The following is a 144,179-nucleotide window of genomic DNA, read 5'->3' as shown; positions in this document are numbered from 1 at the left end:
AATTAATCTACTCTTTATTTCCCAATCATTTCTATGTATCATATTACCATAAGCCGCATCAATGTCATTTAGTATCGATTTGAAGAGTTATGGAAACAAACTTTTATCATTATGCAATTACGCAAATGTGATGTCTGAAAGAACAAAGGCTTGTTTCCCCGCGCGATCGAACACTTCACACATTGGTCATACACCCAAAATGGGCTGGGCGTGTGAAAGGTCAAAACGGCCTATCGCCCAAACCCTCATTGCTCAATTCGCTCAATCGCTCGGTATCTCAGTAAGTGGCTTAGTTCACTCATGAGCGCTCAGTCGCCCGGTTACTCAGGTAACCCGCCAGCGCAGTTTGGAAACTCGCTGAGACTCACCCAGAGTCCCTCGGATTCATCATCTTTTCTCTGAGCCCTGTCCTACTCTTCGGGACAGTCTTTCCTGGCTTTGCGCTAGAGTTCGGAAAACCCTGCGGACCAATCCGCCCTACGAAACAACTTAACGGACTTCCATCTTAAACGAACACACCTGGATTTTCTCTCTCTCTTTGCTCGCACCGCGAGCATAAGAAACTTCGCACCGCATCACAAAGAGCCAAACGCAAGTATAAACTCGTTTTACTCGCTGATGTTCAAGCTTTACCCCTTATGAAAATTAAGGCGATCCTTAGAGATTATCCGATGGTTTGTGCAGATGTTAAGCAATAGTGCTATTGCCAATCTTTTACTCTCTCTAGTTTTTTTCAATCTTTTCTTTCTCATCTATGTTTTATGTTATTGTACGTGTGTATGTTTAGTTAGTCGTTATGTGTACTTCATTTTATAGTTAATAAACCAGTTTGCATTTTCACAATTGAATTGTTTCTGTGTTCAATGCTCATGAAATTAAAGTCACTATTTCTGCCTTTTGACCCAGCTACAAGCTGCGAGTAGCACTGTATATCAGTGAGAAGCAACTTAGCGGACTTCCATCTTAAACGAACACACCTGGATTTTCTCTCTCTCTCTCTTTGCTCGCACCGCGAGCATAAGAAACTTCGCACCGCATCACAAAGAGCCAAACGCAAGTATAAACTCATTTTACTCGCTGATGTTCAAGCTTTACCCCTTATGAAAATTAAGGCGATCCTTAGAGATTATCCGATGGTTTGTGCAGATGTTAAGCAATAGTGCTATTGCCAATCTTTTACTCTCTCTAGTTTTTTTCAATCTTTTCTTTCTCATCTATGTTTTATCTTATTGTTTTAAAGGCCATGAAATTAACATTTCTTAGACGTTAATATACGATTATGGATATATGTCTTCGGTGGACAAACATATGAATTAATTGTTATTATTAATTCTGCTACGCCAGATAAAACCTGATAAATTTGTATAGTTAATTACAGTTAATTATACATAATATTCCCTTTTGAGCTAAAATCTAGGATTCCCTTGGGAATCCCCGTAGTGTTTCGGTCGGAGGTTCATAGTGTTTCAAATAAGGTTATTCCCCTCCTCCCGCATAAATTCGCTACATATAATGGTGGAGAACGCGCGGGCAGATTTAAACATTATTTTCTGAGCAAACCAGTTACAAATCAAATGTGTTTTTGCATTGTGTGAATGAAAAAGAACTATCAGCTATAACTGATTTCGTTCTTTCTTTGTATGAATGAAAATGTATTTTCCTGTATCATTTTCAGGACGTAACAGACTCGCGCCCCTGTTATGTATAGTTAACTACAGTCTTTAAGGTAACCGTATTAAAAACCCTTTGATACGCTGCATTACCGTCTGATTCCGCCTAATAAAGAGTAGAATTCCTTTATTTAGAGCGAAGCGGTGGTCGAGTGAATACTCCCATCTGATAAGGCCTTTTTGTTAAATCTCCAGGAAATGATTTACAATTAGAGAAGCTGTCTATTGTATTTTTCCATTTTATTCACGTACGTGGATTTTTAAAATTGTAAGCACTGAGGGTAAGACTTTTCAATTTTAAAGGAGATAAAAACTTGATCAAGTATTTATAGTCACAACGTATGATAAAGCACGTTGGATTCTTGTTTATTTCGTGTCCCGGTAACGTAAGCCAAAAGAGGCACCGGCTGAACACGAGCGAATTACATCCGTCGTCTTAGCAACGCAGCGGCCGCCGATGTAATTACTGTATAGAAGCGAATCTTTGTCAGTTTAAAGCGTACTACCTAGTTCTAACACTAGATGTCAGTCTTGAGTGTCTAACACTTCTCCTTCTCCATTACTTTACGCCTGACTTCCGCTTTCTTTGTTTGTTGGGCGAAATATCGCCATCTAGTGGGGAAAACTCGTTTGGTCCTCTCATAAACTCTTTTGGGAGTGTATGACAGGAGTCAAACTTGGATTTTTGACCTTACTTCAATAACTAGGTTATTCTACTACTTTGTAGTTTTATTTCCTACATATTGAATGTTATGGTCTTAAATTATAAATAATAATTAGTATTGCTGTGGCTTTATTAATTTATTATTTCTTTATTTAATTTTTCTTTTGATTTATTTTCTTTTGATTTATTTAATTTTTTCTGCTGGTCTCTCTTACTCCTTACTCTCCTCTTCTCTTTTCTATTGTAGAGATTGTATATTAATTAAGTTTAAATTTAAATTGAATGCAGTTTGATTTATTTTAAAGTTTAATTGAATCAATTCTTTCTGTGAATAGAATTCAGCCCCATAAGTCCCATTCTCAGTGAATTCATTTATGTTTTAACTGGTGCAATAGGATAAGCCCCTGTGCATCTCTTGAAAGCTAACACTTGATAGATGAATCAGAGGCTTCGCCAGCGGTGAGTTCTACAAGAGACCGGTCCCGCTGAACTGACTCGAGTGTGTACAGTCGGGGTGCTGCGGTAGCTCCCTCCTTAGCACCTTAGGCAACAAGACACAGTGCAACCTCTGCCACCGGGCACTCCAATCGCTAACCTTGCCAGCTGACACACAAAAGCCCTAGCGGCAGTGCCAGTTGGTGGGTGACACCTTTGAGTGCGGCCCGGCGGTGTGAAGGGTGTGACTGTTGAGCGGTCAAGGTGGGGAGGGCAGAAGGCCCGGCACTCTTGGCTGCGTGCTCAGGGAAGTGCCTTGTCTCTGTGTTCCACCCTGGGTTTCCTTAAATAGTCAACGAGTGTTGGTGTAAAAGAGATGCACTTTTCTCCCCTCTGTAGCCACTAGAGGCACCAGATCCCTATCAGGTTCGGTCTAACCCAGCCAATCTAGCTAAGCCACTCCCCTAACTCGCATGACTCCATTGTGCCCTCTCCCTGTAAGGCCCTGTCATCAAATTTATGGTAGAGAACCTGCTAAGCTGAAACAAGAAACCCCTTTTTCCACCTCCTATCCTCTTCATTCTCCCAGCCTCAGGACTTCGTCTGTTGGCGGTCTCAATTCCCATTTTCAGTTTATTTTATTATTTTTATTTATTCTATTTTTTATTATTTATTTGTTTTTCTTTCCTCTCTTTTCACTTTCCTGTTTTATTTCATTTCCAGCAACCTATCCTCCTCATTCTTTATTTTGTGTGTTTTATTTTATTTTTATCATTATAATTAATTAATTTTAATTATTTTGATTCATTTTATTTTGGGCTGAAAGAGCAAACTGCACAAACCATTAGGAGAATTCATTAGTAAGACGCTCGATTCACCAAATGTCCAAGGCGACCTATAGGTTTTAACAAAGCGACAAATTACTAAAATTTTTCCCTTATTTCCCCACACTGATTATCTGTGCCGCTGGAGAAAGGCCCTGATAATAAGCTCATAGCCCATATATATTTTTTTTTATTGCCGTAGCTCGCTGAACTGTGCGGACTCGCATTAGCTCTTTGTGTTTTCTCTTCTTTCAGTGTGCCAACATGTCCAGATTACCAAGCCCTGTCAACCACTGGGACCAGCTAGAGGCCTGGCTCAGCGTTGTGACATCTGAACTCCTGCCCAACCTCGCCAATGAACTGCAACACTTGGAAAGAGAGCAACTCGACGGCACCCTGGACAAATTCATAGCCCACGACCCAACGAGGAGCTACAGTCACAAGGATATAGCCAAGATCACAGGTGCCATCGCTCACAACCTCATCATCCAGCTAAAGCTGGGCGAAAGGAACATCGCCCAACTGGAACAGGATGCAACAGCTCTACAGCTCCAAGCGGCAGAGGCACGGAGGAATCAGGAGGACGCGCAGAATCGTCTAGATCAGCTGACACAGGGATTAGAGGATCAACACCTAGGGCCCTATAATTTCCGCGATCACGGAATCGCGGACGGAATCGCGGAATTGGCTAATTAACACGGAATCTAGTATTAACGCGGAATTTTGCGGAATTTTACGTATTTTGAATAAAATTATGTTTTTGTGTGGGAGACGAACGTATGTCTGGGGGAAATGCAGACCGGGGGAAGTAAATCTGGGCGACACGCCCCCTCCCGTCGTTTCAGACCCCCTCCAAAACACTGAAACCATGGTGAAGCGGCTCTCCACGACTCTGCTTTTGTCAGCGAAGAAATTCGACGCTAAGCACTTAGTTCCGAGCAGGTCTCACATGACTTTTATGTGACCGGAGAACTGTTATTTTGGAAGTTTAGTCAACACTCTGTTCACGGTGAGCACAAAGATACATGCACTCTCTCATCCATGTCTGTGATCATCACTGTACCTCTCACTTGCCCGCGCTCACGCATCTGTCCGAAGTGCGAACACAAATCCTCATGTATTTGTTCAGTTTTATGCATTTCAAGCGAGCTGAGGCAAACTGACTATTCCTCGCATTTAAAATATAATCATCTGCATCATGGCGCCGCCGCGCTCTGTCTCTCTTTTGCTCGCACGTGCAATGAGCTGCGTGCTCATGCTGTCCTAAGTCAGATCACTATCCTGTGTATGTTTGTAAAGTTATATGCATTTCAAGCGATTGTGTATAAAATATGGATCGCGATCCGCTGGATTGATGTGTTTAAGGCACTTCTGAAGGCACCACTGCTTTGACACCTTGTTGTAGCCTCCTGCAACAACACTAAAAAACAATGCATTGAATTGAGTTGTGTGTGTGTGCGCGCGCGCGCATGCGTGTGTATGTGCGTGTGTAAATGCATCTTTTATAGTCATTAAGTAATTCTGTTATCCAGTTTTTCCCCCAAATCATTTACATTTTAATCATTAACATTAAAGGCACACTCTTTTTATGACTAAAATAAAAGTAAAGGGTAAAAAATATAATTTCCAAAAATTTAAACGGATAAAACGGAATTTGTAAAAATTAAAACGGAGAAAACGGAATTTGGGAAAAAATAAAACGGAATTTGGGAAAAAATAAAACGGATTTTATAGGGCCCTAAACACCCATCGACGGAGGAGGAACACTGGAGGCTAAAGGACAAGATTGGACAACTCCAAGAGGCCTTGTCAAAACTCCGCACAGACACAGAGCACAAGGAGCAACATGAAAAGACAGCCAGGGAAGAGCTGTCTGGAAAGCCTCAGCAGGCTGAACATCTTCTGGTGAGAGCAAAGGCAGAACTGAAGGAACGTGATGCCAAGCTGAAGGCCTGTGAGAATCACCTGCGAGCGGCTCGAGATGAAGGTCGAGCTCTGGCTCAGCAACGAGACCAGGCTAGGGACGACCTTGACTCCGCCCAAAGAGAACTCATTTATGCATATAAACTGCAAGCTGGGCGAGTAAGGGAAAAAGCAACCTTTCCTTTTCATTCAACCAGTGAGCCTGCACCCCCCACCAAAGCTTTTCTGTTGAAAAGGGGGGCGGGAGCCCACTGTTAAAGACGTCAGCCAGCATCCCCGAACCTCTCACTACCACATGGGGGTGGGGACAGACAAATTTCCCGAGGTCACCTGCAGACATGCCCGGCGTGGCACCCAAAGACCTCGACAAGCTGGCTAGAAATATCCCAACATTTACCCCAGAGCCTGCAGGTGGCCATGATATCCACTCTTACCTGCAGGACATTGACTTTTATTTGCAAACACTGCCAAATGTAACCACAAGAGACAAACTGTATCTGCTACGGGTTACTTCCAGTCTGGTGAGGAGTTTCCTTGACCGGCAGCCAGAAAACGTCAAGATGGATTACGAGCAGCTGCAAAAGGCTTTAATAGAAGAGTTTCGGATCCAGAGTCAGAACAAAGACTAGTTACAGCGATGGACCTCAAACAGAGCAGAAACGAAACTTCACAGGCCTATTATAACAGACTCAGGCGAGCTTACTTTGGCTCACAGAATGAGCCAGGAATGGAGGAGGACTTCAAATTCAGGACCCTCTTCCTGCGAAATCTTCACTTCACAGTAAGCCAACACTTAGGGGTTATGGCCTGCCCTCGCACGATGACAACCAGGCAGCTGCAGGACTTTGCCCATAAAGCTTATAGTAAACAAAGAGTGGCCTCTGAAAAGACTGTTAAAAACCCTGTCATTCTCCCTGTCTCCGAACTGTACCCTGAACTACCACTGGAGGGCGCACGACAGCGCCACAGTGAAAGACCTTTCAACAGAGGGCCAAGAGGGTCAAGAGACTTTACAGCCAGCCAGCAATGGTACGGCCATGAAGGGGCTCGTCCCAAGCACCAAATGGGACGCGCCGAGAGGTCATGGAGCCGGCTAAACTCATCAGACAACCAGAAGGGTGGCGGCTCGTGGGAACCTGGCCGACGACCTAGAGGTAACTGTCCTGCACCTGGCAGATCAAATACTGGTAACAGTCAACAGAGAGATCAGTCTCGATACACACAGAGCAAGGCTAAGTCTGAGCTACCCCTGAAACAGAGTGACACAGACACGTCTGAGACAGCAGAGATTCTGAGAATATTGAAGGAGTTTATCCAAAAGAGGCCCCACAAGGAGGACCACGAAGACAAACCCGACTCCTTATTCATCCTACAAACCAAAGACTTTGGCATACAAACAATATCTCAAACACCAACCAACCAAAGCCTGCAAGTACCAGAGAGTGCTGTGTTAAGTGTCTCCTTCCCTACAGAGTCACAAGAAACCAGCCTTAACTGCCTTCCCATTAATACCACAGCCCCAGTACCAAGCCTCCTGGGAAACCTGATTGAAAGAGGAGTAGCCAAAAAGCTATATCTATCCATCACCTTGGAAAATGAGGTTGAACTAGAAGCCCTAGTCGACACCGGAGCTGACCTAACGCTGATGTCATCCCAGCTTTTCACCAAACTCCAGAACAAAGCTAAGGCCCAAAATCTGACCCATAAACCCCAAAGGTGTATGGTGAATGTGCAGTCTTAAAGCCAGACTAAAGTTCAACTGCAACAGGTGATTCCCATCCACCTGACGATCGGTCCTATGAGCATCATACACCCTGTGTACATCTCACCAATGGACTCATACCCTCTCCTCATTGGCAAAGACCTGCTAGACTGCTTTGAACCCTTAATGGACTTTAAACAGTTAAAAATTTGGGCTCAAGTGCGAGAACCTTTACCCTTTCAATCAGCCAGATCATCTGAGGTAAACTGCCAGGTCACACAGGTCATGGACGACCCCCGTGATGTCTACATAGCACACTACACAGCATCAGCACCAGAAACCAGTTGGGCAGGAGAAAGATGGGCGCAGAACGCTATGTTTCACGCAGAGGCCGATATCAAACACATGCTATACCCACTTCAGAAGATGACTGTCACACAGGCAGGTCTTGGCGGACAAACCAAGCATCCCAAGCGGTTCCTGGGAGCCCTACTTGGAGCCGCCGCAGCAGCCATTCCACCCTGCCTGGTACCCCTAAGCCTGGTACAGACCATTTTATCCTCTGCCACTGCAGGCCCAACAAAAACCCTGCAGGCGCATCTGGCCTACTCCCTAGGTAGCGCAATCCCACTAAGCATAGCCCCTGAACAAGGTGAACTTGCTTTTCTGATAAACCTGCCAATCATCGAGTCACACAACATCTACAGACTCAAAGACATTGTCAATGTTGGCTTCTGGCAGGGAAACAACCACATCAGAATACGCACCCCCGACGTTGTGGCTTACCATGACAGCAATGAACAGCTGTACCTTGCACCAAACCTGCGCATGTGCAGCCTCACTAAAGACATTCATTATCTCTGTCCCAGCAAACCTTTCCTTCGGGACAACACTGACGGCATCTGAGGGCTGTGGCCCATGAAGATTGACTCTCGTTGTCCTGCCTCAGCTAAACCACGAGCCGAGGTCACTAACACCCAAGCTGAGATCGTAGGTGACCGATGGCTGCTCAACACCCCAGCCAGCACGGCCACTTTGACCTACGACCAACACGACACAGCCACCCGCATCAGTCTACCAAACCAGACGATGTGGATCCAAGTTCCAAAAGGTGCGATTCTTCACATCGATGAACTCGCACTCTATCACCTTCCCAGTGAGGAGTACCACACCGAACTGGGATTTTCAACTTTCTTCAGGGACCACAACTTCACTTTAAACATACATATGAAATATTAATTAAATTTGTGGCAATTTTAACCCTTTATATGCCAGTTTGTTTACATTAACCCATGTTTTTTCACCCAAAAAAACATTTGAACTACCATTTGATTATAATTATTATTAGACCCTATGATGGGTCAAAGATTGGTAGCAACATTGATTTTGATGCATTGTTATTTTTTGAACAGGGTCAGATTTTATACAAAACTCACACTTCCTAAGGCCAAAATGACACCTTCCCAAAAACTGCTTTAAAAATATCATACATCAATAATTTTTTCCACTTTAAACTATTAAATATTTTAACACTACTTCTTCCTGAAACATACATGTCAAATATTAATTACATTTGTGGAAATTTTAACCCTTTAAATGCCAATATGTTAACATAAATCAAAGCACAGTTTTCGCCTGATGTCGTGAAACCTTTTGTGGGACACCGTAGCCCAGATAGTGACCTGTCCTGATTTCTCACTCCAGAGACTAAGGACTGATTCATTTTTTATCTGTAAACACCGGTCAGAATGAGCAGCCCCACATTAGCCTGCAGTTTCTCTGTCTCAAGATCTCTCCAGTCTGTGACTCTCTCCCATGTAGGTTTGTCATGGCCTCAATATGCTGCAGGATTTTATGCATCAGCATCAATGAAAACCTTGAAGTCAGGGCACTGATTCGGGCAGTGGCATAGTGTAAGCCCTGGGATCAAATCTCTGGCTGCTGGGAAGTAGCGGAGTGTTTCCATGTTTGTGGGAGACCAGAAGATTTTTCAATATTTGACATCCATCCTGCCGCCACTTCATCCATCTCCTCTCCGCTCTCACCTTGTGACAAGTCTTCTGAAGATCCCTCTAATGAATTAGACTCCAGCTGGTCTACTTCTACCTCTGAGGCCTCCGTGTTGACCTCAGAATCCTTGGAGGAAGATGAGGAGCCATCCTCGCTCTTGAAGTGCATGATTATTTCAGGAGCCTTATGTGTGCTGTAATGCCTTGCGATTTTCATTACTTCTGCTATACTGTTCATACTTATAGCAGTGTACTTGCATAAACAACATGAGCGAGAACCAAAATGAAGATTGATTTTGTTTCGGTTCTGGGCTCTCATCGTTTTTATTACTGAATTAGTTTATAATGCAGAATGTGCCCTTCAAAGAGAGAAGAATTTGGATATGTTGAATATGCCCCCCTGCCCCACTCAACACCGACCCCACCCCGACATCACCCCACCCCCTTACCACTCAGACACACTTTTTTTACACACACACCAATTTTCAACATTAAAGGTTTATCTTTTCAGCAGCTATGCGGTCCGCAGAAAACAGCAAAAATTGAGACATTTTGATGAATGCATGAAATGGTAAAAAGTAGCGCCACCTGGTGGACAAGTATAAAAATTTAAACTTCAAGGCCAGTAGTTCAAAATGATATATTGACATAAAGGTATGTATTAGTTTATGTTAAGATAAATGGGGGGGTGAAAAATGGTAGTTATAATGGTTTTCAATGGGGCATTTTTTGTCCTTAGAAACACATAAGTCGGTTTTTGCGTAGCTTAGCCATTTTAAGCTAATTTAAAAAACTGAAACCAAAATTCTAAAATGTATCAAAAATGATTAACCTTTGGCAAGTTTGGGCAATATTCAATCATCACAGTCAAGATGGTTTAATAATCAAAATCAAAATGGCACAAAATGTCCCTAGGAACTCTTAAGGGTTAAATGACAATATCCTGGCCAGACCACTGTTGTCAGTGATATAAGTATTTGAAATGAAAATTATTTCTTAATGTCTAGTAAAATATCAGGGCCATTTTATGATTAATTGATATAAATTTCTTACATTCTGTTCCTTTAAGTAGTGTCTGCCTCTGATGGTTAAACACTACTAGCAATACTGTTAACTCATATGTCTCAATCTTTCCACTGTAAAGATTATATGTGATGCTACATGCATCATTACCAACGTTGAGGCAAAGTGGCCCGGCTCCGTTCATGACTCACAAATGTATCGTGAGTCAAGCCTGAGCAACAGACTGGAGCGTGGTAAGTAAATGTATGCCCTATAGACATATTTCAATGTATGCAATGCACATGTACTTAAGCACTTCTATGCAATACTAAAGCAATGTGAACTTTTTAACAGGAGAGATTGATGGCTTTCTCCAGGGGGATAGGGGTTACCCATGCCAGCCAATACTTATAACCCCTTACCCAGAACCTGACCAAGGCCCACAGCAGAAACCCCATCCACCCTGCAGATTTCCAGGATGGAATATGCTGCAATTCTTTCTTTTAAATTAACCACCAACACCCAAAAAAAGAATAAACACAAATCACAATTTATTTAATCTTCTTTATTTCCTACAAATTCAAAAGCAACCATTAGATTACAGTGTTCTTCCAACACTTCCTACAATTTACCCCTCATCATACACTCACCTCTAGCTTGTGTTTTAGGATTTCAATTTCCAGATCTGATTTTAGGATCTGGCGATCCAAGTACATAATTTCTTTGTTAGTCTTCTCAATTTGTTTTAGAAGATGAATCCTATATAAATCCTTTGCTGGCAACTGAAAATGCATTAAAATTACATAATGTTTGACCTAAATTCAACACAATTATAGTCTGGAATTTAATGTACATCACTGAACTGTGTTCATTTGTGCAGAAGAATTTGATGGACGATCCTCCTCCTCCTGTTCCTCCACAATCTTGGGGGGTAGGGATGGGGAAGAAAAGAATGTACGTTTATACTTTGATATATATTAAGATTCTATAGCTTACTCTACACAAAAATGTAATGACATGTGAATGTGTAGACTGCTTGGTGTACACAGATATTAACATGACCTCTATAGGCATTTCCGGCATTGAAGGACATTTGGGGCTTAGCCCAGACCATATTAAATACAGGGATCACTCAAAGAGTGTATAAAGTGTGTAATACTAATATTAACGTGATCTGTAGCATATCGTCGCTGTCCGATGAAAACCACGTATGTCCATTTTGCCGATTTTGAGATTTTTCGACGGATTGAATGTCCAGGTTCATTTCCGTATACAGTATGCGTCACATACCTAAATGGCCAATGAAAAGTTGTGAAATCGTGTCATCTGATTTTCACATATATCCATTTGGTGTCAAAGCTGTCAATCACGCCGTGTATCTCCCGCCTGTGAAGCGTCTCGCCGGTCTCGTAAAGTTTTATCTAAGCTCAACACTGGATATAGCCGAAAAAACATAGCCTGTGAGACAATATCTTTCCTTCATCGAGGTAAACGTTCCCCCTGACGCCAGACGTACGTCTAGGAGTGACTAAATTACGGTAGGACTGTGAAAACAAAGTATCTGTCTAGCATAGTGTTATTTATGCTGGGGACATCCCACCGCTTTTTGAAGGCGTTTGGTTAAAATGTTCTGAAAAATCAAGCGATGCTTAAGACTGGTTTTGTGGTCCAGGGTCACATATGTTGCGTTGTATGCTTATGGTGTGTTTTCTTGTACATATGCAATGAAATTCATTGTAATCATTTATTAAACGCGCTGCTGTTTTCTACGGTATGGTGCTTTTGCATTGTTCGGTTGAGCTGGTATTGCAGGGACTGTTACATGTGTGCAGTCGACATTGTTGAGGGTTTTATGCTGAGTATTTTCTTGTTGTTGACTAGCCTACGCTATGCCCATTTTTGTGCCGTTATTCAATATTTTTCCCGTCCTGCAATAATGTTTTTTATCTGATCTTTTGTCCCCACCACTTTTCAACACAAACTGACGCCCCTGCTGTCTAGCATTACCATGTCAGTGTATTGATTCATTGTCCCTTCAAAGTTGCAAGAGACATTTAATACACTTATAATTAATATTAAATAAACTAAGCGTATTTAACTAAGACGTAGGCTATTTAATAAACTGAGTGTATTCATCTGTCAATATGAAACGCGACTTGGGCATTCTAATTAATGATCGGAAGAACGCGTATCGACCATAGTTACTGTAAAATATGCACATATGTCCATTTAAACTCAATTTTTGTCAAATGTGGATTATATCATTACACTGGCAAGAATATGGTTACATGTGAAGATGCCGTACCAAGTATGACAACGCTACATTAACTGCTTTTGATATACGGTGCTTTTTTCACTTCCTGAAAAGTAACTGTTTTGGACATACGTGAGTTTCATCGGGCAGCGACGATATAAAAGTGTACTCACCTTTTTGCACGTGAGTTTTACTCAGACATGACCTGAATGAGCTGATGATGACATAGAAACGCCAAAATTAGATTATTAAACTGCTGCGCAGAAGGATAACAATCAAGTGATAAATAAACATACAATACTGTATACCTACTGTATAACTGTATAACCATCTTATGTATGTACCATACAGAACGTCTAAAACATAATATAAACAGAACGTCTAAAACTAAATATAAATGTATTGCTGTCGGAGACTTGCCACTGGCTGTTGTAACTGAATAAATAATGAGGTCAGTGTAAGAAAGGATTACAGGGGCTATTTTGGGGATGATTTTATAAATATTATTTTGTTTCATGGTATTATGTTTTATATTATTATGTTTAATGTAATAATGCGTTAAATTATCTGATTTAAATATTAAAGATACTTTTTCAAGTTACCGTTGTAGAGATCAGTGGTTCCATTCCGGTAGCTAAATAGTGCTCTCGTTAGCTCTTCCCCTACCTGTTGTGTATTCAACAGAGTGGCAGAAACAAAGTAGCCCATAGGCTACTGACAGCAAAGAAACATATTCTATAGGCTAGATTTTTTTAAGACCTAGTCCTATGTCTATTTCTAACAGAGTGTATGCAGTAAAGCCAAAGCACAATGAAATAAGACAACTTGATTTAAAAGGTTTACAAATACATGCGCCTCACGTGAAAGAGAAAGAACTCCGTGTATTTTTTAAAGATCGCTCTGCATCTGATCTCTATCAAAAGTCCTTCGCAAAAATGGAATTATCTCAGCCTTTTGCTCAAAATTGGGTGTTTTTGAAGAAACCTACCCTTGTTTGAGAGGTCTAATGAGAACAAGAGAACTAATGAATGTAGGATGAAACGTTTTTTTTTTTTGTTTGAAAGCGGAGGGTCTGTTCTTTCATCTGATATATAGCTTGTTTATATATTTAAAGAAGAACATTTTCTGGAAGGCATTAAACTTTTGTGAAAATCATGAAAAATGCCGGCTCTGGCTGGCAACTTTTTTTTTAAAAAACGCTGGCGGGGAAAGAGTTAATCCTTTTGATTTTTCATTAAAAAAAGTCACAAAAATGTATCCTTTCATTGGATAATAAGAGTTTAAAATGGAGGGGAAATATCATTATGAAATGAATGTTTTTCTCAAATACTCGTTGGACACAATTATTAGCACCCCTAGAAATTCTTATTGGTAAAATATCTCTGAAGTATATTCCCATTCATATTCACAATTTTGAGAACTCCAGCATGATTATAAACATAAAATCATTCAGCTCTGGCTTCTGTTTCACAGAAATATAAAGAGAAGGGGAAACAAAGCCTAAATTCCCTTAATCATCCATCACAATGAAAAAAACCAAAGAATATATTTCTGATGTGCAGCAAAAGATAACTGATCTTCACAAATTGGTGAAGTGGCTTTAAGAAAAGAGCTAGAGCAGTGAAAATGACCATTTCCATAATCAGGGCAATAATTAAGAATTTTCCAACCATCAGAAAATGTTACAAAACTGCCTGGAAGAGGACGTGCGCCTATATCGTCCTAGTGTACGGTGAGAAGGAGAGTTTGAGTAGCTAAAGACTCTCCTAGGGTCACAGCTGGAGATTTGCAGAAAATTGTTGATTCTCTGTTTCAGAAAACCTTTAAAAAAATGGTCAAACAGAACCTACATCAACACATGTTGTTTGGGAGGGTTACAAGAAAAATTCTCCTAGCTCATTCAAAAACAAACTAAAGCATATTCAGTTATCAGCCATGACTGGAACTTTAAATGGGAATGCTTTTATGGTCAGATGAAACTAAAACATGAGCTTTTTAGCAGCAAACACTCAAGATGGGTTTGGTAAACAGAGAAAAAAAGTACCTTATGTGTACAATGAAATATACTGCTGTGTTTTTTTATGTTGTGGGCCTATATTTCTATATTTCCTATACTTATCTTGTTAAAATACATGGCATCATGGATTCTATCAAATACCAACAGATAAAAAATCAGTAAGTGACTGACTGTTAGAATTCTTATAATGGGCCATGTTTGGATCCTCTAACTGTACAATAACCAAAACACAAACCTCAAAAACAACACAAAAATGGGTCACTGAGCTCAAAACCAAGCTTCTGCTAAAGCCATTCCACTCTTCTGACCTGAACCCCACAGAAAATGAGAGGAGTGAACTGAGGAGAAGTGTCACAGGTTGGGGCGGACCACAGAATATAACAAGCCACGCCCCTTCCAAGTTTCCACCTCGAGGAGGTCCCAAAGCCACCCCAATGACCAGACAAACAGAGAATGAATATAATTAAAATGAATCTTTATTAAATCATTTAAAAGGATGTGGGGAAGGGAAAGGGGGCGATTACAACAATAGCTCTTTCAAGCCTCCATGCGGAGCTTCCACGGGGACAGGGGGACAGGCTCCTTTGGGTTTGGTTCCTTGAACCCGTGGCGCGCTCCTCTTCTCCTGGAGGCAAGATCACAAAAGAAAGATAATTAATATGTTGTCTACCAATCTTACTCTGTGCCGGGGGGTACTCCAACGGCTAATGTCAACGTGGTATCTAATCCTCTGCTCTCTCTCTCGCCCTCAGGCTCCTGGTTGAGGGTCCAAGGGATGCTTTCCAGTAGGCGGAGGTGGGTGTTACACAGAACTGGGGCTTGGCTTCCCTCCTCAGGTTCGTGCTGTAAACAGAGGTAGTACTACACAAGACTGGGACTTTACTTCCTTCCTCAGGTCCGTGCTGTAAGCAGAGGTAAGTTTTACACAAGACTGGGACGTTACTATCTTCCTCAGGTTCGTGCTTTAAGCAGAGGTAAGTTTTACACAAGACTGGGACGTTACTTTCTTCCTCAGGTTCGTGCTGTAAGCCTCGACCCGGGCCCGCCGTGCGGTTGGTTGGGCGTTATTCTTGGTGGAGGGGAAGAAGCGTATAGGAGATGGACACAGGACCCCCTGTGGTTATTACTGGTGCTCTCCGGCTCACCCACGCTTCACCCACAGTGGGGCTGCAACGCTACGTGGTGGACTCACAACACAAGATCAGATAATACACTTTAGGCTCACGATACGTAATACAGACTTCAATGTCACTCACGTGCGTTTTATACTTCCAGTGCTGCTCCCCGGCTCGCCCACGCTTCCCTTTACAGTGGGGCCGCAACGCTACGTGGTAAACTCACAACACAAGATCAGGTAATACACTTTGCTTAATTCTTCCCAATAGTTTAGTTCGTTTACTCACACTCCTTGAGGCTTCTCTGCTATTCCTGGTCCTGTTCACAGCTGGAGTTACGCTGTTGATGGTCTTCGACGTCCGCTACGGTAAATGCCCTCCCAAAATCTCTAACTCCACAAAGGCATATCGTGTCCGTACATCCACATCATAACAGCGACTGTCTTCCTCTTACTCAGCCCAGTGACTCGCTTTCAGCTGTGCTTTCTTCACCCAGTTAATCCAACCTCCGTTTCCTCTGTTTACCGGTTCCGCCAGGCCTCTGTGGCAACAACAACACAGCACTACCGCAGCAGCACCACAACAACACTCGCTACAGCGACCAACTGTTTGCATTTCCAGGGCTCTCTTTATATTCCTTCCTTTCTCCTCTTCAGCCAATCACTAACCGCTGTGTTAATTTTCCACACCTGTATTCCCTCTGGCTTGATTTGCCCTCGGAAAACTACCGGAAGTTCCGGTATTTGTGGTAAGTCGTCCGGGCGGAAACTATCTCCGGGCAGAACCAACCTTCTCGAATTTTGGTTCCGCCCACGGAAAAAGGTCACACTGTGACATCAGCACCAACATGGAGCTGGGAATCTAAAAGGTCTGGAGTGATTCTGGATGAAGGAATGGTCTCTGATCTCTTGTCAGGTGTTTTCTTACCTCATCAGGCTTTAAAGGAGAAAATTTAGACCTGTTAAACTGGCAAATGGAGGTTTTAAAAAGTATTGAATAAAAGGGTGCCAATAATTGTGGACAATGTGTATTAGAGAAAAATAGTTATTTCATAATCACATTTTCCCCACTTTAAATTCTTATTATCCAATAAAAGAATACATTTTTGTGAATTTTTAAAATAAAAAAATCAAAAGGATTAACAATGCAGATGAATTTTTACAGCCTTATTTGGTCATATTTACAAAGGGTGCTAATATTTTTGGCCACGACTGTATATATATATATATATATATATATATATATATATATATATATATATATATATATATATATATATATATATACACTTATATATATACACTTATATATATACACACGCACGCACACGCCTCTTACATTGTACGAAGGCACTTGTTTCCTGGGGAGTTACTGGCTCTGATGAGCTCCCTCCAGGAATGCCCTCAGAATTCAGAATTTAGGCTCAAGGCCATTTCCTCAGCAGTTGTCAGAGGTGGTGGTGCAGGACCTCCCCCTGTTTTCCGAGCCTCTGTCTTCTTTCTGTTGGCTAAAATTAAGTCAATTGAGAACAAACATTAATTAGACATTAAGCATGCTGCAGCAATAGACACTGAATGCTATTTAGACATTTAATGTGTCAAATGTTTGTAAAGTAAGAAAGCCTACACCAGGGGTGCCCAACCCTGTTCCCGGAGGGCTACCGTCCCGCAGACCCCAGCCTCAACCCCAATCAAACACAGCTGAAGCAGCTAATCAAGGTGTTCAGGGTTGCTTGATAATTACAGACAGATGTGTTGGAGCTGGTTGGAATTGAAGTCTGCAGGACGGTAGCCCTCCAGGAGGAGGGTTGGGCACCCCTGGCCTACACCAATGATATGCTCAAGCCTTACCTGTTTGAATTATGTTTTTATATTTCATTTTCCGCTGATGCCATGTTCTTTTAATGCCTTCAGGATTGCACCTACAGGAAAATTATCATTAGATTCAATCAATAGTTTTTGCAGTAATATGAGATAAAACTGAAAATGTAATTAATTATCTACAAATCAATGACCTTCAACAGTGCAATTAGATTAATGTGATAATAGCCTAAAAGGGGAAATTCTTAGTATTGCCTACTTTCTAAATTTAACATTCTTTTCATTCTTTTAAAAACACTATTGCATAAGTTAATCGTAAACTGACTGTGTGAGAGTAGGTTCAATTAAATTAATGAGGTTAAATTGATTCTTGCTTTACACAGATTTGTTGGATCATATATGCAGTATTTTATGTAATGTAATGTAATTACAACAGAAGTCATTTCAACTTAAATAATCCCCTACTTTATCCAAATGAAAAGTAAATACATTTCACACATTACGTAAAAAGTTATTACACTCAATACTTTATGTAAATGTGAACTTACGCATTTACTCGATTGTCTCTGTTTTGCTGATGCAGCGGTGTTGCTCCTTTTTTGGAAAATATGCTCATACTCTCGATAAGTCTGCAGCAAAATATCAAGTTCAGCAGGGGCCGGTTGTACCAGCTGTGCGTAAGTTACAACGTAGCTTAGTTACGACGTAAATGGGCACTAAGTTACAATTTACGCACTACTAAATGTTTTTGCGTTGCACCATTACACTTAGATTAAATGTAACAATATGTTGTAACTAAATATTTACGGAAGCCTCTGTCCATGAATAACGATTGGAATAAGATGTCAGCCAGATTATATTACATCGATGAGCTTGTATAAATTAAGAAGAGCTGCAAATTCGTCAACGAGTTTTCAAGAACTGTTTAATTTTCTGTGTATCCATCAATTAAAATAAAATTTAAAATTTCTTCCTGTTTATTTTCTCCTCCATGTGTGGGATAGATATTTTCAAATAAAAGTGTAATGTTTTGAGTTCGATAACGTTTGCTTTTACGTCTTTTTTAACTTTCCATTTATGCGAGACAAGAATGAGTTTGAAATTACGTACTGTTCAGCCTATTTCCTGTTTACCCATTATAAGGCTTGTGATTGGGTTAAGAAAAATAGACGTCATTCTATGCGACAACGCATTACTTTATGGAGAGCTTACGACCTACTAGCAACGTTCTGCCTTAAAGACAAATGGTGCAACCGAATTAAGTAAAGAGTTAGTTGTAGACTAGCTAGTAGTTACTAAGCCTCTAGTTTGGACTTTACGTCCCAGTTTAGGTAAGAACTTACAAACGACTGGTGCAACCCTACCCAGGAGAGAAATATGCGGACCTCTTTTTTTCCGAAGTTGCCATGGTGACCCATAATATCTGTGCTCCACTGATAATGGCTTCTTATAGTCGTGGTGCGCGCGCTTAACTCAGAATCAGTCTACTCAGAGTTGATTGAACTAACTCAGATCAGCTACTATGAAACCAAAACTCAGTGTTTTCAATCTCAGGGTAAATCAACTCAGAGTTCAAGTTTAAACTCAGAGTTGGTTGAAGCTCCTTATTGAAACGGGCCCCTGGTGTAAAGAGCTTATGTTTTTGTTTTGTTTTTGATTATTTGATTGAATGATTCAACTCAGACACCAGTGATTGTTAATGTGGGTGTGTACCTGTAATGTGATTGGAGTGTCAAATAAAATCACCTTGAGTGAGCGCAGCTGTTGCAGTGCGTTTGAAGTCAGTCACATTGTTGCGTCTACTCTGTTAACAGGTTATGGGCCCAGAGTAAGTCAAGATACACCACGTTTTTTGTTTTATAGTGTGCTGAAGTAGCACCATGAGTAACGCGAGAAGATCGTCAGAACATAGTGGTCGCTGGTTGGGGCTTTTGTTCAACGGGGATGAGAAAAATTATTAACTCTGGGAGATAAAGTTTTTGGGCCACCTCCGGCTGCAAGGACTGAAATGGATAATCACTTCGGAGCCCGAGGATGTTGAAACACCGGAGGAAGCGGCCTCAAATGCTGAGGCATATGCAGAATTTATACAATTCTTGGACGATAAAAGTTTATCGCTAGTGATGCAAGAGGGAGCCGATGATGGCACGGTGCATGTTGATAGAGAGTGGTTTACCTAAAGGTTTACCTAAAGGTTTACCTTAAGATTTGTGGCCTTACGCAGTGCAGACAGCAGATTTTGAGAGACTATTATGCAGGTAAAGGAAAGCCACGAGTAATAAGCCTGTATACTGAGCTGACCTCGCTTCAAAAATCAAGCAGCAAGAGTGTGACTGAATATATTATTGGGGCGGAAACCACTATCACGGCATTGCGAAATGCTGGAGAGACTTTGGGTGACGGGCTACTGATAGCTATGGTTCTGAAGGGGCTTCCTGAGACTTTTAAACCATTTGCCATTCCTGTAACACAATCAGATGAGACAATGACATTTGCCGAACTCAAAACTAAGCTTTGAAGCTACGAGGACATCCAGAAGATGCGTGCCCCAGCTGCTGAGGTCAATGTAATGGCAGTGCAGGCGCGGCAAAGGACTGCGAGACCTGCCAGCGCAGGTTCAACTGAACGTGGAGCTGAGCAGGCTGCAGCGGACGTGGTGTGCTACAGGTTTGGTCTGAAAGGACACATAGCCCGCGCTTGCCAGCGCAAACTGCGGTGCAGCCACTGCAAAAGCAACACACACCGCGACTCAAACTGCAGAAGGAGACAGCGTCAGGATGCAATGTGGAGGGCCGCAGAGGAAGTGACAGAAGAGTACGTATTCCTGGTGACCGATGGGGTGGCAGGATCCCAGCCAAGCATCCAGGGTATCTACACGAGAGGTGAGATGGTCGACTGTGGGGCAACCTCACATATTGTCACAGATATTGCCAAATTCAAGAGGCCGGGAGACATTGCATGGAGTTGGCTGATGGCACAAAGTGCAAAGAGGTGGCAGAGCGCCGAAGTGATGCAGAGGTCATCTTGATGGACAGCAGAGGATGCCACCTCAAAACTATGCTGAGACAGGCGCTATGCTATGCTGAGTACATTCCCTCTTACCCGCAGGATATATTCTCGGTGCAAGCAGCGGCTGACAGCGGAGCGACCGTGACCTTCAAGAAAGGTGAGGACATTCTGATGCACAAAGACGGTACAAAATTTCCAATTCATGTACATGATAGACTATATTACTTGCATACAGTACCTGATGAATGTGATGACCGAGTTAAGGGATGCTATGATTTTAAAACATGGCATGAGATATTGGGACACTGTAGTTTTGATGATGTTAAGAGTTTAGAAGGTATTGTTGTTTGACATGGCATGGTGCATGTTGATAGAGAGTGGTTTACCTAAAGGTTTACCTAAAGATTTGTTGCCTTACACAGTGCAGAGAGCAGCCATAATCAGGAACAGGTGTTTTAACAAAGGCACCAAACAGACATGAGTTCAGATGTTAACAGGGAGAAGGCCCAATCTATCCAAGATGCAAAAGTTTGGTTCAGAGTGTTTTGCTTATAAACAAGATAAAAGAAAATTGGATACAAGATGTGAAAAATTTGTTTTTATTGGTTATGACAAAAGCAGTCCAGCATACATTATCTATTTCCCTGACAGCAGGAAAGTGCAAATGCACAGGTTAGTCAGGTTTATTTCTAAGACCTGTGTTGAGCAACATACTCAGAACTACAGTAAAGAATATGAGGGCAAATTTTGATGAAGTTTGTTTTAATCCGAATATAAAGGAATTACGTATAATCTTACTTTACCATTATGTTTTTCTATATGAATATAACCATAGTTTACCAGAGTGTGTTTACCATTATGTTTTCTATATGAATATAACCATAGTTCACCATTGTATGAAATTTACCAGCATGCATTGCAGTATGTTCTTATACATGGCGAAGGTTGTTACATGTCGAAGGCCGAGACAAAAGACGTACTGTACTCTTGACAAAGTGATGCCATATGTTTTCCATATGATACAAACCATATGTTACTGAATATTAGACCATATATGGAGTACATGGGGTGGGGAGGCCACCTTATATATACCACTTGGGGTACAGTAAAACTTTAGTGGATCTTGCAAGATCTCCTCATGGCTTTATTTTGCTGACAATAAAGTCCATCTTTGATATCAAAACCTAAGATTGAAGATTGTTTCATCTGAAAAAGGGAAACCACAACATTTTGGCGTCACGAACAGGATAGAAAAGGGCTGAAGTACCAAACCACCTGGGCGGACCTGACGAACAACACAAACAAGAATGGCCATATACTAAGGTAAGCACTTTTTGCTTATTAATTAGGTTTGTGTTGTTTGCCAGAACTGCCCAAAGTGGTGAGACATTTAAGCTCTTCTAAATTTAAGAACCATATATGTGAAAGGGGTTTTGATTTCAAGGGTACAATTTAACAAAGGCATGCATGCATGAATCTGTATTGACTTACTGATGGGTTGGCTATTAAGACCATAGTGATTTGACACAGATTTGTAAGTGAAGAGAACACGTGTAAGGTAATATACAGTGTTGAGGAAGTGTTTATCTGTATATTGTTTATGTGTCCTGTCGAGGAAGTGTTATTGTTGCATAAGGTAATATACAGTGTTGAGGAAGTGTTTATCTGTATATTGTTTATGTAAAATGGCGAGGAAGTGTTATGGACACATAAGGTAATATTGTGTGGAGGAAGTGTTATCAATATTACGAGTTGATATACAGTGTTTATCTGTATATTGTTTATTAATCATATGGATGGAGGTGAAATGATTAATGGTTTTTAGTGTATAAGTTAAACTGTGTGGTTTTTCGGTTTTAAGTGTTGGAGTACTCTTTGTCTGTGTCTGTGAGCGTGGGAATTTTGAGTGAGGTTGCAAGCTGCAGTGAGACTGTTAAATAAACTTTGCATCTGGCAGACAGTGAGAGCGTTTCCCTTGGACAGGCCTTTGGGCTAAAAAGGGGGGGGGGGTCTTATTGCTGTCTGGTGGGTGTAGAGTGAATGTTTGATAAGCCCTATGTACATGGGGATACTTATGAATGTTTGATAAGCCCTATATACATAGGGATACTTATGATTGATGAGCCCTGTAGATAAGGGGACAAAAGACTGACTGTATAAGCCCTAAAATAATAAAGGGTTAGAGTGTGCGTTATGAGCCCTAAAAATGAAGGGAGCCCAAAAATAAATAAAGGGATTGATACGAATGCGAGTTTGTTACTGAAGGTTTGGTCAAAACAAAGTTTCTGTATGAAAAAATAAAGATGGCTGATATTGTTGTTTGATATGTTTTGGATTAGAAAACATTTTATACAATCTCCTTTCAAAGCATTAAAACCTGTGGGGACGTATAGGAGAATAAACAATTGAACGTATAAAATTCAATAAACTTACAAAGTGTACTAAGGGTTTTTGTATTATGAATAAAGACATGGCATTCAGTCCTGTTGAAACTTTGGGATCAAAGTATCCATTGTGTAAGGATCTTATAAATAAAGTGTCTAAAAAATGGCAAAAACGTACAAAAAACATGGTCACCAGATGGCCAGAAGAGGGGACTTTTGATGTGGCATTGTGTGAGGAGATGGAAACATTGGTTAAAAATTACAAAACCAAAGAGATAAGTAAGAAAAACAAAAAAAGAGAAGAAAAACGTGAAAGGGAGCAGGAGATTTTAGCATTGTTCAAAAAAGAAGGGGAAGGTCTGCGTAAACATTTAAAGCAGGCCAGAAGGCTGTTGAAAGACTTGGAACAAGAAACCAAGGCTAAGGAACAAAAATATGCAGACCCCCCTCCTTATTTGAGCTCTGAGGGTCAGTTTCCATTGCTCAAGGGAACTGTTGGGATTTTGGGTGAGATGCAGATGAAAGGAACTGTGGAAATAGAAGATGATGAGGAAGAGGAGGAAGAGGAGAGAGAGCCAGTTGTGAGACCTAAAACCAAATCAGCTCTTGCAACAAAAGAAAAAACATTACAGTTAGACTGTTACAAACAAGCACGAACAGCACTAGAAAAGATGAAAACGCAATATAACATAAAAACACCAAGTGCAAAGCAATCATATGAGCAGGGAGAAAAAGAAAAACAAGAGAGTAAAAAAGAGAACTTACTAGAAAGAGCAGTAAGTGAAGAAAAATGTTTATTTGATGAAACATATGAAAAAAGCAGGGAGGGCGAAGAGAGAGCGGAGTCCCTGGTTGATGTGGGGAAATGGTCACGCGGGGAAGAAAAATCACTTAGACCTTTAACAAAACAGCTCCCCATATTAATTAAAGGAGCTCAAGGGAACTACGTCCCCTGGGCTTCACAAGATCTTCAAGGACTCGTCAACCGACTCCCGGATATCCACGAGGGGGCTGGCAAGTTCATCAGGATTTTGGAGGAGGAATTAGCTGGAAAGCTGATTGCAGTTGGAGACATCAAAGCCCTTCTAGCGAAGATCGTAGGGGGAGCTAAGACTGATCAGATCCTCCAAGACGCTAATTTACACAGAGCCGTGAATTCCTACGACATGGATGGAATTGTTTTTGATGCATACCGCCCCGAAGTGTGGCGAGTTTTACGAACTGAGTATGAAACCAGAATCGACCCCAAGGCACTGAAGGGGGAGGAACTGGGGGAAACAGAAAATCCCCTCACTTACGTTCAAAGACAATTAAAGAGATGGAAACAAGAGACTGAGGGAGACCCCGAGGGGGATCCTCTAATGACCACCCTTTTTAGAAATGCCATAGTGGATGCTATGCCACAGACTGTAAAAAGCAAACTAGAAGATGTGGTAGGTCTAAACTCTAAATCACACAAAGAGTTTTGTGACCATGTGTCTCATGCTGTGGACTTATTCAGAAAAAATTAACAGAAACTGAAAACGCAAGAGAAAGAACTGCGAAGAAAACTGACACAGTTACAGCTGGAAGAACTTTCAAACAAAAACAAGAGAAAGATTCAAGCAGCAGTGCAGAAAGACGAACACAACCAGATGTCAGTGATGGCTCCGGTGACTTTTCCTCCACCAGCTGTTCAGCCGACCCCTCCCGCAACAAACCCTCCTAATGCACACCAGACCCCCGTGCCCATCATCAATGTATACAATCAACAGCCAGGGCCGATGGGGTGGACAAAAAATCCACCACAAGGGGACAGGAGAGGAACAGACAGACTTTCTGACATCATCTGTTGGGGGTGCAAAGAAAAAGTTCATTTGAAGAGTGCTTGTCCGAGCCATTCATGGATCCAGTTCCCTGGGGGTAGGGGAAGAATTGGCAGAGGTCTGTGAAGGGTCCTGTGAACCCCTGGGTAGGTACAAACCCAGATTTTTAGGGATGCCCAGAGAATCCTATTGGGGAGAGTCAGTTACCAATTTTAACCACTAATGCAAATCAAGAACCAATTTTACAGGTTAAAGTAGAAGGAAAAAACATACCCATGATGGTAGACACAGGAGCGGTTTATACATGTGTAAATTCAAATTATGCATCACATCTCCCCATGTCTGGCAAATTTGTAAAGACAATAGGATTCTCGGGACAAATTCAGTTAATTCCAATGACTGCTCCGATTTGTCTACAAACTAAAAACAACCGTGTGACCTTACCAATCCTGATATCAAACCAGACTCCTATTAACCTTTTAGGAAGAGATGCTTTGTGTAAATTGGGTCTTAAAATTTGGTGTTCTGCAGAGGGAGTATATGTGGATATAAAAGGAACTCAAATGATGATCTCTGAGCCAAAAGCTAATGTGTACTGGTTAGGACAGATTGAGAATGATGTTAAACAAGCACTTGATACATGGGGTAAATTCATTGAAGCACAGATTCCTGATGCACAAATACCAAAGTCACAGTTCCATTGTGCAATGACATAGTAGAGGAAATGATCCTTTAAGAAGTACAGAACTTGAAACGAGATGGCAGGAAGAAACCAAAGGGCAACAAATTGAGTTAATCTCAGATTCTATCATAATAGGCAAACAGGGAGCAGCTATAACCTTAAAGGAGAATGACTTCACAAACAAATGGTTTACTATAGCTGATTCTGTACCCCATATATCTCTGTATGTAGGGGAAAATTGGAAATCAAAAGATGTTGGGCCTATGCTGAAAAAGGCCTCACAAAGTCAATGGGAGGTAACAGAAAATCCATTGATTTTTCATTCTGCTGATAAAAATTACATTAAAATTCTGTATGGAACCTCACTGTTAGGAATTCTTCAGGAAGTAATTATTAATCAGCAGAAACAAATTCAAATGATGACAAAACTTGAAACAGAAGAGAGTTATACTGCTGAATTACTACAGGATGTGGAACGACAAGTCCCACTAGAGCTGTGGTCTAAACATGAAACAGATGTGGGCTTGGTAAAATCAGCCAGCCCAGTGAAAGTGAAACTTAAACCAAACATTTGCCTTCCCAGGAAAGCACAATACCCATTACGCCCAGAGGCTGAATTGGGAATAAGGCCTACTATTGAAGGATTATTGAAAGCTGGGGTACTTTTTGAAACAAACAGCTATTGTAATACTCCAATTTATCCTGTACTTAAAGCAAACAAAACTAAATGGCGCCTCGTACATGATCTACGAGCAATAAATGACATAGTAGAGGATAGTGAAGTTGATGTGCCAAACCCACACACTCTGCTAACAAATGTCCCCCCTGATGCCAAATACTTCACTGTGATTGATCTATGTTCTGCTTTTTTCAGTGTACCAATTGCTGAGGAAAGTAGATATTTGTTTGCATTTACTTATGCTGGTAAACAATATTCATATTGTAAATTACCACAGGGGTTCAAAATGTTACCAACAATATTTAATCAGGTACTCAAAGCTGATTTGGAAGATCTCATAATAGACAGCACTTTGCTGCAATACATGGATGATTTGATGATTTGTTCAACATCACTGGAACAATGCCATAGAGACTCAATAACAGTACTGACTAAATTAGCTAAAGGAGTTCATAAAGTATCCAAAACCAAACTACAATATTGCCAGCCACAGGTGGAATATTTAGGGAGGTTAATCTCATATGGAACAAAGGCCATAGCCCCAGCACACCTAGAAGGCATAAGTAAAGCACCATTGCCACAAAAAGTAGGACAGATGATGACTTTTTTGGGCATGACAGGTTTCAATGCTGATTGGATAGAAGATTATGCAATCAGAACAGCACCATTGAGAGACATTATGAAACAGGCTGGGCTACAAAATCTTAGTGCTCCCTTAAAGTGGACTACAGATGCATTAGCAGCCTTTGAGTCAATTAAACAGGAGCTTCAAAAAGCACCTGCTTTAAGTACACCTGATTACACTAAACCCTTCCACCTGTTTGTTGCCAACAGAGCTGATGGATATGCTTCTGCAGTATTAATGCAAGAAACCTGCAGTGGTAGGAAAAAGCAACCAATAGCATACTACAGTACTAAACTAGACAATGTAGCACAAGGATATCCACCTTGTTATCAGCAAGGTCTGGCAGCAGTATTTCAAACATATGAAAAGGCCTCTTCAATAACTATGGGGTATCCAGTTATCATATATACCCATCACAAAATTGCAGAGTTAATTGAACAGGGAAAATTTGTTTTGACACAAGCCCGTATTTTGGCATATTCGTTACTACTGACACATCCAGATGTAACAATTAAACGGTGTAACACGGTGAATCCTGCAGAGTTGATTCCTTTGGCTTATGAAGGTGAGCCACATGAATGTGTTGCTGACTCGTTAGCATTCACCAGGTTACGACCCGATCTCGAATCTACCCCAATTACTGAAGCAGAAGTCACTTACTTTGTGGATGGATCAAGTTTCAGGGATCATTCAGGAATTCACACTGGTTATGCAGTAGTGAAAAAAGAGGGAGAGGATTTTGTGTCTGTACTGTCCCAACACTGCGCACAGCCGTGCTCAGCTCAATTGGCAGAATTAAAAGCTCTTACAGCAGCATGCAAATTGGCAAAAGGGCAAACAGCAAACATTCTGACAGACTCAGCCTATAGCCATGGCGTCTGTCACCACTATGGGGCAGTATGGAAACAAAGAGGTTTTAAAAGAAGTGATGGCACTCCTATTCAACATGCTGAACAGATAGTTGAATTAATCTCAGCTATGATGTTGCCAAAAAGACTGGCCATTATCAAATGTCAAGCTCACAAAAAAGGAAATAGTTATGTCATCAAGGGTAATAATGCAGCAGATTTAGAGGCTAAAAAGGCCTCCGGGTGTCAGGTGGCAATAATAGCTCCAGATGTTCTTATTGAACCCAACCCAACCATTGATGATATTGCTCGGATTCAACAACAGGCAGGACCATATGAGCAATCTATGTGGCACCGAAGAGGGGCCACAAAAGACTCCCAAAACATTTGGCGGTCGCATGAAGGTCACATTGTTGCACCAACAGCACTGTTAAATGTTCTAATCACAGACGCGCATGGATTTGACCACTGTGCTCGAGCAGAAGTGATTAGAAAAATTAAAGAACAAGGATATTGGTCTCCCTATTTGTATGCAACAGTAGAGGAGTTTTTGTCAACATGTGAAATTTGTGCCAAGTACAATGTCAGAAAAGGAATAACAACAGCAATAGGTCATATTCCTGTACCAGAGGGACCATTTAAACACTTGGTTATGGATTATGTGGATATGATTAAGAGAGTGCAGGGTAAGAAATATTTGCTTGTTGTTATTTGTAGGTTTAGTCGTTGGGTGGAGGCTGTACCGTCGGCTGACGAAGGAGCAGGAACAGTAATCAAATTTCTGACAAGAGAGGTTATTCCTAGATTCGGAATACCATCAGAAATAAGTTCAGATAATGGATCAGCGTTCATTCAAAAAACAGTAAAACAAGTACTACAACATTTAAGAATAAAGCAAAGATTGGGATGTGTTTATCATCCACAATCTCAAGGGATGGTTGAAAAAGCCAATGGAATCATTAAGGCAAAACTCAACAAAATATGTGCTAGTACTAAACTTAACTGGATTGATGCTTTACCTCTTGCACTAATGAGCTATCGCATGCAAACTAACAGAACTACACATCTAACACCGCATGAAATGCTTACAGGTCGACCTATGCCCGCTCCACACTGCAGAGGTCCATATTCTGGGCCTCCATTAGAGCAATTGCAAATGGAATTAAGGTCATACATGAAAAAGCTAACTGCTATCCATAAAGCTATTTTTGTGCAGGAAAGGAGAAAGCAGCCGAGTGAGGAGACGGAGACCACATGTCCAATTGTCCCAGGGGACCAAGTCTATCTGAGGGTTTTCAGGAGGAAATGGAACGAAGCCAGAAGGGAAGGACCATATAAAGTGGTGGCCTCTACCCCAACAGCAGTCCGAGTGGAAGGCAGCAACACGTGGTACCACTTAAACCACTGCACTAAAGCTCATAAAGAAAAAACAGTGACTGGAGAGGACAGCCTTGGAACAACCAGCCAAGAAACTTCTGCTAAAAGCAATGAGGCACAAGATGCGGCATCAGGAAATGACCATGGACAGAACACATCTGACGACATGCCTGATCATCATATGCTTGTGGCCAGTTCATGCTTTAAACAACACCACGACTCCGCCTCCAGTTATTCAGGCCCGGAATCACACCACCCTGCCATTGACTTCAACGCCTGTAACTCCAATGCTGAACCACACTTCCCTGTCATCAACTTCACTTTCAACCACACAGCCTTTTAATCTTAAAACTTTTAAAGCAACGGAGCGTGCAACCGCACAGACTCTGAACCATACCTCCTTTACATCAACTACATTTGCAACCACACAGACTCTGAACCATACCTCCTTTACAACAACTACGTTTGCAACCACACAAACTTTGAACTCTACATCCCTTACGTCTACAGCGTTTGCAACCACACAAACTTTGAACTCTACATCCCTTACGTCAACAGCGCTTGCACCCACACAGACTTTGAATAACACATCCCTTATGTCAATGCCATATACAAACACAGAGACTTTGAATAACACATCCCTTAAGTCTTCAACGTTACTACCGTCAACACAAACGCTTAACCATACATACTTGCCATTGATTGTTGAACCCTCAAAAGGACTGAGGAACAATACAATCTCAAATACAACTGAACTAACATGGAGAGGAAAACAACGTAGATATATTGAGGACGATTACAGTATGTACGGAGAAGATACCCAACTAGACATTTTATGGGAAACGGCAAAAAGTAATCAATGGTATGAATGGGCAACTTTTACAGCAACAGATTTACAAGAAAAAAACTGTTTGTTTTGTGCTAAATCACCTGCAAGTCAAGTAATAATAGTGCCAAATCCATTTGATTTTGAAAAATGTGCTGAGATTAATAGACTCCATTGTAATGTGAAACTGTACAAACCTATTTGTCCAGCAGAATGTTTGGGTTCACTAAGTAATAGCAAAGAAAGACTTATGTATCGACACATACGATCATTAGCAGCTAGATGTCGAGGTATCGGTGTATCAAAAATTATGCAAATACAAAATGATCAAATAGAAATCCCACAATGGTACATCATAGATTATAGTAAGGAATATGAGTGCTTTGTAAAAACCACAGGGAATATTAATATGGGTCAATTTAAAGGAAAATGCAAAGTAATTTGGACTTTAGATAAGACAAAAATTCGACACGTCAGCGATACCTTAGATCTCCCACCTATGAGGTCATCAGGAATAAGAAATGGGAAGATAATAATTCCAGAAAAAACCTGTGAAAATCAAACTACAGCATTCCCAGATGTAGACACCTATACTGATCAAACACAAGCAATAGCAGATTTTTTCTGGGTTTGCGGACATAGAAAACTTTTACCTTCTTTGCCTTTAGGATGGAAAGGAAAATGTACAAGAGTACGACTAATACAGGAGATTCATATAATGGAATGGGATTTCGATTACAAGTCAGAACCAAAGGACACAAGTAACCGTAGAGTTAAGAGAGGTTACGAATCAGATCCTACAGTATACATAGACGCAATAGGTCAACCCAGAGGTATACCAAATCAATTTAAGGCCCGAGATGAAGTTAAAGCAGGTTTTGAGTCAATATTCATTTGGATTTCACAAAATAAAAATACAGAATGGATCAATTATATATACTACAACCAGCAGAGATTCATTAACCACACCAATGAAGCTTTAACTTCACTTGGAGAGCAACTAGATGCAACCAGTAAAATGACATGGCAAAATAGACTCGCGCTTAATTGGATATTAGCGGATAAAGGAGGAGTGTGTATTTTATTTTCTAATTACTGCTGTACTTTCATACCTAAGAATACAGCACCAGAAGGTACGTTTACAAAAGCCATGACCAAACTCAAAGAGTAACAGATTGAAATGGCAACTAATGCCGGAAGGGATGAGAAAATGTGGGATTGGTTCGATTTAAAACTAGGAGCATGGGGAGCTTGGTTAGCACAATTAGGAATATTTGTAGGAGTAGCGATCGGCATCGGAGGACTATTATTTTGTTGTGTCATACCGTTATTAAAATCCCTCGTTATCAAAGCTACTGTTAAACAAATGGAAATGACAACTTATCAGGATGATAAAAACTAAAGGCACAAAATGATCAGTCCGTGCATTACCAGGACTTACTTTAGAGAACAGTAATGAACCTACAGTTAGTAAATGAATATTCAAGCACCTCTGAGAAGGATGAAAACGAGGAATAAAAGCAAATCTCAAGCGCATGTAGGTTAAGTATAATCAAAACGTATTACACGAATCTTACTTAAAATGTATTATTAGGTAGTACTTTTGTTTTATTGATTTGAGTTTACTTTTTGTTTTGGGTTTTATAGGTATGCTTAGCTTTAGTTTATATTGGGGAATTTTATATTCACTTGTTTTATTCAATTTAATTTTACATGTCTCTCGTGTTTATCATGCATACATAACTTAGATTGTAGTATCAATTATTTCAATTTACTTATTTTATTTGGTTTGATTTAAATTTACATTTTACTTTATGGTTATCATACATACTTAGTTTTGTTGATTATTTCTGGTTACTTATTTTTTTATTTAACTTTATATTTACTTTATAATTATTATGCATGCTTTACTTAATTTTGTTTATTTCTACTTACTTGGTTTGATTTTACTTTACAGTTATTTGTTCTCTATGCATACTTTATTTTTGTTTTAATTACTTACTATATTATTGCTTTTCATTTGCCAACATTTATATATACGGTATGATTATCATATATTTTGTACCATGTACTTACCCAGTTTTACCACATATGTTCAATATAACTACAACAGCCGCAGACAAGTGCAGAACCAATTGCACACAAACTGTTTATGTAGGACTTAAGTTCTTTTACTTTTACATTCAAAGACAAAATAAGAATGGAAAGATGTTTGCTCTTATTGTCCATAGTTCGAAGTGCAGTGGCATAATTTAGTAATTGGTAATGTATAGTGGTTTTCTTTAACCACAATATATAGTGATAACTGAGAAACTGAATTATGAAACGGCACTCCGGATTAAAATAAATAAACAGGAAAGTGAGGCTAGGTAAGCCTCAGAGCGGGGATTATGATGAAGTTTGTTTTAATGCGAATATTTGGAATTAAGTATAATCTTACTTTACCATTATGTTTTTCTATATGAATATAACCATAGTTTACTAGTGTGTGTTTACCATTATGTTTTCTATATGAATATAACCATAGTTCACCATTGTGTGTATGAAATTTACCAGCATGCATTGCAGTATGTTCTTATACATGGCGAAGGTTGTTTGCAGAGACAAAAGACGTACTGTACTCTTGACAAAGTGATGCCATATGTTTTCCATATGATACAAACCATATGTTACTGAATATTAGACCATATATGGAGTACATGGGGTGGGGAGGCCACCTTATATATACCACTTGGGGTACAGTAAAACTTTAGTGGATCTTGCAAGATCTCCTCACAGCTTTATTTTGCTGACAATAAAGTCCATCTTTGAAATCAAAACCTAAGATTGAAGATTGTTTCATCTGAAAAAGGGAAACCACAACAATGTATACATGTTTTTTTTAGGTTCATTAAGTTAACAATATAATCAAAATAGAAATGAAGGTCAGTAGGACATTATCAGTTTATTTGGAAACAAACCCTATTCAAAAACTTTGTATAAACTAAGAAACTGATACACAACAGAGCTGTAAACTTCATGTGGCTCATGTTACCATATAACTTTATGTCCAAAAAGTGTTTTTCCACTTAATAGTTTTGTACTGATGAGAGAGATGCAGACCTCTAAGAGAGTTATAAACTGCTGTTAGCATAAATTGTCCTCAGAAATACCCTTACATATATAACTGATGGGTAAATATCACTGATACTACATTCATATAAACTATCTTGTACATAAACTAAATATCAGATAAACATCTGCAGCGATTAGTTACATAAAAAGCTGTTTTTAGATGCCCATCCGCTTATCGTCTAGCTTCTGTTTTAAACGCGTTTCTGTAAGCGTGTATGAACTTTAAAAACACATCGCATATGGCGTCCATGTGCGCGAGCTCGCGTCTCCGTGTAGCGCGGCACTCATAAAAACGGTGTTGCGTATAAAGCGCAATGTATGGAATTACCTTGCATGTAAACAATATGGAATCACTTTACAGCAAATCCCGCAGTGCAGCATTACTCAAATTTGCCATGAAGGATACGAAAGTGAATAACTGTGTCTAACACTGTAAAACATGTAAAAGATATCCGCCATTACGGGAGGTCACCCGGATTTGTTTGTAAATAAGCATGTAAACATGGAATCATATTACAGCACACACTTAAAAGATATTGTTCTTCTAAGGCAGTGCTTCTCAATTATTTTCTGTCATGCCCCCCCTAGGAAGAAGTAAACATTTCGCGCCCCCAAACTCTCCGCCACGACTGTAAATAGTATAATTTATCTATAAAATGACACATCTGCAAAACATTGTATCCTTATTAACATTAAAGAAAACACAAAAAAAAGAAATATTGATCAACTTACAGCAAAAAATAACTTTATTAAAGGAATAGTCTACTCATTTTCAATATTAAAATATGTTATTACCTTAACTTAGAACTGTTGAATCATCCCTCTGTCATCTGTGTGTGTGCACGTAAGCACTGGAGCGCGCTGCGACACTACGATAGCATTTAGCTTAGCCCCATTCATTCAATGGTACCATTTAGAGATAAAGTTAGAAGTGACCAAACACATCAACGTTTTTCCTATTTAAGACGAGTAGTTATACGAGCAAGTTTGGTGGTACAAAATAAAACATAGCGCTTTTCTAAGCGGATTTAAAAGAGTAACTATATTGTATGGCGTAATAGCACTTTTGGGAGTACTTCGACTCGGCGCAGTAACACCCTCCCTCTCCCATTATGAGAGTGAGAAGGGGAGCAGACTTTTCAGGCGAGTCGAAGTACTCCCAAAAGTGCTATTACGCCATAAAATATAGTTACTCTTTTAAATCCGCTTAGAAAAGCGCTGTGTTTTATTTTGTACCACCAAACTTGCTCGTATAACTACTCGTCTTAAATAGGAAAAACGTTGATGTGTTTGGTCACTTCTAACTTTATCTCTAAATGGTACCATTGAATGAATGGGGCTAAGCTAAATGCTATCGTAGCGTCGCAGCGCGCTCCAGTGCTTACGTGCACACACACAGATGATAGAGGGATGATTCAACAGTTCTTAGTTAAGGTAATAACATATTTTAATATTGAAAATGAGTAGACTATTCCTTTAACATTGTCTGTAACAGAAAAGACTTAAAATGCATCAATTTGCCTGAAAAAAATCAATCCTTATTTAAAGTATAATAGTTTTTGACCATTTGATACTGAAAATTTTAATTAAATATAATCAATAAATAATAATAAAAACTCAAGCAGCTTATCAGCGTGATTGGGGTGTAATGTCTTCAAGTGACAGTGCAAAAAAAATCTCTTCCTGAAAAAGTATTTTTCCCCAGGGTCTCGCGCGCCCACCCTGGTGTCGCTTCGAGCCCCCCCTGGGGGTCCCGCCCCACTATTTGAGAAGCACTGTTCTAATAAAGATAAATGCTTCTCTTCCTCAATGTCCAGACATTAATGAAGATATTCCTCACGTGTGTGTGTATAAAGTTTATAATCCAAACATGCGGTAAAGTCTTTAAATCTGATAAACTTTACGCTTTTTTTATTATGGTTTGAACTGCTCGTCTGTTGATTTCCATGTCAACAGCGGATACCGCCTGTGGGCGTGACCGAATTAAAGATAATAAAGTCAGCCAGGAAAAACGGTACTCTCTTTACTTCAATGCAGATTACATAAACAGGCATTATTTGTTTTCGATTATATTTAGATTGTTTAAAAGTAGACATTTCAGGGTTTCTTTGGATATGTGTATCATGTTTGTGTGACGAGTATTCGCGGAGTTTCAATTGATTTTTGTAACGTGTTTTGAGAGACAGCTGGCGGAGACAGAAATGTCTGGATGCACACCCTGTTTATTTTCTTTATTTGACAAAAACACAAAGATCTGTTGTTATTGTGAATGAACACATATTAAAGAAAACCCTTTACCATTTCAAATGATGTCAAACACGTAAGTGTATGATATTAACCCTCTGGGGTCTAAGGGGTTTTTAGGGCCCTGGAGAAGTTTTGACATGCACTGACATTTGTGCTTTTTTCAGTTTCTTAAAAACATAATAATGGCAAAAGTCTTATAACACTGTGTTCAGCACAAACTGGGCTACTATATTATATGATCAACATGTATGTACATGTTTGTATTTTTGAGAGAAAAATGTTTATGCGTGGTTTTTGAAAAAGCTAATATTTTAAGTGACTGATATAAGTCCAAAAAAACCATACTAAACATGTTTTCCCAAGACTTTTCAAAACAGGATCTAGTAGTCTAGAGTTTTTTCTTTAAAATTATGTGAAAATCATTCTGCTTACTCATTTACAATATATTGATTTACAATTTCAAAGTCACTTTTTGGGTTAGGAAGGCAATATGCAAGGAGGCTGGAAGCTCTTGAATAGTCTGTGATTGACAGCTGAAGAACAAAACACTTGCATAATGAGCTGCATAATGAGCCTTTAGGCAGTAAGACGACTCCTTGTTACGTGTTTGTTTGTGAAAGCAACACAAAAGAAATGCCTTCCCATGTGTGATCCTGCGTTAAATAAACTTACTGTGCAGAGATATACGCGAACAAACAGGGTTTTAGATGTGTTTAGATGCGTCTTAATACAAAAGTGCGTCAAATATGAGACATTGTGTGTGCGTTTGGCCGTCCACCGCGTCTGACGGAAGCACAAAGAAAGCGCCTGGAGATAACTTGTATTTACAGGCGAGAGAGCATATTTTACAAATTTACCACAAAGCGCGTCAAATATGAGGCATCGTGTGTTTGTGTTTGTGTGTGCGTTTGGACATCGATCCCGTCACACTGACGAAGCACACACTCGCGTCTGTTTGGAGATAACTTAATGCGCGAGTAAACAAGTAGATGTGATATTTGCAATCGCACCTTTTATAAGAATACCACAAAGCGTGTCAAATATGAGGCATCGTGTTTGTGTGTGCGTTTGGACTTCGCGTCACTGACGAAGCACACACTCTCGCGTCTGTTTGGAGATAACTTTAGGCGCGAGTAAACAAGTAGATGTGATGTTTACAATCGCATATTTTATAACGATACCACAAAGTGCGTCAAATATGAGGTATTTGTGTGTGCGTTTGGACGTGGATCGCGTCTGTTTGATGAAGCACACACACTCGCGTCTGGAGATAACTTAAGTTACAGTCTGAGTAAACAAGTAGATGTCGTGTCACCAACACTTGGATAAAAACTCAACACATTACTGAATGGCTATAGAGACGGAGTCTCCATTGACTGTGGCGTTGACTAATGAATATGGATGATCTCTACTCTTTTCTTCAATGGAGCGGGGCGTGGCTCATTATAGATAATGCAGTAACACGAGAAAGACGGTACATCTCCCTATTCTAACACAGTTAACAACGAATTACAATTTTGTTTTCGATTTCACTAACATCTTCCAAAAGCAGACATTCCAAGCATTATGTAGACATGTATCTTTTGTTTATATGACAAGTATTCGTTAAGTTACAGTAAATTTTTCTGACGTGTTTCTGAAAAGACTTCACTTAGGGAGAGAGAACAAAACACGCATCATGTTTATTTCCTTAATTTTGCGAAACGCACAACATTCTGTTTTTATTGGGACAGATAAAAACTAGACACTTTAATGTTTTAAATGATGTATAAATCATATCTGTATGTTCAAAATCAGCAGAGTTATCTAACTCTCTTTGCGGAGTGATTGAAAAATAAAGACTTTGCGGCGACCGTGCCGCCATCGACCCCAGAGTGTTAATGATGGAGTATTTTAAGTTGATTCTGCCATGATAAGGAAAAACACGTCAAAACGCGGCGCCGTGTTTTTGGACCCCAGGGGGTTAAAGATCCACCAAGCCAGGATGAAGTGTGTGGAGAACGAACATGTGTCACAGCGCACAGATGCTACATCTGATGAGACGCAGGAGGAGCCGAGCCAAGAAGCACCCCATAGTGCTCAGAGGCTCCGTGTGCAACTAGCCATCCCCCAAAGTCTTCTGCCCCAGGCAAAGGTGCGAATGAAGTGGCCACAGGCCTGTAAAATGGCAGTCTGGAGGCAGTTTGACGAGGACATTGACAAGGTGCTTGAAGCAACAGAGAAGGGAGATGTGGATTGAAGGCTTCAGGCAATGATGACCATCATCTCCAGCCTAGCTCAGGAGAGGTTCGGTGCTGAGGAAAAGCGATCGACTCCAACCACCTACTCCATGAACCACAGGGCAGCGAAGATCCACAAAATCTGGCAGGAGTTAAAGTCCCTTAAGAAGCAGCACAAGGAAGCCAGTGAGGAGCAACGGCATCCCCTGAAGGAGTTGACAGCTATCTTGAGGAGAAGGCTAATGACCTTGCGCAGGGCAGAATGGCACCGAAGGTGCAGAAAGGAGAGATCCAAGAAGAGAGCTTTGTTAATTTCCAACCCCTTTGGCTTTACTAAACAGCTCCTGGGACAGAAGCGTGACGGAAAGTTTCTCTGTTCAAAAGAGGAAATTGACCAGCATCTGCAGAGCACTTATAGTGACCCTCAGCGGGAGGAAGAGTTGGGTCAGTGTAGCATTCTTGTAGATCCATTGCCCCCCACCAAGGAGTTTGACAGCAGGGAACCACTCTTGAAAGAAGTCCAGGAGGTTGTGCGTAAGGCACGATCTAGTCCTGCCCCTGGTCCAAGTGGAATCCCATACAAGCATACAAGAACTGCCCCTTGCTACTCAGGCGACTCTGGAAGATCATTCGAGTCATTTGGAGAAGAGGAAAGGTGGCACAACAGTGGAGATTTGCTGAGGGAGTCTGGATCCCCAAGGAGAAAGATTCCAAGAAGATCAATCAGTTCAAAATAATCTCATTGCTGAGTGTTGAAGGAAAGATCTTCTATAGTATAGTAACAAGGCGTCTGACCAACTTCCTCTTAGCTAACATCTACATAGATACATCTGTGCAAAAGGGAGGAATTGCTGGAGTGCCAGGTTGCTTAGAACACACAGGAGTGGTGACTCAGCTCATCTGGGAAGCTCGTGAACATAAGGGAGACCTTACAGTACTGTGGTTACACCTAGCCAATGCATATGGCTCTATCCCCCACAAGCTGGTCCAGACCACCATGACCAAACACCATGTGCCACATCATATTGCAGATCTGATCTTGGACTATTACAACCATTTCAGGATGAAAGTCTCGGCAGGAGGTGTGACATCAGATTGGCACAAACTCTAGGTGGGAATAATCACAGGCTGCACCATATCAGTGATCCTATTTGCGGTGGCGATTAATATGATTGTCAAATCGGCAGAGCCCGAGTGTCGAGGGCCCCAAAGCAGAGGAGGAGTCCGCCAACCGCCAATTAGAGAATTTATGGATGACTTGACAGTCACCACAGAGTCAGTGTCAGGAGGCAGGTGGATACTACAAGGGCTGGAGGTCAAAGCTGCTGTGGAGGAAGGCAGGACGAGTAGAGCAGCTGGAATGGGGCAACAGGGGGCCTGGACCAGGTGGGAGCAGGCCATGAATTGCAAGGTCACCTGGACGGAGCTGTGGCAAAGCGAGCCGCACCGCATAACCTTCCTGATTAGGGCAGTGTATGACGTCCTGCCTAGCCCAGCAAACCTCTGTATGTGGGGAAAAGCAGACACACCAACTTGACATTTGTGCCCAGCTCGTGGAACGTTGGAGCACATTCTCAGTTACTGCCCAACAGCGCTCGGCCAGGGTCGGTACACTTGGCGTCACAACCAGGTGCTGAAATCTATTACAGACACTATCAGCAAAAAGATCTGCAGTCAGCCGAGGGAGCAACACCAATTGCTCAATCGCATTTGTTAGGGCAGGAGAACAGCCACAAGCAGGGAGGAAGGCACCAGCAGGGATCCTGGTATCAGCCAAGGACTGGAAACTCTGTAGATTTGGAGTAGCAGGTTAAATTGTCTCATCACATTGTCAGCACAACGATGAGGCCAGATATCATTCTAGTCTCAGAGAGCACCAAGAATATCATCATCATGGAGCTGACTGTGCCATGGGAGGACCGCTTGGGAGAAGCCCACGAAAGGAAGATGACCAAATATGAACATCTGGTCACAGACTGCTATGCACAGGGCTGGAAGGCGGGATGCATGCCTATCGAGGTTGGCTGCAGAGGATTTGTGGGGCGCTCACTCCACAAAGCCTTTACTGTGCTGGGCATTGTAGGAACAACAAGGAGCAGGGTCATCAAGAACATCACAGATGCAGCCGAGAAAGCTTCAAGATGGTTCTGAATTCGTAGAGGAGCACCATGGAGGCAAGCGAGTGCTACCTGAACACAAGTCGCAGTCTGATCAGCCGTGGCTGGGTCACCTGGGCGAGGGTGTCTGGTGATGAAAGACCCAAAACACTCGAGGACCCCAGGTTACATCACTGATGATGTGTTCATCTGAAGATTCGTTTCAAGAACTTAGAGTATTGTCCAACTAATGAAATGGTAGCAGATGTATTGACATTTTTGGGAAATGATGTTACATATATTAACAGTGTGAGAGCAAGTGGGGGTGTTAACTACGTGCTCTCAACTTGTATTACGTTTTTGTTTTGTTTTTGTTTATTTGATTGAATAATTCAACACAGACGCCTGTGATTGTTAATGTGGGTGTGTACCTGTAATGTGATTGGAGTGTCAAATAAAATCACCTTGAGTGAGCGCAGCTGTTGCTGTGCGTTCAAAGTCAGTCACATCGTTGCTTCTGCTCTGTTAACAAGGGGGCTCAGGAACGGACATTTTGGCAAGGGCAGAGAGCCCATGGGAGTTGTGCACGGCCATCTTGGCAAGGGTAGAGAGTCTATGGAGCTTGGGAGCGACCATGTTGGCTGACCTACAGAACACGGGATACTCAGAAGTAACCATCTCAGCCTTTATCAGCAGGGTACCTGCATATACCCTGCACTAGTGATGTTACATTTGAAGCGAGTCTTCGGAGCTTGTGTCGAGCAAAAGTGGGCGTGCCAGGTGAAGCTTTGATTCGAAGCTTGTGTTGTTAACGTTGAAATCACGTGACCAATGACAAATGAAGCTTCACTTTCTGCTTAGTCACGAGCGCGCTTCGCTTTGCGCGTCAGAAGGTTCGTACGCTAGAGGTTTTTTATGAGTTATTTGCCTTATTCACATTTTGGTCCCACATAATACTGTATATATAGTATTGTATTTACTTATACTTGTGTGCGCGTCTGTTATTTTATGCCTGTGAACATTATTCTGTACAATACAGTATTGAATCATATGAATATTAACTCCTACTGGAATTTATTGCCACACTTTAATCAGTAAATACATTTATTATATTGACCATTCACAGACATGTTGTCTAAGCTTTATTTGTACACATAATATCAATATTCATCTGAATTTCATCAGCTTGTTGCTTCATTGACGAAGCTTTTTCCAGAAGCAACTGCTCTATGTTTTATTGACCAAAAGATGGCGCTGTTTTCGACACCCTCGTTGAGGCTTCGAATCATGGTTCAAAACAGTAAGAGAAGTATCAGTGCTTCATTCGAAGCTTCATTTCCCCATCACTACCCTGTACTAAATCACTGTTTAGAAGTGGGTATACGCAAATCCGAAAAAAGTGGGTATATGCCGTATACCTGCGTATACCCTGGACTGTCACTTGGGATGGGCAACTTTGATAATGACGAGGGCCAGCATTTTTCTTCTTTACACCAAGGGGGCCAGAACCACATGCACAATTTACATAATTCTTTATTTCCTTTATTAAGAAACCACAATATACAATTAACCTGTCTTTCACGAGTTCACACTTACAAATAAGTTGGTTAGATTAAATTAGTAAACGTATTTGGCGTGCTGTCCGGGGAGAGGGCTCTGAGCTCGGAAATGGGCCCGAACGCAGAGTACACCCCCCCACACACCCCAATCTGGTAAAGTGTGAGTTGCCAGAGCTACTGTGACCTATTTGGAATGGGAAAGATGCGACCTGTCTGTGCTAAAGTTATAGCTATTGACAACTTTCCAACTCCCCAAACAAAACATAAATTTATTCGATTTTTGGGAATGGCTTGAGAATGTGAAGAATGTTTCTGTTGGAACTATGCCAAAAGTGATCATAATCCTCTTACATTTTTACATTCTTTGCAGAATCCCGACCAGCGTCTTATTAAGTGGTCCCTCTTTTTACAGCTTTAATTATTATTATTATTATACATTTTATTTGTAATGTCTTAAAAGCCATCTGTCAGCCATAACGAGTACATCTGCTTTCAGCTGACACTGGCCCATACAAAAAAATGTGTAAACCAACCAAATGTGTTATGCACAGTCGGCACGGTTGTGGCCCATTATCTGTTCACCGTCAGTGACAATAGTGACGCATTTCAGCTTAAATCGGCCCAACTGTCCTTGCTATATGGGCCATATGGACACACGCTTTGAGTTTATTATCAGTGAAACTTCTTTTTTGCGAGCATTTTAAATATCTACATAACTAAAATGATTGAGTATCCGAGTATAACACGTGCAGTGCATTTCCAGGCATTTCGAATTATAAATTTACACATCTACCGCAAAATGATCTTCATCCAAATATGTTTTATCGTGGAGGATGCTTGCAAATTTATTTTTACAGACATCCTCATGAGAAACAATTCAGTGCTCAGACTGATCAAGACTAAAGACAAACTCATGATGGACTTTTTAATGGGTAGGAAAACATAGGTTTATACAAATATATAAATGAATGTGGTTTATTACAATCAGTAATATTACAAATAGTACAACATTCACTTAAGAGATCAGTCTTTATATGTTTGAAATTTAATTAATTACAATATTCTTTATAATTTTCAATAAAGCTAAAAATGTGACATTTATGATTTATTGAAACGACAGATTTTAAATTTTTGACATATTTGAAAGAAATGTAGAACTTATGCTGTAATTTAAGCAAATATGTTGTATAATGCTCTAAGCTTGCTCTAAGTTTCTCATTAACGGATACACAATTATCTTGGAGATATATTTCTTATGGCGTTTGGATGAACACAGAAACATTATGTCAACTTCTTTTAATAGTTCTGAGTTTTAATAGATTTTGTTTGAATATATTACTTTAGGAATGTTTTATATGTAATGAATCTACGTATATTTGGAAATAATTATTTTATTTGCTAATATATTCCTAATACTTCACAAATGTGACAACAAAACATATTGAGAAATATCAAGCATAATTAGATAGCATCAAATATTGAAGATAAACGATAATAAACTCTAAACTTCATGAAATATTTAATGCAGCAAAATTGCTCTTAAATCGATTGCTGTGGGCTGCTTTTCCTCTACTTTCTCCTCAATGCTCTACTGAAGAAGCCACATCATCCAGATAAAAACACCTGCATAAGGGAAACATAACAAAAACTGTAAATAAGATGTTAATTAGAAACCAAATATAAAGGCACTTTTGTATGTGAAACGATTGTCTGCCAGAAATCAAGCAAAACCAGTTTCCTAGAGTGAACACAGGTTATGATACTCATTTGCACACATACTTTCCCTGTTTGAAACTACAGGAAGAAAGCGACCATGCCATTGGACTTGGAAGTGATATTTTCAAATGATTTAAAGGCTTGAATACATGTTTTTTGGGACACTCGTTGATATTTGTTGCCAGTTAAAATGCTGTTTGAAACAATATCATGCCCACAATCCCAATATATTTACAGGGTTGCAGAGTGATATGCAGCTTTTTTACTTTTTATTGTGCATTTTGCTCTGTGTCTTCATTTTGTTTTTTTTATTATTTGCATTTAATTACTTTGCATTCCTGTGCCGGAAATTATACACACATGTATATATGTATATATGTATGTATGTATGTATGAAAATTTGATGTTTAATACCGAGTATTGACTGTAAGGTTGACCCGGTGATGATGGAGGTTGATGACGTTGTAGCTGTTGTTGACCCTGTAGTGGTGATAATGGAGGTTGATGACGTTTTAACTATTGTTGACCCTGTAGCTATCAAAGCAGTTGCTGTTGTTGCTATGGCAGCTGGAAGTGTGGCTCCTCCTAGTGCAATTTAAAATACATTTTATTTTTACAATATATATTCATATTTGTTTTGGAATTTTATAGTGATCATATATGTGCATTTTTCAGTTTCTTTATTGGAATACAACCAGAAAATATAGGACATTTGTATGTAGTATTAAAAACAGCATAAAAGTATAAGTTGAAGTATCAAGTATTTAAATTCTACTTACACTTGAGCAATAGCAGGCAATGGCATGATATTTTAAACCTTTTAAAAACATTTAGTTATGATTTTTTAGTTTTTAATTGTGTGTACATATTACTTGTATTTTCTGTTTGTATCTTAATAAAAAGAGTGAAAAATAAATATGGATGGACATAAAAACTTTGCTAAAACAACAAAGCTGGTTGTGGTGGCCTAAGAGTTTTTCACAGTACTGTATATACAAAACACTTTTTAAATAGAGAGTGTATATAAATATACCCTGTTTTGCCTGTATGGTTGATCCAGCAGGTGTTATTGGTGCAGATGCTGTTATGGTGGTTGTAGTGGTTGTAACTGAGAGAGTGGATCTTACTAGTAAAGTTAAAATTGTCGTTGGAGCAGTTGTGGTTCTTGGAGCAGTTGTGGTGCTTGGAGCAGTTGTGATGCTTGGAACAGTTGTGATGCTTGGAGCAGTTGTGGTTCTTGGAGCAGTTGTGATGCTTGGAGCAGTTGTGATGCTTGGAACATTTGTGGTTCTTGAAGCAGTTGTGGTGCTTGGAGCAGTTGTGGTTCTTGGGGCAGGTGTGGTGCTTGGAGCAGTTGTGATGCTTGGAGCATTTGTGGTTCTTGAAGCAGTTGTAGTGCTTGGAGCAGTTGTGGTTCTTGGGGCAGGTGTGGTGCTTGGGGCAGTTGTGGTGCTTGGGGCAGTTGTGGTGGTTGGAGCAGTTGTGGTGCTTAGAGCAGTTGTGGTGCTTGGAGCAGTTGTGGTGCTTTGAGCAGTTGTGGTGCTTTGAGCAGTTGTGGTGCTTGGACCAGTTGTTGTGCTTGGAGAAATTGTGGTGCTTGGAACAGTTGTGGTGCTTGGAACAGTTGTGGTGCTTGAGGATCCATAAATTCCATTGAAGACCAGAAGAACAGTTAAGAAAGGTCTCAAATACTCCATCTGTCCTCAGGAAATAAATGAATGGGCAAAAGTTTCACTGAAAGTCCTGTCAGAATTATGTATTTTAATTGCATTGGTTTTCTTGACATGAAATTAACCACCACTCAAATGTTTTATTTAGTAGGAATATAATTCAGAAACCTTATCCTGTCTCTTCCCAGACATAACTACTACACTGAAAAAAATGATTTTGTGCCTTAGTAAATTTAACTTAAAAGAAATGATTAAATTATTTTTAAAAAATGTAAAAAGTGAATGTAAAAATAACACAAAAAATGTAAGTAAATATAAATGAACAGATTATTGAGTAAATTTCACTTAATTTTATCATGTAAAATCCACCCAAATTTGTAAGAAGAAAATTTTGTGTTGAAACTACTTGAATTATTTAAGTAAATTTAACTAACAAGGCAGTGGACTTCTATTTCCCAGCATGCTTTGCATGGGACTGCATTTAGAGAGTAAAATTTGAAATTAAGGGCGTGTTGCAGGTTAAGCACCACTGTCGATTAATGGGTACATAAATCACTCAAGATATGTATATCATTTTTAAAATGTCTGAAAAATGGTCTTAAAGATCCTGTTTTTACGTTTTTGCTATTAACGTTTTTTTAAGCAATTCGGCGATGTCGTCACGTTGGGGAGAAGTGGAGAAAGCCTCAGCCAGAGCCATAGAGACACCCATTTCAGGCAGGAATCAGGATCATGGTCCCCCTCAAGCCAGCACGCACGAGTATGTTAATTGTTTGATTACTTTTTACACAAAGTTATGCTAACGTTATGCTATCTGGCTGTCTGCCTATATCTCTATATAGCCTGTCTGTCTGTCTATCTATCTCTATCTATGTATTTATCTATAATCTGGGCTATCAGAACTGTACTTTACTCGTCTCTCTAGTCACTCTCAATGCTCTTAAGGCGGCTTTGGTAAATTCTCTCCCCAACGTGACGTAATATAGTGCGTTGTGGGGGAAAGGAGAATCATTGCAAACTGCTGTACTTTTTCGTATTATATTCCGTTTTGTGATACCCAACAACATAAAATACAATGGATAACAGTTTAAATGTTTATTATCAACAAGCAAATTGCACAAATTCGTTGAAAAATTTTACTTGCAACACGCCCTTTAAACACTATTTTTTGTGTTTTTAACAAAAAATTAAGACTTGTTAGTGTTTAAGGTTAAATTATCTTTGAGATTTAGAAGAGTTTCTGTTTTGAGTTTTGTGGTTACCATCATTTAGAAGAGTGATGCTTGTGTATAGACAATAGGTGACAGGATGAAAATCATGATGTAAGTAGTAACTATGCTTATGCCAGTTCTGAGACCTACTGAGTCTGTTCTGACTTGCTCAACATAATGTGGCAGTGAAATGTGGAAAGTTAAGGTAGAATAACAAAATAAAAAATTATTGGATTTAACCATTAAATTGATTTGGTTGCACATAATTAATTTTTGTGTACTGAACATAAAAATTGAGTAAATTCTACTCAAAATAGTTTAGCTACAATTATGAATATAATTCATCTGAAATTACTTATACAATGTAAGTACACTCAATTGATAAATTATAAGTACATTCAGCTTAAAAAATATATCTGGAGTTAGATACATTTATTGTGTGCATCTTCTTGCCATAATAAAATTAAGTAAATTCAACATAACATTTTTTTTCAGTGTAGCTGTTCTAGCATTGCAACTTCATTTCACTACAGGTATGTTGGTTAAACTATTTCAGTCAAAACATGTATTAGTTTTATTATAAAAAGATATCAATCAATTATTAATCAATACATGCATAATACATTCCAATCAAACTATTTGGTTAAAGTTGTTGTTAAAGATTGTTGTTCAATTACATGTAAATAAATTACCTTAAGTGCAATGTTTCTAGGTTTTGCTCCAGTTGAAATAAATAGTGTAGAATTTTGCTACAGATCTTACATGTCCGGTCCTTATGTCGTTTTGGTAACTCACACAATGATAGTTGTTGCACATGACAGGCTTTTTAAGCTGTAAGGAGGATGGTAAGATATGTGATCTCTGTGGCAACCCTCTGAATCAACTGTTCAATAATTGTATGAAACATGGGATTAAGTTTCAGTAGTTTATCTAATTTGTGATTGTTTTAATTGTAACAAGTTTTGTGTTGACAGCTCTTGTTGCTAGAGGGCTGAAATGCATGAATACTGTTACCTTTACATACAGTGTACTCCACTAATATTAGCACTCTGGGAAAATCTATAAAAAATGTTTTTACTGTTGACTATTTAATTGTCTATCTAAAATATTAACATCTAACTCACAATGGAAATCAATTGCAACAATAAAAAAACCAAATAAATTCCAGTTAAATCTGTGGCACAATTATTAGCAACATTTTAGTCAATATTTTGTGCTCCTTTGGTTAAGATAACAGCCCCAGGTCTTCTTCTGTGATAACTGATACATTGATAAACACATATAGCAAGTGATTTGAGACCATTTCTTTATACAAAATCCCACCAGATCCTTAAATTCACAGGGACTCTTCTATTCAGTTGCAATGGTTTTCTATAAGGGTTCAAGTCAGAGGACTGGGGTGCGGACGTGGCTGGTGACTTCTCTTCTGAGGGGTGCGAATTCAAAATATATGTTTGTTGCATCATGTGAACCATGTGCATTATGCGTCTTGTCCAGGGCCGGTTTTTGCTATGGGCAATGTGGGCGAACGCCCAGGGCGCAATCTATGTGAGGGCGCACGAGCGCCCTAAAAAAGAAAACTATCAAAACCGCTCATTTCCATGTCAAGTTAGTGCTGAGAAACACAGTTGTGTGCGTGTCAGAAGAGGCACGGATGAGGGGGGCGGGGAATCAACTTGCGACTGCAAGTCCCTCGCTCGCCTTAAGGGGGGCGAGCGAGGGATTGACTGATCCCAGGCCAGAGGCCACACAACACAAACTGCTGCGTCTGCTTCCAAGTAAATTGTATTTTTTATTCCTAAAATTAACATAGACCCATATACCTACGAACATGTAATTAATTGGGTTATGTGAAAAAAATTCTGTAGAGTCATCTACGTGACTCACGTCACGTGACTCCGGTTGATTGACGGGTAAAACGGACGTTGTTGTTGGCAAAATGTAATGCAAAGTTAATGATGTCGAGTCTTCATCTTCATCATCATGGATCAAATTAAAAGACCAAAGTAGCCATCTCAGTTGCCCGGTTCAGGAAAAGAAGATGAGGAGAAACGGGCAAAAGATAAAGGTATGCCGAATTCTATGAGTGACAACGTGAGTGACGTGACAGTAGGAAATAGGCTATTTATATTAGCCTCGCACTCTTGCTAATATGTTGCTATTAGCCACAGAATACGACTGTATTGGGTTTTAGTTTTGCTGAACTAGCAACTATTAGAATTGAGGCATCATGTCATGCAACTAAATTCACTCTATAGGCAACACAGTCTAGTTTGTGTGTGCAACACAAAAAGTGCAAATTCACACAGACCTCCTGACTGTGTAATTTTTTATTGCTTTACGCTATATGTGTCAACTTAAATAACTTCTAATATACATTGACATGGCATTTTGTAAGCTACAGTGAGCTTTTTAAATAATTTGTAGTGTATGCTTATTTTATAGGATGTTAACAAATACTAATAAAATGTGTGTTATGGTCATTTTAATTGGGTAACTGATGCATGTGTGAGGAGTCAGATACTTCCACAGCAGCAAGTGTATGTGTGTGTGTGTGTGTGTGTGTGTGTGTGTGGTGCATGAGTGGGTGTTTATACTGTATTACATGTTTTTTTTCTGTTCTTGCTACCTATTTGTATTTAAGATTATATTTAACAAAATAATACATGTTGGTGGCGGGGTTTGGGGGTTATTCTTTTTTTTCTGGGGGCTGCCAAGGGATGGTTCGCCCAGGGCGTAAATCTAGCCAGGACCGCCACTGGTCTTGTCAAAATAGGTTCCTGCTGCACACGCTTCATAACGGTTTATGATAAAAGAGACGCTCACTTTTACAAAATATTTGCAAGACACTCACTTAAAGGCACAATAAGTAGGATTTCCCCCATTTAGTGGTGAAATTGTATTTTGCATTCAAGTAAATATTGCTCTCTAGTGCCTCGCTTTCCAAATGTGTGTTGCAAGTAACTACGGTAGCCGTTATGTAATCACTGATCTCCTTGTCCGTTTCAGCTAGTTCACATGTTCTGAATGAAAACGTGTTGTGGAAACACGTTGGTAGGCTAGTGCTTTTTGTCCCTCTCTGCTATTATAGTTTATCAGTATGGCGGAACGACATGGAAGTCTTCTTGGACTTATCCGTTCAATGTAAGTAAAGAGAAGAAATTCTAAGCTTACAAAGAAAAGTCAGATCACTGGCAGGGGTCATTTGACACCAATGAGGACATATTTATGAATAAAGACATTCATTTTGATTAATAAAACACTTAAAATCCTACTTACTGTCCCTTTAACAGTAAACTCTGATTACACAAGATTAAGCGAGTATCTGGGAAATGCGACCGTCACTTTTATCATAAACCCTTTAGTGTGCAGCAGGCCCTTATTTTGACAAGACGCATAATGCACATGGTTCACATGACACGCCAAAATCAGTTATAGTTAGATAGTTAGAGAAAATCAGTGTTCATGTTGAAAAAACAAGAATGGCCTTTCGGATAATAAAATTGTCATGTCAGCGGTTTTATCACAATTTTTTTACATAAAAAAACACTCAGATAAAATGTGTCATTTTGATCTGTTTATTTTTTCCAGTTGTTGATAGTATAACACAGAGAAATTACCCACACATTTAGTTTTGATTACATTCTGTTAGTCATTATTTATCTTAGGCATTATACGTTTTCTTTTTTCTTTATTAATTTTTATTTTTAGTGCTAACGCTAAAACGTTACACAAGAACAAAGTACGCTGATATGTCATCCATGAGAACACTTAGACAGAAATCTAGTAATTCACAAAAAAGACAAAAATGATAAGTGTTAAATAAAGTCAAAAACAAATAAAACGGATATATAAGTGGACAAGCATTCACAGTCACACTGTCCCAACACATGACAAGCTAATACATTTGTTTATCTATTATTTTCCCTTATTGTTCCATTTAATTGTCATTATTCCCACAATTTTTACTGTTTTCCATTTATTTTTGGTAGAAGCTCTTGTCAGTTTGCAGTAAAATTTGTTCTACCTTAATCATACAATTGTATTTCCATAATATTGAAAAGACATGAAAAATATCCAACATGAAAAGAAAGAAAGGGTCATGGTTCTGGACACAAGAGTCAAAAAGTCCCAAGAAATAAAATAAAAAATAAGAAAGAGGATTAAAATAAATACAGCTTTTGTGAATGTATTGCATTCTACAGAGATTCTCTATCACATTTGTACTATTGAAAAAACTTTCCGATATTAAGATATTCTTAAACTGATCTGTCTGATTTTTTTTCAGGGCAGTGTTTTGCTGAATGTGATTAAAATTCAATTGTTGTCTTCGAATCTTGGCAAGTGTGATTCCTTAGTAAGCTTTTTAGTAATATTTCTGTAGTATAAGGTTAAAAAATTCTAAATTTTAAGTGGAGTTTAACATTAGCTATGGTTTTTTAATAGTTTGTTGATCAGAAGAGCTTATTTGATTATTACATGGCTGTACCCTAAAGGCAGTGAAGGGGCTGGTTACACTCTTAAAAAATAAAGGTACAGTGATGCCAAAGGTTCTTAAAATTAAAAGTGTTAAAAGGCTTTCCGACCTTTGTACCTTAAATTGTGCTTTAGAGGGTTAACACTACACATACCGCACACTAATGTTCAGGCATGTCAGAACTTGCTGATATACATATTTACGTATGCACAATTCCTATTGATTCTCTACAAGTCACAATGGCTCAAGCATTTATCATCACCATGGTTTAATGTACTGTCCAGGTCAGAACTATTGCTCTCAAGTTACTCTAAACGAAAAGATGGCTAATAAAAAGAAAAGCTCATTGTGAGTCATCCTTGAAAGTTTTAAACCAAACACTACACGCTGTGCAATAGAGGGGGTAAGAAAAATGACTTTTGGGGTAGACTGCCTGAATGGAAATACCATCTTGTAAATACCCATGGTATCCAAAATGGTACATGTCCAAAAATAACCACAGTGTTACAGGTGTATTAAAGGAAACACCATTCATCTTCAAAACAGATAATAGTATGTGATTAAGAAATATAAAGTTGGGGTCGGAGAAAAAAATCGATTCACCAAACTATTGGGATTCTTTATCAAGCGATTTTGAAATCGATTTGTTTACCTCAGAATCTATTTTTAATTATTTTACTTTTCTAATAAGGTGGAGGGAAGACATTACCGCTTTTATTCCAACAAAGGGAAAAACGTATTTGTTGTTGTCTGTAATAGATAATGTCGTATCCGTTTCGAGCTGGAGTGAGAAAGCGAAGCCATGGCAGAGAAAGGGGAACAAACCTCTTTGAGAATCATTTCTGCACTTTCACGTGATAATGACACTCTTTGGTAATGACATTTTGCGTGTATCTCCCGATGAGTTCAGTGCATTCGCGTGCTCTCTGTTTATCGTTGAATTTGGTTGCAAAAGCTCCGTGTCACTTTGTATCCTTCCATGTTTCTAAACTTGAGATGAATTGAATGCATTAAAGGAGGACTCGGGTCTAATTAACGGCGTGAAACCCGATGATCGGAGTCAGTCAATGTGCATGTGCCGTCTCAAACGTGCCTCCGGTTTCTATAGCGATAATAAACAACTGGTTCTTGTTTTAAAAGTCACAACCACGCACTGCACTTTCTTTCTCAAGCATTAGTTTAGTTTGAAGTTTGTAGCACATATTATTTGTCTAGAGTCTTCAATACATTTTCAGTTGATTATTTTGCTGTTATTTATAGAACAGTTTAACACAGCACTTTATTTTATTTCAGAGATTGTTTTTACTCATTATGTTGCACATTTGGATATTATATTCAAGTTCAGGGTTTTGGTATAGTTTTATGGTTTAAGGTACTTTAAAATATGCACTATGTGGTCTGCTTCTGAAATAAAAATTCAGAAAGATGTTGGCCTAATGCATTGTTTTTGTTAATATGACTCATATACAGACTGTTTAAGGGTATGATCAAGTATTTTCAATTGTCTAGTCTTTATTACACTCTAAAAAATATTGGGTTGTTTTTAACCCTGGGCTGGGTAACTATAGGACAGAAAACACCTCTGGGCCAAAATGACCCAAAAGATTTGTTGTTTTAACCCAACTGCTGGGCTGTTTCAACATGGTTGATTAACAATAACCCAGCAGTTGGGTTAAAACAACCCATTATCTGGGTAACTTCAACCCAGAAATGTGTTCCGTCCCACAGTTACCCAGCCCTGGGCCAAATATTTTTTTTAGAGTGTAGGCAAACAAAAAGCACAAAGATTAAAACAATGAATCGCAATATCCACATAATCGCAATATGTATTGAACCAGCACACAAAAATTGGCATAGTATTGAATAGCCGGATTAGTGAATCGCCCCAGCCCTAGTATAAAGTGGATGCTTTTTGAAAGTCAACCAGCCAACCAACCAATACCAAATTCTTTGTGCTTTAATAATGCAAATATTGACTTGTAACATTACCCTTTTAGATAAATTCTAATATTAAAGATATTCTTTACATGCATTTTCTTAAATCTTAAGCAGAATGTGCTTAACAACGTCCTATAAAAAACTGAGGTATTTTTTATTGCAGTTATATTTTATAGAGATTAAATACATGTTTTACTTAAGCCACTTCCCTCAGATGTTTCTCATAAAGAACACTAGTGTACCAGAGATAATAATAATAATCGAATGATGAGATTAGGAGCATCATAGTTTGATTTAACAAATTGATTTCACTATGAATACAATGTTTGATCTTTATATCAATAAATCAATTTATATCAGTAGGTCAATAAGAAAATACTTTAGCTGGGTTTTAACAAACTAGGTCACATATCTGGGTCAAAGACGAAAACGCGTTTTTCAAACTTTAAAACTAATTAAGGGTTATAAAACTTTAAAGACCACAAAATGCCTTGAACAAAAAAATCCTTTGATGACATATTAAAAGTCCCTTTTTATGGATCACAGTGTAGACCCTAAATACTAATTTATTGTAGAATATAAAAATATTGTTAAATCTCTATACTTTGACAATATCCTTAAAACCTGAAAAAGTTTCACCCATTTGTCAGCAAGAAGTTTTGTAAGTAAGTGAAAATTATTAAAAATTCAATAAAATTTTATATGATCATCTATTCTTTTCATACATTTTATGAAGGACAGGTCAGAATAAGTTTGTTTCGTTTTTAAATAAATAAATCTATAACACTGAATCCCCATGATATCACACAAAATTACGTTTGGTCAAAAAAGGAGTAAGCATTGGTATTATTCCCATTATTGCAATGAATGACAATCAGGATTTTCACCCAAAATAGGTTGCTTTCTTAAATTTCTGACATGAATATAAACTGTTCTAACATAAATTACATCACCCCCATGGTTCCCTTAAACTAGTGACATATGGAGGGTGACTCGTTGTCTAGAAACATTGTTATCTGCAATATCTTTCTTGTTGTAAAAGCGCCGCCCTAATTGATCTGCATTTGCATTTTGCTGGTGCCTAGCAATCTTCTGTTTGTTCATGGACATCTAAAATGCAATATCATAAATAAAACCTCACATATTACAATTTTTATATTTATAATATTCACTATTTGTCAGTGTTAAACATGCATCATATACCTAAAATCTAAATAGTGTTAAATTGTTATTGATACAGTGATATTCTTTTAGTGTAATGGATGACAATGTTTGTTGGCATTACATTTGTTTTGTAACTTATGTTACCACACCATGAAAAGGTGAAATGATCAAATATCTACGAACAATAACCTGACCTCGCCGCAGCACAACAGCAATTGTCACAGACTGCTGAATAACCTATTAATAGGACTTTAAAATAGCTTCCTGATCATGTTACACTGCATGACCTCACACAAAACGAGTATTTGGGACGTGTTATATCCCACGACTCTTTCAATAATTTTTCACTAAACCTTTTTAAGCATTAAAGCAGACTCTTTACTTGCATTTGGTGTTTTATCTATATAAAATTACTATGTATAGTAATTATTATTTATATTATAAAAATATTCTATTTAATTTAATGCAAACAGAACAGTTTGGTTTTGTCTTTGACCCATCTATGCTCAGATTTGCTAAAATGTAAAAGTTTACAATCAAAAGCCATTGAAGATGTAGATACAAAACAGAGATAAAGTTCATACTTAAATATATTTGCGAATTATTTTAGGCTATGAAAATAAATATCCTATGGGCAGTCAAGTGAAGTAGCACCCAAATCAATAAACAAATATTTTTGCCCACTGTTCCAAATTTAGTTTACATGTAAATGCACTTTTGGCTTTATTTTTGTGCAGTTGTTTATTTACATGTCAACCATTAACATAGAAATGTTTGTGCTTTCCAATGTTTACATGTAAATGCATTCACTTGGTTATGACACTGATGGTTTATTGAACAACCACTGGCTGGCAGAACAACTGCAGCACCTCTGTAAGCCTTCAGAAGTCAACATGAAATGCAAATTGACCCTATTTGTTTCAGTACATGTTTCTGGTATTATTGTGTACAATATACAATTATTTTAAAGAAACAAATGTGCACTTAGTTTAAAAAAGCAATACTTGCTCTGCCTTTTAAACATTTTAGCTGACATCACAATATTTTTCCTATCACACAATTAAATTCATGATACTTTTCAGCCAATACCCTCCAATCACCAGGATATATTCTGATATGTTAAACTCTTTTGTCACTTTCATAATATGAAAGTAAAATGGTTTGTGAACACGGATTTGTGCTGACTTTAAGGAACAACATTTGGACACGTCTGGAATAAACGTTACCCTTTTCTTGTCTATTTTTCTAACACAGGCACACACACACAGTTTAAAAAACAAACAAAAAAGATTAAAAACTGTAGACCGAACATGGTCTACAATTTGGGCATGCAATTCACAACAGGCAAATATGGACCACAACCAAATCAAGGTTAAATACAATTGCAATATTTTGCTGTTGTTTTGCTTTGTATTTATATTTAAGGGAAAGTGGAAGACATGAGGTGGCTGTTACTGCCCAAGGCTAATACTTTAATCTAAAACAAAAGATTCCCACAAGTGTCTTATAATCACACAAGTATAGACAAAAACATAGTACCCCTTTCACAGCAGCAGGACTGTATAACAAAAAAGAAAAACATTATATAGACACACATTATGACCTTATATATATTCTTTTCTATATGGTTTTGTTTAGAAATGTAATGAGTAATTATAATAAAAAATTGTTAAAATAATTTTGGTTATTAGTATCGTCGAGACAAATTATACTTCTAATATGAAAATTGATTAACACTACGTTTGGGTCTTACTAAAGGTGTTGCCCATGTTACAGAGGTTAAAGGGCTCTATCATATACCAGACCAGTTAGTACCCTACAAAAATAATTTTCTTAATCAGTATTTTCATCTTGTTTTAAAAGAAAAACATATAAACACTCCTAAACGTTGAAAGAAACTATGTAAAATAAGACTGCAGACTTGCATTCAAATAATTATTTGATATGATTTCACCATACGCCTCAGTAATATGTTTAGTAATATGTTTATTTGTGAAGATAAAATGAGATTCAACCTGCATTCAAGACATATAGTTTATGTGGAATTTAAGTATGAATGTATAGTTTTTTTTTCTAAAATAAGACAAAAATACTGATAAAGATTTTGTTTTGCCAGCTTTAAAGGAGGACTCATTTTTATTCATTAGCTATCTCCTTAAACCAACCTGGCAAATCTCTTTCAACCAGTCGAATTACTCAAACTTTCAAACACGCATCAATCCATCCCTCTCCTCCCTGGCTCAACAAGACATCTCCGTGGAATGGGATGGACTTGGAGGGAACTGTCCACCCAGTGAGCCCTGGGACAGCGTCCGGGATCGGGAACGCGACCCCTCCATTGAGAAAGAGGAGGACAGAGAAGTGGTGCGTGAACGGGAGAGACGAGTCATGCAGGATGAAGCCACTGAAAAAGACAAACTGATATTAGAGGTAGACATAAAACAACATAGTCTTTTCAGCTTGGCAAAGTGTACTTCTTGCTAACTTGAGCAAGCACAAATGTTCATGCTTTTTCGAATTTGGTTTATGCCTGTTAGTGCAAGTTTGTTTTTGTTCCAACTGGTATTAGCTGGTTCACCTTTAAGGAACTCTTTGAGTCGTTTTTGTATCGATTACATGAAACGAATGGTGTTCTTCTTAAGAACCTATATTTCTAATCAAATCTAAAAAGCCCAATGAAATGTTGAAAAACAGGCCGAAAAAAAACAAAGAGGGGACACTACAAGCGGGGCCCTCTTTAAACCCCTGTGAGGTCCCAAGAGGGGATGGAGCACAGCCTACAGTCGGTGGGTTTAGCTCCCTCACGTCCCTCAGGAACCTGATGATCTGGTCCAACTGCCCAAGAGACTTACCCTAAACAGTGAAGTGATGGGCGGCAATAGTGACCACATACACTTTGAGGGTAAAATGGTAATGGTCTCTGTCACTGCTAGTGTCTCACACTAAACTGGTCCTCATCCTGTCCAGTTGCCAGTCATGGAGGTACACCTTGTATACCAAGTATACGTTGTCTGTCGCATTTGTGTGCTGCCAACATGACCAGCCACCATGACAGGTTGAGGTGTGCTAACCACGCAAGCCCAGACTCCATACTAGTGGAGTGACCTGTCTCATTGTCCTAGGTGGGGGTGGGTCGGATTTCACAGTGATTGTCATGCCGTGACATACATCATATCTAAGCACCTGATACGGTGCATGGTGGGTGAACTATCCCTTTAACTTTTATTAATAATGTTACTGTGGACCTTTTAATGTAGGAAGTTACTAATTATTAAAAAAATTCAAAATCACTTACTGTATCCCATTCCCTGGATGAAGTACTTAAAAGCTTCTGTCAGTTTACTGGGCTACAAAGACAAAGACTTAATTTATACACATGGCTTTGACCTTAATAGATCAAAAGTAATAATAAATGATCACTTACCTGGGTAAGCTGTGGCATACCACCAGCATCGGCCATCTGAATTAAACACAAAAGACAGCAGTTGGAATAAAATAGTAACTAAGTATGGTTCTAAGTGTGGGTTGCACCAACAAGGATTAAATGAAGCAGAGTTTAAAGAGTAACTAAACCCTAAACCAACTTTTTTTAGTTAATGATCTGTAAAAATTATGCTTTATTAGTGCTGTTCATTGATTTTAGTAAGTTTTTTTGACATTTTGATATAAAGTGTTTCAATACTACAATATATGGTGTAAAAATGTCTGAGTGCTGCCCTCTTCAGGTTGAACGGTGGCTACTGCAGTTGAATTTTCCTATTGGATGTTGGGTCCAAAATATGACTCGTGACGTAAGCAGGTTCAAGCTCATCACGCCCTTGTTACGATCTCACCAATGCTTGGTACGAGCTAGTTCGTCGTCCCCTCTATCTCCGTTGGGATCTGCCCACTTTTCTCGCATTTTTCAAATATTGCCAGTGGGTGGAGTCAGGCTCTGACCAGGGGTTTAGTTACGCTTTAAAGCTAATCTAGGCTTTGTTGATTTCAGTTGAATTTTAATTCGAGTTGTGTTGCACCACTTAAATTCAAACAGATTAACAAATCTTTGATTAAAACTTTAACCTGTATTAAGACCTTCCTCTGCGATTAATTTTGATGAATTTGCAGATGCAATTAAACAGCAACAATGTTGACGTTGTCATTCAAAAAGGGAAAAAAACAGTTTATACAGGCAAAGGAAATGTAATTTTTATATTATAAATACCTACATAAGATTGTATTGATTAACGAAACCTATATTGTAAAGCTCAGATACTGTGACACAATGAACAAGGGTGTCGACGCATTTGTCATGAAGCGCCACCGAGTCTGGTGGCTGTCATCGGTGCTATTAATAAATATTTTGAGCGATTGGCCCCTATCTTGATTCTAACAAAATTCTTTCACAAAAATGCAATAATGTCAGCTTTTTGCAAAAATATATATATATTTTTTTGAAGAAAAATACTCATATTTAAGAGGTTATGAACAGAGAAAAAAAATTGATGAAACTTTTTTTCCCGTTTTGTTTGTTTGTTAATTGTTTGTTTGAAAGCAGAGGGTCTGTTCTTCTTTCATCTGATTTATTTGCATGTTAATATAATTTTAGAAGGACATTTTCCAGGAAGGCATTTTGTGAAACTTTTATGAAAATCACGGGCTGGCAGGGAATAAGTTAAATGCAAGTTTAAAGTTAATCCCTAGCTGAGATTTATAACAGAGTTTAAAGTAATGATGCAACAGGATTAAAGGTTTACTGTTAAATTTTAACCTGGATCAAAATGTAACCATGTTAATTTTTAAACAAGATTTAAAGTTTGGTGCAACAAAATTAATAAATAAGCATTGATTTACACCAGATTTAAGCCTTATCCTTGTTGGTGCAACCCACCCTAAGAGTAGTTATAATAGGTTTTATCTTTTGAGATCATTATCTTTAATAAAATTACAAATTAAAATCAATGTCTATACCTTGAGGAATGAGGTTGTAGTTGGATCTAGTTTGCTGTTACACTCCACCTAGTAAACAGAGATACATTTTTAAAAAGCAGTCAAAAATGAATACCGGTACACCTCATATTGTTATTAAAAATTGTTACTGCCTTAAATAAAGCAATATGCAGCACAACATCAAATAATCTCTCCCCGTCCTTGAGTTAAACACATGATCTACCCTTTAGCACAATGGCATCCCACAAAACAGAACATTAAACACTAACATATCTCACTTTATAAACTTGTGCAAATCAGTTAAGTTTACGTAACCTTTTCTAATAAATGCAAGAACTTATATCTGAGTGAAATTAACTTGTTTTTTTGTTAGCAAATTTGACTGTTTTACAGTATAGTCAGGTCCGAATCTTCAAGATTGTGTAACCCTGTAGGCATTTTTGAGGAAAAGTTGTTATACCACATTTTTAGAAAGTTCAATGTCTCCTGAATAAGGATCCAGCGTATAACATTGAAATAAGGGTCCCATTTGCTTGTAATTGTTATCGAAACAATAGGTGCATTATTTACAGCCAAAACACAACAGGTGGATAGGGAAAAAAATTTAAGTTATAGATATCATCATAAAACTTTTCCAGTTTTTCACTATCATAGAGGCAAACATTTTTTGTATTACAAGTTTTCTGAAATTTCATGTTTACATATGCAAATGAGGCATTATCTACTTAAATATGTGCTAATTCGCATAATCTAACCTTTTATATCGGAATTGAAATCCACAGACTAGTGGATAGTCAGTGTAGAAAAATTAACAGTTGTGCTTTGTATTTTCTTTGCACTGATCTACAGTGTTGGGGAGTAGTTAGTGACGCTACAGACACAACTACATTTTCTGTAGTTCAGTTACTTTTAAAACATTGTAGCTTTAACAGTAGTTAAATACTTTTCCCAGCATTAAGCGTTGTAGCGCAACCACACTACATTGCGTTGTGCCTCATCCGTAATGCCTTTAGCTGTGCACAGCTAAACGGAATCTGGGACCTGCACCTTTGTGCATTCCAGCAAATGTTGCCCTATTTCATGTGCTATAACCACATCAACTATGCTTGGTGGGGGACAATCTACTGAATGAGATGAACCAACTTCCACAGCCTGTGAAGGAGTTTGAGGCTGGAAACTTGTAGTCAAGCGCTCTTTACATCGCTTCAACCAAGTGGATCCCGATCATAGTCACGAGTGGCTACTAGGCTGTATTGGAAAAAGGGAGGAATTGTTGGTATCACAAAGATATCTTCAGCTCTTGGCAGATGGGCTCTGTCTTTCAACTTCCGATCCCATCTTGCCCATGACACAAAAGTTGCCATTGGTCTGGATACAGATGATGCCTACATCCACAATGAAACCACAAAGGGCAGAATGAAACAGGACTCAATAGATGAAGATGCTTTGCTTGCAGTATTGCAAAGATTTGGTCTCTTTTCGCTAACCTGCCCCAGACACTGCAAAACATTGCAAACAAAGACTTTGCCACCCAGGATATTGAAGATGAGCTGTTGACAGCTACACAGAAAGGGCAAAGTCAACTGGATACATTTGTAGAGGAGAGACTGTTGCCATCTGAGGGAAGAAGAGTCACTTTTGCTTCCCTGTTTGAAGTTCAACAGTCAGACCCAATCACTGGGAAGGCAAAAACTGTCTAGGCAGACAGAAACACTCTACAGTGCCTCATTGCTGCATATGATGCAGGACGCCCAGTCAACCTCAAAAGTATTATTATGCATGAACTATTCGTTGTACCTCTGTCCTTGGCAGAAGTTAATGGACAGCTTTGTTCAGGTTCAAAGGCGATACTTGCTAAAGTCTTGAATGCTGACATTCCATGTCCCAACCACCTTGGTGCCACAGACCTACAAGATGAATCAATGCTTATCAGTGATGGTCAAGCTTTGGTCATTGCTATTGTGAAGCCACAAGAAGCAAAGACTTTTGGAGATCTGGCAGACATTTCAGCAAATTGATGTTCTGTTTGATCGCTACCATACACAATCAACAGTGGAACACGTAAAAGGCATAAGAAGAAGAAGAAGAAAGTATCTCTATTTGTAATGAATTTATTAATGCATTAAACATGTTTACGTGTTTATTTTTTGTTTTTATACCACCCAGTGACTGATGCCACCAAATTGAGATCCAGCACCACCAGCTGTACAACTTGGTGGCGCCAGTGCCACCTCTCTCAAATGTTAGTCTGTAACCCAGCAGCTATTTCTGCCAACCCCTGAAACCATAGGATGGAAGACAAGAGGGGAATTTCCTTACTCCTCAACTCATGTCACTACCCCCAGTTCCAGATGCCTGTGAGAAGTTAATCACCTGTGCCTGCACCACTGGGTGCAAGATAGCCCGATGCAGCTGCAAGCCTAATCCATTCACTGCATCTTGCATATTCAGATAGTCCAATGATACTTTTATGTACAAATAACTTTTAGAATATCTAATCACAGTATTGTTGCTTGATTTTGTTGAAATTTCAGAGTTACAGCCGCAATTTAAACATTAAAAACGGTCCCTTTCATGTTAAAGGCGGAGTCCACGATGTTTGAAAAACGCGTTGGAAAAGGAGACGGGCCGACTACCAAAACACACTTATAGCCAATCAAATCAAATCAAATGCCGGGTTGCGTATGTGTGGGGCGGGTCTATCAACAGAAGGTCCAGATTCTAGTGGGGGAGGGGCGTGTTTGTTTGGGTGATTTCAAATATCAAAATTGGCTTTCAAACATCGTGGACTCCGCCTTTAATGTTGTTTTTTAATTTTTTACATGTTTAAATATTCTGAGAATGCACAGTTTAGTTCTAATGTTTAATGTTTAAACGGCAATAAATGCATTAAAATGATTTTTTGGCAGCCATTTTGTTTTTATTGTTTATGCCAAAACAGTGATGTTTAAAACGTGTTATATGGCAGAAATGGATTCAGCACCTAAAAATCATATAGAAACAACACTTGAAGTACTTTTCCTTAAAAATGCCTACTGGATCTTATCCAGGGCTATTTATCTATTTTGGGACTTGACTAGTACATTGCCTTTAATCTACTGGCATCCTTTCAAGTAGTTTTTCAGGATATTTAGAAATTTATTGTACACCTATCATAAAAATACTGTAAAACCAACTATACAGGGAACAATAAAATGGTGAGTGAGTTTTGATATACAATATTACTCACCTGAACTAACACAATGGCAAAAATGTGCCTTACAGCCTAAACTCACACTATTACAATACTTTAGATTGTTGTTCAGGAATGTATGAATATTAAAAATGAATGTTAAATATTCATCTAAACAGTTAGCTGTGTCTTAAGTGAATGTAAACAGACAGAGACATTTTGATGATGCAAGCCACAATGAAACAGATACAATATTTTGACAATGTAAATAGACCTTATAGATAAGCTGCTTTTAATAATTCCATTCATTTTAATCAAACATCCATAAATGTTTAACAATAAGACTTACTACAGCATCCTCATGGGGTGCCTGATCACCAACCACCAACATAACAGGACACTTGAAAGAGACACATGAGGAAAATGTTAACTCCAGATACCCACACATTTTAGATTGCCCTTTTACCGTACGCGCAGCTCATCACCGTGTTGAGTCGCATCTAGGACAACTCGGAGGTATCGTAAACTGGAAGTGCACATTAAATAGCGCAAGCCTAGTCAGATAGCATCTACTTTAAAGTGCAAAATATACGTTAGCAGCCAGTGTTAATTATTAATGATTTGGGACAAATATGATGTTATTTAATGTGAAACTATGTGAATGGAGCTCTGTGGCGTGACCGGGGTGTTGAGCAACTTCCTGAGTCGTAGCTGGGCGCTGCACACAGGCGCCACCTGTTGGCACAGGTGTGCGTATACTCATAGAAAACAATGTGTTAGATTTTTTTAGAATGGCACGGTGCTGAGCTGTGCGGCGCTGAGCTGCGCGTCCGGTGTGCGACCCCCTTAAGGCAACTGTACAATAATGATGCTGTCTAATCAGCATCTTGATATGCCACACCTGTGAGGTGGATGGATTATCTCGGGAAAACAGAAGAAAAAAAAGTGTTGCGTTTAATTTTGTTCAGTGTAGAAAGGCACTGCATTCTAGATTAAAATAATCACACATACTTGAAACTGTTGTTTCTGTCAATGTTCAGATCTCCGAGCCTGTGAGACATAAAAAACAAAAGTCTGAATATTCTGTGCCCAAATTACATATGTAAGTTTTTTTATTCTTTATGTGTGTGTGTGTGTGTGTGTTTATACCCAAGGTAACTTTTCCAAAAGAGTTCAATGTTGTTGAGGTTGGGTGCTTTAATGATTCTTTCTTTGTGAGACTGAATGAGCTCTGTATTTGCTGAAATCTCTTCCTGTATAAAAACACATGAAAGTCAGTATTTCATATTTACAAAGTTTTTTCAAAGCACTACACCAGTGTTTCTCAACTCCAGTCCTTGCGACCCCCCTCCCAGAATGTTTTTCGTTGTCTCTCTATATAAACAATGGCAAATCAGCCCTCTTTCATAAGGCTTGCTCGACTTCATGTGGCACCGCACAGAACGATCAGAACGTAACATCACAGTACTGCGAGTGCATTTTGAAAGCATACAAAGTCCTATACTCTCAAATCATTATCACTTGACTGTGATGTCACACGCCGATCAGTCTATGCAGCACTGCTAAAGTTGAGGAAACCTGTTTCCCTAATAAGCACAATAACAAGCTGATGACTTGAATCAGGTGTTTTATATAGAGGGTAATGCATTAACTCGCCCTGTTAAGTGGCAAGCGTTCAACAAAATGCTTGGTTTTCATAGCAACTGCTGCGAAAATGCCAGTAAAACTGACTATTATCAGCTTAAACTGAATTTAGTTGGACTGAATAGCAGAGGTGGACAATACTTAGTTACATTAGTTACATTTTCCAAGCATCTGTGCTTTATTAGGGTGTTTGTTTGTAATGGAAAAATGTATTCTACACTGCATTCTAAAGTTTTCAGCAAGTTTTCGCACTGAACACTCACTCTGCTGCTCTGTCTTTTGCCACTCAGTGGGCATAACCGCAGTCACTTTCGCCAAAGGTGATGTCATGTGCATACCCTCTAAAGGGAGACATTGGGAAGTGTCAGAATTTGAGAGGATTGAAAGAGCACCTGACTATAAGCTTGAGATTTTGACTTTTACATTGTTGAGATATCTGTGTGTTCTCATGTTTTTGAAATCAGTTGACAACTGTTTTGAAATTTGCTGAGAAATATAAATTGTATTATGACTTTCATCCAGACAAACTGCAGCTCAACTCCTTTCTTGTATGCATTTATAGGGCAGTCTTTCCTGGTCAATAAACAGTGTCAATGTTGACGAATGATTTAGTGGTCAATTCTATGTATGTCTATGGATAAAGGTCACTAGTGTCAGTTGCACAACTTTAAATCAGGGGAGTGGAGTTCACACAGTTCATAGTTTATGTATCAGCCAGATTTTATTACATGCACACACAAACATACATACAGACCTGACTGAAGAGATGATTCAGAATTTGGTCAGAAAGGGAAGACGTCAGGTTGGAGAGCTGGAAAAAAGTAATAATCACAAAAAATTGTTTTATTATAGATATCAGTTATCTCACCTATGGGCCCTTTGTATCCCATTCTTACTGAAGATGCAATATTTAAGCTTTCCATTTTGCTACTTGACATTTACATTGGGGTGGGGAGTGAAGCTATTTTATGCATTCTGACTTATTAACACTGTTAAAGAGATGGATTCCTCATGCTAAACATAAAAAAGCAGTTGGACATGACAGAGTATTTCTGAGACTTTGCCTGTGACGACTGCACTTTGGGGCAGTTGTAGCCTAGTGGTTAGAGCATCAGGCTTGTAACCTGAGAGTTGCTGGTTTAAGGCTCACGGCTCGGTTGCAACTGTGCACCTTACTCCCTGGGTGCTGGGATAGCTGCCCATTGCTCTGGGTGTGTGTTCATGATTTGCAGTGCATGTGTTTACTACTCACCAGGATGAGTTAAATGCAGAGGACACATTTCGAGTATGTGTTGCATGCTTGTCACTTTTCACATTTTTGTTTTTTCCGAACACTAAAAGATTAATATCTAAGAATCTTGCTTTATTTCTTTTATGGGCATTTTCAATGCTGGAAGTACAGTAAAAGTCCTTATATGGGCACTTCAATCTGAATAGCATACGCACACACCAAATAAGAGCTGACATGAAATCAATGTCACCAGAAAAGATTGTTTTTGTTTGTGATGGAAATTTAAGCTTGTTAGTGAACCCAGCATTATGAAAACAGTGGATATAGTTTGTTTATCTGGGATAGCAGCGGAGCAAGTGTTCTTGTTTAAAGCTGGATTTTGATGAAATGGGGCGGTTCCAACGAAGTCATGAGTCAATCGTTGCGTATGTGCATATAATTTAAAGGTAATCATAAATTGTCCAGAGATAGTTACATAATGTTTTGTGTGTGTTGCTTGCTCGTAACTTGCTTCGCCCACTGTACGCCTCAAGGGGCTCTGGTTTTTCCGGGAAACTAGCAGTATAGCTGATATGTCTTTTATAAATCTGATAAAAGTAAAGAATCTTTGGAGATGTGAAGAATGCAATACTACTGTATAGGTCGTCAAGATTAACATGAGACTGTGTAATCATTTCTTCATAATTTCTATCTGAAGCTTTTAAATGTCTTTGTTCCAGACTTTAATTTTTAAGCTTTAAATATATTGAAATGATAACGGAGCAGTTTCCAGGACAGGATTTAGATTAATCCAGGTCCAGGCCTTAGTTATATTAGGACACTTAAGTAGTTTTTACAAACATACCTTACAAAACACACTACTGGTGTGCATCTTGGGACAAAACAATGACACTAATATTTTTTAAGATGTCAATGCAATTTGTTTTTAAATGAATGCACCTCAAATATGCATTTTAATCTGGAACTAGGATAAACCCTGTCTGGGAAACCACCCCTACATGTTTAAACAGAATTACGATGATCAGAATAAAAAAATAAAGCACAAGGAAACAATTCTGGTTCCCGGTAATTCATAGTGTGAAAATGTTTTAAATAAATGTTTCGACAAATGTTTTCCATAAATGTTTCCACAATCAACAATTGTACTACATGTGTCATGGGTTTGGTCTGACCAACCCGGGAATCTGTTGTCAGCCTGTTTTGTTGTCTAGGAGGCTTTCGTTTGACAGCTCTTCATGTGCTCCGCTGTCATTGTGTCTCTCCCCGCCCTCTTGTTGCCCCGTTAATCATCTCATTATTGTTTCACTGCCCTCACATGTCACTAGATTCAATCCCCTTATTAGTTTTTCTATTATGTTCCTGTGCTGTCACGGTAGCCTGCTAGTAAATCAAGGCCTTGGACACACTGGAAAATGTTTACATCTTAAGCCCTATTCGCAGGGGATTAGTATTACCTGGTGACCTCTAGTGATTTGTAATAATTGCAGAGGTTGTCTGTGATCTTAATCCCGTGTGAATCAGCCTCTTTGTAATCTGGCCAGGATTTGGTTGGGGCATATATCATTTTTCAGGGCTTTTTGGTACCTGTGCGCCAGTAACAGTCCAACTGGTCTCTGTTTTCCCTCTACTGGCCTAACCTACCCCACTGTGAAAACTATGAAAATTTTCTTGTACTATTCTGATTGTGTTCTTGAATTTCTTATTGTTAATAATCTAGTTTGTTTTCTTACGTGCAACTGAGTCCTGACGTTATCAAGTTTTTAATATTTATCAAAGAGGTAGAAATGTCACTAACGACTGTACTAATATTTTTATTATGTATGCCTATACATCAATGTGTGTACACATGCAAGTGTATGCGCCCACACATACAAACATTCTATAACCACCGCAGTGAATTGGTGCATTACCGTCACAGCACTATATGTGCAGCTGGAAGCATTGTACAAACTGATTAACCACCTAATACTGACATCATATTGTGACAAACCTTATGGGCAGCCCAGTCCATCCAACCTCGTGCATTCATGTCAACATTGATTAGAACAAGACCTTCCACAACATCAGGTTTACTTATCTGTGTGACAGAGAAATTGAGATATTATTTGTCACTCAGTGTACACTACACACTTTCATGTTTCAGGTCTGCAGCTAGCCCGCAACAAAGAGTCATACGTTGAACCTGCAAACACACACACACACACACACACACACACACACACACACACACACACACACACACACGTAGTAAGTAGTAACCGTGTAATACACAGAATAGCTTTAACAGCAGATGATAGTCTTTGACAGGATTTTTGGATTACCAAAGTGCACACAGAAAGACTAGCAACTCACAGTGAACTTAGACAGAATGTAAGCTCCAGCTCCTACACCAACACCGATAACTGTCCGGAAACTAAACAAGAATGATACAAGAATCATTTACAGGCATTTTTCGTATTTTGCAGGTGTCAATCATTTTATGACTTGTTTTGACTTACTTGAAATATTGTAGGACAGCAGGAAGCATATCAGAAATTTGATCCATGTTCGGATACTGATATCTATCAAGTAAAGAAAGAACATCTTTGTTTACGCAGAATAAAAATATATTTATCCTCATGTCTTTTCATGTCGTCTCTGCATTAAACATTATGTAAACACCTTTTTAAGAGGTGAAGGTAGCTTGACAGCCATCAAATGGTCTTTTTTATGAATATTGACTTTTGTAACTAAATTTTCAGACTTAATTTTTCAGCAAATACCCTGCAGGATAATCTGCTGCCCCCTCTTCTTGTCCTGGAATGTCCACGTGGACCACAGTGAAGTTCTTCACAATCTCCTGCATCTCCTCAAAGTTAAACAAAGTGGAGAAACAGCTTTTACCTGAGAAAAGAATACAAGAGATAAAAAATAAAATCTGAGCGATTAGCACATGTTTTAATCCAGGGGTGTTAAAGAAACAATTTAGTCAAGACTGGATTATCCAATGGGCATTAAGGGGCACACACGCAGTTGGGGCAGCTGATGGCATAAACATTTTTCCTCATGCATAGATCAATTGGTGTTGCACTACATCAGATGTCACCACGAACTAACCCCGCCTCACTTTCTCAAATTCCGAGCAAATAAGAGATTTCACAGAAGTTCGGCGGTTCGAGTTTCACAGCAGGTTGTGACTGAGGTGCACTTGAGCCAGACACCTTAACCCCAGCTGCTCCCCGGGTCGCTGCTGTGAGTGTGTTTACAACTTGCACTGTGTGTGTTCACTACCCACTGGGATGGGTTAAATGCAGAGGTCAGATTTCGAGTATGGGTTACCATAACTGTCAAAACATGTCACATTTCATATTGTAGATCGTAAAACTACTCAAACCCAGTATGGGGACTGAAAGACCAGAACAACACAGGCTCCAGAGAGTCTGGAGGTTAAAATTCCCTCCAGATCATTATCAGCATCTCTGACACCAACAGGACAGTTTACAGCGCCCTTTACAAGAGTGACTCTCCACAGCAAAAAGTCCAGTGTTAAATAAACTCTCACAGAGTTGATTTCAACACTTTTCAGAGTTTATAATAGTTCCACACTTATCAGAGTTAAATTAACACTTTCAAGAGTAAAATTTGAAATTAAAACTAGGCCAGAGTTTCTTTGACTCACAAAAGTGATGGAGATCGACCGATACTCATTTTTTAACAGATACCGATAACAAATATTTGGTTGCTTATGTGCCCGATAACCGATATGCTGAACCGATTTTTATTTACTGTTATACTTCTGTTTTTGACATAATTACTACAACACTACTGAACTGAACAAACCCTTATAATAATAATAATAATCATCATCATAATCGCTCCCTCTTTGCATACAAAGTAATAAATAGGGGGGTCTGAAACAGTGAAGAATAATATTAATTTAATGAATAATATAGAGACTATATTCCCAATACATGGACCATTCCAAACACCCCTATCATTTCATCAGAAATGGACTGATCCAAAGTTCGCGCTGCGGTTTCCAGGTAACGGAGCGGGAGAGAGAGAAAAGTATAGTGGAGTTGGCTGCAGGCTGCATGTTGTACATAGTTTATAGAGTAAAACAGGTGGATTAAGTGCCTTTTTTGAGATATCTTTGTCTTGACCAGCAACATGTAGCTTTCAGCAATCCAACCAGTAGTTAGCAAAGAGATTTTACAAATAATATCATTGACTGGAATAATACATTCAGGAAAGTAACAAACAAAACGGCTTATATATCATTGAATTTCTTAACTGGTAATGTTATTTGATGTCAGAATAATTAATATTTTGTTGTTATAGCTTATGAAATTGCTGTTGACTGCGCTGTTTATTTACACTGTAAAAAATTACCGTAAATTTACGGCCTAATTTTACGGTACTGAACTGTTTTATAAAATTACAGTGTCTTGCCGTAAATGGTTGCATGAGCAGTGGGCGTGGGGGGAGGAACTGCACTGAAATTACTGAGTGGTATGTGTTGGCCACTTATTAATATGCATTTTCTGTCTGGACTTGTATTATAAAGACTGAATACTTTTGAAACGTCATCAGTAGATGGCCAAGTAGTGTTCAAATTCAAAGTTAACATCTAGCAAAGAACAGTTAAAATCTTAGATGTGTTCCTACATCACCTTTAACCGAGGACCCTTAACATGGTTTTACTACAGTAAACGTCTGTTTTGGACTGCATAACTATTTTAATATAACCATAATGTCCATAAAAGGGTCTGTTCATTCAATAATCCGGGCAAAATCTGCATGAACGTATACGTAGAAATAATATTGAGGACACTGCACAATAATGAAACCTTTAGTTAAAGTCGATTAATATTTCTGTTTTTATTAAATAAATATTCTATGTTAAATGGGCTCTAAACAGGCAATTTCGGTCCCGGACGCAGCACTGGAAGAAGCACTTTACTTTCATCTTTTATAGCTTTATTTACTTTTATTATGTTATTTTTGGCGGAGGCGCGTAAGGCGCGTGTCCGTCCCTCGAATGCTTTGTGATCACGTGATTATTCAAACGGGAGACGCGCGATCTGGATTAACCGCTATTCTCCTCAGACGAGTGATGACCTCTGTGGTATTATGAGGTAAGTTTCTTTACATTTGTGGTTACTTTATTGAAATTAGTTCACAGTGATGTTTATTCAGTTGTCTGTATATTTCGATATGACTAATATATGATAAACCGTTGACCGTTGGTTCGTGTCGCTCGAGCGCTAAATGGGGGAGCTGAGCTCGGCGCAGCTGTGAGCTAATGGAGATCTTTTATTTGTCTTTATCGTTTATAAAAATGTGTTATGCATGTTCTTAAAAGTATTTAACATAGTTTAGTTAATTATAACGCAAGTTTTCTCCAAGTATTGCAATGTGGGCTTGGTTCAGCTCCCGCATAGATTGACTGAGCTCGTGAGCTAACGTTTGTGGAGATCTTTTAACTTATTAGTCTTTATATCTTTTATAAAAATGTGTTGTACTTGTTGTTAAATGTATTTGACATTGTTTAGTTAATTAAAACGCAGGTTAACTACAAGTATTGCAATATGGGATTTGTTCAACAGCCCCCTCTTATGAAAAACAACGTTAAAGTTTTACAGTAAACTTAAACGAGCTAAAGGCCATTCTGAATTAATAACTGTTGTATATTTATGGTTACTTCTTTCAGATTCCTTTCTTGGTGTGTCTTGATGTTTTATATTGGCTAAAGACAAGAGTAAGTATTACTTTGTTTATATTTGCACAGCCACCAGAATCAAACACAAGTCAAGTGCTCAAAAGTGAAATGTGAAATCTTTATGATGCAATGGATAAATGAAATCGCAATAACTGATGAAATAGTCAGACCTCACTTTGACTTGATGTACAGTTTGAGCGAAGTCAGAACACAGCTCATTCACACAAATCAAATCACTTTCAAACTTAAAGGGATAGTTCACCCAAAAATAAACATTATGTTATCATTTACTCAGACTCATGTTGTTCAAAACCTGTATGAGTTTCTTTACTGTGTTAAACACAAAAGAAGATGATTTGATAAATGATGAAACGCACAGTAGATTGTACCCATTAACTTCTATGGTAGGAATAAATACTATGGAAGTCAATAGGTACAGTCTACTGTGTGCTTACCATCATTTATCAAAATATCTTTTTTATGTTCAACAAAAAAATTAAGAAACTCAAACAGGCTTTGAGGCCGTGTAAATGATAACAAAATGTTTATTTTTGGGTAAACTATCTCTTTAAGTTTGAAAGTAGGAGTACATTTCATAATTCTCAGTACTCTACTAAAATGGCATTTTGAGAAGCTTGATAAATATGGACCTAGGTGTTTAACTTGATATTAACTTCAGTTTTTACCTTTCCTAACAGTATGTCTGCAAATGCCGGTTCCATGTCACATGGCTTATTCGAGACAAGATCCACAAAAAACTCTGCAGGTGAGTGGTCATCATCATGAGAAATGTGTTTGCTCACTGCAATGTTTAATAGCAGGTTGCAAAACAACTTCAACCACCTACTGTATCAGGAGCCCCATATAGTCTATATGTGCTAGGGCTGAAACGATTCATCGAGTTACTCGATTTACTCGATTCAAAAAATTCCTCGAGGCAAAAATTCTGCATCGAAGCCTCGTTAAATTCCTATGACGCGCACTACACGCGCCAAAATCTGATTCACACGGACCGTTGTTCAATGTTCAGGAAGCACATCATAGCGCGTGGTACATTTTGAATTTAGTTGGCGCGATGGCGGAGCGAATATGTCCATAAACGGCAGAGAGAGACTGTCTTAAGTTTGGGATCATTACATTCAGCATCTGAACTGAAAACATCCACTGTTGTTTCACCAAGCGTCGATGAAACAAGGTAACGTAGCTTCCGCTGATTTTAATCCCATACTGTATTTGTAGCGATGTCGTTATGCGGTTTGACTAGATATGATGTTTAGCTTTGATGTTTTTAAGTAGCAAATGTATTCACGTTCAATTGCAGGACAGTATTAAAAAAGAACCCCTGCCTTGACACACACGCATGCACTACAGGTGTGTGTACCAAAAACGGCACCACAGTGCAATCATATATGGGCAACTTGTAATCTGACATAATCTCTGTTTTATTGGAGTTTAGCATAAGGAAGTTATTCTCTCTCACGCGAGTCAGACCGATCGCGCAATGCATCACATATGCTTAAACTTTTATGTAGCCACGCAACAATAATTTCAGCATGCATTCACTGTATACAGCGGGACGTGATGTTGTGATTTTTCGAACGGATTCTTAACCTAAAATGCACCGCAATGCAAGTGATGCAAACCAAATCCAGCGTTCTATTGAAAAGTAATGTATGTTTTTCTGCAGTACCAAAATGCAGTGAAGCAACTGAGCGTCTGACTAGGGTGTCCTCACGCCCAGAACGCGTGCACACACACAAACACAAGTGCACGTGCGCGCATACACACAGGTTGTTACCATAGCAAATAGGCTCACCCCAGAAATGATATATTATATGTTAGTAGCCTAATGGTAAATGCTGCAGGTGTAGAAATGTACATAAACCAGATATTTACTTTGATGTCAGGGCTAGATTACAGCATGAAACCTGTTGTGCATATTAATAAATTAAAGTGTTTAATTGTTGGCACTGGCACTTATAAACACTAAATGGGTAAAAAATTGAAATAAATAGGCTTATTTCTTGGAGCCAAATACCTCTGTTTTTTTTAGAAATTAAAGCCAAATGCTTGAACATTTTACAGCCAAGTCATTTTCGTTATGCATTATTTGTTTTGGTTGTTTAAAAACACACAAAAAATTATCCGATTACTCGATTAATCGATCGATTCAGTGCTAGATTAATCGATTACAAAAAGAATCGATAGCTGCAGCCCTAATATGTGCCCTCATGCTGTGCACCCGATACAGTAGGTGGCAACCCTCTATTAAACATTAGATGAATAAGAAGGTAATGTGAATGTGGTATTGCTCTGGGGATAGTGTTGTATTAAAGGTTAAAAAAAATTATAAATACTGTTCGGTTTTTCACACAAACCAATTGTTTCATGTCTTAGTATATTAAAGTGTTGTCATGAGCCACATGGTTTAATTTGGATTTGTTTGTGCATGTTTTTTTATTTCTATCAGATTTTGTTACCATCAACTTGCATTATACAACTGACAGACTGAAACGGTTGGACACAAAAATCTACATTTGTGTTCCACTGGAGAAACAAAGTCACCTACATCTTGGATGGCCTGGGGGTAAGCTGATAAACATAAAAAATCATTTTAAGATGAACTATAGCTTTAACTTCGAGCCGATGCTAGAGTTATTCAAGAAAATGTCCAGGGATCAGGGAACATTTTCTGACTTTTAACCCCTAAAAAGTGCATTCATGCTTCACAGAGGTAATCCATACGGCTCCAATAGGTTAAAGCGTAACTAAACCCCTGGTCAGAGCCTGACTCCACCCACTGGCAATATTTGAAAAATGCAAGAAAAGTGGGCAGATCCCAACAGAGATAGAGGGGACGAACTAAGCTCGTAACAAGTGTGTGGTGAGATCGTAACAAGGGCGTGGTAAGCTTAAACCTGCTTACAGACCTGCCAACCTTTACGCATTTTGCGTAACAGATACGCATTTAGACACCAAACTACGCTGCTACGATTTGTCACTTCAAAATACGCGAAAAGCCTTTAATGGCTGTATGTGTGCATTTGCGCACTAGGCAACTCGTCTATGGGTGTTACCGCATTGGGCAGCAACCTGTTGGGAAAAGACGACGTTGACCAATCATAGCGCTAGTTTTAAACTCTTCAAAGCGGAGAGCGGGGAGCCGTCGATACGAATAACGAAAATAACGAAATAGTTTTTCATCTCGGTCCATCTTCATACTGTGACTTGTTTTACAAGGGAGGATGGTTCTAAACACCGTTTTAAAGGTAAATGGGCAGGGTGTGGGAATTGTGAATTGCATCCACCATTGTAATAAGCCTGCCAACCAGGGGCGTCTAGACACCTTTTGCACGTGCCCCAGTGTAAATCTGTTGTACCCAGTGTCCTATGTTGTGCCTCAAGTTTTGAGTGTTTATTTGCCTATATATTCATTGTTATTCGCGGCAAAAACGAGCTATATGAACCGTAATTCACGCTTGTAAACGCGTTGCAGTCCCACAAGACAAACTGGCGCGAGCATGCAGAAATCGATGTCCGCGAGCGGAGGGTCTGTGTTTACTTTTTGTAGCACTCAGCCGCCGCTTACTCAGAAGAGCATGTGATGGCACGCGAGAAAACATGACAAAACAAAAGTACGTTTCTAAATAATATCAATCTTATTCTTACTCGATTGTTACTGGCTCCTGTTGATGTACATGAGATTTGTGCAGAGCAGGGAAATAGAAGCAGAAAGTATATGACGAGGGAGGTAAAGCGAACTATATGCTCAGCCAGTCAAAACCAACCAAGTATAGAGGTTTGCATTATTGCTGAGAAAAACAATGTTTGTGTACTATTCTGTATTGTCAGATTATATGAAATTACTGTTTAGTTCACTAGATCTTGTTTATGACACTACATAAACATGATGGTTTGTTGGTGACCATCAGCATAGACCAGCTTAATTCTCATGATGGTTTGGTGCTGGTTTAGCTGGTGGTAATCAGCATACCAGCACCACCAAGACCAGCATATGTTGTGTTTTGGTGCTGTATGCTGGTGACCACCAGCTAAACCAGCATGGGAATTATGCTGGTTTATGCTGTTTTTTCAGCAGGTTTAAACACTATGCAGATAATATACACAAAATGATCATCCACATATGGTTTTATTGTAGTAGCTAAGTAATGTTATTGTAAATTTGTGTAAAAGACTGATTATAATCAGTACTGTAGAATGCAAATTTGCTAACATGCCATTTATGCATTAAAACATATTAATTCTGTTCATGTTAGGTATGTTAAAGAAAAAGTAGTGGTAGGCATGCTGTGTTTCATTAGAGGTTCATGTCAACGTGCCTGCTGGAATATAAAGCAAGGATATAGCATGCTATTTGTGGATTCTTTGTTATTTATAATGTCCCATGTATTTAAGACATATGCCATAGGCGTTTTTGTTAAATAGGCATATTTTTGGGGATTGCCTTTTCATTAAAAGAGTTCTTTATAGCCTACTTTTATCTTGAAAGACTAGAAATGGTGGTGAGTGGGACCTATGTGCTTAGTAATAAGTTGTAGTGATAAGTGAGCATGTGAACTCAATCACTACTGATCAGCAAACGTGCCTGACCTCGCGCCGCGCCGCTGCGGTAAGTTGCTACTCAAAAATTTTTTCCAAGGTTGGCAGGTCTGTGCTTACGTCACGAGTCATTTTTTGGACCCAACATCCAATAGGAAAATTCAACTGCAGTAGCCACCGTTCAACCTGAAGAGGGCAGCACTAAGACGTTTTTACATCATATATTGCAGTTTTGAAACACTTTATATCCAAATGTCAAAAAAACTTACTAAAATCAATGAACAGCACTAATAAACCATCATTCTTACAGATCAGTAACTTAAAAAAGTTGGATAAGGGTTTAGTTACTCTTTAATAAAGGTCTTCTGCGGGTAATGGTTGTGATTGTGTAAGAAAAATATTTCAAACTTTATAAATTGTAATAACTAGCTTCCGGTAACGGCACAATCTTGGACACACATGACTCACACGAGTTTTAACGTGGTGAGCGCACTCATTGACATGGGTATGTTGTGCAGCTACTCTTGAGTCCAAGATGGTGTCATTATCAGAATCACTTAGAGTGTACTCACTTTTGTACTCACAAAGGAATATATTTTGAGTAATGTTTGTAAACAAACCGTTCATGTGCCCCACTCACTTCCATAGTAGGAAACAAGAGTACTATGGAAGTGAATGGGGCTCATGAACGGTTTGTCTACAATGATTTCTCAAAATATCTTCCTTTGTATTCCTCAGAACAAAAATATTTAATCAGGTTTGTAACAACATGAGCGTGAGTAAATGATGAGAGAATTTTCCTTTTTGGGGGAACCCTCAACACACTATTACTGCCACATGTAGTATTAAATTTACTTTTAACACACTGCTTACAAAGTTTTTTTTATGTTTATCTTTCAGACTACCTGACCTGTTCCTGTTAAGAGCTAGTCACTCTTTGTGGAATGTTCCTGGCCCATTTTTTTCCACGTTTTTACAAAAGTTTTTTCAATGACCTCAAAATTGATGTGTAAAAATAATAATAAACTTGAATTTGTTTAAATATGTATATAGACTGGGTTATTTTTGCACAAACCTATTTGGTATATTTTATGGTTCCTCATCTTATCTTTGCCATTCTATTATTTAATTACAAAGCAGCAATTTAGAATACGGTAATTAAACAGTAGGATTACAGTATGCAGCTGGAAACCCTGCTGCCAGTATTTTACCGTAAATTTAAAGAACAACCGTAATTTAGAATACGGTAATGAAATCGTAGGATTACGGTACACAGATAAAACATGCTTGCGGTACTTTACTATTAATTTACAGAACAGCCGTAATTTAGAATACGCCAATGAAACCGTAAAATTACGGTGCACTGCTGGAACCCCAGCTGCCAGTACTTTACCGTAAAATTACGGTGAAATTTTTTACAGTGTATGCATTTACTGTATCACGCATTAACTGTATCAAACTGTGACTGCTTGCAGAGGTAATACATAATTAATTAATATTCACATACATTTATTTAGATATTTTAGCAAAATAATGTTTATCTGGTAAATGTTAATAAAGCAATAAACCCCAAGAAGCAGTGGGTTACCAGTGCATTTTATAACAGCTAAGGGGCGTTGTTAGGCACGACGCGAAGCGGAGTGCCTAAACCCCCTTAGCTGTTATAAAATGCACTGTAACCCCACTGCTTTGCGGGGGTTTATTGCGTTTATAAAACGGTTACATCATATGCATAGCAGGAATTCACAAAATAAAACACAAATAAGTTGTAATTATATTAGAACAAATATTACTCTTCCGCAAAACAAAGTAGTTCCTCAGAATCAAGTGTGGCTGCAACAAAGCGGAGTTCCCAACCAACACAGACGCAGCAAAGACACAATGAAAATATGATTTAAGACTGTGGTGTTTATTTTTATAAATCAACATTCATCTAAAATATACATTAACATTTATATCGTGCAGCTGTTGAAGTGATGATCAAATATGCTTGGAATCATGCTTAACGCTTTCCCCATCAGCGTTTTTTTTTTAAGTTGCCACCCAGTTTTAGTTTAATGCCTTACAGAAAAATTATCTTCTTTAAATAAACATAAAATATCAAATGAAAGAACAGACCATCCGCTTTCCAAAAACAACAAAAAAAAACGTTTCAGCCTACCTTCATTTGTTCTCTTATCAGTTATCACCTCTCAAATTTTCAGCTAAAAGCGGAGATAATTCCATTTTTGTGAAGAACTTTAGTAAGAGGTCAGATTCAACGCTGTTGTGTTGAGTAAATGCGTCAGTGTTTAAGTTGGGTAAGATTGCCATCTAGTGGATAATAGCAGAAATATCAATAAGACAAAACAACTCAGAGAACGTTTTCTCTTCATTGACGAAATGGCTCAACAATATAGGGGTGTTTGGAATGGTCCATGTATTGGGAAAGAACAGACCATCCGCTTTCCAAAAACAACAAAAAAAAACGTTTCAGCCTACCTTCATTTGTTCTCTTATCAGTTATCACCTCTCAAATTTTCAGCTAAAAGCGGAGATAATTCCATTTTTGTGAAGAACTTTAGTAAGAGGTCAGATTCAACGCTGTTGTGTTGAGTAAATGCGTCAGTGTTTAAGTAGGGTAAGATTGCCATCTAGTGGATAATAGCGGAAATATCAATAAGACAAAACAACTCAGAGAACGTTTTCTCTTCATTGACGAAATGGCTCAACAATATTTATTGACATTTATCTGGATATCGCCCTAATTGTGCAAATGTAGAAAAATTAAAAAACGATTAAAGACTGTGGTGTTTATTTTCATAAATCAGTACGCAGCAACAGTGGCGCGGTGATACTTGTGATGCGGTCTGAACCGTGGGTTTACCGGGGTATTTTATCACGGCTTAGAACGCGTTTCAACCAATCAGAATGAAGAACAAGAACGAGCCTTTTTATTAAATAACTTAGGGAAAATCTTGTTAAAAGCTAGCTATGTGGTGGCTGTGCTTCAGCCTTCAACCCCGGTTGAACAGCAATATGAACGGGATTTTACGATGCTAATGATAAGCATAAATAACAGAAAATAATTTAGCGTTTTTAATTCCACCAAGCATAAATTCATGGCTGTTTTATTCATGCAAAGCTACGTCGTTATTGGGACCGGATTTTATGGATCAGCGTGACTCTGTGAGTTCGTCTCTAGGACAAGCTGCATACATTGCTTTTAATAAATCCACTTATTTAACATAACATACATTAATGCACAAATAAGATGTGTTATAAATGCCTGCAAATATGTGAAGTAAGTATACTCAAAGACCTTTTAATGAAGTCGCGTCACTCCGCCTTCATATTTGCTGTGCACGCTGCTGCTCTGTGATCTGCTCTCCTCAGATGCGTCCAGCGCGCAATTCTCAATTCTCTTGTTTATCGGTCAATCCGATATTACAAAACCGATATCCGATCATCGGAAAATGCTCAAATATCAGGGAAAATATCGGGAAACAGATATATCGGTCGATCTCTAAAAGGGGTCATATTTTTTTTATGGTGTAAAAATACGTTTTTGGTGTCCCCAGAGTACATAAGTGAAGTTTTAGGTCAAAAAACAATGTTAACATGCTCCACTGAGCATCATTTAATTTGCAAAAATGCAGTGCATATATGCGGACGTGTGCGTCATGGATGTGCCGTCACAAACTGCAAGACTGGTATGGTGTTCCTTATTCTAAGCCTGTGGATGTTTTTCACCGCTTAAAGAGTGTTTGGGAACTTAAAGCACAGATGACAACAGGTTTGCTTGAGACGGCGCAGACACGAAAGTAAAGCTAATCTTGCATTTAGCAACCGAGGTGGAATCTCAAAAAAAGGCTAGGGTACTACGTACTGTACCCAGTGGAAAAGCCCCCAAAAGTGAGCTGACCTGACCCGACCCGTGAGGTACTATGTAATGGAAAAGCGCCATTAGGTGCACTCACATTATCCAAATCAAACCACGCCCAAGCACGTTTGACCTCCCAAAACCTGGTTTGTTTGACTAGTGTGATTGTTCTGCACCGTGCCGGGCGCGGCCTGGGCTCAGGTGAGGAATTGCAAATCTGATATGTACAGCAGGGATACGTGAATGTCTGAGCTGCACAAGCGACAGATCAACTAAGCATTATGATGGCATGTGAGAGAGCTGTGTGTCATTGCGGCCCAAACGACTCAGAATAAAAACCACAGACTTAACATTACGATGGGCTCCAATGTTAAGAGAGCGGAAGGTTAGAGGGGAAGAGGGAGGGGGGACAATCGCACTCGGGCACAGTTGGATTGGTATAATATGACTGAAACCCTTAATGTGAACTGTGCTTTTCTATAGATATATGGTTCAATTACATGACATGTATATATTTGTGTCCAGGGGCATTATTTGATGGGATGGGATGTTTGGCAGCCAATCTGTAGTTAAGATTGTATACACTATATAGTACACATTTTACACAGTAATGTTAGCTAAGCGTAGTTTTTGATATGTTTTAGCTATGATTTGAACTAAGGTAATCTACGTGTTGTTTATTTTGCTTGTTATCAGAAACAAACTACTCTAAAAGGAATTTGTTGTGATTGATTCTTTGTGGAGTTTAACTTACTGAAAATCATGTGTATTGCACAAAAGTTGTTTGTTTGTTATTACTGCTGAAACCGTCTATACGGGACAGACATAGGACCCACAGACCCCACCTCCCATTGCACACATAAACGTATCTACACTTGATAATAATGTTAGTTATATAAAAAAAGTATGTAGTCGTATCTAAAAATGCAGATCAGGTGCACCAGCTTCATTCACTGTTGCCATTTAGTATTTTTCACTGCAACCAATTTTTGACAGTGTGCCCTTGTCTTTCAAGAGTTTATCATAAAATGCATTAATTCCTACAAAAAGCATGGCCTTCGTTGTTGTTACACTCAGTCAAAATTTTTCATCCATCCATGATGCAATAATTAACGGGAACAAGCGCTCGATGGGTGCAGATGTACTAGGCAGGCAAAAAACAAACTCTACAGCCAAAGATAGATGTGTGAGTGACTTCCTTCCCATCGCACTAAACACATCTGTCCATCCATCAGACACAGGGAATATGTTTTGTTCCACTCAGTGGTGTGACAAGTGACAATGTTTTTAGCATAGATTCTCTCATCAGAGCATGGTTTTTTGTAGCCTGGGTTTCCCATGCTCCCTTGCCCGCAAATTTATTCACGCTGCAAGTCTAGCAAGGAAACTATGGCCCTTTTTTGCCCCTGAAATAGGAAACCAATCACAGAATGGGGAGGGGGCAGCAAGACGATGATGACGTCTATTCTAAACACAGAAGCAGTTTTGTTATTTGTTATAACACGGCAACAGACGCGAAGTTACTTTTCAATGCAGCCTTAGATAGTGTTCTAAGTAGATTTGAACGCAACTTTATTTAAAAAAAGAGCAACTTTTGGCGTTAAACAATTTCATATCCAAGAAGGATGTTTGTATATGGCAAGACATGATAACCACAGAGTTTTATAGGACCAACCTGCTAGGCATCGTCATTGACGAAGTACAATTAACTTATAATTAGTCTGTTAGCAATAGTTAGTCTGTCTGGAACTAAGCTGATTTAAACCACATCACTGTGTGACACTTCATTACATGTGAACGGCCCCTACGCTAATATGATTTTGTTTCTCTCTCCCTGTCTCGTCCTTGACCCCGAGGACAATGAGACAAACAGACCCAGTTCCGGTAGATGTGAAAGTCGGCACACCTTTGATCTACTGGCCGTCCTTCAACGTGATGCCCAGCTGATGCCTGACCAACGATCACCGGCAGAACCCGCTTAATCTCCGCCTAATCTCCTTATCCGTTTATATGTGTGTATATATATATTATATCTCCCAAGGGTTTTTCCCTCCTAGGACTTTTTTTTACTTCCTCGGCTAAAAAGCCCGGGGTTTTTTTCTCCTAGGGTTTTTTTACCCCGGGGAGGCAGCCTTTTTGGGCTTAACTTAGCTTCCTCTTCTAGACGTTACTTTAGTAATACACTCGCTTATAATGTTGAGTCATAGCTGCAGCTAATTTAACTGCTTATGCTATCGTGTATTTTGTTGTGCTATCTGTCGTTTTTCTGTGCTTTTCACTGCTTCTATTAATGTAAAGCTGCTTTGAAACAATTAACTTTTGTGAAAAGCACTATATAAATAAAATTGAATTGAATTGAATAAATGTTAAGTTGTATTTATCATTGTCATTCTGCCTGTACTGTGGTTGTCACAGTGCCACTAAGTTGTGTTGCTTTTCAATACAATATACAGCTACCGGTTTAGTGGCATAGCTTTCAAGTGTGCACTCGTACCCGATAATAGTCGTTTACTTTTGAATTGATGTCGCTCTACATACGTCATCTGGTATAATTGAAACGATTGGCTATGAGCTATGTACAGACGCATTTGATAGACATTCGTAGTGCCCAATAAACAGCTCTGGGCATTCGTAAACCACGCCTCAAATACGAGAAAATTAACATATGGTTCCCAGACCACGTCTCATTCTCTATGAGACTGGTTTGGTGTTAGCAAGGCTAGGTTTTTTGGGTATTCTAAATAAGAAGTTGCTAAGGCTGTTCTAAATGTCTTTTCAGTAGGACCCACTCTCGTTGTTTTGTATTCAACTCAAATTATCAACATAAACCACTGATGCTGAGTCATCGGATTCAACAAGGGTGTCTACCTGCGTTTTGATGTCAGAGGGAATAAATGATTCATCCAGCCTAGTCTGCATAACATTTCTCAGATCATAAATGTGCAAAGGCAGATAAATTCTCTTGCTTTAATGTCTCTAGTGCACAATGGAAAGCTGCAGTTTGCTTAAGTGCAAATCAAAGGCAAAGTCTTGGGCAAGGGTTGATGACTGGCTGAATTTCCATTGTTAGCCAACCAGAAGCAGGCTTAGCTCAAGTTCATACACTGTATAAACATGCACAGCAGTGCCGTGTTGCCAACTTGATGATGAGTTTGTCCCTAGATTTAGCAATTTTTCAAAATTTGTCTGAAGCGTGGCCAACAGCCAATCACAGTGGCCGCTACACATGCTCTGTTCTTTCATAACCATAATTGGCTGGCTTTGTCTAGGTAATTTGCATAAGGCGATCTGATTGGATGACGCACGCGTTGCCGCTTGAAAAGTTGAGAAATGTTCAACTTTTGCCGCGAGCAACGGGACTGACGCGGCGCCGACGGATCCACAATTCAGTTCGGCAACGCATGACGTCACCCATTAAAAGTGAATGGGAAGCGTTAACGCTGATGCCCCGTGTGAATGTGCCGTCACAGGCAGCCCGGTCCTCACGTGCAGTCTGCCCGACAGAGTGATGGCAAGTACAACAAGCTCAAAGGTAGCGGTGGCAAACACAAAGTATGATAAGCACTGCTTTTATACCAGAACACAACTTATGCTGAGTAAAGGGTCCACGTCTGAAATTCTGATCTAATAAAGCAAATGAAAATGAAAAGGCTGCAACAAACTAAATTATCATTTGGAAAGCCAGCAAAAGATGAGCAGACAAAGAGAAGGAGGGAAGGGGAGAGTTATGGTTATGCAGCAAATAGCCTCCTACAATATGAGATGCAATACAGCTACCAATTAGATTCAAACCTACACTACTGTTCAAAAGTTTAAGGTCACTTGACTAAAATGTTAACTATGATCTTAAAAATCATTTAATCTGAAGGTGCCAGGTTAAATGCTTGAAATTACTTTTGTAGACCAAAAATATACCTGTGCCAAACTGACTAATTTTGTTAATAATTATTAGAAAACCAAAAATTTATTTTTGAAATAGGTGACTTACACTGAATATTGTAGAAAAATCAGCCAATAAGGGCCGATTCACACCGGCTGCGTGGCGTCTCTGTTGCATGTCAGTTGCGTGGCGGCTGCGTTGCGTTTTCTGTGTCTGTGCGTACCAGAAGCGTGCCTGACGCAGCGCTAACGCGCTGCTGTTGCTATAGGTGCCATATATTTTGCCTGGAAACGCTTCCAAGACGCTTGCGTGTGGCGTGAAAAATAGGCGTCGGTCCTATTCCTAGCATGCACACGTTTTCGGCGCGGCTCGAGCCGTGCGTGTCATGCAGGCGGTGTGAACAGTCAAACCTGCTAACATGGGAGCCTAAATAAAAATGGACACGCCACGCAGCTGAGACCCACACGCCAGTGTGAATCGGCCCTAAGAGCCCATATTATATATAAACTCCTTCTATACTCTTAAAAATTCATCCTAAATTGAAAATTTAAGAAGCTTCTTGAAAAAAAAAGACATTTTGCAGTTTTTAGGCAAAGGGTGACTTACACTTCAGATGATGAAATGTAACCATTGATTTATTTTGGATGCTTTTACTCACCAACAAAATTCTCACCGACACAGTTACATTTGTGCTATGTCGTAGTTTGGACGTGTTTATTATTATAATGTAATATGGAAAAAATATAAATAACAAAAAAAAATGTAGGGGTTGTCCTCGGTATTTGAAAAATCCTGGCTATGGCCTTGAGTGTCTATGTGCTTTTTGTATGAATATGCTGCGTAATGCTGGTGCATTATGTCGGTGTTAAGCCGTCCGTGAGCAATGGAAAAGCGAGCCCCGCAAATGTCACATCTTAATTTATTTGCCTCTGATAGTGACTATCTTATGTACACACACACTTCTTTGACATCTTCTTTAGAGGCAAGCTCCTCTTTGGTCTCTACTATACTTGACTGTGACATCAGATTCCGCCTTCACTAATAGACTGATAGAGAATTCTGATTGGATAGTAATTTCTTTCTCCAAAATGTACTATGAGGTGATTTGCTGGTGTTATTAGGATATTCCCCTATAAGAGGGGACTACTACTACTCGCCCTATCACTCAGCAAAGAAAAAAATTACAAAACATGATTTTTTTGTTCTAAGAAGCAACTGCTATGAATGTTACTTAAAAGAAATGAAAAACATTAAGCTAAATAATTGAAATAATAATTTAGCTAATTTTAGTTTTAATAAACGCAAGCTAAGGTTGTCTTTAATTGTTATTATACTTTTTATATTACTGTTCTTACATTTGTAATTCTCAAACGTAGTTTTATGGTAAAGTTGTTCTACAGTTTTAAACTATTTTCAGGATTATAATTTTAAATGCCACCTTGAAATAAACATCATAAAAATCAGCATGGCACAAAGAGCGCATTTAAACTCATCTGGCAAATAAAAAAAGATAGGTTGTACCGCCTGGCTATTTTTTATGGGGTTATCAAATATTTTATGGAAAAAATGCAATAAAATGTGCTGAAATGTTTGATAAACAAAACCTTTTAAACACATGAATATGCCTTACATACTTTTTTGTAAATCATTTTCAAAAATATGTTTTTACGTTTGGTCACTGACCCGTATCCCTGTTGCATTTTGATTCCTGTACTATTGTAGCTCACCTGTAAACGATTAGATATGCGAGTTTCATTTAGATTCTTCTTGTATTCATGCATTTGAGTGAATTGCATCTTAATGTATTATAAACTCTGCTATATTTAACCTCTTAATGATCCTCTTTGATTTTCCTGAGCATTTACATATGTTTATACATATCTGTGTTTAAATAGGTTTGGAGCTAAACTCCAAGACCAGGATTTCCCACCCCTGGTCTAAAGAATCACCATCTCAAAGCTATCTTTTTTTTAGCCCAAACTTCTGCTCTGTTACTCTCTATTCTGGCGTCGGGGGCTTGGGAGTGCACCTTTTCCTTCTTCTGCATGGCAGGATGGAGTCCAGCAGAGGATTAAAATAAAATGTTTTACTCTTTTCTTAGTTCTGTTTTTAGTTTGACTTACTCTCCATTCCTACGTCATGGATGGTCAGTATAGCTGGTCGACGTGTATTTCCAGTGGCATGAAGCGTCACATGAAGCAAACCATTGGGGGTCTCAATACTGTGTTCCTGTACACACACACACACACACACCGTTAAAAATGGGTAGTAACAATGAAGCTTATGTATATGTAAGGTAATACTGTAAAAAGAAATAGAGTGTGTGCATAGCAGATAAGCAGCACATCTCTAACCCACCTGGCCTTTGTTCAACAGTATCCTGGCTGCAATCTCTGCTTCCTGCACAGATATAAATAACAATGACATAACTATGTTTATGCATTGCCCCAACCCCCAATTAATATAATAAGGAGCTCAGATGCAAAAGCAGCTAAATTCCATCTATGTCAAAAATTAGATAATGATATTAACCAAATGCTCTTATTATACATGCATGTATTATATGTTTATTAGGGTTGCAAAATTCCAGGCAATTTTCAAGGCTGGAAACTTTCAATGGGAATTAATGGAAATTTGAAAAAAAAATGCAGAGTTGTCTATAACAGGGAACTTGAATGTAGTTTTAAAAATCTTGCTGCATAATTTTGTTTAAAACAACAGAATTTAATGCAATTTCTACCCTGCACATTTCTCAGTCACATGCACACAGCACACTGCTTCCTGAAGGCCGACTGAGGCCATATCCCCTGCATGTACTTTCTCCCATAACATGCACAGATAATTTCTTAAATGTTGAAGTTCTTAAAATGTCCAAAAGGTGGCAGCAGCACTATAGATAAAAAATAAAAGCTTTCAGAGGACAAACTCAAGACAGACAGAAAAAAAGAAAAGAAATTAACTGTGTAGGGCCTGAGGTACATGTATATCATGTTTGAAATGTGTTTGTGACTGACAACAGAATTTAATGCAATTTCTACCCTGCACATTTCTCAGTCACATGCACACTGCTTCCTGAAGGCCGACTGAGGCCATATCCCCTGCATGTACTTTCTCCCTTATACCACGGGTCTGTTGAATGCTGCATTCTGATTGGCTGAGAAATGTTCTATGGGTGTTGATTATTTTTCTGTAAACCGCACACCTAATTTTTCAAATGTCTTAAAAATAGGCACCAGAGCAAAGTTTGTGGTTACCGTGGTATAAGCGGAATAATTGACTCCGGTCCTTTGAATTATTTGAAAATAATGCACACCTGCGGGTACCTCCGCTTCGCGTCGTGCCGCATTACCACCTTGGTGTGCATTATTTTCTTATAATTCAATGGCCCGTCGTCAATTATTCCTTGCATAACATGCACAGATAATTTCTTGAATGGTGAAGTTCTTAAAATGTCCAAAAGGTGGCAGCAGCACGATAGGGATCATACATAAAAAATAAAAGCTTTTAGAGGACAAACTCAAGACAGACAGAAAAAAAGAAAAGAAAGTAACTGTGTAGGGCCTGAGGTACATGTATATCATGTTTGAAATGTGTTTGTGTCTGACCTTCCCAGGGTCCGATTGACCTGGCAGTAAAGGGTTTTCTTCTGTGATGGCAATCTCCTGCATTTCAGATGTCATGGTAATTGCTTATGTTATCTGAAATGCAAAGTATACATTATAAACAACATAACAAATCACACTCCTAACAACAAAATAAATACATATAGACAATTTCCTCTGCAGTTTTGGTAATGGAAGGCCCATACGACACTAAAAGGCAATATCAAACAATCAAATGTTTTTATTAGTCATTATTTTTTATTCTTATGTGTTATAAAAATGTCTTTCAAAATGACTATTCCTTTTGGTTCAACCCTTGTTTTCATTAAACAGTTTTGGGGAGAAGTAAGCCTTTAATATTTATTTTAATGATAGAGGCCAATGTAGAATTATGATTAATGTATGTTAACTCAATAGATGTGTCAAACATTTGGCATAGGATCAAAATATAAAATAAATTTTGGCTCCAATGGGTCATTCTGTAATTTAGGGTACATTTAGTGTCCACTGAAGATTATTCTTTTCTAACAGTTTTTTTCAGAAATATCATATTTTCATGATGTTTTTAATATTTTTCATGCTTTTCGATTCATGTTATTTTCCATTAATGTTTTCAATTTTATAATTGTAAGTATCTAGAATGCTGCTTCTATTATTCTATTAGGGATAGTTTCCATCCACATAGATTGAAGTCATAATAGAGTGTGTTTATCTCTTGAAACCTTTTTTAAGTAATAATTTTTTTAAAATAATAATATAAAAAAATAATGTACATATGACAGAATAGACAAAAAGAACCCACACTGAATATCTGAGTCACTTAAAGTGTAGCATATCAGTGTACATAAGGTTCAATACATGCAGGTATGGTAAATGGACTGCATTTATATAGCGCTTTTAACAGACCTATGGCCATCCAATTTTTGCCTCACAGTCACCCATTCACTCTCTCATTCATACACCGACGGCGGTGTCAGCCATGAAGGCGCCATCCAGCCCGCCGGGAGCAGCCGGGGCCAGGCGCCCCGCTCAAGGACACCTCGACACCCGGTCCGATCCGCAGACAACCCACACAAACCACCGAGCCACCGCCGGTATGTGGTATGTATTGTTTTTATTGTGTTGTTGTTGGTAGAATTGACGACTCGTGTTTACAGAATCTGAAGGCATATGGCAAATGGATTTTGGTGGAGTTTTAGGCTGGACAATCTTTTGTTTTTATGTTCTGTTGTAATATGGAACTATAAATAATAGCAATGTAAAGTGTAGTTGGAAAATTAGCTCATTCCGCTAATCTGCTGCTGAATTTCTAAGTAAAATTGGCTGGTCCAAACATTGCTCGAAGAAACAACATAATTCAATTAAAAAGTTGATTTGAGAGGGAAAAAATATAAAAAAGCAGCAGAGTTTGGGATACTCAGCTAATATTATCTTAAATGGCAATAAAAACCAATAACACGTAGAAGAAAACTAACTACTGTTAAACAAATGTAAGAATAGTCAGGATGGCAAAGATTCCGCATTTCATCACCTCTAGAAAGATCAAAGTTAAGTACTGTGACAGGCAGAAGAAGTCTGGTTAATGCTAAGCTGTTTGCAGGAAGCGAGCGCCTGCATGTGCAGAATCACATCAACACATCAACTGGCCAAAAGAAAAATGATATAATATTTTGTGCCCTGATGTGAGTACAGTTTTTCTTTTCGGGTCAAGTGGTTATCGACAGAAGCTCATGTTTACTGAATTCAAACCACAGTAAAATGTAAAGACTGTTATAGGGGACATATCATGAAAATCTTTTTTAACAAGCAATGATATTTATCTGTTGAGTATTTTGAGCTAAAACTTCACATGTACTCTGGGGACACCAAATATTTATTTTACATATTAAAAAGTCTTGTGAAATGTCCCCTTTAAGCATGGTGGTGCAAAAATCATGGTATTGGGATGTTTTCCATACTATCGTGTTGAGCCTATTTATCGTTAAGGGAACATGGATCAGTTTGAATACATCAGAATACTTGAAGAGATTATTACAGACGAGGAAATGTCCCTAAAATGAGTGTTTCAACAAGAAAACAACCCCAAACACACAAGCATAAGGGAAAAATTCCAGACAAAAAGGATTGAGGTTATGGAGTGGCCAGCTCAACCTCCTAATCTCTACCCCATTGAAATTTTGTGGAGTGACATTAAAAATGCAGTTTCTGAAACAAAACCTAAAAATTGACAGATTCAATTTGACACAGATATGCAGCAGTTATCAACAACAATGATTGTGAAACTAAATATTAATAATTCAATAGTTAAATCTAAATTAGTAAGTAAAGTTAAATCTAAAAAGCCTTTTAAGTGTCTACAGACAAAAATGTTGACACTGATATTTTTTAAAGCTTAAAGGCGGAGTCCACGATGTTTGAAAAACACGTTGGAAAAGGAGACGGGCCGACTACCAAAACACACTTATAGCCAATCAAATCAAATCAAATGCCGGGTTGCGTATGTGTGGGGCGGGTCTATCAACAGAAGGTCCAGATTCTATTGGGGTAGGGGCTTTTTTGTTTGGGTGATTTCAAATATCAACACTGGCTTTCAAACATCGTGGACTCCGCCTTTAATGGGGTGGTTTCCCGGACAGGAATTAGCTTAAGCCAGGACTAGGCCTTAGTTTGATTAGGAAATATAACTAGTTTTAACAAACATGCCTTACTAAAAACATTACTTGTGTGCATTTTGAGGCAAAACAAGGGGCACTGATGTATTTTAAGATATGTCATTGCAAGTTGTTTTCAGTTTGGACAGCTCTTACATTTATTTTAGTCTAGGACTAGTCTAATCCCTGTCCGGGAAACCGCCCCAATATGTGTTTCTTTGCTTCTTTTAAAAAGAACAAGACAGACTTGATAAATTATTCAATTCCAAATCAAAGCATTAACATGTGTAATGCTTTCAATACATTTGTAACATATTTATAATGCACTTTATTCACTTTTTTAGTACACTGCTATTTTTAATACCACTTTATAAGTGGTTTCCTAGATGAGGGCTTATGACGCAAATTAAAAAATTTAAAGGTGACAGAGAATGAAAAAAAAAGTTTTTACCTTGTCTTAGTTGAATAACGGTAGTCTACCCACATTCACAAACATACAAAAAGTGCTAGACATTCATAGAAATTCCTCATTTAGAAATGTCCGCCAAAAAATGGCCCAACCTGAACAAGGGATACATATTACATTAATTGCATCTCACCCCTTCAATTCCCTTCGCTTCAAAATTATTTGCATACATCCGGCCTCTCGATGTTAAAAAGATTTTAAGATTTATTTTAAATGCCTTTATGTTTGATAGTCATTCTAATGATTACAAAAACACAAATAAGAGTCCAGACACCGATAGGCAGTTGTTCTTTTGAGCTTTTTACTGCACAAAAGTAAACCTCTCGCTGGCCAACCAAACACTAACCCTGTGTTGAAGTGTGTTCACTTTACGATGGCCAAACAGTACCTTTACCATGATTAGGCTACTATGGTTTTTAAAAGGTAACTTATACTTGTGAAATTAATAGAAAATATTTCAATAGAAATATATATATAATGTGTGTGTGTATTTACATTATATTGAAAAGTAAACCTTATCATTACTACAGAGAAAGTTACATTCCTGTTGAACATCCCCACAAGGCTCATGTGGCTCATTATTCAACTCTTTTGTCTCTCAGCTGTCAATCACTGATTATTCAGGAGCTTTCCCGCCTTCACGCATACAGCCTTTCCCAAGCAAAAGTGTCTTAGAAATTGTAAATCAAAATCTTGCTTTATGTGAATGAGTAGGCCATATGATTTTCACATCATTTTGAAGAAAAAACTCTAGACTACTAGATCCTGTTTTGAAAAGTCTTGGGAAAACATGTTTAGAATGAGTTTTGTGGAGTTATATCAGTGACTTAAAAATTTAGCTTTTTCGAAAACCACGCATAAACATTTTTCTCTCAAAAATACAAACATGTACATACATGTTGATTATATGATATTGTAGCCCAGTTTGTGATGAACACAGTGTTATGAGACTTTTGCCATTAATATGTTTTTAAGCAACTGAAAAAAGCACAAATGTCAGTGCATGTCAAAACTTCCCCAGGGCCCTAAAAACCCCTTAGACCCCAGAGGGTTAAAAAAACCGCAATTTTTAAAGCTTTTTGCTCAAAATGTATTTTTGAAGAGAAATATCCATATTTCAGTGGTTAAATTAAGTGGAAAAAGTAAATATATAATGAAACATTTTTCCCCATTTTGTTTGTTTGTTTGTTTGTTTATTGTTTGTTTGAAAGCAGAGGGTGTGTTCTTTAATTTGATATAATTTGTATGTTTATATATTTATAGAAAATAATTTTTCCTGCAAGGAATTTTGTGAAAATTTTGTGAAAATCACAAAAATGCAGGTGGGCAACTTTTCTCAAAAAGGCTGGCGATGAATGAGTTAATGGAGTTCAGAGGGCTGTTTCATAAAACTAGATTACAGAATAAGCCAGCCTTATTTTGTTAAGTCTGGCTTATTGCCGGTGGATTTTGTTTCATAAAACAAACTTGAACTAGTTCAACCCCGGTTACTGTGGAAACTTATGCTTGGAAACTAGCCTGGTCCGGAGCAGGCTAACTGTCAGGCTAAGCCTCATTGTTGCTTAACTAGACTTCCACTAACACTGAAATGTAAATGCAATGATATTACAGCTGACTCTTTGACATTTTATTTGACTTTATTAACCACTATTAATCTAACAATTAAAGAAAATCAACTTATATATTAAATTTGATAAATTTTGTTACAATAATAATTAATACAATATAGACATGTGTTTCATAATATGGTATATAGGCCTATCAAATGTTGAATATAAATGATAATCTTAACTACCTCAATATAAGGATAATAGTTTATTAACAAATTTAAGATGTATCTAAATTCATATAATTGCAATGTATTGATGATATATATATATATATATATATATATATATATATATATATATATATATATATATATATATATATATATATATTTATTATTCAGATTGTCTGTCACACAAAGAGGAAATTTAATTTAAATATACAACACACAAAAGTCAAGTACAGTCATTTAATTTTTTATGCTTGGTGTGCATAAAAATGCACATTATTTTAAAGATCTACAGCAGGGTTCCCCAAATCTTACCCTGGAGGTCCGGAGCACTGCAGAGTTTAGCTCCAACCCTAATCAAACTTACACAGCTGTGATTTTCTAGTCATCATGAAGACCTTGATTAGCTTGCTCAGGTGTGTTTGATTAGGGTTGGAGCTAAACTCTGCAGTGCTCCGGACCTCCAGGGCAAGATTTGAAGAAGGGGGATCTACAGTATTTGTATCTTTCTCTAGTTGTTACATTTTTCTTGAAATTAAAAAAATTAAAAAAATTATGGTGTCTGCAAGGCTGAAGGAATACAATATAATTATGTGATGGTATGCTCTTGGCATTTTGTTGTAATGAGTTAAAATTCTTTTTTTTATTACAGAGAAGATTGTTAGTGTCCTGCATACAATAATTTTTCAGCTCACAAGGCTTGTACTGTAGACTTACTAATGTGCTTATACCTCAGGCTTTTCTTCAACTGATCCTCACCCTGTAACCATTCATAAAACTCTGTTTATCTATCAACACCTAACACTACACTGTTAAAAAATAATGTAGAACTCACAGTATTAATGTCAGCTGTTTGCCAGTAACTTACTGTAGATTTATATGTATGTTATTTACTGGCAACAGTTTGTTCAAAGTTAAATGAACATTAAACGGGTAGTAATTTGCAGCAGTCACATCACAGAACAAGGATATATACATTAAACTTTACTGTTTTGCCAAAAACATGACCTCAGTCACCATCAGACAAAAGCGTCTCCACAGATAAAGTTTGCTCACACAGTGCCTGACAGCCCCTCCTCTCTTCCGCTACATCAGCAAGACCGTGATTATTGAGAGCAAAAAGTGCCCAACGTTACACACCTATTTTTTTTTCGGTTGAATGAGTGTATCATCTGGGCACTTAAAATGCACTTACTCCTGTTGGAAATTTCCATGTGAACACACCACTCACACTGTTTATACTTCAAAATGACGTAGAGTAGTACTAACACAATTTTAAACACACCTTGTGTATGAGTTCTGTCCATGTAAAAACCTGACATATATTGATAAGATATATGAACTAAAACTTTTTTTTTTAAATCAACAAATGTTGGATGTAATTGCACCATTAAATTACATAATATATACTTTTTTTTTCATTCTGTTGACTCCAATACTGGACATCACAGCCATGTCTTGATTTTCTTGTTTACCAAGTTATGGTGCAAATGTAATACCGCTGTTACACAACTACAGTTATGATGACCTTCAACAAGATTGCAGTACACAACTGCACAAATACAGTGTGTAGCTTTATTGATGTAATATTATACTGACGTCTACTTATACAGTAAGAGCTATAACGCTTATATATAAAACAAGTTAGTTACAGGAGAAACTGCTGCTAGTCTTACATAAATGTAAGGGCTGACAATGCTGCTGCCTGAATTGCACTGTAATTACTTTAAATAACAGTATAGCTGTATGTACTTGATAAGTACAGGAAATATGTACAACTAAAACTCTGTACATTTGCAATAAATGCCTGGCTTGCTTTACGATAAAATATTTGTTGCTGTCCTTCTGAAAACTGGTATGTCAAATTCAATCTTTTTCACAAAACTGAAAAACCCTGCATTTTTAAATGAGTACACAGTGTGTTGACAAGAACTTTAAAATACTTTATGATGGATAAATATTTGCAAAACCTCATGACAACCGGTGAAGAACAAAACTCACAAAATATAGATACAAGACTTCATGGATACAATGGATACAAATGACAGTGACGACATAATACTATAAAACTACACTTACTGGCCACTTTATTAATAAGCCTACACTAGGGCTGCACGATAAATCCCATGCGATAGTCATACACGTATCATCAGTAAAGCCAGTCCCTTGATTAGTAGTAAATCGCCATCACCTGCTTTCAGATGGAGCAGCATTTAGCCTACCACACAAAGCCGTAGTTCCCTGACAAGTTAGGCCATATAGCCTACATATCACAGGCGATACGTCTGCAATAATTAATGCAAAATTGTCGCGATTGTCAGTGAACTACGGCTTTGTGTGGTAAATGCTGCTCTATCTGAAAGCAGATGATGATGATTTACTACTAATCAAGGAATCTGCTTTACTGACGAGATACGCATGACTATCGCATGCAATTTATCGTGCAACTCTAGGCTACACGTTGCTAGAACACAAACATTTGAGTTTTATTCCATATGGATTTTAGTCCATATTTACATAATAGGGTATATGCGCAACTTACTTCCGCATTCCTGTTAAACATAGTAGATCGCTTCCGGTTCTGTATGCTCTATGCTGACATGGTGCTGTTTTCATACATGAATCCTTTTAGGACCTATCAAAGACGAAAATAACTTATGTCCAGATATGCTCATTAACATCTTAAAAGAAAATTTACTAACTTTTTTAACCTTATAGCTTTGGACAAAGGGATTTTCCTCTCACATATATTTAGATGAGAATAATAAAAAAAGAACACAAACAATAATACTACGAATAACAATAACAAGCTACGATAGCATATAGCGGCAACCGCAACCGGATTGAATCAGTTTTCTGGTTGGGTCACGTGACGTTCTACATATAACGTATTGCATTACACAGTTTGGAGATTTGTATATCTCCTGTTTTTAACACATCCCAGAGGTGTTGTATTGGATTGAGATCTGGTGACTGAGGCATTTGAGTACTGTGAACTCACTGTCATTTGTCGGATTAATTATGGGTACACTGTGGTCAAAAAGGTATGAAGAACACTGAGTAGTGGTTAAGTTACTCCTGCCTTTTTTATACCCTTGAACCAGTCTTGCCATTCTCTTCTGACCTCTGCTATCAACAAAGCAATTTTGGCCAGAGAACTTTTTTCTGTTTAGGACAATTTCTTGTAAATTCTAGAAATGGTTGTGCATGAAAATACTAAATACCAGTCTGTCTTTTATTCGTTTTCATAAACTGCTTGATGGGCCTACAATACAACTCATCCATATATTTTGAGACTTCACTATTTCCCAGTGGATAGAAAGTCTTGCTTGTAAACGAAAGGTCACCAGTTTGATTCTCACAGCCAACAGGAAGCAGTTTTACCAATTTGTTCCCTGGTTACTGCAGTGACACACAGAGGAGGGGTTAAATGCAAAGGTTACATTCCATCGGCAATTACCTCACTTTCACCACCTCACACTCATTTAGGCACGATGACAGGCAAATTTATTGATACAGACGACAAGAGTGGATTGGTCTTTTAAAAAGCTTTTCATAACTTTTTTCTGGAAAAGTTATCTGGTCTCTAGATGCTACATACCAAATCTGTAGCATGCCAATTTTTTTTTTTGCTTCTGGGGCCCAGAGTCAAACTCCCCAGCCATGCCCATGTCTTTTACCATTGCCTAAAAGCCAGCAACTGTAATGTGTGTGCCAAGTTTCATGCCATTTGAAGCATGTTGAAAGCCTTAACTACACTTGGATATAACTTTAAAGTTTGACGCGTTATTATAGCAACAATATATGATCTCAGCCTCCTTTCAGGATCCTTTCAGATGTGTTTGTAAGGCACCTCAAAGGCACCACTGCTTTGACATGTGTAGCATATTGCAACACTTAATATAAAGGTTACATAAATGCATTATTAATCATGTTCAATAACCGTGCTTATGATTTTTACCAAAGTAATCGTGATTATTATTTTGCCCATAACCAAGCAGCCCTAAAGTACTGGCGGTAACCATACAGCATATTTCTGGTCTTCATTCACAGTAAATCCATTGTAACCACACATTAACTACTGTATCGTCTCACCACAATAACCACTGTTTATACCAACCATGGGATTTAAAGAAAAACAATGGTAATGCAAATGGTAATCTGCTAAAACATTCTACACTTTTACTTAACACACGAATAAGACTGCTAACTGTATGTAAAACAATGGATTTGACATAAGAGTTGTTTCTTACTATGCTTCCAACTAACTACAGTATGCCTGATAAATATACTCATATTGTAATGTTAGAATGTTTTCCCATACTGCACATTTCACATCTGTTTAAATATTTGAATACATATCCAGTGATATTCACAAAAATATATTTTTAATATATTAAAAATATTAGTGTTTAAAAACAGGGTATAGATGGTACAAGAAACTGCTTGTCTATGTAAACTTATACAGCACAGCAGTAGTGGAGTGTTTCATTTGTCATGTACAGTAAACAAGATTCCAAAACCCTAATGTGGTCCTCACGTCAACAAATGTTCAGGGGTGTTTGCCCAACCCTGAACTATAAGGGACATGCTTGTTTTATCTCAACAAGAACATGTCAAACAGTTCAAACATGATAACCATATCAGGGCTTAACGCTAAGGATTTTTCCTACTGGCCCGGTAGAGAATAAAATGGTTCTAATGTTTACTCCCCCTGTTAATTTTTAACTGACCCTCTACCACAACAAACATTATTGTCTTTATTGTTTTGACTCGTGTAACCTTTTATAATAATAAATAAAGAATAGCCTAACTTCATATAATATTTAATATCAATTTCAAATATTGTTAAATATTGTTTTTTTTTGTCAAGACACACAGTATTTTTACAAAAATATCCTGTGATGTTGATTTGTAAATAAAATGTGATAAAAATTTAATTTTGTGTTTGTTGTTGACAAAAGTTGGCATTTTGTGTCTAATGTATAATTATTATAATTAATGTTTAACTATATTGTTTTCTTTCGGGACAATAGGAAACAAATAATTCAGCCATGTTGCTTTATCAATATAACAATATGTTTTAGAGTAACTCATCAAAACTTAAGCAATTATGTTACAGCAATTAATCACTAGTCAAGATTTAAACAACATTTGAGATTATTTGTACAGCAACTACAACTCTTACAGTGCAGTCGTCGGTGTAAAATGCCATCACACCCAGGCACGTGCACAAATAGACATCAAAGGGGGCTTGAGCACATGCCCTTTTTATTCCTGGAGAGAAAGTGCCCTTTTTCTTTATTCATATAACAACTGATGTCTGTCTGTTTCTTGTGTTTTTTACTTATTACTTATTTAATTTAACATGAATTCATTCAGGAATCATTTAAATGAGGTTTAAACTCTTATAAAAAGAAAAATAGCGCTTTTTGTGGTACACAAACGGTTAACAGATGAGTCCCGCCTCCAAAACTCACATTGCTAATATGATTGGCTTTACCTTTCTTAAGTCCCGCCTCTCTACTTCGCTTTATGATTGGGTTGTGTACGCTCATGTAATGTAGGCTGCATTTGCGCTTGTAAGAAGCGCCAAAGCTCAGCCTGAATGAGATACGATGTGCATGATTATGCAGGCAGCTACCGGTAAGTGTGTGAGGAAGAAAGCATTCTTATATTAAGTTTTATGCGCAAAATATGGGACACGTTGTTACACATAACGATTCAGGGACAATGTTTTCCATGGCAATCCCATATTAACCTGAAGAGTTGCAAACTTGTAACCTTAGTGTATGTAGTTTAAACAGACTGCTCATAAAATAATAATATAATTGCTAACTACAGTAGTAAGCTTTTTTTGTTTGCGTTTTTTGTAATGGCTGTTAAATAAGTAGCCTATAATGTGTTATACTGGAGTAGATTGGGAAGGAATCTGATGGTTCAGTATTTTACTTGCTCAGTCAGAATTTTCACTGACATCACAAAAAAGTAAAATATAAAATACATACAAAATAGGCCTAATCTAAATTTGTTGTTTCTGACATGTGTAACCCTAATAAATATCAATCCTAAGATTAAAGGTGCCAAAGGATGTGTTGCCATAATATGCTAAATTGTTCTTTGATAATTACATAGAAGGTATGTGGCTTTATTAAGTGCAAAAAATATCCAGAAACGTTTTTACATGTCTATTTACAACCCTAGAATTTGTCATTTGAATTAAATGGTCCATTTTTGCCCTATTTGAAAGGGTCATGAATAATAATGTTGAGCTCTGCTCTGAGGCTCATGCCAGAAGCTCACATTAGTAAACAGACCTTATTTTTAAGCCCTTATCAGACGAAAATACAAATTTTGAGTAACAACTAATAGTTAACTAATAGAACTTCAGCTTTGTTTTTAGCATTTTAACAAATTTGTAAATTAATGTGTAATTTAATGTTGGGGCGTTCATCTCGACTTAGATCAAGAGTCTTTCCCCCTGAAATTTAGAAATATTAGAAAATTTAGACTATTTTGTAGACATCTTTTAAAAATGAAACAATTGCGTAAGTTTGAGGAAGATAAAACGAATATTTTTTTTTATAATTTTTTTTAAAAAGGAAGTCAGAGTTGCGTTAATACATATACTTTTTTGTTTAAAAAAAGAAAAAAATACATAATTATGAGAAGTGCCCTTTATTTCACTTGAGCCCCTGCCCCTCAAAATGTCTGTGCACGTCCCTGATCACACCAGATGTTAAAAGCAAAGATACTTTTGCCACTCTCAAATATATAATACTTGGTAATTTCGCTCAAAAATTTATAAAAGTATAAAAAAAATTGTCTAATTTGTATAGTTGGTTTCTCTCTGTTTACTTTTTGAAAATTTGGTTTTAAATCATATTTATTTAGAAATATTGATAAATCCACAGGGTTTGCAAAGAGTATCTCAGGCATCTCATTGAATGTGTCAGTAACATCTAAGAATAATTTTGATCATCTTTGATCAATCTAATGAATATTGAAACAATTGATAATTTATTCTGATGGTATAAGCTATTTTCAAAGCACCATTAAGAGAGGCTTTTGCTGTACAACTAGTCTAAATATCAGATGTCAGGGTGAAGAAAATGAGCTCCACCAGCCACCATGGAGACGTGTAGAGAGGAGCCAAAGCACTGTTGTTTTTCTGATTCCTCACTTCTTTGTTTCCCACAGTGATGGTGCCACATACATCACTCTAGCTAGAAAGAAGCAGCCACTTTCTGTTTGAATTTATTACTGACCTATTTCCAAGCCTACCCCAGGAACTGAAATTTGTCCTGAAAGTGCTGTAAGTTTATCGATATGGCCAAGCTTTCTAGACCTTAGAGGTCCAGAAGTAGCATTTAGGTTATGTTTTGTCATGAATGTAGCGTGACTGGTGTAAAAGGTGAATAAGATGCTGTCAAACAAATAATATCTGAAAGGTAAATAAATAAAACTATTAATCCAGCTGACTAAGTATATTAAAGAAATCTTGTAAAATAATTCCAGTTACCCTGACTGGTTACAATAAATCAGATACAGAAAGTTGTGTTTAAACTGTGCTATGTTTTTAATTGTTTCCAGTGCAATCAAAAATCTTTAACTTTCATTGAACTGCATTAAATTGCTTAAGCATTTATAAATAAATTGACAACATTTAGAACTTAATTAAAATGTTTTTGTACACACTGGATGTGTTCTCTATGCCAAATTTCATGAGTTGATAACAGGTGTGAGTCTGGAAATGTCTTGTTCACACAGAAACTTACAGACACAAATAATACTGTCTGTATGAACAAGCAACTGACCTTAAACTGATTAGCCAATGATTGCCTGAAACTCGCACCTTCCAAAATTTCTGAACAAAATTTTAAATGGGCCCTACCATTACTGATCGACTGCAGATTTGCATTTCATACATCTATTATCTCTCCTATACTACTCTTAAAACTTACATTTTTTACTCAGAAACAGTAATACGGACAATTATGTTTATTGAGTTAGTTCTTGCGATTTTAGTAGCTACATGATTTTTGGTAAGGTAACATAGGAAGCAGCGATGCTCCCTGGTTTTTTAATTGCATTATGAGCCCTTAAAAGGCGAAGTGCACGATTTCTGAAAAACGCTTAGGAAAAGGGAGTCGGGCCGACTAGCAAAACACACTTGCTGATTGGCTAGTAAGGGGCGTGTCTACTAACCGACATCTTTGCCTGGGTTGCATATATGTTGGGCGGGTCTATTAAAAAAAGGTCCAGATTCCAATTGCGTAGGGGCGTGTCTGTTTAGGTCAGGGGTGGGCCACTCCTGGTCCTGAGGGCCACAGCCCTGCAGAGTTTAGCTACAACCCTAATCAAACACAGCTGAAAAAACTAATTGAAGTCTTCAGGACTGTTTGGAAATGACATTCAGGTGTGCCCGATCAAGGCCGAAGCCAAACTCCGCAGGACTGTGGCCCTCGATGCCCACCCCTGGTTTAGGTGATTTCAAATATCAACATGGCTTTCAGAGATAATGGACCATGCCTTTATGCTTCATTTACACCAGCCGCGGTAAAGGCGTGAAGCGCAAGTGATTTCAATTTTAAGTCAATGTGAAGATTGATGCGCGTCTGGAGGTCTCGCAGCGCGAATGAGGCGTTTGGCGTGGCATGGAAGACGCGATTCCGTCTCATTCGCGCTTCTAGTTGTGCTATGGAGCTTTTTGTGCATTTTGCGTTTGACGCGAATTTGCGGCTGACCCCCGAGTTGAAAAATCTGAACTTTGGCGGAATTTTGCGCCGCATTAACCAATCCGGAGCCTCCTTGCTGCTGTGGGGCACTCATCCAACATGAAGAAACACTTGATATTGTCCGTAAGCAGTCACCCGGAGCTATACGACACAAGTTCTTATTTCTATAGAGACAGGAATAAAAAGGACCTCGCTTGTAAGTGAGGACATTGGGCAACCTGGTAAGTTGTAATACACATTTCACTTTTGAGTCACGTGACGTTTATCAACCCGCGCCGTTTATTTTCCCCCATAGTAAGGTTACCAAATTCAAACCGGTAACTCTCTCGATAAATGCAAAATCAACACCAGCACTTGCCCCTCCCACAAGAAGCGGATTTTGCCTCTGATGCACATTAAATGCTTGCCTTTTCCAAATGCATTCAAACTGTTCAAGCGGCAAACTAGGCACAGTAGACGAGATTTTGACGCCTGAAACGCAGTTGGTGTAAACACAGCATTAAAATTCCAGAATCCCTGATCAGATCCACGGCAACTGATCAAGGGAGCTGGTGAGATGCACCTAGTGCTGGGCAGTTTGACAGTATAAAATCTATATCACAGCGTTTTTTCTTTTTAGGATTCTGACGGTTTCACAGTTTATTGCGGTTTTACCCAAAAAATCTACTGGGATTTTCCCTAACTTTAAAATGTATGCTTAGTTAGTGTTCCATTACTGTTTTTAATGAAACCACAACAATAACAAACTTTTATTAAGCTTATATTAAACAAAGAAATCAATCTTATTTTAAGAAACTTTGTGTGCAATCACACCACACTTTTGATTCCTTTGACTTCTATTCATGCGCATACAAATGTGCCAGACCGGAAACCCAAGCTTTTGCAAAAAGTTTCACACTTCGCTGCCTTCGAGTTCAAGTTTGGTGAATTCGTGAAGATGTGACCAATAGATGATCAATACTTCAAAGTGCAACCTTTTCAGGTGGAGGAAAAACAACAGCATTGCAACATCCTAATTTTGACAGTAATAATAAAAGCAACCACAATGGTGAAAGCACATTCATGATGTATGAACCTTTACTGATAAGATGCGCATAATAATCCCATAAGATATATCGCCCTGCCCTAATTGGTATTGTAATCGAAATTTTTTTAACAATACTCAGCCTAGTCACAGGACTCCCGCCGCTCTCTGCTGCATTCTGCAACTTGCACTGTAAACAAGGCTTACAAACGTAAAAAAAATTTCTATTCCAATGCACTACTTTTTTATAGTTTTTTTATGTAAACACACTAGACTTGTTTGATCATTGCACGCACATCTTGCGTCTTTAGCAGCTTCTCGAACATGAGCACTGTGCTTTAATACCTTGTTCACACTGTCAGTCCATATCCGATTTTGGAGCATATCCAATTTGACAGACTCACTGTCCAAATTGTGTATTACAACTGTTCAGATCAGAACTGTGCGTCCTGTAGTGTTCTGATGTGTTGCGGATTATCTACACCGTTTCTATGGCAATGACATCGCGCAGGCACGACAATCTGCCTCAATGTCTGACGTTGTTGAAACTATAATGCCCAATACATGGACTTTCCCAAACACCTTATCATTTCGTCAGAAATGGACTGTTCCCGCCTTTCGCGCTGGGGTTGCGTTTACGTGACAGCATGATGTAACCAAAAAGCTACACAAATGTGATCAGAGCGGTCAAACTGAAATGGATGTCCAGAAATGCGATTTAAAACGGATTTCAAACCACCTCTGGATGTAGCCTGAAAAGAATTAGAAAAAAACGGATTTAATTTGGTTTTTGGCCGTTCACACGTTCTAAATGTGATTGGATTCCAATCAGATATGCGCCAAAATCGGATTTGGACTGACAGTGTGAACAAGGTCTATGATCTCGTCTTTTACAAGCAGCACAACTAATTAAAGTTAGTTACAGAATAGTGGCCCAATAAGAAGACCCAGAGGCAGGTCAAACATTGCAAGCTTTTGTTTACAATAGCAAGTTGGCATGGCAGCTGTTTCAATTAAATGCAACGACTGCAATGGCAGAAGAGGTGCAAATGCATTTCAAGAGCCTTGTGTTCTGCACAGGGTTTTTCCAAAAACATTACACTCTTACCAATATACCCGTTTTATTTTTTATTTGTACCGTGTGTGTAATTCAAACCGGTTCACTGTTTGAACCAGTATATCACTCAGCACTAGACTCATCCATATTCTAGTGAACTTTTCCTTTAAATAGATATTTTATTCTTACCCTAATAACGATTTGGTTGACTGACCAAATAGTGAGTGTTGATTTAACATTGATGATTGATAATTGACGCTAACTTGTATAACTAAAACAGATAGTAAATCAATGTCAGTTTGCTATGTGGGATGCTAGTATTTATGTAGTTACTTGGTAAACCCCTCCTCTACAGCAGCACTTAAATCTACTTTCATTTGGTGCATCTTAGTCGGTCATGAGATATGCAATAACTGCAAATAAAAACAAAACAATGTGTCTATTCAGTATGTTTATCTCATGGCTTAAAAACACTTGCAATAGCGTATGGCTACTAATATATGGCTTCACTGTGTTGGTTGTCCTTTTCAAAGCTGAACTGTCCATTTTGCTCTATATAAAGAGTAGATTGGGTATGCTGCAAAATATATCTTTAAGTATCACTGCAAAGACTGTGTGACTTCAAGTCTAACAATGGGCTCAACTGAGGAATAATCGCCGCTTCAGCTGGTGTGCGTAAATAAGTTCATCCGCCCGGGTTTTTTGCGGTGTTTGTAACGCACAACGCAGCTGGAAAAACTCATTTGCGGGTTTATCTGGGGCTGCAAAGCATGACACATTACACTCCTCCATTTGACTTTGACAAACATACCCCAGCGCTCTTAATATTTGTATTAGAACGTGAGATATTGAACAAATGGATCCATGCAGAGCTGCTCTGGGTGCAAGCACTTTAATGCTTTGAGTATAAAATTCAAATTAATACAAAAAATTATCCCTACTCTGTTTAGTCTAATGAACAAAATAAATACGTCGTTGCGCGCATTAAGATGTCAGTTTAGTGGTTTGATTTAATATCTGTTTGCGCAACCGTTTATACTTTAAAACTCTTAAAAGAAATGAGGGTGTGTTCGGTAAACAAAAGTCTGCATAGTCATTCGTCATATCAATCAACAAAAGCACTGCTAGTTTGATGCTGCATAATGTTTACAAGTTTCCAGTGGCTGGAAAAGATAGAGGAGGCATCTGTCTTTCAGATCGGTAAATTTTTAGCACTATGAGCATTTATGTTTATGTTCAAATGAAGTCACACTGTCCTAGGCCTATTAATCAACGTTACCACAATTTTGCAACACGTGATATGAACAATGAAATGCTGCAACAACGCACTTATCTCTTATGCAATAAATGTAATGTTCGCGTGCGCAACTTCCGTAAAATGTAGACAAAAATCCAAAAGTCGTGACTCCTTTGCCTTGGAAAAATCTATTTTCCTTAACTTTGACTCTGGATGGCAGCCAGTGCTCGTGGACTCTTCTTTGCACTGGCGTTTATATTTTCTCTACCTCTTTCTTTTAGATTGCCCCGTTTTTGTCCTTTCTGGAGCCAACCAGAAAAAAACTCAAAAAATATGGAGCTGTCAATCAAAAAGGACGACTTGAGTAAAGGATAGGGGAGGGTAGAAAAAGCCAAAGCTGTAAAACCCCATATCGCGGTGTTTACGTTGAGTTTTATGTATGTATGTTTTACTATGCTACGTTTGTAGCTTAAACTCACAAACACGTCGATAAAAAGACGATGACTGTGGACAAAACCCCTCTCTTTTACAATAGTTCCCCCCTATTGTTTCAGATGGTACGCGCCCGTTGTTGACTCGCCCGCTGGAACAAACGCGTTCGCATTCCAAGGTTCTAGTTACAGTTGCGCTGCGGTCTTAGGCAATACGTTCTTGTTATTTGCGTCGTGCCAGAATATATAAATATACTAATCTCTAATTTCTGGAACAAGTTTACAGGATATTTAAAATAGTGTAGAGGATCAAGTCAACATAAATGAAAAGGCTCAAAAGGGAGTAGGTTTTACCCTACTACTAAAATTCGACTCCTCGTTATGGTCATTTTTAAATTTTCAGCTGTCATAGTTTAATTTGAAATGAATATGAAGAATTCTTCATTTAACATTTTAAAATAAGTGAATATGATAGTTTAATGGGTAATACAACAAAAATAGTAAGTCAGGATAGGAAAAGCTTAGTGAGTTTAAACAGTATAGGACATGCAGTGATTCAACCCTAGTGATTGCATGTTAGGTAATATTCAGGCTTTCATTGCCCCTTCAACTGAACTTATTCACTGTTGCATAACGTCAACCTTTACAGAAGATACAACATAACTGACCTCAGGAAAAGAAACATCTGCCAACCACTAGTTCTGTCTTCTCTTCTTGTCTCACATGTGTTGCACCTGATAAGAGGAACATAATAAAATATAGCTGCAAGAAGTGATACAAGGCCAAAAAAGTTAGCAATGGCAGCTCAGAGCCACAAGAGCAAAAAATATGAGATATAAAATGTGTTTTATTTTTACATGCACAATTTATATCTCATCTTTTTTTATATCTTATCTTATAAACTTTTTTTAGCCACTTCAAATGCTGAATAGTGTATAGACGGTTTCAGCAGTAAGAACATAAACAGCAGCTGTCGTGGTCTACACATAACTTCCGGTAAAATCCGGTAAGAATAAATAACAACAAAGTACTTTAAATGTAGTTTATTTATATAACAAACAAAATAAACAACACGTAGACCTAGGAAACCAAACCATTTATTTTCGACGAGGCATTTGTTCAAAAGTTCAGTTTAGCAAAACTAGTCAGACCATTAAAAAAAAACTAAACCAGAAGTAAAGTTCGGACCAGACGTGTAAAACGTCACCGCACGTGCGTCCGATGAAACCGTCTATACACTATTCAGCATTTGAAGAGGCTTAAAAAGTTTTTCAAAGTTGTTCTAAGACAAAAACAGGGATTCAGGTTCAAAATTTTAAGACAACTTCTATGAAAGGTTTTGATCCACTAAAAATATTGGTCTAATGTATTTTAAGAAGTAGGTGAAAATTAAATCAAGATTGATGAAAGTTTTCTACATAAATGCACCATTTGTTAAACTTAGATGAGATTGTTATCAGAATAACACCACATGGAACAGAAATAACTTTTGCACAATCTCTGACCACAGTATGGTCTGGGCATGTGTCACACCGGATTAAAATCTGAAACATTTAGGGTCTGTGGCTCAACAAGTTCCCAACTCAGATAACACATTTACTAGGAGAAAATAATTCCAACATGTGCACTGTTAACCCAGAGGTTTTCTTTATTTAACCAAATGATGTAAACATCACTTAATATTTTGGATTTTGGATCTTAATACATTTAGCCTTTTCGTGTAGTCCTGTATACAATTCATCAAACTAAAACATTCAAGTGAAATTAATTTAAAATTATCAGTAGCCTACATAAGGAACCCCCATAATCCTTTCTGCCTGAATATTTTGTAGTAAGAACTAATAAGAACATTTTGTTTATAAAATGTCAAAGGTTTAAGCTTATAGTGTTGCTTTATTTTGTGATGTCACAGTTTAGATGATCAGTGTTTACATGAACTCTGTGCAGTCAATTTTATTGTACTTTTAAGTACTCACAATGCATGTCAATATTAAGTTTTGTGTTTCTGTAAACAATCAAGTTTATTCAATGACTGACGTATTATAATATAATAGATAAATAAATAGGATTATAACTTATTACTAAGTAATATAATTATAAATGAAATAGAAAAACATTGAACTCAGTTAACTAAGTTGGCGTGCTGGACAGAGCAATTGATATAACAAATTATTTTAAGTTAAATCAACTTAAATTGCTAAATTATATTGGAATTACTATAAATTTTAAGTTAAATGTACTCTTGTTTTAGTTCACATAACTTAAGGTAGAATTTTAGAACTTAAGGTAGTAAATTCAACGGGTTCAGGTTTACAGTGTGCATTTATAAAACATTATCTAACATATAGATTATTGTTTTTCTTTGTGATTAGATTTTATCTACAGCAAACTTGCTGTTGACGCTATACAGTAGCATTAAAGGGATAGTTCGGCCAAAAACGATATTAAACCCATGATTTACTCACCCCCAAGCTGTCCGAGTTGCATATGTCCATCGTTTTTCAGACAAACACATTTTCGGATATTTTAGAAAATATTTTAGATATTTCTGTTCATTAAATGTAATGTTACGGGGTCCAGCAATAGTCCACGACCTTCAAGTCCAAAAAAGTGCGTCCATCCTTCACAAATTAAATCCAAACGGCTCCAGGATGATAAACAAAGGTCTTCTGTGGGTAATCCGTGCGGTGTTGTTGTAGAAATATCCATATTTAAAATGTTATTAACTTTATAAACTAGCTTCCGGTAGCGCCGCCATTTTGGAGTGATGCGCATTCAGGATGAGAGCTTACGCAGCGTACAGAGTTTCTCTGCTGCTGCTCGGTGCCCCCGCCCTCCGAATTTGTCATACGTCACTAAGAAAAGTGCATACACTACGCTAATCCTCTCTCCTGAGTCTAAGATGGCGGCGCTACCGGAAGCTAGTTTATAAAGTTAATAACATTTTAAATATTTTAGATATTTCTACAACAACACCGCACGGATTACCCACAGAAGACCTTTGTTTATCATCCTGGAGCCGTTTGGATTTAATTTGTGAAGGATGGACGCACTTTTTTGGACTTGAAGGTCGTGGACTATTGCTGGACCCCGCAACATTACATTTAATGAACAGAAATATCTAAAATATTTTCTAAAATATCCGAAAATGTGTTTGTCTGAAAAACGATGGACATATGCAACTCGGACAGCCTGGGGGTGAGTAAATCATGGGTTTAATATCGTTTTTGGCCGAACTATCCCTTTAATAAAACATGTTGAAGACATATCAGATGATATAACTCTTTCTTTTTTATTTTAAGGTCACATAATGCATTGAAAAACGAATCTTTACAATGATATTAACAATTTGCGTATTCTGTGTTAATGAAAGGATTTATATTTACAAAGTATATGTGTACTGTGTGTGTTGTGAATGTGTGTGTGTTCAAGAAAACTGAACCTAGTCATCGTCACCATACTCTGCCGTAGAGCTGCATAAATTTCCGTTTAATCTTTCTTGGTGGCAAACATTTCATTGCAGAGATCTCATAAAAATCATACTCATCAAGAGGTTCATTTACAGCTTGCAGGTTTTCTGTCAGCTCTCCTCCATGCTCAGCTCTCCTCTTGCAACCTTTTCCACTCTCTCTCTGTGTTGGGTTGGACAGGACTCTTTACAGCCTGAACACTAGGTGGAGGTGTTGCAGATGTTGATCTAGTTGGTATTAAAGGTCATGTTGTTTTCGAAGCCTTGATTGTGTTTACATTGCGCAAAATAACGTGTTCATGTTTTGTGTGTAAAAAACACAGTATTTTTCACACAATTTACTTATCTCTATACCACAGTTTTCACTGTCCTAAAAACAGCCTGATGTCTTCTTTGTTCTATGAAGTCCCTTAGCCAGAGCCGTTTGAGCTTAGCTGGCGACTGGCATATTTTCAAACAACTTATGAGATGGACAGTTACACGTTACAACAAAGGAAAGTTTAGCATTGCTTTATACACCTGACCTGATAGCATTAAGAGGAAGCCACATATAGGAGCACATAAATAATATATTTATTAAAGGTAGGGTATCACATTTTGAAAAATGCTAACGGTACCCGCCTAGCAATGAAATCACGATCCCACCCTCCAAGTCACACCTCTTTCAAAACATGAACACGCACAGATCAGACGGTCACATCTCATTTCACCAGTGAGAAAACTTTGCAGTACACAGTGAATAACATTACCAAAATAACAAACATAAACAACTGTTTTACATCAGAATTAGTTAAAGCTCACTTTCGGTTGTGTAGACTTAGTAACTATATCGTTACGCTAATCCGTAAACGAACACAAATTTCATAAGCAACACAATGTTTAATCAAAAGCACTATTCGAACGGGATTAGTTTTACAGGGGGACCTCTGAGAAAATTGTCCTTCTCAGAGGTCCTCGGTGTTTTTAATCCCGTCCAAATCGGCCATGTCTGTGTTTTTCTCTGACGACCTCCGTAAGAATTCCAGGGCAATTTACCTACTGTTTTTCGCCGAACTCAGAGGTCCTCTGAGAAATTTAATCCCGTCCGGATGCAAATGTCTGTGTTTGCCCGCAATATCTTTTGAAAACGCGGTTCATTTCGTGTTTTGGCCAACATGATCTGCCGTAAGGTCTTACTAATGCGCGTATATTGTATTTCCTGAGTCCCATTCATTCAGATATGAATGTTTTTTTGCATTTGGCAAAATAAAATAATTAAATCAAGACGAGCTGAATATCATACACTGTTAAGACTGGCCACTGTAATATCATTAACGTTATAAGAAACTCCGATCAAAGTTGTTCAACTCCGGAATGGTATTGTTAATTAATAAAGATAATAAATTTCATTATAAAAAATAATTATTTCTTCATTTCTTTTGTGTTTATTATAAGCAGACAGTTATATAAAACATGTAGGCTAACATTATTTTAGTAGGATTTGTATATTTTATTTTGATTTAAAACACGCGTATCCAGAGCACGTGCTACTGCAACGCCCAAATGCATGAAACAGAAACTCCCATCTCTGGAATTGCCTGCATCATTTTAATCCCGAATCGGTACATATAATCACAGACGTCCTGGGGGACACTTCGAAACTAATCCCGTCCAAATAGTGCTAAAGAAGAATATCTAAATCCTATCAATCCATCTCAGTACCTTCCCTACCAAAATAAACAGTGCAAGTACCCTTTCAGACCTTTTACCTCCTGCAGCTGTTTGCATCTTGTGGTAAAGCAGTAAAGTTACCGATGTTACAGTAATTTGGGTTTTTGCTTTTTGCTGATCCAGGCAGTTTTTGCTGTTGTTGTTTTAAAGGGGACAGAGAATGAAAAAACATTTTACCTTGTCTTTGTTGAATAATGGTAGTCTACCCGCATTCACGAACATACAAAAAGTGCTAGACATGCTAAACATATCATAGAAATTCCTCTTTTAGAAATGTCAGCCAGAAAACGGCCCAATCTGAAAAACTGATGCTTCCTTACTTCATATCTTGAAACCGGCCCTGCGTTCCAGTTCGTTTTTTTATGAACTTCCCTCGCTAACTTCCCTCAGTCTCGTTCTTTCGGATGTACGTCATTGCTAACGTTGTACGAGTGCCCACTACTGCTAGAACACTTGAAGTGGGTTTAAATGGATCGCCCTAAGCCCTTGATCGCTTAGCCCTTGATCCCATTCATTCAGATATGAATGTTTTTTGCATTTGGCAAAATAAAATAATTAAATCAAGACGAGCTGAATATCATACACTGTTAAGACTGGCCACTGTAATATCATTAACGTTATAAGAAACTCCGATCAAAGTTGTTCAACTCCGGAATGGTATTGTTAATTAATAAAGATAATAAATTTCATTATAAAAAATAATTATTTCTTCATTTCTTTTGTGTTTATTATAAGCAGACAGTTATATAAAACATGTAGGCTAACATTATTTTAGTAGGATTTGTATATTTTATTTTGATTTATAAAAATTAAAAAAAAAAATCATTTTTTTTAAATTACATGTTCTGTCATAATTTTACATTTAAAGCAAAATATTAAACATTACAAACACGCGTATCCAGAGCACGTGCTACTGCAACGCCCAAATGCATGAAACAGAAACTCCCATCTCTGGAATAGCCTGCATCATTTTAATCCCGAATCGGTACATATAATCACAGACGTCCTGGGGGACACGTTGAAACTAATCCCGTCCAAATAGTGCTAAGGAAGAATATCTAAATCCTATCAATCCATCTCAGTACCTTCCCTACCAAAATAAACAGTGCAAGTACCCTTTCAGACCTTTTACCTCCTGCAGCTGTTTGCATCTTGTGGTAAAGCAGTAAAGTTACCGATGTTACAGTAATTTGGGTTTTTGCTTTTTGCTGATCCAGGCAGTTTTTGCTGTTGTTGTTTTAAAGGGGACAGAGAATGAAAAAACATTTTACCTTGTCTTTGTTGAATAATGGTAGTCTACCCGCATTCACGAACATACAAAAAGTGCTAGACATGCTAAACATATCATAGAAATTCCTCTTTTAGAAATGTCAGCCAGAAAACGGCCCAATCTGAAAAACTGATGCTTATGACATCACATGCATCTCACTGCCCCTCCACTTTAAAATAATTGGCTACATTTTTTGAGTGGCAGCAAAGTCAGCCAATCAGTAATGAGATTGCAAGGGGGAGCCAAATAGGTGCAAAACCACTTGTTTAAAATCCCCCACCGTTATATAGCTATCTGAGAGAGGTTTTTAGGAAGCTTATCAGGCATTACAGACCCAAACAAAAGATTTTTGTCTACATGTCACATCACAGAACAAGAATAAATACCATGTTCAATCATTCTATGTCACCTTTAATAGATATCTTTTATTTTGTGGCTCCTAGGCAGGTTGTCAATTCAGCAGAAAAGTTTGCCATTCTCTCCCTCTATTTAAAGAAAGGAGGTGAGCGCACGTGAATGCACCAATGATGTATGGTGTCTGCGTGAACAAGCTGCGCAGTGGGCATTCAAATAACTTACGGATGAGGGACAAAAAAGGCGACGTCCGTTCGGACCGAGATCTATGATTGGTTGAACATTTTTTGGTCCTACGCCTTGCACAGATTACATAAATTTCTACAAATACATTTAAACAATTTAACATAGTGATTGCTATCAGGATGTGAGGAGACTTTTAACCAGCATAACTAAAAATGTTTCATGATCAAATGTGATACCCTGCCTTTAAAGAGGAAAAAATGTAGTGCATATTAATCAAATTACATGCCATAAGTGATTCAAACATCCATGTAAAAATAAAAATAATCTCCCTTATGGTTATAGCCACCTCACAGTCTCTCTGTAGATGTGTTGTATGAGAATATCCTCCTCTGCAAAAACCCCAAAATCACATCACTGCATCACTGTAAGCTGTAAGTCTGCTTAATTTCATCGTTACACATGGCATTTTCAAGGAGCTAGAGTCCACTTAGGTCTTTGGGCTGAGTACAATACTGTAATCTAAAGACACCCAAAAAAAAATCACCCGTCTCAATTTACACTTTCTTATTGTTTTATAAAAACAATGAACGTGAACCTTACAGATAACTGACTGTACATGGTTTATAATAAATAATCATACAGTAAATAACACCAGACGTCAGAACCAAGTTCTGTGGTTTCCCTGAAAGCTATGTGTATGTTTAGGTAATTTATTCGTCATTTTGCATCACAGGGTTGCAAAACGGAAAAAAGAAATAACCTAGTCATGTCATACTACACACAAATAGCTGCTAACGTGAACATTCGATTTGCAAATGTTACAATACATGCAACCTGTTGCAAAACACCAGCCAGATAAGGCGACTTATTTGAATCCTACACAACAGGTTAACGTTATCTCCCCTAGGTACGTCAAAACTACAGAACATAAACCTGATTGAGGCTTTGAACTGATGAACAATTCTTATTTCTTATTTTTTTACTCCTTTCTGTAGCAGGTAGCCCTGACGCTCTCCCTCCCTGATGAATCTTTGTTTGAAACTGTGAGGGATTGGACATCATTCATGTTATGCATACACTTAATCGTACATCATCAAAACCCATTGCACTTGATTAAATAGCTGAAGTCAGTCAGTAACATTTACAAACGTAAGAGCTAGCTAGCTAGCTAGTTAGCTAATGCTATTACTTACCTTCATAGTTGTCAATGTAACTTAATATATACATCTTATAATCCTTTTCCCTTTTGCTCCTCTGGGCTGAGCATGCCGCTTGTACTAGCCGGTGTTCATCTGTGATTGTTAACTTTGGTAGATCTGGCAGACATTATGTAAAACAGCGCCATGATTCATATCTTCCTTACTTCATATCTTGAAACCGGCCCTGCGTTCCAGTTCGTTTTTTTATGAACTTCCCTCGCTAACTTCCCTCAGTCTCGTTCACTCGGATGTACGTCATTGCTAACGTTGTACGAGTGCCCACTACTGCTAGAACACTTGAAGTGGGTTTAAATGGATCGCCCTAAGCCCTTGATCGCATGGAAAGTGGAGACCGCCCCCTCCATGTGCAAAGCGCAAGCTGCATGAAGTGTACATATGAAGCAGACTCGCTCCCTCGGTCAAAATCGAGGGAGCGAGGGTCTGTCCATACAAACTTCCCTCGTCCACTTGACGAAGTGGAACGCACTTCAAAATGGCGACAGGGATTCCCCCGAGGGGAAGTGCTTAGGGAAGTTTGTGAGTGTGTGTCTAAAACTGGAGTGGAACGCACCCCGGAAATGGTCGACCGTACACTCAAGGCGGCGGAAGTAGAACTCCTTAGTTGCGTGCATGGAGCCTATTGACGTCATTTAACCAGGAAGTAGAGAGCTGTAGTCAGATCAGATGTGCTTCAACAGTAAACACTTTTAAATCTAGATTAAAACACATCTGAGGGCTATTTCATAAAACTCGCTTGGAAAAGCGAGGATTAAAGTTACAAACTCGACTTGAATTAACCTAACAAATGAGGCGAGGCTAAAGCGTTTTCAAAAAAGGTAAATGAAGCTTACGCAATCCAACTAATGTGATCCAGATTTCCCTAGTCAAGATAATTGCGCGTGCACGCTATTCTTGAGCAGCCCTAGAGGTCGAGCGTGGATCAAATCGATAAAAGTTAAGGAGAATGCGGTAATTTTTTATAAAAATGTATGAAAAATGTAGTACTGACTGAAAATTATAATACTGCTGCGATTAACAAACCCATAAAATAGTTGGAAAGTCCTCATGGATTAAATCCTTGCATGCAGAACTAAATCTAAATATATTGTCTCATTTTAAAGCGAAAAATATCGTCAGAAATGATAGCTTAGTGTTTAGTGCTCTCAGCAGCAGATGTGCGGATCTGGGTTCGATCCCTGTCAATGCTCATGTGGCTATACTTTGCTAATTTTTATATACTGTACTTTTTAAAAATAACACAAATCTTAACTTTTAAAAGACAATTTGTAGGTTACTAAGTAACCTATATAATACATATTTAACAGATGAATGATTTTAATACATTTAACTTTAAATGTAACTTAAATGTAATTTTTTTTATTTGGGGGTACATTTCAAAAGCAGCAACTTGAGTGGACAAAAAAGTAACAGGTGAAAATAAAACACAAATATATTGTTCATAAGAACTGTAGTTGATTTAAGCATAGTTATATGCTAGAAGTGTCTAATCTCATAATGTTAGCTGCCAAAGATGTTAACTGGTAATGAGGAGAGCACTGTCATCTATCAGCAGCACAGCTTTACTCCTGCAGATGAACTGTTCTTGAAAGAAAAAATGGGGTCACTGAGAGCATGGTGGGTGAACAGCATATGCATTTCTGAATTTACAGTATATATACTTGCAATTTAAAAAAATATTTATTCATAACAATGTTGTAATGAATAAATAATTTTTTAAATTGCAAGTATATGATAGTGTGCGGGAGTTTTTTTCCTTTCTGATACGACCTAATTGTTGGTCTTTTTTCCTACGCACCTATTCACTACAGGTGTGCGATGGAGTTTGTTCATTAATTGAATTTACAGTAGTACAAGAAATGATTGTGTAAAATCATATATGTTACACATATTCTTGACAAATCATTATTACTTGACATGTTACTCAAAACATTTTTGATGGCAAATTATGTGTGTGTTATGGCGCTTTTCCATTGCATGGTGCCCCGCGGTTTGGTTTGGTTTGGGTTGGGTCAGCTTACTTTTGGGAGCTTTTCCATTGGGATCACTTCGTAGTACCCGATACTTTTTTTCGTACCACCTCGGTTGGGGTTCCAAGCGACCCGAGCTGATACCAAACGTGACGCGTAAGCACTGTAGTTCACTGATTGGTCTGAGAGAATCGCCATCGGCGCCGTCATCCTATTATGTAAAATATTAGCTTTAGCTTGCTGCTAGCTTGCGCTGTCTCGAGCAAACATGTTGTCATCTGTGCTCTGTTTTAAGTTTCCAAACACCCTTTTAGCGATTAAAAACATCCACAGGTTGTGAATCAGGAACACAAAAGTTTTTTCCAGACTTGCAGTTTGTGGCGGCACATTCGCGACGTGCACGTCAGTATTATTTATGCTTTAATGCAACTTCATTGAGGCTCAGCAAAGCGCCGTCGACAGACGCCACGGGTTTTTGAACAGAAACTGTTATTTGAGACAGAGGTAGTTATAAACGCGATGTGCAAAGTAAACTTCTATTTGTGGTGGCCAATTTTAATTTTGTGGCGGCACATTCGCGACGTGCACATCAGTATTATTTATGCTTTAATGCAACTTCATTGAGGCTCAGCGGAGCCGTCGACTGACGCCACGGGTGTTTGAACAGAAACTGTCATGTGAGACATAGGTAGGTATAAACGCGATGTGCAAAGTTAACATCTATTTGTGGTGGCCAATTTTAATTTTGTGTCGGACTGATAAATAAATAAATGTATGGGAATGTACAAGGACGCTCTCTCTAGTATGATGTCACAGCCGTATGCAGCGCAAATATAACGACACGCCTATAATTCCTCCCACTGCGAAGTGATACTAAACTCAATGGAAAAGCTAACCACGCCAAAGTGAGGTGAGCTGGCCCGACCCGGGCTGGACTAAGCCGTGGGGTGCTGTGCAATGGAAAAGCGCCATTATAGAGCCACAAGTCATCATGTTAAACCATGGGAGTATGAGAGATTTTAAACCACTGGTTTATTATCACACTGTTACATTTTTTTTGCTGTAGTTATGCAGCTGTTTGCCAGTAACTTATGTAGATTTAAAGGTTTATTATTTACTGGCAACGGTTTGTTCAAAGTTAAATCAACATTAAACATTAACAAGTCTATGATTTTACAGCATAAAACTATAAAATAACAGCCTCATGCAAAGCATTTTGTGAACCAGAAATCCTCATCAACCTTTTTCTGTTGTTTCCTTCATATTTTGGTTCCCAGAATGCTTTGCATGAGGCTGTTATTTGATGGTTTTATTCTGTAAATAAAAAGACTTGTTAATGTTTAATGTTCATTTAACATACTGTTGCAAGTAAATAACATACATATAAATCTACAGTAAGTTACTGACAAACAGCTGACAGTAATACTGTAAGTTCTATGTTCTTTTTTAACAGTGTAGTGTTAGGTGTTAATAGATAAACAGAGTTTTATGAATGGTTACAGTGAGGATCAGTTGAAGAAAAGCCTGAGGTATAAGCACATTATATATTGTGAGCTGAAAAATTATTGTATGCAGGACAAGAACAATCTTCTCTGTGATAAAAAAAAGAATTTTAACTCATTACAACAAAATGCCAAGAGCATACATCACATAATTATATTGTATTCCTTCAGCCATGCAGACACCATAATTTTTTTTACATTTCAAGAAAAATGTAACAACTAGAAAAAGATACAAATACTGTAGATCTTTAAAATAATATGCATTTTTATGCACACCAAGCATAAAAAATTAAATGACTGTACTTGACTTGATATATATATATTTATACAACAGTTCTTTCTGGTTCTCGAATCTGATTGGCTAAGAGCTATGCGATATTGTGCTGATATCGGCACTGTAACCTCTTCACCTTTCGTATCATTCCGCCACCTAGTGAATGGAGGTCCTAAGCAGGCTCATCTCTGAATGGAAAAACACAGACGCCCTGTTTTTAAACACTCTCCGTGTGTCTCATTAGTTTACTAGCTCATAAATCAGTCTGTCAAAGATCAGCGCTCTTGGATGTTACGTTAAAGTTAATGGGAAAAATGGCTTGTCACATCGTGTGGACGATTAACACTTGGAAAGAGGAATATAAACACTCGTTTTTTTTCTGGAGCTATATTTCTCATCAGAACGCGAAAACACCGTGGAACTGCAGGTAAGCACCGCAGCTTTTAAATGTGGACATTGATCATTTACTTTATCGTGACCTGACTATTAAAACATGTTATGAGATCGCCACTGGTATATTTATAAGCAGCATGCAAAAACATCTCTCTGACACTTATAAAAAACCGTTTTATATAGTACTGACAAGAACAAAGTTTAATAATAATAATCGAGTGCTCGTATCACGTTAAGAATAAATGAGAAAGCAATAGTAACTTTATATAAGTATCGTTTTATTAACTTTTACCTCACGCCAAAACAATAACAACACAAAAGACACTAACTATGAATTAAAAAACAAGTAATAGTTTGATCATGACACCAAATACTGCTGATTTGATCTCATTTTGACGATCATAAACAAACAAGGCCAACATGAGAGCCAGGGTATCTCTGTTAGAGGTGTAGCCCAGAGAGGGCGGTGGTCAGCGGGGCGAGTGAACACTGACGTCCCGCTCATGCTTTGGTCCTCATTCGTACCGAATCTCACTAAGCAAACGTTCAAACAGGCGCTATCTCTATTAATCGACTGCAGATTTAAATATAATATATACATTCTCGACTGAACTAATCTTAAAACTACACTTTGTGACCACGAAACGGTAATATAAAGTAACGGCTTTTCCGTCCATTGAGTTGTTATGAGCTTCAAAGCAGCCGAAAGTTTTACCTGTCATTCTGGCCGCCCTCAAATCCGTGGCGGAAGAAGTAGTTCTCAAACAAAGAGGCTTTTAAAATAACTCCGTTGTTGTTTTCTAGTTTTCGTTTTTCAAACGTGTGCCGTCGAACTGTTGTATAAAAAGCAATATCGCTCTCGGAGTTGCGTGATATAGCTCTATATCATCACGGCTGTGATTGCCTCCGGCACTCGGCCTACGGCCTCGTGCCTCTGGCCTAATCACAGCCGTGATGATATAGAGCTATATCACACTCCTACTCGAGCGATATTGCTTAAATATTTCATCAATACATTGCAATTATATGAATTTAGATACATTTTAAATTTGTTAATAAACTATTATCCTTATATTGGGGTAGTTAAGATTATCATTTATCAACATTTGATAGGCCTATAATATACCATATTATGAAACACATGTCTATATTTTATTAATTATTATTGTAACAAAATTGATCAAATTTAATATATAAGTTGATTTTCTTTAATTGTTAGATTAATAGTGGTTAATAAAGTCAAATAAAATGTCAAAGAGTCAGCTGTAATATCATTGCATTTACATTTCAGTGTCAGTGGAAGTCTAGCAACAACTGAGGCTTAGCCTGACAGTTAGCCTGCTCCAGACCAGGCTAGTTTCCAAGCATAAGTTTCCATAGTAACCGGGGTTGAACTAGTTCAAGTTTGTTTTATGAAACGAAATCCACCGGCAATAAGCCAGACTTAACAAAATAAGCCTGGCTTATTCTGTAATCTAGTTTTATGAAATAGCCCTCTGTTTAACTCTGCATTTACTGAATGAGCACTGTGCTGCTTCACACTGACTGCACCTTTAACTCAAGTCACTTTTACTCCTGGTTTATTCTTTTTAACATTTTAAACTGTTTTATTAAAATCACATTTATTTTCTTTAATTGTTGTTTTAAATTCTCATGTATCTTTGTCTTTATTGTGATCTTATCGTGTTTTTACATTTTCTTTTTTATATATTGTTTTCTCATTTCTGTGTAAAGCACTTTGAATGACCTCTGTGTATGAAATGTGCTATACAAATAAACTTGCCTTGCCTTGCCTAGTCCAAACCGGCCATTTGTTGTAGGCTTTGAAAAGCGAATTCTGTTAAAGAAAATCTATCGCTTGGCATTGAACTTTGAGATTTATAATTTTGCATGTATTATTAATGTTTTAACAAAGTTTGAAAAGTGGGATCTGGAAGGGAGGGAGGCTTAAAGATCCCAGTCAGCAGGTCATCCTCCAAAGACAGTGATGTCAAACGCAATTTCATCCAAGGCCACATCAGCATTACGGTTGCTCTCAATGGGCCAGTTGTATTTGTGTATACTATATGAATGTATCCACTCTGTTATTACATTGAGTTATTAACAAAACCAATACAGGTAATTATGCAATTAATACCTAGTTTGCAACTATTCTACAGATTATTTTAAAAATAAATATGGCCAAAAAAAAACATGTATGCAAGTACACTCTCAGATTTTTCTGTTATCCTTCATTGTGCAGGTAATAAAATACGAGGCATTTTCAGATACCAATAAAGAGTTTAACAACATCCATCACATATGTATAGGGCATTCATTTATTAGATACAGATACATGTCACTTTAACTGTCATCATTTCTTGACAGACATCTCATGAGTTCAGTGTTGTACAGATCAGTAGTTTCAATCGTTGTTTGCTAATCCCAGCTGTACATCACAAAACATTTGTGTAAACGAGACAGAAAACATTTCCTCGCTGGATATTTTGTATCATTTCAATTCAGTTTATTTGCCAGACTCATGTCCAAAAACCACACAAGAAAGGACAGATAAAAACAAAACTTCACTTTTGTGAAGTTTAGGCAACGACTCATCCAGACGTTGCATAAACTTCACAAAACATCAAATTTCTTAAAAGTGCTTTTAATGTAATTACTCCAACAGATAAAAACATCTGACTAGCACTCCCTCTTCTTGGAACCTTGAGTAAGATTCTCATTGCATCATTGTAGGCAACTTGTACCTTATGCATGCAGTATAGAGTGATGTACAGTAAGCTTTGAACAGTAACCAAACTATAGCTTGCCTGTGCATATAACTTATAACACTGTCTGTACATGTCATCATCATCATTCATATAATTTGCAATACAATGACCAAGGTATTTCATCTTTTTGCAGACCTCAAGACAATTATTGGCTAACATGAACTCAGGACAATTAAGCCATTTATCCTGTTTTGTTCTGCATATTAAGACAGCACTTTTGCTGGAGTTGTATCTTATATAAAATTCCACCCCATAATCAGAGCATATATTAAGAAGCTCCTGCAGCCCATTCTGTATCTGTTTTGACGAATATGTGCATGAGCCATAGAAATAAAAAAATGTAAAACAACTTTTGTCATGGCATACCTGTAGGTGGTTTTGGGATAGACAAAACAACAGACTCTGTAGCAATTTTATAGCAACGTAAAACTCATAGCAAGAATCAAGTAACAGACACATATTTTCATTACTTACCTTAGTCCAACTTCCTGACTTATTTTTCTCCAAGCAATGTCCTTCTTTGTCCAGTCTCTGTATCGATAACATGTCGCGTCAGTGTTGGGGGTGCCAGCAGACTGCTACAATTATCTTCCCCATTTTCTGAATGATAAAACCGAACATGTGAAACCAGTCATGCTCATTGTTGATTGGCTTGCACCACAACACGTCATGCAAATTTTCAGCTCGAGGGGAATGAGAGCGCACCTTGCTAGCGATCATGCGCCTCATGAGGACGAGGAGAGTGAGACTTTCTACAGGGTTTAGGAGCGTTTTTATGGGAAATTCTAAAAGCACACTTTAATGTCAGAGACTGATGTTCGGACTCGCTTGTAGTCTCCGCTCTAATTCATCCAAAAGATGTTCTATTGGGTTGAGCTCAGGACTCTGTGCAGGCTTGTCAAGTTCCTCCACACCAAACTTGCTCATCCATGTCTTTATGGACCTTGCTTTGTGCACTGGTACACAGTCATGTTGGAACAGGAAGGGGCCATCCCCAACTGTTCCCACAAAGTATGAAAGCATGAAATTGTCCAAAATGTCTTGGTATGATGAACCATTAAGAGTTCCTTTCACTGGAAGTGATTGGAACAACTGAATTGTCCCAAAACCTTCTGCAATATAGTGTCCTTGGAAAACCAAACATCTACATAACTTAAACGCAACATAAACGAGAACAGACAAAGACTTGAGGACTAATGCTGCGTTCCAGGCAACCTGTAACCTGTAACCCGTAACTCACTACTTCAAAACCACGACTCTGAACTGGGAGTACATCGATCTAGTACGAGTTCACGGGTGGGAAGTCACGGGTTTGACTGCCGTTCCAGTGCACTTTCACCGGTAGAAGGTTGTAAAACCACGAGTTACAGGCTGCCTGGAACGCATAGGGTCGTGAGTCGTGGTTTTGAAGTCGTAACTCACGGGTTTAAAAGCCTGCCTGGAACGCAGCATAAATAGTGATGAACTGATGAGGGTGATGAGTAGCAGGTGCGATGATGACAGATGATGATCAGGTGTGATAGAGTGAGGGATTATGGGATATGGACGATTAAAGTAAAAACAGATGAACAGACAGACAAAAACAAACTGGGACTGTGACACTAAGCATGTATATAGTTATTTATTTACATAGTTGTAAATTAATTTTTTTTAAACAGTGAGTTTATACTATACATTTATCTTCATTACAATAGTGAACATATCAGATCAGCGGACAGACCACAACATATGTACCATAAGGGCTCGAGAGCTGATGGATTTGCGAATGCACGGGACACAGTCTAAGCGCACACATGCATACTTCGGGAAAGATAAAACAATTGCATTGAAGTGATTGAAGAGATTTAAAGTGTGTGAATACTCTCTGGGCAAGAGCAGAAAGAAATACACAAACTCACACATTTGGATGTGTGGGCTAATGCGTGTGGCAGGGTGTGCATTTTTTTTTAAACTTTGCGTGTAGGGAAACATTGGTGTTTGTGCTTTACTACTTAACTCAGAATTTAGAGTTCTCAACGGGCCTGAAAATTACAACCCAACCTGGCCTGTGGTTTTTAAAGCCCGGACCCGATGTTTACCGACACATCAACATGAATTATCTGTCCGAACATGACCCCCCCCTTTTTTTTCTTCTCATACACATATTATCATGACCAGCAGATGGGAATGCAAATCAACATGTAATGTTCACGCCTTTTAACAATACAAATAACTGAAACAATACATTTTAAATATACAAATAGGCTATATAAATATGCCTTAAATAAAATCACACAATAATAAATAAAAAGAAATCAAACATGTACTCCTGTAGTAGCAACGGTGAATTCACCTGTGGCAAGTTTACTTTTCTCCAACTTCATCTTCTTCTCCAGGCAACAGGCATGCACGCATCTGCGTCAGGTGTGCCCCCGCCCCTCTTTGTGATGCACGTTGCACGCAGCAGCCAGACTTTTTTGTCAGGCCAACACAATTTCACAAATTTAATTTCTATGAGCAGTAAATCACAGTCTAAAACATGACATTTCCTACTGTCACCAGGTGGCGCTATGACTGTCTCTGAATAATGCTATGTTGATGTGTTCAGGCCAGGACACTAATCAACCATGTGAATCCTGGGACAAATATGACATTTTAAAGGGATACTTCACCGATTTAGCATTCAGCTTTGTATCTGTAGAAACCCGGCAGTATTACTGAATGACCATGCCTCCCTCCATCATTTCCCCCCGAGAGGAGAGACATCCGCACCCCGGCTCTGCAAAAAAGCCCTCCGACGATGCAAAAATCGTCATATTACACCATCGGAGGACTTTTTTGCAGAACCAAAATGCAGATATCTCTCCTCTCGGGGGGAGGTGAGGGGGGGAGGCATGGTCATTCGGTAATACTGCGAGTCGTGTCTGTCTGCGTCCTGCAAGACGGAGGCGTCAGTTGTAGTAGGCGTGTCTTGTATTAGGAGGCGTGTTTTGTACTGCTCTAAATCGCGGTCCACCACGCAAGATCTCCCTGATTCATTACCCGCAGTAGATGGCGGTAATGCTCTTTTAAGAATGCGAGCCGCCAATAAGCTCAAAGAAGAAGAAGAAGAAGAGATATGCCTCTTTCGCGGTAAAACTTGTAGATCACGCATCACGCGAGGAAGTTAAGATGTCGGTAAGTACGAAAGAAGCGGATTATCAAGAATGAATGTTTTGTTTTAACAAGCTGTTTTGTTATTTTTGTGGTTGTGCTACTGTTTAACATTATTTACGAACTGTTTTAACGTTGGAAGAATTTTAGCCGAAAAGTGTTGAATGTTTTTTTTTTTCGAACGGCTTTGACTATTTGCTCTGCTAACGCAAGAAAAATAAAACAATATTTCAGGTAATATGTTAAAATAATAATCACTTTTTCACAAAGCATGAAACTTTGTACACTTATACCCTGAACATTATCAGAAATGGAGCCATCGCAAAAAAACGCCTCGTTGCGGCCAATTTTACTTTCCGCCATAACCGAATTATGTATTTTGCATAATATAAGAAAATGTGCTGTCTATGTTTTGATGGTCAAGGATTATAACGATAATAAACTGTTCAGGTGAATAAATAATGGTGAAGTCGGTGAAGTTGTGAGCAGGGAGTCACAGTATCTGAGAATCTAGGCTAGACTTTATAATATTATGTCATGTTTAAGGTCATATTGAATATTGTTCTACTCTTTACAGTCACTGTATTGTTAGGGTTAATGAACAAAGGATTGCGTTTTACAACTCTACACAACATGCATGCAACAGACATGATATTGTGGGGTCTGGCCTGGGTTCTCGGATGCTGTGATTTCCTTCTCACAGCGTCACTGAATTCACCATGAACTTTGAAACATTTGTAATTAACAGTATGCACCTATTTTTCAATAAGGGCATGGCCAAAAATGTATCACCTGTCCATATGGCCTGCATCATTTGCACCACTAACATATCTCTGTCATTCCAGTTCCATGCCACAATTTTTCCAGACAGAGGAGTTTTGCAACCTGTTACATTCAGCAATGATTTATATGGGTGCTATGTGTGCTGTAAGCGAGGCAGTTACGCTTCTATGGTAGCTCATGTGCAGACACATGAACGGTCGGCTGTAAAGCACAATGGTAATTCTCAGTGCATTTCATCGTATAACAAACAAAACCTGTGACTGTGTTAAAGGTGCAATTTGTAAGATATTTGCAGTAAAATGTCCAAAAACCACTAGGCCAGTGTTATATATTTTGTCCAGCTGATTACTATCAATATCTGTAATGTTTTCAACTACTTGTAAATCGTGAGAAAATTTCCATTCAAAACATTGTTACGGGGCAGTGCAGTCTCATGTCAATGACGTTAATATCAATGTGACCCTTTGTTACCGCCTTTACTGACGTAAACCACATGACAACAGTGGTCGAGCTCGAAAAAATCAAATGGCGGCCAAGGAAGCGACTGGAGCACAAATTTAGTGTAAATAAACGTATATTTTCACTTTTTACACATTTTAATTGCATTTCTAGTGAGAAATTAGTATTGTAGTTTTCAATTATGTGATTAGTTATCACAAAGTCGCTCTCTGTTTATATTTCAAACACGCTGCCTTTGAAGTGTGTAGGAAAGCCTTTCTCTGAGCTGCCTTAAGGCCTCCGAGGCCGAAGTCATTTCCTCATGAGGCAGCGAGGCAACAAGTCCTCACTGCCTTGAGTTTTTGCACGCAGCCAGTGTCATGGACAAATGCGGAACTATGCGCTTGCTTATGAACTTATGGATAACTCTTTACCGTCTGCCGCTGGTTGTGTCAGCTCCTGTAAGCGTATGGGCCAACCAAACGACCCAAGAAGAGTTTGGAACAAAACGAGAGAGGATCAATTTGTTGTTGCATTATCTGGATGGAGAAGAGCTTCACGACAACATTTAACTAGACAGAGATTATAATCCTGCTTGTGTTTTACGCGATGGGTGAGTTGTTTTGATTCGTAACCCTTCAAAAAACGTATGCTATTATATTGATCACAACATTAGTGTGTAGATTGTAATCAGCGCGTCTTCCCGCAGAGGATATGCACATCAAAAGGTATTGTACAGCAATATAAATGGTCATTTTAAGACACTTCACAATAAGATTTGTACTGTCAATACATTATGTGAAAAATCATTGTAGATTGTAAGTTGAGAACTTAATTCTGTGCTGTGTTAACCATCGAATTTGGACTAATACTGTAATATATATGACTGAAAATTTCGTTTTGAACATCACATATAAACTTACATAATGAAATAAACGATGTCATCAAACGCAACATTTATAAGACTTGATTACCTTATCCATCAATGTGATTTCTCGTCTGATTGATGGCCATCAGCGGTGGAGTTAAAGACTACAAATCCCATAATTCCACGCTGCTTCAGAGTGTCAGTAAACAACATTATTGTTATTGTTTGATCTGGCGCCATCTAGCGGCGCATGAATACAAATTGCATCTGTTATACAAAATAATAGATACATGTTTTTTCTATCATGTACACTTTTTTTTTTTGAGCAGTCATGCTCGCAACACAAAGTAGAAATGACGAATGGCTTGTAATTTCTTTTTCTTTTTTACTTTTTTGGTTAGGTTACAAAATCTACAAGTGTCACCTGGAATGTTCCAAGAAAATTTCCCATTATCACTGTTTTTGTTCTAAAATAATAATTCGGACAAATCTTTTTATAAATCATATGAAAAAGTGCCCAGACAGCCCCAGTCCGCAGTCTTCCTCCAGCTGTATGTGCAGCCAGTCTCCATATGGTCCACAAGACCCAGGTCTGCAGTCCTCCTCCAGCCGCTCACACAGCCAGTCTCCAAATGGTCCACGAGACCCCAGTCTGCAGTCCTCCTCCAGCTGCCCACACAGCCAGTCTCCAAATGGTCCACAAGGCCCCAGTCTGCAGTCTTCCTCCAGCTATATGTGCAGCCAGTCTCCATATGGTCCACAAGACCCCAGTCCACAGTCGTCCTCCAGCCGCTCACACAGCCAGTCTCCAAATGGTCCACAAGACCCAGGTCCGCAGTCCTCCTCCAGCCACTCACACAGCCAGTCTCCAAATGGTCCACAAGGCCCCAGTCAACAGTCTTCCTCCAACTGCATGCACAGCCAGTCTCCAAATAGTCCACAAGGCCCCAGTCCGCAGTCTTTCTCCAACCTGATGCGCAGCCAGTCTCTAAATGGTCCACGAGACCCCAGTCTGCAGTCTTCCTCCAGCTGCCCACACAGCCAGTCTCCAAATGGTCCACAAGGCCCCAGTCCACAGTCTTCCTCCAACCCCATGCACAGCCAGTTTCCAAATGGTCCACAAGGACCCAGTCCGCAGTCTTCCTCCAACCGCATGCACAGCCAGTCTCCAAATGGTCCACAAGGCCCCAGTCAACAGTCTTTCTCCAACTGCATGCACAGCCAGTCTCCAAAAAGTCCACAAGGCCCCAGTCCGCAGTCTTTCTCCAACCTGATACGCAGCCAGTCTCCAAATGGTCCACAAGACCCCAGTCTGCAGTCCTCCTCCAGCGGCCCAAACAGCCAGTCTCCAAATGGTCCACAAGGCCCCAGTCAACAGTCTTCCTCCAACTGCATGCACACCCAGTCTCCAAATAGTCCACAAGGCCCCAGTCCGCAGTCTTTCTCCAACCTGATACGCAGCCAGTCTCCAAATGGTCCACAAGGCCCCAGTCAACAGTCTTCCTCCAACTGCATGCACAGCCAGTCTCCAAATAGTCCACAAGGCCCCAGTCCGCAGTCTTTCTCCAACCTGATGCGCAGCCAGTCTCCAAATGGTCCACGAGACCCCAGTCTGCAGTCATCCTCCAGCTGCCCACACAGCCAGTCTCCAAATGGTCCACAAGGCCCCAGTCCACAGTCTTCCTCCAACCCCATGCACAGCCAGTTTCCAAATGGTCCACAAGGCCCCAGTCAACAGTCTTTCTCCAACTGCATGCACAGCCAGTCTCCAAATAGTCCACAAGGCCCCAGTCCGCAGTCTTTCTCCAACCTGATACGCAGCCAGTCTCCAAATGGTCCACAAGACCCCAGTCTGCAGTCCTCCTCCAGCTGCCCAAACAGCCAGTCTCCAAATGGTCCACAAGGCCCCAGTCAACAGTCTTCCTCCAACTGCATGCACAGCCAGTCTCCAAATAGTCCACAAGGCCCCAGTCCGCAGTCTTTCTCCAACCTGATACGCAGCCAGTCTCCAAATGGTCCACAAGGCCCCAGTCAACAGTCTTCCTCCAGCTGCCCACACAGCCAGTCTCCAAATGGTCCACAAGGCCCTAGTCCGCAGTCTTCCTCCAGCCACCTGCACTGCCAGTCTCCAAATTGTCCACAAGGCCCCGCTCTGATAAAACCTCCAGCGTCATACCCCACAGTCATGGCTCTTTCAGACATGAGCAAGAGAACTATTTTAAAGAAGCAGTCCAAAAAAACAACTTGTACTTTGTGCAACATGGTTCTCAACAAAAAAAATATCAAAACCCACATGAGAAAACGCCACAGTTCATCCGTGCCCGATGTCAATGCTAATCACTATCTTGATTCTCTTTGCCTTGACCGGAGTAGGGGTATTTTTGCCGTAAGGCGAAGCTTCTCTGGACCCTGTGTTCCAATCCATGTCCAGCGATGCACCTGGGGAGCGGAACATCGTCTTCGGTGTGAGCTGGAACAATGCAAGAGAGGTTTGGACTTTTCACAGAGGAGTGGGGTGATGGGTTTTCAATGCGCACATCTGAAGTCTGTTTGTTATAGCCCTCGGTCACTTGACTGTGACACAATCCTTACTGATGATATACTGAGTGACATGGTCCAAAACAAATGGTTGTCTGAAAACACAAAAAAAACTTGTCTGGATAGACAGGCTGAAGCAGAGTCTATGAAGGCACCACTCAGCAAAATTGTTGAATTGGGCAACGATGCATCCAAGATTCATGTATCCATCCTTGAACCAAACATATCGTATTATTCCAGGTTGGGGAGGGTTATGGTATCATATGATAAAAATAAAAATACTTGGCACTGTCCATGTTTGAAGCCGAGGAGGTCATGCCCTCACAAGGCCATAGCAAAATGGCACCTCAATCATACACACAAAGGGCTATTCAAGAATACCCGAAACACTGATGATCTGATCAATACCATTTCCACACAGAGTGAACCAATACAGAACCAAGACACATATCCTCCAGAGGGAAAAGCATTGGCCTCACTAATTAAGTACTTGCTTGAATTCAAAAACATTCCATCAGACTTGCCCAATGATGTCACCACACCACAAACTGTAGACTTTCCTCGGCACCTTGTTCCACTTGAGACATTTTGCCATCAATGCAATGTACCCCTTTCAGAACCTATTGTTATCACTCAAAAGGCAAAAATAGCTACCTTCACAGGGATTTTGGGAGGTGTGTATGAACAGTTTGTTCTACATTTCTATTAGTAATGCTTTGTGTTGGTCTTAAATTCCATGGATAATGGTCTTAAGAGGTCTAAAAAGGTCTTAAATGTAACTTACTGAAACCTACAAGAGCCCTGTGTTTCTTATTTTTCAGATGTTACGACATACTGTAAAAAGTGTGGTGTCTGTGGGAGCTTCTTCCGATATCAGGAATGGACTGAGGGGCTTCATAACTTTGATGATCATATGATTCTCTCTATTCATCTATGCCTTTTGTTACGGCAATCAGTGCAGGTGACTTTTTTTTCTTTCTTCCTTTAATGAAACCATGCCAGGTTAATGTGGTAACCGTTTTAGAAACTCAATAAACCACTTGAGTCTGAGTTTTGCTGATTTTACGATGGTTCAAGCCGTAGTCTACGATGTTGAAAATCCGTCGAGAAAGCTTAAGATGGTTAGTAAGTTAAAAAAAACTCATCCCGCCCCTCTGTGCTACCTGATCCTTCCCAACAGGAAACGACCTGAACAACGTCACTCAGTCAAGCTGTGATCACCAGTAGTAAACATCGGAACAGAGATTTACCGAGCAGTAAAATAAACACACAAAGCCTTGAAGGAATGAACACTTACAATTATGAATGATTGACGTTATTTACTTTCACAACAACGTTTGGTATACGTTTCCCCTCCTGAGCCTCGTTTCTCCTGGTCAAAAGTGCAACCTAGCGCACATTAATTGCACAATAATTGTTAGTTAGTATTGCTTAGGTTTTGAGTAATTGTTATAGCAGCACACAGAGCATCTTGTTCAAATTTCGATCGGCTTGAACAGAAACCCGCTAGGCCTATTCAAATTTAAGCACTTTAATAAATATAATTACTTTGACGCGTGATACGCGATGCTACACGGCTAACATTCCAATGCCGACCCGCAGCATGAGCATGTTGTCAGACTGATATAAAGAGATTTACGTAACACCTCACACCATAAAAGTATAAATAAATGCATACCTGCTCAACAAAAAGTCCGCAATGAGCATGTTGTCAGACTGATATGAAGATATTTACGTAACACCTCACACCATAAAAGTATAAATAAATGCGTGCCTGCTCAACAAAAAGTCTGCTGTGTCAGTGTCGGTTTTCAGTCTCATATCCCCCTGACGCTTCCTCCAACGGTCAATGGCGGACCCTATATTTATTCGACTTTGAGTCTGGCGTTTGAGTCTCCGTTTTTATCTCTGCTCTTTCTATACAGACTTTCTCTTTCTTCCAAGCAGGGGCCGCTTGCTGCTGTCGGTTTGTTTTTTCTCCATTTGTGAGCTGTTGCTACTTTGCTAGCTCCCATACACTGTCAGAAATTTCATGTCGCGGGCGGAGTGGGGTGCGATGGGGTGAAGACGCGAGCGCAAGTTGGAGTTTCAAGTGGAGCGGGGATTGGATGAGAGAAGTTGACCAATGTAAGCTGTCCGACCGGACAGCTTACATTGGTCAACTTCTCTGCCGCTGTACACCCAATAGATTGAATAGATTTTTTTTCTTCATATTGTTAGGATTTTACTGTAGAACCATAACCAGAATCTAAATGAGGTTATTAATAATGAACAATCTTTAAAATCGTAGACCATAGCTTTAAGGGGCTGTAACTGCACTTAGCTCTGCTCTGCGCCTGATGACTCCCCTTAGCCGTGGGAAAACAAGCATAATTTAGGGCCTATCATGTGTTATTGCCTACTTTATTTGAATGCTGTTACAGAATCACACAGCGGTTGGCAGGCAGCTGGACATTTTTGAGCAAACAAACAAACAAAAATACGGCAGCCACGATGCAATTTTGCATGGTTATCTACATTTTGAGGCCCTGTCAGCACATGACTACAATTTCTCATGTGTCAACTGTGGAGACCACCCAGCTGTAGTGATTATGGATTTGCACAAGAAGGGTGTGTTCAGTATGCCAGGTTAGTATTGATGTCCATCAGGTCTTCCTCGACGGACACCATTTTTTGTCCTTTTTGAATATGTCCTCATGAATATCTTTCAGTGAGTGATGTTGCAGATCCCCCACCTGACTTTGATGGTCGTGTTGACATTGAGGAATTCTGGCGGTCTGTATCTGAGGAAATAGTGTGTCGAGGGTTTTTGAAAAGTAAGTGCAGACTGTGTGGTCAGCAATGCACTCTTAACTTGTAAACATGTCAATTAATGTTTCCTGAAATGTATGTGTTATTGAGTGAGGAGACACTTTTTAATTATGTTACAGGCAACAGTAACAACCCATTTTGTGTTGTACCATCTTATGCAAAATGGGCTCCGTGGATTGGCCCTCGGACCAGGAACAGTGCTTTGGTGCTCAACACAGAGTATGCTAAGATCAAAACCTCAAAGCCTAATGAAAGCCAAGCAGACATTGACGTCCCAGAAGAGCGTCTTTCAGATGAGTTGATGAAGTTGAAGGTGATTTCATTTGTGTATTTTATGCCATGTGAAAAAATTACTTCATTTTCTTTCTTGTATGTTTTTGTACATTGATGAATTTGTAGTAAATTTACACTTCTATTTGTAATGTGTAAGCAAAAATTAGTATGGATGGACTATGTGAACACATTTTCATGTTAGTCTTAATAACTTTATTCACAATGTGAAATGCTGGCTCTGTCAATATGGTTCAGGTTGAGGATTTGCGCAAACTCGTGAAGGACTGTGGCATGGATAGCAAGGGCTCCAAAATGGACCTTCTTCTCTCTCTGAGAGAGGAGATGCAAACTAGGAGCACATATGACAAGGTCTTTGAAAAAGTCTGGGGAGCATCTGGTAAGTTTAAAAATAATACCTGAATTGTTTCAGTGAGACAGCATAAGGGGTTTGGAAGCAGTTATTCCAATATTTCCACTGTCAATCTGTGTGTCACTGACATGTCGTCCATTTCCTTTCAAAGGTGGTTGGGCGGTCATCATGTGTCCCTGTGGAGTGGTGAATTCGGTGAAATTCAACCTTAGGGCTGAAAGCCCGCGTGACTATGCCGACATGTTGTTATCATTCAAACATTTCCCCAACATTGTTATCTATGATTTTGCCAGAGGACTGGTATCCCACACCAACCTACGAGAGCCTGTTAAGTTGCCCTTCAGGCCAAATGAAGGGAGACTTGCACCTGCTACACTGGAGAACATTACATTGGCTAAGACGGGGGATCTGAAGGTGGAGCTGCCATGGCTACAAAGCAGAAAGGACCCTCCTGATGCTGATGGTCATCCTTCCACTGGCTCTGCTGAGCACTATGCATTATATGACACCTTTCACCAGTTTAACACAAAAGATGACAGAGATGCCCTTCGACTCATCAGACTGGTTCCTGAGCTTTGTGGGTGGCTGAACTCCCAGGTTGCAGAACAGTTGTTCTCTGGGATGCGAAAAAATAACTACTTTTTGAACCTACTTTCCCCAGCAAGCCACATATTTCTCATGCGCAACATTCTTCATCACCGAAATGAACACCTGAATAAAAAAGCAATGGAGGAGTTGAAGAAGCTCTCTAATGAAGAGATTACTTTGGACTCAAATGGAAAAGCTATTTTGGGTATTTTTCTTGACCAAGGCTGCATCCAAATAACCACACTTGCGACTTTGCACTTGCCACTTGAATACTTACATGATGCATTTTTTTTGTATTTTGCCCAAGTGTTCTGGCAGCAATGCATGACGGGATACGCTTAGCCTTGAATACTTCGAAGTGGTATTTGAGAAAGTGTAGTGTGCGTTAAGGGCACTGCACTTTGCCAGTTTGAAGACATGGGACAGTCTGGCGCACTTACTTCCTGTCACGTGCACACGCTCGCAAGTGGTCAAGACCGCAAGTGGGGGTATTTGGGCACAGCCCAAATTTCATATTTTATTGCCTTTGAAAGAGAAAAGAGATTTGATGTCATTCTTTATTTGCAGCTGCAAGCAGGCAGAAGAATATGTACAAAATCCATCCTCCCAGACGATCACTGGAAGGTAAAATGATTGCTTGTATAACTTTTATTGGTTCTTAATTCTAAGGAATGTTGTATAATTTCTATGTTATGGGAAATGGATGCCGTTTTTTTACCAGACCTACGTCATGGGTTAATTTGTCTAGTTGGTAATTGCTTACAAATCCCCATCACTAATAGACACAAAACAGTGTGGACCTCATTGTGAAGCCCTAACCAGCCCTGAGCGAATATCAGCGTGTCGTTCCAGTTGGACATTCGATTATCATCCTTCTCAAAAAGCATTGGTTGGTTATGTTAAGTGCAATTTAGACCACATTTTAGTGAAGGTTTGCTTGCTCAACTGTATAATTTCTCATACATTTTGTAGTTGGGGTATGTCCTTGACCAGGAAAAAACAGGAGCTGAGCTTATTGTTCGCACAGAGAAAGCATGCCTTACTCGGGCTGACTTTTGGAGCCTGGGCCTGAATCGCAACATGAACTCAACGGTGAGTTTAATTTTTTTGCTTTTAATGTTAATGTGTCAGTGATGCGTGGGTAAGTTTAGAAACTATTTCAACCAGCCCGCCCATCACTGTAATATAAGAGGAATAATTGCCTCCGGTCCATTGAATTATTTGAAAATAATGCACACCCGAGGTGTAACGGCGCGTCGTGGCGCATTGCACCTTGGGTGTGCATTATTTTCTTATAATTCAATGGCCTATCGTCAACCATTCCTTTCATTAGTTATAGTAGCCAGTGATGTGCGGGTTGGTCCAAAATGAGCGGGTTTTTAATGATATTCAGGTCTTGGTCGTTTGAAATAAAGATGCCAATTAAACCTTTGTTGTGGGCGGGTTAGTTGAAAACGTTGAGTGGGTGCGGGTTGTTTATAGATTGACCCGAGTAACCTATAGTGTATTTGCATGCCTTACTATTTGTTTTCCAGATCGGAAACAGCTGTTTGGAGTTGGTGTCAAAAATTGCCAGGTCAAAGGTAGAGTGAAAGTCAAAGTGGTGAATCTGCTCTATCTGTTGTAGTCTTGCATTACTATACTATTTTATACGCTTTATAGGGGAAAGATATCTTCATTACTGACTTGTATGCTGTGCCAACTTGGCTGGCCCCCCACAGTGACCCACTGTTAAGTATGCCTGTGAGTGTATCTTTTTCACATCTTACTGTGCATTCAGACCGCCACCGGCGAGAGCGTCAATAAAAGCCCTGGCTGCCCTGCCAACGACGCTAAAGAAAAGGTATAGTGGACGCTCTGACGCTCGAATGCATTCTCTGAACTCCTCTTAGGCGGAGGTTTCCGCCTTCCGATTGGTTGCCGACGAACATTTCCGTCTTCCGATTGGTTGCCGCCGAACCGCAGCATATCTCATTACCATAAAGTTGAGCTGATTTCAACTCTCCTCGACGCTCACGCTGTACATGACGCGCCGCGCCGCTGCTCACCGGAGCTCGCCGCCGGCTCTCGTTGAAAATGAATGACTTCCGGCCACTTTGACGCTCTTGCCGGTGGCGGTCTGAATGCACAGTTAGACAAATCTTTACTGTACTCTTTACTGTAAGTCTGTCATTAAGGCCTATATAGGCAAGTTTTACATTTTTAGCATTATTACCACATTTGTTTGATGGAATGAGATTTAAACATTTAGACCACATTGTACATTTGGACTTAGAGTATTATTGGGTGGCAGAATGTAATGGGTTGCCGAACCAAACATGATCCGCTATGTTTTCTTATATCTTCAAACAGAATGACATTTGCACAAAAGAATTCATTATGATTCCAATATGGACACCTGGACATTTCCAGCTATGTGTAAGTTACAGTTTCAGTTAGTTTTTTTAAAAGCTAGTAGAAATTTCAGTGATCTCATATGAATTTAAAACTGATTGTTACATCTCTGAGAACTTTAACATTATGAAATGTTGATTGCTTAAGTTGTAGTGTTCATTCAACTCTCTAACTGCATATCTGCATGTTACGGATTGCATGTTTCCATTAGGTATTGAAACCTGTCCTTCGGGAGATTTTTTTACTTGATTCTAGGCGTTTTGAGACCCCGCATGGCTTTGAACAGAGATATACTGCTCTGTTGAGGTTGCAATAATGGAATTATGTTCTGTTCAAGGTTGGGGTGGGAATTGAGAGCCCGGAATAAAGTAGAACCAAGAATCAAATGCTTCAATTAAGTGGAATTGTATCCCTCTGACATAATCAATTTGTAAAAATAAATGGTCATCTAGTAGTATATGCTATATTATAGACCTATGTTCTAAAACCAAACATCTGTGTAGGATATTGTCTAAACAGAATTGATGAACAATTGGACTAAGCAGAATCAACAATGCATTCACATTGATAAAATCCTATCAATTCCCACCCCTAGTTCTAGGATGGTCACGTTCATATGACCATTCTTAAAGACGTTACAGTGTTTTGTTCAGTTACTTTATTTTTGGGGTGTCAAACTCATTTTTAGCACAGCCACATGAACATTATGATTTCCACAGAGGGCTGCCATGCCTCATCTACATGCGTGACCACAAACTGTCGGGTTTGTGGTAATCACAGTCCTAATACGTCTGTGTTCTAACTTCCTTACCACTTCATCTTGTCTTGTCTTCCTTTCCTGTCGCTAACAGGCCACAAAGTTGCATTTCTTATTCTAGCGTTTGGGATAAGGAAGCATGAAATAATGTGAAGGGGTGGTTTCAGCCCTGAACCATATGTTTGACACCCCAACTTTGTTAGAAGGTCATGTTCATGTGGCCCTTATAAAGACCAGATGATACTGAGTGCATCAGGTGTTTACTGTTTCTTTTTGATTGGTTGCACAATACACAGAAATCTTGCACAAAGAATAAATCCTGGGGAATGGACAGAGAAAACCGGGTACCATTTGGAGGTAAGTGATATTCATTAGTATGAAGCTTACAGCCTGTATTTATTTGCAATAGCAAACGTCAATTGCAATCAATGCTGATGGTGCTATTATTCTGTTAGAAGTTTCCTTGTCAAACCAGTGGGAATGACTGTGGAGTCTTTATGATAATGGTAAGGTGTGTTTAAATGTCTTCATGTCTTGCTGTCATTTGGGTGTTCTGCCATTCATGTTTTTCTTTTTTTGTGCAGTTGGCCTTGTACATTGCACTTGATGCTCCCTTCGACTACACCATAGTAAGGAATGATCATTTATATTTAGTGTGATGAAATTTATTATAAAAACATATTTAAAGATGTCATAAGTCTACCTATTTTATGTTTAGGTGGATATGCCAGCCCTTAGGAGGTGGTGGTGTATCATGTTGATGGAGAACTTCCAACTGGACAAGTACTTATTTAACATTAGGGCATTTACAGATTATCGCATGATTCAACATTTAATAGCATGATTTATGCATAAAGTTTTTTGCATTTCTGATAATATTTGTATTTCACTCTTCTTTCCCTCCACTACCTCATTTAGCCACGGCAAGCTTTTTGCACACTGGACCAATGAGTCCATGGATCTCCTAAAAGGTCTTCAGCAGCCTGTTATGCGTCTGAGGAAGCGCAAGTTAAAGGAGATTGAGGTAATAGGTTTGCCTTTCATAGAATGCTTGGTCGTAAACGCAGACGATGGAACATAAAAATACCTGTTGTATCTCTTCCTTTTTATTCTATCAGGCCTTGAGTGTGGAAGAGCAAGGACAGAGGCTTCCTGTAATTTCGGTAGATGACCCCAAGGTCACTTTTCTTTATCATCAAATAAGCTTTCGAGTGCAAAAGCATCACAAAATGCAAACAAGTTTGTGTTGTCTGTTTCAGGCTTTGAGAGTGGAGGAAGAAGAGGAGCCACCAGTGAAAACAACGGTAACATAATTTACTATTTAAGACTGTCAAATAGCACAAAGGAATAGTAATGGTTAAAAAGTACATACAGTAAATTTAGTCAAACTTTAGATCTAGTTATTGTAACAGAATGTTGACCCACTTCTGAATGTGCTCTGCAAAAATGTAGTCATGACCATGATGTTCCACTTCTGATTTTAGCCAGACTATGTCTTTGTTGGTATGACACATAGATCTTCCAAAATTATTGAATTTTAGTAAAAAACTAAATTACTGATATGGAGAAGCAATATTTGGTATGAAAGGTGGTGGTGTGGCCAACTGGTAAATGTTCTTATAAATGCAAAATGGTCGCAAATTAATGCCAATGAATACATGACGTGTGAAGGCTTTCTCATAACTATCATCCTGTTAGTGAGATTTTTCTTGTCTTGTTTCTATCATCAGTAATTTTTATTTTAATTCATTGTTTTTTACCTCATGCAGAATTTTGAAGACATGCAGGAAGCAAGCAATTTGGTAACACAGCTGAAGGAACAGAACCTCTTCAAAGGTGAGGTCCAGGTGCCACGCTTCCTTGGCATGGAAGACAGCGAGGCTGTAGAGTCACTGGAGAATTTCATTTTTAAGGGTAACACCTTCAATGCTGATGAAAAGCATGAAATTATGGATCCTTTCGTTTTTAATTTTGAGTTTTTTGAGGACATGGAATTGTTTTTTCAAAAAATTGAAAATACAACTATTAAAGTCCATTGTGGCTTGTTAAACCAGTGAGGAAAAATGGCTTTGAATGTGTTCAATAAGAGACATCTTGAATGAATTTGTTACATGAGAAACGTGTTATATGAATATGTTATGAATATGTTACATGAGAAACGTCTTAATGTGTTAAATGAGAAATGTGCAACATGAGAAACGTCTTAAATGGAAATGTGTTACATGAATGTGTTTAATGAGAAATGTGCAACATGAGAAACGTCTTAAATGGAAATGTGTTACATGAATGTGTTAAATGAGAAATGTGCAACATGAGAAACGGCTTAAATGAGAAATGTTACATGAATGTGTTCAATGAGAAAAGTGCAACATGAGAAATGTGTTACATTAATGTGTTGAATGAGAAATGTGCAACATGAGAAACATCTTAAATGTGTTAAATGAAAAACATCTTAAATGAATGTCTTGAATGAGAAACGTCTTAAATAAAAATAAATGAATTATTAATCTGCTGTCTTTTTGTTAAAGGTTTTTATTATTATTAAAACGGGGCTATAGGGAGGGAGGTTGTTGTAACGCATTGATTTACAATTATTAATTTACGTGTGTATGTGTGTACACACTATAAACATCCATAAACATTATAAGCTTATTACACAATATACAATTGACTGTGTTGTGTATGTATCTCATACCGGTTTGATTTGTAAATATACAAAGAACAAGATAAAAATAGACTCATAAGGCACTTCTTTAATTTATTGTTAATTATAATAATATCCCTGTCCTGACTTAGTGTCATTTTCTTTTGTTAATTTCAAACATCTGATGGGAAATGCCATCTTCATCACTTATTATTAATCCCTGGATGAATTGACATATACATTTTATTAATTCAAGTAATTAATAAATAAATGTATTTCATTTAATTAACAAACAGAATCCAAGTGCCAAAAACACTCCACCCATACGTTTTATTCATAAATATGCACAATGTACCGACACTTTTTTATAACCTCTCTAATTACACAATACTGGATGAATCTGTATTAAGAAAACGAAATTTTCCATTAAAAGACTTTTCGTTGTTGATGTGCTTCTGACTTCGAGGTAGATCTCGCGTGGTGGACCGCTATTTAGAAAAGTACAAGACACGCCTCTTCCTACTACAAGACACGCCTACTACAACTGACGCCTCCGTCTTGCAGGACGCAGACAGATACTGTTGAATACTGCCGGGTTTCTACAGATACAAAGCTGAATGCTACATCGGTGAAGTATCCCTTTAAGCTTGAGTTAGAACAACTTCCTGTTTCATGGCGAAACGCAGAAATTTGGCAGGTCGCCACGGACACACCCTCCAACAAAAAGTCAAGATCTCTACAATTTAGCATCGCAAAGGCCTTTAGATGACATGAATCAAATATGGGTATGATCTGATTCAATCTCTAGGAGGAGTTCGTTAAAGTATGAAGCCTGGAAATGACAAAATTTGCACCCAAATTACAGATAAAATTCAAAATGGCCGACTTCCTGTGGGGTTTAGAGATTGGCTCCAAGAGACTTTTTTGTAGGTCTTGGCGTGTTTTATAATCCTACCGCATTTCGCACCTGTACATTTAAAAAGCGAGGGGGCTGGTTTCTTGCATTTTCGAAGGTGGCGCTATAGAGCAGTGGTTCTCAAACTTTTGCAGCGTGCGGCCCCCTTTGTGTACGGTGCATTTCTTCGCGGCCCCCCCCCCCAAAGAAAATGTATGACAAAAAACAGTTCTAAAACTTCACATTTTAATTAAACAAAACATAAAATTATACAAAGTAGTGCTGCCTTGTTTTTTTTAAAGTTTAATTTCACAGAATTCATGATAACTTAATGTATTTTATAAAATGTCATAAAACTGGGGCCCCCTGGCACCATCTCGTGGCCCCCCTGGGGGTCCCGGACCCCAGTTTGAGAACCACTGATATAGAGACATTTTACACACCAATTTCTGAAGCCTATACCACTTGTAAATGTTTGCCACATTTGACACTTGTGCAACTTTTCATGACTTTTTGAGCTTGTTTAGGCCCTTAAAATGTGATTAATTTAGCAATACTTTTCCAGGCCGCCACGGACACGCCCTTTAAAGGTTGTCACTATTTCTCATAACAAAAGGCCTCATGGTTAAACTGACCAAATATGACGTTTATATAGTTCAATCTCGAAGATCAGTAAATCACAGCGTGAAACATGGTATTTCCTGTTGCCTCTAGGTGGAGCTATGCTAGGTGGAGGGGCTGTTTACACTTGGTATTAAGATGTGTTTTTGTCCACTTTTGACCGCTTCTCTCCAGATCACTGAGGGGATGGTCTGTGGACGAGTCCCTCTAATGTAATTTAAACATGAGCAGGAGTAATGACGGGTTTAAATGGATGCAAACTAATATTATGTCAGAGTCCACTGCTTGTGTTGTAAGTAAACATACTACACAATGTTTTGTCCGTGTATATGTAAGAGCTTTCTCTGATATTTCAGCCCAATTGCTGAAATTAGATTGCGCAACTTTCACACGCTTGTAAAATATAACTAATGAAAGACCAGCAGATCAGCCACTTTAGTTTTATCAGTGAAAGGCTAAAAATAGCACTGTACACCATGTGTTCACGGTAGAGGTCAGAAAAGATGTAAAACATTGTGTTTAGTACCTCAGATTACATAAATGTTCGAACACATTCAACCACATGCACGTTTACACTAACAAGACGTAGTGTTATGCATAACCATGCTACAGTTTGCCAATGAACTATAAAACTTCGAGTTTACACAATAGACTGTATAGATTTAAACAAATATGCTGCATTACCTGTGGAGAAGATAGAAATCAGGCAACTTCGGTGTCCCTTGAGCCTCATGATCTTAGAAAACTAACGTTACTCCAATATTGACTTTGGTCTTGTTGCTTTTCCTGTCGTGTTGTCATTTTACATCTCTCATCAAACCTGGTTTATTTAAGTTAACTGAGCATTATCGCAAGTCATAAGCATATTACATGAATTTACAATTAACTAAGAATAATTGTCAGCTTTATAATTGTTAATGTTCTGAAATAAGACTTCAGCTTCAGTTGAGATGCGGCTAGCGTGAATGTAGTCTGAAAGAGCGAAAGGCGGAGCTTGAATTTCAGGAATGTCCCTCGTCGGCGAATGTATTTCAAATGCACAACATGGATTCAGCCATTCGAGCGACTCGCCCGTATGTATTCTAAATAGCAGATTCTACAGTTAGGAGAATACCTTGATTAGTAGGTGGTAGGGGTGGAACGGTTCACAGAAGTCACGGTTCGGTTCGTACCTCGGTTCAGACGCCACGGTTTGGTTTAATTTCGATACTGGAGGGAAAAGCAAAACAACAATGCAGAAGGCAAATTTTTTTAGTACTTAAGGTAATCTTAAAAACATAGGTGTCCTTATCTGTGTTATTGTGAGATGTCATGAATATGAACTGAAATGCATTTAACATATCTATAAACTTGTACTCATCTTTCATACAAAGATGGATTTCAAATGTATTACAAGTTACCTAAATACATTTTTAAATTACATTTTAGCACATTTATTTCATATTAATTTACTAAAGAACAAAAAAAATGTAGGCTTGTAGGATGCATTAATAGGTGTGTACAACTTCATCAGGCGCTGCAAGAAACGACAAGTGGATGACGTCAGAGCGAGAGGGATTTAAATCAGCCGCCTCCTCTGCAAGATTTCTTGTGGTAGTCTGACGCTGATGGTGCTGCGTAAAGTTCAGCACACTTAAAAAACTGAAAGCAGCTGAACTCGACAGAACTGCCCTGCGCATGCCTGCGCTTCGTCCATTAATTATTAAAATAGAACAAAATATAAATAGCAGGACAATTTATCTCCAACTTCTCAGTGTAAGAAATACAAGGTGTGGGGTGTGAACTGACTGAAATGCGTGTGTCTCATGAGTCATGGTGAATGCGGGTGACTTGAGAGCCCTGATTTGATGTATTTTCACTCACATACCCAAAAACTGCTGACAACGCAGACACACACTCCTCGTCTTTTCCACCACTCTCTCGCCTGTATTACTGACCGTTCCACTGACTCACTCACTCACTCACTCGACCGTCAACCTGACAAAAAATTGCAGAGTGCCAGAGAATGTAGACGGGCTCTGATAGAGCGCATACACAGGCGGAGCTCGGCTGCATCGGCGCCAATCATAGCTTCAGCCCTCAGAGCTAAAGCAGGGCTACAGATTAGCTGTCCCTAACGAACCCGCGTATCTAACATTAGTTCTGCATTACATTAATTATTTTGCACGCATGTTTTTTTTATTTTCATTCCATGTATTCGCGGTTTAAATTCGTGCACCGATCTGTGATCCCCGTACCGATTCGGTTCGAAACGAATACATGTACCGTGTACCGTTCCACCCCTAGTAGGTGGAAGTAATTACACATGAATGAGCACATATTTTTGAAAGAACACATGGGCTTTTGCTAAGAATTAACTAAAAAAAACTACACAGTGTAGCTTAAATGAGATTGCAGTGTTCATTCTGTGTTATCTTTATTCTAAACTCTGCTTTTTACCCTGGGTTAAGGAGCATTTCATACTTGTAATTTAGAAGCAGGGTTATTTCTGAAATTAACCTAGGGTTATAAAACCCTGCTTACTGAAGCAGTGTTAGCACCACTCTTGCAAATGCCAAGCTTGTGCAGTGTGAAACAAAGCAGGGTTAGAATGTTATGACTCGATGCTTAGCAACAGGCATGCTGAACAGAAACTAAAAATCATATACCTAATTTCACAACCTGTGTACTGAAAACACTTGAATTGGAGTAAAAAGACATCCCAGAAGGCTTTAAACAGCCAAGAGAGATTATGTTGTGATCTGTTCTGTCACAGCGCGACAAGCTATTTTTTAAAGTTGCACCATGCTATTTTTATTCAGTCATTTTGACATCACTTTGACTGTTGACACCGCAAATATGCATTTATAAACGTTAACCTGGGTTTAGAAACGCACAGTGTAAAACGTCAAATTATGAATCCCAGGGTTATATCTTAACCCCTGGGTAAGTATGAACAGTGTGAAACCTAAAACAGATAACCAAGAATTCCTTTAACCAGGGTTTAGAATAACCCAGGGATAACTATTTTCAGTGTGAAAATCCCTAGAGAGAAGTATGTAAAAAAAGTGCAAAGACCAAACATATTCTTATAAAACATCATTATCATCAGCAGCAGCATGCAACAGCTTATTTGTATTTAGTGCAATTAAAAGGATAATTTAAAATCATCAACTTAAGAAAACTGCATTAAAATTATACTTTAATTCTATGATTTGCATTAGCTTAACAAGCTACAGTTAAGCTACCTTTTTATTATTTTATTAAGTTCATTATTGGGAAAAACTGTATTTTTCAAAACTTCTGATCTATGTCAGGCTACTAAAGTTGGCAGCACGGCTACAGTTATTCCCTCAACAGTTATGAAGCTCAAAGAAAACTTTTTTGTTTTATTAAAATGCAACACAGACAAAACAAGACAAAAGCAAATAAAAAACAAACAAATCTTGGATTTGTCTGAATAAAGTTTGGCTTAGTGTCACTGTACTTAAGCAATATCGCTCGAGTAGGAGTGTGATATAGCTCTATATCATCACGGCTGATATTAGCCGTGATGATATAGAGCTATATCACACGACTCCGAGAGCGATATTGCTTTTATACAACAGTTCGACGGCACACGTTTGAAAAACAAAAACTAGCAAACAACAACGGAGTAATTTTAAAAGCCTCTTTGTTTGAGAACTACTTCTTCCGCCATGGATTTGAGGGCGGCCAGAATGACAGGTAACACTTACGGCTGCTAGATCAAATCACCAGTATTTGGTGTCATGATGAAACTATTACTTGTTTTCTTATTCATATTTAGTGTCTTTTGTGTTGTTATTGTTTTGGCGCGAGGTAAAAGTTAATAAAACTATACTTCTACAATGTTACTATTGGTTTACCATTTCATCTTAACGCGATACGAGCACTCGGTTATTATTAGACTTCGTTCTTCTCAGTACTATATAAAACTGTTTTTTATAAGTGTCAGAGAGATGTTTTTGCATGCTGCTTATAAATATACCAGTGGCGATATCTCATAACATGTTTTAATAGTCACGTCGCGATTAAATAAATGATCAATGTCCACATTTAAAAGCTGCGGTGCTTACCTGCAGTTCCACCGTGTTTTCGCGTTCTGATAAGAGATATAGCTCCAGAAAAAAATGAGTGTTTACATTCCTCTTTCCAAGTGTTAATCTTCCACACGATGTGACAAGACATTACTCCCATTAACTTTAACGTAACATCCAAGAGCGCTGATCTTTGGCGGAATAATAACTTCCGATTGGGGATTCACAGACTGATTTATGAGCTAGTGAACTAATGAGACACACGGAGAGTAATTCAAAACAGCGCGGTGGTGTGTGTCTGCAGTTTTTCAATTCAGAGATGAGCCTGTTTAGAGGACCTCCATTCACTAGGTGGCGGAATGATACGAAACGTGAAGTGGTTACTGTGCCGTTATCAGTAGAATATTGCACGCCTCTTAGCCAATCAGATTCGAGAACCAGAAAGAACTGTTGTATAAACAAATATAATTAACAGATTTAATTCTTTTTACTGTACAGTACAAACATATGGTACACTCAGTGGCTCCTTATGAAATACAAAACCTTTCAAACAAATGAAGAGTTTGGTCCAAAACGCGATAAACGCCATTTTTGAAAAAAATGAGTTACTGCCAAAATCAGTATTATATCAGGTCAATATTTAAAAGTAAATAATTAATTTTACGCAAAATCCAATATCCGCGTTTTATTCTGTCATCTTTTCTCCCTTTTTTCCCAAAATGCTATAAACGCCACTTCTCCTTTTTTACAGAACGCAATAAATCCATTCCAGAAATTACAGCTCACCATTCACGCAATGTAAACAAACATGGCGGCGCGATGTCTACACGGAGTCCTAGTTTTCCTCATCTACTTTGTACTTCGTGATCAACGAACAAAACAAAATAATACTTTAATGGCATTGATAAACCTGTGGTTGTTTTCTGTGACGGGAAAGATTGTCATCAACATCTAATAATTTACGCGAAGCACTCGAGACTGGTGCTTATCTCCCGACAGCATCAAGTTTCTCATGCTAACACATTGACCGCAGGAGATCTTATGAATAACTTTACATTATTTTACTCAAAGTCAACGAAAATCGAGCAGGACCAAAACATTTTACAGCTGATCGCTGTGAAAAATGTTAAGCAACGGCGTCAAGTATAACCGTTGCAATGACAGTGATCTTAATATGACAAAGTAAGTGTTTTGATTAATGCCATTAATGTTTATTTTTTATCAGTGTATATCCCTGTTCAACTAAATGAATATATCATGGCAAAGATGAATGCACATTTATACATTGATTGAATAGATTTATAGCATTTTGGAAAAAAACGTCATGGATTTATTGCATTTTGTGAAAAAAATAATTTGTTTTTATAATAAATCTTTGAAAATCAAGTTATGGATTTGAATTTTGATGTTTTTATAACCTAAAGATGCTATGGGAAAGTTTGTAACAGAAAATAGTGGTTTTCATCTTGTCACTTTCTTGGTATACAAAACACGTTTTTACCGAAATTTGTCAAAATGGATTTATTGCGTTTTGGAACCAAACTCTTCAAATAAATAAATAGGTATAAAGGAAATAGGGCTGCCAAAAAAATGAATACCATAGGTGCACCCTCACTCTTTAACAATTCAATCTTTAACTGGATAAGTTGTGAAGATCAGGGTTTGGGATGAAGGTCTGTCAAGGGTGCTTCAGAACTGTATTTGAGAGCCATTTGCCACTGGGTTGAGCCAAGGTAAATATAATAAAAACTGTGTTGTAATTCATGCAATTCACATGTTGGAAAATGACTATGGTGAACAATGTATTAAATAAAGGATATTGGGGGGGGGGTTCGTAGACCAAGAACCAATGGAAGCATTAACTCTTTCACCGCCATTGACGAGATATCTTGTCAATTAAGAGAAAACGCTTCCCCGCCAATGACGAGATTTTCCGTCTTTCCGCAATACCGCACAAGTATTGCGGGTGGCGCCCTTCCGCAACTTTTTAAACCCGGAAGTATTGCCCTATGGCAAGCTGCTGCATGTCCGTGTCTGTTTTAAAGATCGCTCTGAATGGGATGAAAAGTGAAAAGTCCGTCACAAAAATTGAATTCTCTCTGCTTTTTGCTCAAAATGTGGTGTTTTTGCAGAAACCTACCCATACTCATAAGCTGGTTACAAAAGGAACTACTGAAGTTAGGATGAAACAGGTTTTTTTGTTTGAAAGCAGACGGTCTGTTCTTTTTAATTTGGTATATTGTATGTTTATATATTTAAAGAAGAACATTTTCTGGAAGGCATTAAACTTTGGTGAAAATCATGAAAAACGCTGGCACTGGCTGGCAACTTTTTTTTAAAACGCTGGCGGTGAATGAGTTAATGGAAAATGACACAGTGTGTGTGCTTTGGCATGAAACAATATTGTAGTGATATTTTGGTTTAACTGGTTGGAATATCTATGAACTAGACACCTGCTCAACTATTAATGGTACCTGACCAAAAAAAAAAAATTATACATATAATTCCTTTCTATTACCAACCACACACCAATGTGACCACATTGAGTAAGCGAATTCCGAAATTTAGTCAAGGCTGGGTTTACAATTTGCATTAACATATGATCTCCGTGATCCGAGCATGCAATAATTTGTTTTAAAACAAAGTCATATTTGTTATTAAAAAACAACAACAATATATGGTACATAATAATAGCAATAGTAGCAATATTTACTTGACAGGTGAAAAAAATTTAAATGATTGTCAAGTATAGTAGGCTCATGCTCGAAATGTGACTTCTCTTATTAGAAATAACCGTTCTATTTCATCATAAACAATCTGAAAACAGGGCTTTAAGTCTAAAATACCGAACTTGTCCTTTAAAAAGAGGGCGCT

At 38.5% G+C, this 144,179-nt stretch overlaps 3 protein-coding genes, 1 long non-coding RNA gene and 1 pseudogene across 6 annotated transcripts; 4 read left to right on the top strand and 1 right to left on the bottom strand.

Moving 5' to 3' along the window:
• The first annotated feature begins 37,282 nt into the window (after positions 1–37,282).
• Positions 37,283–39,401, top strand: LOC129450976 (uncharacterized; annotated as a pseudogene).
• A 9,665-nt stretch (positions 39,402–49,066) lies between these two features.
• On the bottom strand, positions 49,067–102,991 carry LOC129436581 (protein NDRG2). Of its 2 annotated transcripts, XR_012360250.1 has the most exons (17): positions 102,711–102,984; positions 85,666–85,760; positions 84,419–84,460; positions 84,184–84,289; positions 66,820–66,940; positions 66,556–66,618; positions 66,410–66,470; positions 66,048–66,134; positions 63,581–63,637; positions 62,332–62,435; positions 62,200–62,232; positions 61,532–61,589; positions 58,032–58,079; positions 56,506–56,541; positions 56,377–56,428; positions 55,247–55,485; positions 49,067–54,639 (listed from the first exon to the last, which is right to left on the bottom strand). XR_012360250.1 is itself a non-coding variant. In XM_073859716.1 (16 exons), the coding sequence occupies exons 2-16, from the start codon at positions 85,738–85,740 to the stop codon at positions 55,322–55,324; spliced, it is 1,107 nt and encodes a 368-aa protein (XP_073715817.1). In that variant the 5' UTR covers positions 85,741–85,760; positions 102,711–102,991; the 3' UTR covers positions 49,067–55,321. The 2 variants fall into 2 exon arrangements, 1 of the variants encoding a protein (XP_073715817.1); XM_073859716.1 differs by having other exon boundaries at positions 49,067–55,485; positions 102,711–102,991.
• LOC129453799 (uncharacterized) lies at positions 68,413–75,360 on the top strand. Its single transcript, XR_012360249.1, has 5 exons — positions 68,413–69,174; positions 69,750–69,797; positions 70,457–70,524; positions 72,229–72,345; positions 75,219–75,360. It is a non-coding gene; the product is annotated as an uncharacterized lncRNA (long non-coding RNA).
• Positions 102,992–121,056: 18,065 nt separating the features above from the next.
• On the top strand, positions 121,057–125,581 carry LOC141352809 (uncharacterized). Its single transcript, XM_073858818.1, has 4 exons — positions 121,057–121,312; positions 122,134–122,287; positions 123,779–125,526; positions 125,576–125,581. The coding sequence occupies exons 1-4, from the start codon at positions 121,307–121,309 to the stop codon at positions 125,579–125,581; spliced, it is 1,914 nt and encodes a 637-aa protein (XP_073714919.1). The 5' UTR covers positions 121,057–121,306.
• A 22-nt stretch (positions 125,582–125,603) lies between these two features.
• Positions 125,604–136,716, top strand: LOC141353235 (uncharacterized). Of its 2 annotated transcripts, XM_073859714.1 has the most exons (22): positions 125,604–126,589; positions 126,737–126,876; positions 128,339–128,543; positions 128,627–128,731; positions 128,846–129,039; positions 129,255–129,396; positions 129,521–130,162; positions 130,525–130,581; positions 130,740–130,846; positions 130,930–131,049; positions 131,493–131,540; positions 131,620–131,700; positions 132,310–132,375; positions 132,563–132,657; positions 133,405–133,465; positions 133,564–133,614; positions 133,693–133,737; positions 133,827–133,891; positions 134,027–134,132; positions 134,227–134,286; positions 134,368–134,412; positions 134,878–136,716. In XM_073859714.1, the coding sequence occupies exons 1-22, from the start codon at positions 125,638–125,640 to the stop codon at positions 135,163–135,165; spliced, it is 3,675 nt and encodes a 1,224-aa protein (XP_073715815.1). In that variant the 5' UTR covers positions 125,604–125,637; the 3' UTR covers positions 135,166–136,716. The 2 variants fall into 2 exon arrangements, 1 of the variants encoding a protein (XP_073715815.1); XR_012360248.1 differs by lacking the exons at positions 132,563–132,657; positions 134,027–134,132; positions 134,227–134,286; positions 134,368–134,412; positions 134,878–136,716.
• The last annotated feature ends 7,463 nt before the right edge of the window (positions 136,717–144,179 follow it).

Source organism: Misgurnus anguillicaudatus, chromosome 21 (genome assembly GCF_027580225.2).
Source record: "Misgurnus anguillicaudatus chromosome 21, ASM2758022v2, whole genome shotgun sequence".
Classification (NCBI taxonomy): Eukaryota; Metazoa; Chordata; class Actinopteri; order Cypriniformes; family Cobitidae; genus Misgurnus; species Misgurnus anguillicaudatus.
The sequence above is the reverse complement of the archived record's forward strand: the minus strand, read 5'-3'. Positions and strand labels throughout refer to the sequence as shown.

Coding starts and splice junctions, on each gene's coding strand:
- LOC141352809 (XM_073858818.1), top strand. Junction 122,288..123,778: donor GTCGGCTGTAAAGCACAATG/GTAATTCTCAGT, acceptor TTTTTTGGTTAG/GTTACAAAATCTACAAGTGT.
- LOC129436581 (XM_073859716.1), bottom strand. CDS start 85,740: ATGACATCTGAAATGCAGGAGATTGCCATCACAGAAGAAAACCCTTTA. Junction 66,941..84,183: donor CCATGACGTAGGAATGGAGA/GTAAGTCAAACT, acceptor TTCTTTTCTCAG/GTAAAAGCTGTTTCTCCACT. Junction 66,471..66,555: donor GCTGTCCTACAATATTTCAA/GTAAGTCAAAAC, acceptor ATTCTTGTTTAG/TTTCCGGACAGTTATCGGTG.
- LOC141353235 (XM_073859714.1), top strand. CDS start 125,638: ATGGTTCTCAACAAAAAAAATATCAAAACCCACATGAGAAAACGCCAC. Junction 130,582..130,739: donor TCCCAGACGATCACTGGAAG/GTAAAATGATTG, acceptor CATCACTAATAG/ACACAAAACAGTGTGGACCT. Junction 131,541..131,619: donor CAAAAATTGCCAGGTCAAAG/GTAGAGTGAAAG, acceptor TACGCTTTATAG/GGGAAAGATATCTTCATTAC.